Here is a 130,161-nt window from a genome sequence, read left to right as displayed (position 1 = left end):
GCATTACTTTAAACGCAATCATTTACACTTCTTCTCAGCGTTACCTCAAAGCTTCTTCAAGGTTTATCACTAAAGACAAGAAGATCCTGGACACAGAGACAGCGAAGAGCAAATCCACCCTTTGAGTCTGCCGGCGCCAGGGCAGGATCCCTCCAACTGAGCACGTTTTTTAAGCTGTTTTAAAATGTCCCACTCTTAAAAGTCAAATGCATCTCACATCCACGTTTGATGTTAAGCGTATGTTCCTAATTTCATAGCTGGACTTCCTACTACACCTTAGATTGTACTGAAGGGAAGTGCGGAGCGCAGAAGCAAGAGTGAGTCGCTGCTTGATGCTGGGATTTTCATTTCCTATGTGCACACGTACAGGTAGTGAGAAAATACTTATAAATGCAGAAGGTAACGGTCATGCTTTAGGGTAATATTCATATTCTGATATCTAGTAAGAAAAAGGCACTTTAAAACATGGTTAGAGAGGACTGCTTTAAAAAGAAATTGGGCTCACTTGAAAAGAGAGAGAACCAGCTTCTCCCGGCAGTGTGGAGTGACGTTCCATAGGGTGGGCTGGTGTCCAGTCCGATACACACTTCATATGCCCTGAGGAAAACTGCAGCCAAGGTCTGGCCTTAATACAGTGCAAGCAGAAAGGCCTTGTCAATATCTGCAGAATTTGAACCAGCGGAAAAAAAAGAACAAACCAGGAATCAGCCTGACAAAGTGACGGCACTGCGGAAAAGAGGCATTTTACACTTCAGTGCTATAAATCTGGTCTTTAGGTTTGGATGGTCTCTCTCCATCAGATGACGCAAGACTCGGTGTCCCCAGGAAGTGGCAGTCTCTTCAAGTACGTTTTCCTTTTTAATTAAAATACCGTTTTGAAAATCAAACTGCCCTCTGTCAAGAATAAGTAACAAAGCAGCAGCTGTAGCGATCGGCTCGTAAGGACTTGCATGATGCAACACTAACGAGCTGAAATACACTCTTATAGAATATCAAAATGATTTCTTCACGTGGGTGACGGTGCTCCTTGGGGCTTCTTATAAACATTTAGTGCAACTGATGGTTTGACTACTGTGGACATAAAAACGGTTTTATCAGAAGTCACCACTGCTTGCAAATGTCATCTCAGAAAATAAGGATGCCTCAAAAATCACCTACACAAACCTTGGAGAACCTCTCTGCATCCACAGTTCCAGTCTCAGAATGGGCATAGTAGAGATAGAAAAGGTTCGCAGAAGGGCATGTAAAGATATTTAGGTAATGAAACAGCTGTTGTATGAGGAGAGACTAGAAAGACTCCTTGAACTGAGGAGGAAGAAGGTGGGGAGGGACACGATGAATGTTTACAAAAGTTTTGGTACCCCTCTACACAAAAAAAGATGTGGACAGGTTGGGGAGGATCCAGAGAATCACAGAATCACAGAATCACAAGGTTGGAAAGGACCCATTGGATCATCGAGTCCAACCATTCCTAACACTCCCTAAACCATGTCCCTAAGCACTTCATCCACCCGTCCCTTAAACACCTCCAGGGAAGGCGACAAAGATGCAAAGGACTGGGAAGCCTCTCATATGAGGAAAGGCTGAACGGGGTTTGTTCAGCCTCAAGACAAGGCGGCTTAGGGGAGACCCTAGCACGATGTTCCAGTATTTAAAGGGTTAAGTATTTAAGTACTTAAATAAAAAGTATTTAAAGAAAACAGAGAGTCCCTTTTTATAAGGAGTCACCTGTAAAAGACTAGGAATAATGGGTACAAGTTACTCCTGGGGAGATTCCAATGGGACACAAAAGGACAAGAAGAACAATCAGCCATTGGACTAATCTCCCCAGGGAAGTGGTGGAATCCCCCAACATTGGACTCTTCTAAGATTCGCCTGGACAGGCTGCTGGGCTATATTGTCTAGACCATGCTTGTGCCAAGAAAGGCCGGACCAGATGATCTTTGAGGTCCCTTCCAACCTGGTATTCTGTGATTCCACGATTCTATGAAAATGATGAAGCTGTTGGATAAGATGAAAATGGAACTGCTGTTCAAGAAACTTGACATCACTGAAACCTGGGGGGGCTTATTGAAACTTAAATCACACCAGTTTGGAGAACACACAAGACAGTACTTTAAAGAGGTGGTAGAGAACTTCTGGATCTTGTAGTTGCAAAATGTTGTGGGAGCAAATAGTACCTATAGGTCGAAAAACGAACCAGACAAGTTCATGGACAACAGGTTCACTCACGTATAAATGGAATTAAGGTAGAGGTGTGCTTTCAACGTCCCTGCTGCAATGGCTGTGAGTAAATCTTATCTCCTGCTGCCACTTCTGGAGACAAAGCGCATTTTTCAGTAGTCTTAATTCCACTGTAGTCATTAAAAACTCTTTTCCATTCTCAAAAGCTTTAACAGAAAGGAAAACAAAACCAACCAATCCTAACTCAGAATATTTGCCACAGAATACAGACTAACAAAGCTAATTCTTTCAGGCACTGACACATAGAGAGTGAATAACAGTCTTTATTCACTGGTAGTGGTTTTAATTACTGCCATACAACAATGCTAGGAACAGAGAGAATCGTGTTTTACGACAACTCCTAAGTGTGCTCCTCCTTAGAAACACAGAGAAGCACCGGTCAGGGAGAATCCGGCAGATGGGATTCTTTTTCAAAGATTGAATTCAACTTAAGGAAATTAAATCCTGAATGTCTGGAGGCAATCTGTGGTTCTCCCCAACATATGGCCTCTAGCACGGTCACTGATGTATAGTAAAGCACAGGTAGCTTGAAAACTTTAACAGGGCATAAGTGTTCGAAGAAATTTGCTGATATTGTAAATTGTTAGCAATTGCTAACTTCTCCAAATTATGGGTTTTTTACCTCGACTCCACAGCTCGGTGAAATTTTGCTGTTAGTGCTTCAGCCTCCTCTGTTGTGGCACAAATATCCTATTGAAAACTTGCAGCAAAACCGATGTCCTTGCGAATTCTTAGTTTTGGCAGTACGTTCATAGACAAAGAGGTGGGCCAAGCCTCTTATGATCATGTTCATACCAAAGAGTAGAAAAAAGATATTAATAAAAAGCCTAATTTTACACTTTAAAAAAGGTATATACCAGCAATTTAAATGCCAAAGTGTTTGTCCCACCTCCTCCACAAGACTTAAACTTCCCCTATAGCACCAAATTCTCCCCTTGTGGTCTCTTTTATGTCAGAAGGTCAAGCGGCACCGTGAAATGTTTTATGGCACATTGAAAAAAAGAAGATACTTCTGTGGGAAAATCTTTGGTGCAGTGCTCACAGTTTCTGTGATGTCCCAAAGCCACTTGCTATTCAGGGCCACTGCAACCTCCCTTAAGTACAACACGCTGCCTCGCGGGGCTGAGAGAGCTGGGGTTGTTTAGCCTTGAGAAGAGGAGGCTGAGGGGAGACCTTATTGCTCTCTACAACTGCCTGAAAGGAGGTTGTGGAGAGGAGGGAGCTGGGCTCTTCTCCCCAGTGACAGGGGACAGGACAAGAGGGAATGGCCTCAAGCTGCACCAGGGGAGGGTCAGGTTGGATATCAGAAAAAAATTCTTCACAGTAAGAGTCATCGGGCACTGGAACAGCTGCCCAGGGAGGGGGTCGAGTCGCCTTCCCTGGAGGTGTTTAAGGAACGGGTGGATGAAGTGCTGAGGGACATGGTTTAGGGAGTGTTAGGAATGGTTGGACTCGATGATCCAATGGGTCCTTTCCAACCTTGTGATTCTGTGATGCTGTGACTGCCTGTAGGTCAGGTTCTGATCCACGTCGCGTTCCATCAGCCTGTGCCTCTAGCAAGACCTGCTGTTGTACAGGAAGATTCAGCAAACCTGAACGAAGGAAGAAATTCTGATACGCTGTCATTTGACCACTACCATGGCAAAAAGGAACAGATTATAATACTCATCCCCTGTGGATATAAAATATCTGAAGCGGCTGCCAACTCCCAAAGGTCATGAGCAAAGTATGGCTGTACTGGCAAATTATTCTCATTAACTCAGTGCGCATTATGCACATGTGATGAAGCCAGGCTTTGACAAGGAGCCATAGTTTCTATTAGAGCATGGTGGAAGAGCAGTAGAGAGCAAGAAGAGAAAACATGAGGCCCGTCTCATAGAGGAGAGCAGAGGGAAGACATTCTACACCAGAGTCGACACTCCTCTCTGGTCCCAAATCCTTTGCAGCAAGCAGAGGAGCAGTGCTGGAAGCCTTTGTTTCTGAGGGCATCTGCAAATGATAACCTTGCCATCCAGCAACCGGAGGCACATCCAGACCTCCTGAACGGCTTCATTGCGTGCTGACACCGGGTAAGAGAGTATTCAGACAACTCTAAGCTTCACCGACAGGGCTGATAACACCCAAAAGAAGAAAGACACCATTGTCAGACTCTGCAGATCTCCAAAAGAGTAACACTAGCACGGTGTTAGTAGCAGATAACCCGTCAAAACTCACAGAATCACAGAATCACCAGGTTGGAAAGGACCCATTGGATCATCGAGTCCAACCATTCCTAACACTCCCTAAACCATGTCCCTAAGCACTTCATCCACCCGTTCCTTAAACACCTCCAGGGAAGGTGACTCGACCCCCTCCCTGGGCAGCTGTTCCAGTGCCGATGGCTCTTTCTGTGAAGAATTTTTTTCTGATATCCAACCTGAACCTCCCCTGACGGAGCTTCAGGCTGTTCCCTCTTGTCCTGTCCCCTGTCACTGGGGAGAAGAGCCCAGCTCCCTCCTCTCCACAACCTCCTTTCAGGCAGTTGTAGAGAGCAATAAGGTCTCCCCTCAGCCTCCTCTTCTCAAGGCTCTCTCAGCCGCTCCTCGTCACTCTTGTTCTCCAGCCCCTCACCAGCTTCGTTGCTCTTCTCTGGACACGCTCCAGAGCCTCAACATCCTTCTTGTGATTACAACAGAAGTGCAGGTCTTACGTGTTCCAGAAATATTTGTAATTACTATATCTTTTCACACAACTACCAGGGAAAACCTCTGCTGAGTCTGAAGAGTAGCGTGAAGGTTTTTTCATAGCTTTGCTCTGTCTATATGTCACTGCCTTTAGAATTACACTGTCCGTCTGTAACAGCATTTGACCGATCAAGAGATGTGCTTTTAGTAACCTCAGGCTTTTAAGATGTTTTCACTTACAGGAAAATGGTTTATTTCTACTATGCAATACATAACTAACCAAAAGAGAAAGATTAGTGCAAGTCACTTCCATAATTCACCATAAATTCACCGCTTGGGTTTGAATTGCAGTGTATTGGAAATGCATCATGTACTGATCAATTTTCCGATGCACCCAAGCTACATTCTGTATGTGTTATCGACTCAACTGTGAAGCCATGTGGCAGAAACAGTTAAGAAAATATTTACAGGAGACTGAATCCTACAGTAAATCAGTAATGATTTTGTTTGTCTGACCTATTTATTCACCACCCATAAGTGAGCTACTGCTATTTTCTAGTAACTTCTACCATACTCATACCATAAAGTAACACTACACAAACTAACAAAGACAAATCAGAACACTTAATTCCTATATCAACTTTGTCTTTCCTAACTAACACAAGAAGAGAAATTGCATTGTGATCATTCTTTCCAGCCTCTTGGTTAACTTCTACTTAGCCAAACACGGGTAAGCTTCCTCCAGCTGAGTGTTAAGGGAAAAGTTTAATCTCTCTTTACATTCAATTTAGCCTTAGGAAGAGAGCTTTCAGACAAGTTTATGCAAGACAGCTCGATTCTATTTTCTGGAGATTTATAAAACTGCAAGCGATAAATATGCTTTTAGGTAAAACAGACACTGTCCTACACGTCGAATGCCTCGTTTGGGATGCTTAAAACTTTTCCTGCATCGCATCAAAGCACCTCTAGGACAGCCAGGAGGATGTGGGTTATTTTGGTACATCTTTTTTTTGGTATAAAGACTTAGTATTACAAGAAAGTATCGAATGTAACTATTCACACACACACACACATGCAAATAAGTGAAGAAAATACAACTTGTTAACTTCACACCATCCTGCTTTGGTGGTGTTTGATGCTCTGTAGGCCACTTCCTCAGACCCTACATCTCTCTAAAGTGCCAAGAGTTTAAGAGCAGCTGTACTCACCTGTGTTACTTCCAAACTCACAGAGATTTCAGATATAAGTGAGGACTTTCGTAACTTTGGACAGCATTTTATCTTGACGAGAGTCGCTTCTAAAGAGAAAAGCCCAACCATCTCATACAAGAGATCACGGGAGACTTGAAATCATCGTAGCAGAGGCAGAGAAGTAAATGGATGCAAATCCAGAAGCAGCGTTAGTTTGGGTTACACGGGAGAATACAATAGTGCTTTTTCCCAGTGATTGTCACAGCTGTCTTGCTTCCTTGCTCTTATCAGCCCACTACTTTAAACTCACCAGGTACAAGAATGAGGCACAAGAGGAGGATTTCTTCAAGACAGAAAATCTGTTTGTGATACAGATTAAGTACAGACACAATTTACTATTGATCAGTGTCCAAACAAGCTTTTGCGACCACAGTTTTAAGAAGACACAGGCAGTTTTTCCCCCAAAAAGTCAATTGTAGAGATGCTAAACACAACCCTGCTCTAACTTTTCAGTAAAGAAAAAAGAAAGAGCGCATCTTTTTATATCTCAGCTTTGAAGCTGCTTTCTACAGTCACAATAGGCGATAATGCTCTCTCAAATTTTCCAGCACAAAGTCCTAATCTGAGGATATTCTAATGAAGCGAGACAAACGCTCAACACAAGAATAGCGCGGCATTTCGGCAGTGAAATATGAAGCTAAGGCCAAATCCTGAGGTCAAATTTAACAGGCGAAACTTCCAGAAACTCTGCTGGCTGGCTGTGTAAATGAAGACATCATACTTCGGCCTCTGACTGCTATCGTATGTGGAAAGCATTTTCCTTTTAGAAAAACAAAGCAATCTGCATAATCCCGGCAAATTTGGAAGGTAATTTTAGCGCTTCCATTAAGTATTTTGTGCTGTAATTTCCTTAACGATATTTCAGGCAATTTGAAATACGCACCACTTCCAAGAAACAGTTTAGCGCTGAAGCACTGTTATCTTTGGCACCGTGGAAAAGAAATTTAAGGTTTGTCTACTAGTTTTAATAAAAAACGAAGATATGCTTGCTTCAGGTTGAGAAAGCAGCATATCCATGTGGCAAACAAGAAACAATATTATCTCAAAGCTGAGTTACCTCTTGCTGAATGCCTTTACGCAGCACCTTCCACACATCTTTGCCTTCCCTGAAGGACTTTAAGGAGATGTCTCTCCAGATGGCTGCCCTCTTCTGGATGGAATCGAAACACGTTTGATTATTTCCACGCAGATAACACGCAGCGGTCTGCTTTTCAATGGAAAATTTTTAAATTTTAAATTTTTTTTTTCCTTGCAGCTGTGTAATCACAAAGGTTCCACTGTGCCAGAATGCAAATCTAAGGGCTGCTTCATAGTTACTCATTTTTTTTTTTTTGAGTAGAGCTTTTAGCCAATTTGCTTTATTTTTATTTTTTTTTTGGGGGGGTATCTTATGAAGTTATTCACTTTTGCATTTCTTTCCTATATTTATCAGGGCTTAAAACACATTGCTGTTTCCGTGGAAAGTACTTAATCCCTCCCTGCCCCCCCCTAAACAGAACGGAGAACATTTCCATATCTCTTTGATGCTTAAGGTAAGCATGTTCAACACGGAATATTATGGCTGGAAGGGTTCTTATATAATCCTTTCCTCTGCCCCAAGTCAGGGTCAAATATTTCTCTGCTACTCTAGATCAGCGTTTGGCTGACCCCTGTTCCAAACAGCTGATAAAGGGGACTGCACAGTTTTTGCAGGGAACCCAGTCCACCGCTTAACCAGTTAACTATTAGCGTTCCTACGGGTTTGTTTATAGCCTCACGACACGAATAAAGGGCTCTAAGGATGATTTTCCAAAGCGCTCATTCATCGCGGAGCTCAGTGTTTCTTTCTGAGAGCTTCTCAGCTTTAAATTGAGCCCAAGGATTAAGCTGCGAAGTAGAAAGGCTGACGACAAAACGTCCCCTTAAAGAGGGTTTCAATTCTTGACAGTGAAACCAGGAAGCCGGCGGATTTTCTCGGTATTATGCATGCACAGTCATACCGCCAGTGCACGCTTTGAAACTTTCACTGCACATCTGTGCATCACTGCATCGACCAGGCACCGAGCCAACGGCTGAATTCCTACGAGTCCGTGCAGCTCCCACACGTTTACAGCACTAGGACCCAGAGGGAGCTGAATTTCTGTGAGTCAGTGCAGCTAGCTGAGCCCTGAGAGCAGTGAATGAGGCTGGAAAGGCAGAGGGAATGTGAATGGCTCTTCTGGCTTGGGAAATTGTCCACGGACTGGGGTGCTACGGACTACGAAACAGCTTGGACGGCCCTCTGCATTCCCTGTCCCCCCGACGGGCACCGATTCTGCTCTGAGGTGAGTGAATTCCCCCCCAACAACCAGTTTTTACCAAGCAAGTAATGTGGCTGTTGCACCAGTTGTGGAAGTTCAGTATCTCCAGAATTAGCCGGTGTGTTTTGCCGTACAGTGATTTTTGCCCTCTTGAGGAGGAAGGGATCAGATGTATTTGTAAATACGGCGTGCTCATCGCTTAAAAATATCATCTGCAAGACAAGCGTGGTCTAGCGAGACTGAAAATTGCATCTACGAATGCAGGTTAAACAGCACGCACATCTGGAAGGTGTTCCTAAACCATTTGTGTTTAAGCTGAAAGCCTGAAAAACATCTTTAGTAAGAGCAGCCTAATCTTAGAGCAATGTAAGTATTCTTCTCATTCTTTTTATCCAGGTATATGAGAACTCAGTTTTATTTGCATGGTACAGTAGTTACACCTATATCTAAACTCTTTATTGTCTTTGTTCTGAATATTAAGGCTTACTTAACCCTTGCCTTTTTTTCTCTCCTATGATAATTCTACTCTAGATAAGAACTTCTTTCTTTCTTCCTTAATATAAATAAATAGGAATTTTGGTAAAGCAAAACATTACTGGCCCAAGGCAGAAAGCTTTTAGCTTCAGGCAGAGCAGTAGTTCACCAGAGACAGTGTATCCTCTAGGATGTCCACTTGGAAAAGCTTACAAACTCCCCGCTGCTCGCCTGTTAGTGACAGGACGATACTGGCAATGTTTATTCATTTACACTGGGCAATAACACAGTTTGATTTGACACACCAGTCAGAGACAAAAATGAGGACCCCAGTCAGGGAGTCAGATGGAATTTCTGTGCTGGGAACAAAAAGTGTTTGTGCTTCAGTTGCTTTTTTTTTTTTTCACTTTAAATTTTCCTTATATGCTCAAGGAGTTTTAGAAAAACAGCGAAAGTGAGCATGCTTGTCAGGCTGGTTTTTCCAAGTTGTCACAACTTTGAAGCTGCACTGTAACTGTTAGACAGATAATTTATGAACGTTTTCATGCATTTGAGTACCTCAATACAGTCTTTTAGGCACTTTTTTTGTGCTAAGTCGAGATAAAACGTGACAATTATCTGCAGAAAGATAGAGAGGAAGCTAACTTGCCTGCATGTTCATCCTCTGCACTTCTGAGCTGTTTCAGAAATCATGAAAAACATGCTTTTTGAAATGACCCTGACAACCACTACTTCAGACATTTGCCTGAAACTCCGAAAGTGACGGTATTTTCTGCACCTTCACAAAGAGGTTACAGTGATGGAAAGAAGAACCAAATAAACTGAGGCGTTCACACGAGTGGGATAACAAAGATTTGGCCTTTACATATATCAATAATCACTATATAGGAATAATGATATATGAATAATTTCCTAACAAATCATAGCACGGTCTGGGAGGAGCCCCCTTCGATGAATTTGTGCAGTAGATTAATAGTGACTTCACATCTTGATCAATCCTAAAGGGTTCTGTCAGTCTCACAACAAGACAGCAAAGAAAACAACTGTGGCTTTCTTTTTCTCATCCTTGTAGCTAAGCAAGGATGAGAATTTTTTTCTTCCTCATTCAAAAGCTTAAATCATCTTTTCAGATGTCTTCATTTAAGTGCAGTGGAGAATGACAATGAGCCCAAAGGATCATTCGAACCCATATGCTAAGGAAACAAGAGTTACATAGACTAAGAAGCCTATGTGATCACCATGAGATGTTAATTTAAAAACTCAGATCAGAAAAATACCTAAAATTCAGATTAGCATTTTCAAGTGGAAAATGCCTCTCTTTATCGGGATTCCTAGAACAAGGGCCAGATAGAACACATTTAAAAACTAGATTACTTCAATCAACAGAACAAGCCCCATATATTCCCCTACTGCTCCATGGCTTTGGCGACATAAAAATGTCCCTTTAAACACAAACTCTAGTTATTAGTTTTCTGTTTCTTTACACCGTGCTTTCAGGACTAAGAGAATATTGAATATGTATTAATTAGCATTAACTGAATTAAAGGCATGTGGGAAAATATTGGTAATTTTAAGAAGTTAACCTAATTCTGCTATTTCTTTAGTCTATATTTTAAGAGCAAACTCTGCTGAGAAATAATAAAGGCTTGATAAAATCAATCCTTTCATTTCAAAAGGATTCGAACACCAAAAGTCAGTGCTGGACTGGTGCGTTTAGAAATATTTGTCTGTCCTTCCAGCTCAGGCCAATAACATCCAGTGAAAGTCAACCCCTCAATGCGGCTACATCGCCGGTGACCTCCGCCGGCAACTGCCCTCTCAGAGAAGGAGGTTTGAGGGCTGAGTCAGAATGTGATCATAAACTAAAACATTTATTAGATCAGCTGATACACTCAGAGAAACGTAAGATAATGCCTCTTCCCACAAAACTTGCTCCAACGTAAAGAAAGTGAAAGGCACGTCTAACAATGACACTACAACTGCATTTCTTTCACAGCGAGAGGGGAAATTCTCCCTTGCGGAATTTGACTCGAGCCTGGTCGCAGAGGCCAATGTAGTTAAGAACATTTCTACACCAGCAGCATCTCCCACTCTGGGACAGACGTCCTGTGGGATGTGTCTGGCTTGTTCTCCTGACACAATGCCCTTTGTGCAGTTCTGCTGAATTCATTAAATATTTGAGAGTGTGTGTGTGTGTGTGTATTTATACCTAAAATTATGTGTCCGAGCAACGCAAGTTCACTTTTGTTGTTGCCAAGAGATCATAGTATCTATTAATGTCAGTTATGTGCACTCTTACTTGCCTGGTTCCACTAGTACTAAAAACCATGTAACTTTGCCAGTGGAAAGAAAATCTCAGACCCTTAATATGAACCTGTGCTGTCTCCACATCCTGAATATTTCTGGTAGTTCTGGTCATCATTTACATCTCAGAAAAGGAATAAAGTAAAACAAGAGGTGCAGGATGATGAAAAGCCTGGAACATATTCCATATTTAGAGAAACTACGTAGATTACAATTTCTAAGTCTGGAAAAGAGAAGGCTGAGGAGGGTTATAACGAAGATAACAATTTATTGTCATAGTTGTCCTTCAGCCATTTAAAAGGGAATGGCTGTTGCCTTGTCTCCCAGTTCACAAACTGTGGGAAATAAAACTAGCAGGTGGCAAGTTCAAGGCAAACAGAAGAAGGTGGTTCCTCTCTCTATGTATAACCGAGCTACGGAATTCCTTTCCACAGGATATTGTAGTTCACATTGGTTCAGAAAGCAATCGGACATACTAAAAGCAAAACCACTACCTGTGGGTCAGGAAATCCGATTCAAAAATGACTGCGGAGTGGGAGAAGCTCCAAGGAGATGATGGCCATGGGGCTGCACTATCGTACACCACTCCCCGAACATTACGGGCACCACAGGAGACAGAATACTGACCTGGCTGAACGTCTGCTCCAGTACTGACACCCCAGCTTTCTCCTTGGTGTTTTAGTCTGTCCAATGCTTGACCCATCCTAGCGAGGAGAAAGGTGACTATGTAATATTTAATATGAGTTGCTGGTTTGCTGATGAAAGAATAGCGATACCGGCAAAATATAAAGGTAAAGAGAGCATTCTTTATTCTCTTTTTTGCTCAAGAATTAGACGTTGGGCGTGTGTTCATGTAAGTTTCCACCACTGGTAGACACTAATGCTGAGATTTACAACTAATCAATGTCTGAACAGATTAAGGCTGAGATGCCGGAGAAAGGGCTCTGAAAGCACATAACAGGCTGATCTCATCAGCATCTCATAGCTTCGTGGCCTGTTTATTTCTGGAGCTGACACCTTATTTGAAACTCAGCACTGAACTCAAATATTTTCTAAATGCTTTCACTAAAAATACTGCGCATATATCTAAATTTAAAAGTAGCACGGAAATAATACGTCATTCATCTTGCTGCCAATATACCTTTCACTTTGAGAACCCCATCACTCTGCACAAAGCAACTGCCCAGAGAATGGCAATGCAACCAGTGGAACCTGAATGCCAAGAACTGTTTGGCATATTCCGAGGTTGAAAGCGGGCGGTGCGAGATGTCCACGTGCCTTGGCTCACCAGTCCCCAAGTGTAGCTGACTTGCTGGTGATGCATGAAATGGTTTTTTTTCAGCCTGCAGCATGCATAAAGATACACTACCATCACAGAAAACCTCCTGTGTGTAGAAGTGGGATTTTACACCCCAAAAATTTTGCTTCTCTGAGATTACTGTGTACTTGCAAATGAGTCAGTACTGGAACGTTAACACCTGGCATTTTTAAACAGTTATGGGGACGCAGCAGAAGGGGTGAAATCGCATTTAACAGATACACCGAGGAAGACATAAGAGGCTGACTGCACTGGCAGACAGCTGGGAAGTCACTAAGGATGCGCAGAGCTGGCGATTCACTAGTCGGCGTGTCTCTGAATGCATTCGCACCAAAGGACGTGCACCCAACTGCCCCACACTATGCAGCAGCTTTCATGTGCTTGGAAGAATGAGAGACAGGAAGAGACAGTGCTTCAGTACCTGCAGGCATAATGTCTGTGGGATTACATTCTATATAGTCACTATATTCTATATATATAGACTGCGTTCTTTATATTCGCTATATATTCACAATTCTATATACTCTATATATACCCGTCAGGTACAGGAGATCTTACAGTGACCTTCCAGTACCTGAAGGGGCTGCAGGAAAGCTGGAGAGGGGCTGTTCCCAAAGGCTTGTGGGGATGGGACGAGGGGGAATGGGTATAAACTGGAGAGGGGCAGATTTAGACTGGACATTAGGAAGAATGTCTTCACTATGAGAGTGGCCGTGCCCAGTGAAGTTGTGGCTGCCCCATCCATCCCTGGAGGTGTTCAAGGCCAGGTTGGATGGGGCTTTGATCACCCTGATCCAGTGGGAGGTGTCCCTGCCCATGGCAGGGCGTTGGAACTGGATGATCTTTAAGATCCCTTCCAACCCAAACTATTCTATGATTCTATGATATTCCCACTACAAGGGACTATACGTGAAAGACATCTAGATCACATCATTACTGTACAGCAGGAGAAAATGGGCAAAGCGCTGCTCAATATTTTGAGCCTACATATAGCTATCAAGATGAAAATTGCTGTATGCATGGAGAAATAACACCCTGCATACATACACACGTGAACGGGACTTCTCTCGCTTTTTATCTAAACCCAAAATTAAAATGACTGCATGAAGTAGCTTGAAATCACGTGCTTGATGGATTTACTGCAAGGCTTTTGTGGCATAATTTGAATTTCCTGTGCCATATTTCAATGAATGAAACACCTTTAATAATAAGCATTTTCCTTATCTTGGAAGCAATGTTTATTTCCCAGTCAAGAGCCTTTCTTCCTTTTTTCCTAGGCTCTTGCATTTCAAAATGCTTTGACATTTTACGTACTAGTTGACACTATCAGATGACCCAAATCAAGACCCATTAGACTGACATTCTCTGTTGCTGGGATCGGTTTTATCACATGAACACGGCTTCCACATTCCGCAGTGATATTCCCTGAAGGAACTGTGAGAAGGTGACGATGCATTCGTCTCAGCGAAATTCCTGAGAAGTTGCCTGGCGTAGACTTTAAGACCCAAACCCCAACCCAGTCTGACAGTCCCTACAAACACTTTCTGACCGCAGCTCTGATCACTGTCAGAAATCAGACCCGCCGTAACCACCCCACTTGATGCACTTTAAGACTTCTTTTGTTCAGTAATTTTCTAGAGCTGAACATTGAACACAGACCACTAAACTGATTCCAAAAACTCCTTCCATCATTTATGCTTCTGGCTCCAATATAAAATTTCCTGTTCCCATTGGTTCCATAACAATGCGCTCATGTAAGATCAGATTCTGCTCCCACTGACTCGTTACGTACCAAAACACTGATTTCAGTGGAAAAAGACTCAAGCACAAAGCGAGAAAAAATCAAACAGAAGATAAGACAAGTTCTTTAACTTTGTTTTCGGCCTTGAGTTGTATATTATTGACAAAATCATAATGAGCATTTGTGCTATCAAATACAAAGCTCCTTCCAGGAAATGAATAAATGAATGAGTAATCTATAAAATTAATCTGCTTCTTATGCTCAGGCTTCGTCATTTATTTTGCGCGGCCACATTTGTGAGAAATATTGCTGCATTAAAAAGTACGCAACAAAAATTGATTTAGCTCATTTAGCCGTTAACTGCTCAGAAAACTAAGAAAGGATTAGGCTGTTTCTGACAGTTCTGACCTATAATGAATATTTTAGCCCAGTATAAATACCAATGGGAAGCAGATTAAGTCTTTGACAACCTTCTATTTGCTAAGTATGGCTTTACTAGTCTAAAAATGACTACTTTGATTTCTTCCTATTCTGAATCATTTCATATTTTTCCTTCTGTATTGTATAGGTATAAAGGTGACAGGGGTTTTTTTTGTGGTCAGCTTCACCGATCTACTTTGATCACCTTTATTTCGTTCTTTACACAACCATATGCGATCCAGGCTCTTAAAAAAAAAATAGTTCTTCAGAAATCTTTGTGATGGAGATTTGCCAAGCACCTCACTGCTGTACGTTACTTTGATTATGATATGTTTAGCAACTCTGGCTCGCCGAATTCTGTTTTTCTATTTTGAAAGATACCTTTTTTTTTTTTCTTTAAAAAAAAATCTTTATGTGCTAGATGACTCAGGTATGAAAAAAGACCTGTGCTTGTTCACAAAGAGACTTGCCCTGTGGTGGATGACACAGCCGGCATTTTCCGAAATGCATCATTTCCTGCCCGTTATGACACAATTCTTTTGAGGTGCTCTATGGACCAGCCCCAGACCAGTAAGGTGTTTAAGGCGCCTACATTACCACAGCCACACAAATCACTCATTTGAACCACTCATTGCTTAACACGTTTCAAGTACAACTCATCGTTCTGATGAACACAACCACAAATCCACTCATGAGCTTCACTCTCACTCATCGGGAAAAGGATTACCGGGTGGCCGTAAGGGAGGCCAGTGGGGCACATCACCCACAGCAAGAGGGCACGTGAGAAAAAACTGTCCGGCTGCGCAACTGCGGATGTCTTTTTTTCACTGTAGCTGTTTATATCCTTAGTTTTCCGGTGCCTTCGTATTTCTGACCGACAATGAAGTTTTGCACAGCAGCCTTTCAGCAATGTCTTTTTCCCTCACTCATAAGGGGAAAGGGGACACGGAATAGCCACCTCTGGAAATGTACAAATTTTTCATCTTAGTTGGATGTAGCAAACTAAGCCCTGCAGTTGATGGATTGCTAAACTGCAGAGTCTCCAGGCAGCTGCTGCACAGAGATCTGTGACTTCTTAGGACAACTGGCTTCAGGGAAGGATGACCTACAAAAGGGCAATTTTCTTTTTTAAAGCAGTTACTGATTTCCAGTTGCACTGTACTTGTGTTTTTAGGACCCAAACAGCAGGTTCTGAAGCACCCAACATCCACTGAAAGTAGTTTATAATAATTTTCTTCCCATAATAAAGATCCCAGTCCTATAAATAAGGCTGGTGTTCCACGTTCATCTAGGGATGACGTTCCTCTATATTCCTACCACATACTGGCTGTTTCATAACATGTGTTGTTTGCTTATGCTCAGTTTACTAAACGAGTGATTCATAGTACTCTATGAAAAGTTTTTTTCCTCTTCTTTGGTATACTTTTCAGATTTACATAAGTTGCAAATATTATTTGCTGCTGCTGGTCAAGGGGACACATGTTAAATAGCCCAGGGTCTACCCTTCTCTGTTCCTCTGGCTTCATATTAATTCGGTCCCCTCACTGTAGGAAAATAAACAGTACCATAAGCAGCAGAAAAAATGAAGCTTTGTTCTTTGTGGTGGTCAGAGTTTCTGGTGTCGACTAAATTGGCAAGCATGTGGGAGGCGTGAATAACTTTCAGGACACACAGGTATATGTCTGCCCTAACATAAATTCTCTGATCAAATGGACCTCTTAACACCATAGCTTTTATTTTCACAGAATCACAAGGTTGGAAAGGACCCATTGGATCATCGAGTCCAACCATTCCTAACACTCCCTAAACCATGTCCCTCAGCACTTCATCCACCCGTTCCTTAAACACCTCCAGGGAAGGCGACTCGACCCCCTCCCTGGGCAGCTGTTCCAGTGCCCAATGGCTCTTACTGTGAAGAATTTTTTTCTGATATCCAACCTGAACCTCCCCTGACGGAGCTTCAGGCCGTTCCCTCTTGTCCTGTCCCCTGTCACTGGGGAGAAGAGCCCAGCTCCCTCCTCTCCACAACCTCCTTTCAGGTAGTTGTAGAGAGTAATAAGGTCTCCCCTCAGCCTCCTCTTCTCCAGGATAAACAACCCCAGCTCTCTCAGCCGCTCCTCGTCAGACGTTCTCCAGCCCCTCACCAGCTTCGTTGCTCTTCTCTGGACACGCTCCAGAGCCTCAACATCCTTCTTGTGGTGAGGGGTCCAGAACTGAACACAGTATTCGAGGTGCGGTCTCACCAGTGCTGAGTACAGAGGGAGAATAACCTCCCTGGACCTGCTGGTGACCCCATTTCTGATACAAGCCAAGATGCCGTTGGCCTTCTTGGCCACCTGGGCACACTGCTGGCTCACGTTCAGTCGGCCTTTGGTGAGGACCTCTACCTATCCTACATTTTCATCAAACAAATCATCTTTATGTAGAAACCTACAGCTATGATATGATAGATATGATCAGCTCTCTGCCGTTTTACGGGTCGTCAGTCAGTAGTTCACAAGACAGTGCCATTTCACAAGTGTCATTTCTGTATTAAAACAGACTAAACTCAGGTGATGCTCTTTGCCGAACCCAGTTTGAAGTCTACACTGCGACCAAGAGCTGTGCACTCAGTCATACGCTCACCCGTGTAGCAGCTCATGCTGTATTTACAGAAATGCCAAGCACTAGGCATGCTTTTATTTTCCACGTCAAGAATCCTTTCCATTCCTGTCTTTGTTATTGGTGTTTCTTATCAATGCTACAGACATTCATCACTTACGTTTTTGTCCTGCCTAGACCCAAATCCTCCCGCCCCAGGCATTCTCGTGAAGCTTTCCTCTCGTCATCTTCTCAGCCACATGCTGGAAACAGAAGAGTGCAAAGGTTCACTGCTCAGCCGTGCATTCCACGACACTTTACATACGCCAAAAGTGTGAGTTCCTGGCTTTGCAGAACCACTCACACTGGAGATATTTCGGTGCACGCGCTCTCCTTAGATGCACATTCCTCACTAAACTACTTTTGTGTAACAGAGTGCTGTTGTGTAGCACCGCGTTGCAGATCACTTTGCTCTGCGTGTTTTCAGCAACAAAAGCAGGTGGCCCTTTCCTTCTTGTTTCTCCCACTCCTCCTTTTCTATTTGCAAGCAAAGAGATGAGAAAACCATTTAACGAAATGTAGAATGTCTTCCCTTTGATCAATAGTTCACATTTTTAGAAGCATTTAAGTCATTTGGATTCAGTGTTCAGCACTTGATCCATCATTGTGCCATCACTTGAAAGTGAAAGGAAATACTTTCTAAGAAAACAACACATTCCCAATGCCACAGGAGAACTGATGTAATATCATTGGCCAGATTTAAAGTTCATCTTCCTTGACATAAATCACATTTGCAAAAGCTCATTTCCAAGTGACGTATATTTAAGCTATGTTATTGTGCACAGAAACTAGGTACACACCTAAGCATCAAAACCTCCCTCTGGTTTTGATTTTAAACAAGCAGAAAACGATCTTGTAAGGTGTACAACTTCATTATCGGTTTTGAACTTAATATTTATCCAAAAAAAAAAAAAAGAAAAACCACAGAAAAGTGGAAATGCACTAAATGCAAACACAATAGGCCTCTCAAGAGGATTTTTAAGTCAGAAACCTGCTACGCATATCTTCTTTAAAAAGAAGGGGAAAAAAAGAAGCTTATCTTTCTTGTGTTAAACAACCTAAAATTGTCATGTATTCATCATCTGCTGCAGACTGTCATAAAAATAGGCCAATACCAAAGAAAAGCCTCTTCCTTATGTCATGATTATGACAACTACCTGTGGAGTCCCACCCTTCAGCAGCATTTAGGATTTTCATACGATACATAACATCTGCCTACGTATCTCGTCTTTTGTCTCTTTCCCATCTGCTCAGGCACACCACCCCGCTTCCAATTCAGGATAGAGCTGCTTTCTTGTAACTATTACAATTGTTCCTGACACTTGATTCAGCAGACAAAACCATTAACAAATAGTACTGTAATAAATATGAGGAGGTCCACATCAAATAGCCAGACGAGGGAAATACGTGGTTCCTTACTTACAGTGTTAAGTGATACAATGACAATGAACTTCAAATGTGTTCGATTATTTGAACTAATTAATATCAACAAAGAAAACAAACAAATATAGATTTGAAATCAGACTTTTCTTAATGCTTTCTGTGGAGCTACAGAATGTGCGGAGTGCAGACACGGCATTAGGAGAATGCTAAAGTGAAAGGGTTGACTCGATGCTTCACCTACGGTGCAAACACACACACACTTCGTAAAGGATGCAATTTCTATCTTTCACTATGAGACAATATTTGTAGGTATTCTGCTCAGGCAGTTGTTTTCATTCCATCCTGCACGTTGCTGAGTGATCTGCACTGAACTAAAATACAAACTAGAGTTATAATTATGTGGTGAAAGCATTACGTATTTTATTACGCTTCCTCTGTTGTGACTAATGACTATACAACAAAGACCAGAACCGTATCAGATAGTTCATGTATGATCAGCAGGTCCCCAGCTGACCACAAGCTTAGGTGCAGTATATAAGCTTTGGAGTAAATGTGCCAAGATTCTTTACAATATCCAAATGCTCTTCTTTCACAGGGTTGAATATGAAGGTAGAAAAAAAAAACCCATTTTTTAATTTATGTTACCCAGCACAGAAAACCAGGGTTTAAAATGAGTATTATAAACTCTGAGTGAGTTAGAAACAAGTTTTACTTGTTAGTAAAAAGTCCAGTGTGAATTTGGAACGAGAACTGACATCCCTTTCCACCTTTCCCACTCGTACGCGGGAGCTTCAAATTTCCCATTCTAGAGGCAATACAGCATGGACTCATGGCAAGGCATTAAGTGGAGGAAACGGAACTGAACTCTCAAGAAGAGCTCTGACAAAACCCTTTAACCTCCGTCCTCTATTTCTTCCAGCTTTATTTCACTTTATCCCAGCAATTCAACAAATCATAAAATAGAAAAAAAAACCAACCCAAACCCAAAGAATCTTCCATTTCCAGCATTTGTGCTGAGTGAAGCCTTATCAGCATGAGATCAATTTATCACCTCAATCTACTGATAAAGAAAAGTGAGAAAGAAAAGTAATTGCTTACTTTGCAACAATGGATCTCAGCTAAGGTCCTACAACCTGCTTTGTGCAGTCTGTTAAAATGGTTTAGTACAGCCAGGTGAGAAAATGTTTAATCCAGATCCATGATTTGCAGCCAGATATCTGCGCTCTATGAATGGCAATTGAAGACTACTGGGTCACATTGAGTCCCGCAATGATTATGAACACAATAACTGTAACATTGTATTAAGACGTTAAGTGTGCTTGGAATTTCCAATATTACAAACGTGATGGAATAGCTTCACATGATAAATACCAAAGATTCATCAAAGCAAGCAGTCAGTAAAGTTGTGCAACCACGTGGATGCAGGAAAAAAGATGATTCATTTACAGATGTGCTGGTGATACATTTTTCATCATTGCACACAACCTGGGGCACATCAGGAACTAGACCAGTATTTAAACAACCCCTATTAATTTCAACTGGACAAATTCCTGCAAGAAAAAAATTGACGTAATCTGTCTTCAGTTCCTATCTGAAACTGAATTTTTGCTAGACATAAGAAAGAAAATCCATAGAAATATCTTAAACAATAAACCAAACCCTACTAACTCAAAAATACCCCATCTGTCAGTATGTCTGCAAGAGGCTGGGTAGGTTTGTGTCATTCATGTTTCTAAAAGTGCCCTAAACCCTTGGTTTAATTCTTAGAGGCATTGCAAATTATGTCCCAGAAACAAAGCAGCACTGCAGCATCGTTCAGAAGGAAGAACACGAGAGAGGGGCAGGTGCGATGATACAGTCTGTTTATCTTGCACACTGCAGTGCCTACTGTACACCTACTGAATAGAAATAAAGCTTTCCTACTTTGAGGGAGCCCTGGTGAAAATAGTCACATTACTGCAAAGAATAATCTAAGTTTTCAGGAAGCAATTACCAGCTTGACTGAGAATATCCCTACTTTTACCTAACATTCACAGGTGATATTTTGAAACATTTGATTGAAGTCCTTCTTGATTATTGCTTGGCACTTCTCTCCATGTAGGTCAATCCATAGGGAATGCCATTCATACCAACACTGAACTACAGCAGGATGACTCAGATGATTAATCAGCTTTCTTTTTTCTAATTAAGAAGCAAGTATTTGGCTTCCCCAAGCCAAGCTCATGTTGTTACTCACATGTTCTGGTCGCCTCTGACTCACACTCTACGAAGAGGAAAGTAACGTGTCCCCCCCAGTCTGTTACAGCCAAACGTCTGGTGAGCACAAACAGTGATACTGCGCCCAGTGGTTTCTGTTCACCACAAAGCCTTTGTCATTTGGAGGAGGGATGTTTCCATTCCTCTTGCTTTCTGATCACTATTCATCTCTGCACTGACAATAAACCCAAGGTTTATGGGTTCTGAGAGCTGTATCAGTTGCTACCTAGACAAACAGCTACCGAAACCAAAGCACCTGTATTTTGCTAAATAAACCTAGTCCCTTTCTTACCTAGAACATAGCACAGGACCTGAAGATGAGCCGTGTCTCTAATTTCCAATCAAAAAATTTGCTGATGTTATTAACCGAGGTAATGGAAGAAAAAGAATAAAGGCTACTTGTAAATATCTTAAGGGAACATAGAACTTTTGGTTTTTTTCTTTCATTAATAGGTAAATTGCAACAGAAATACAGCTAGCGTACAGGCGGAGTATGTGAGCATTGCCATAAAATGCCTACGATGCAAATGGTCTTAATGACAAAGTTAAACCGATCTCAATTAAAGGCACGATGATTCTAGACACACAAAACCCATCACTGTCCCAGCATCCCACTAAGTAGGTCTCCACGCATAGAAAGGCTGTCAGCTATGGGGAACGGTTTAGAAAGTTAATGACAGTAAAAATGGAACTCACTGGAGACTGTAATCATAACCGCAGTAAGTGTTTCTTCATGTCAGGCCTCTGAAAACAAATACTGTTTCAAGCAGACCACAGAGCCAGGGGAACTATTAACACCTGTGAGAATCAGCTACAGATGAGATTCTTATTGATCCTTCAATGCCACAGAATTTAGAGGGGCTGAAAGGAAGTTTAAAGAAAATTCTCACGAATATGTGGACTTGGCTCGTAAATTTAAAGTAACTCTCCCTAGCTCAATGTTACAAAGCCAAACAGGTATTCCTTCTGACTGACTTACTGTCGAGGTCCTCATTGGACTGGAAGAACCATTGCCCTAACCAGCCGCAGCCTTCAAACAGAACTTACAAGTTATTATTTCTGTAGCATCTCACTCCTATAGCAAGTTAACATCCCACAACTTTCAGAAGTACCTCCTCTAACTCCGACTTCTTCCCCACATCTCCTATAAAGTATGTGATACAGCACTAAAAACGTTTCTGTTTAATCAGCTTCTGCAAGATTGTTTTGATGAACGCAGGGCGAGCAAACTTGTTACAGCAGTTTAGTCATCCCAGTTCCAAGAGTTTACAGATTCAATCTATCGATTGTTCTCACTACAGATTCTTCTCACTACTTTTATTACACTACAGCTGTAATAAAAGACAGCAAGGAAAATAATATGCTGCTAAACACAGTAAGAATAGTCTTCTAATCCTAACCTACTTTAATCAGAATTCCCAGATTTCAAACTCTGTGTGCCAGGGAAGACAGTGAACCCCACAGAAAGCTGAAGATGTGAAACATCGGTGATCAGCATCACTTCGCACCTTAGGCATTCAGATTGATTCAGGCTGAGAACAAGGCCAAAGAGTTGTAGAAAACATGGTAGAGACACGCAAGTGCACAACAAGAAGGAAAGGACACGTCTTCCCTACGATACTTGTTGACCGCAGCAAAAAAAAGTGCATTCGGCAATCAGATAATGCCATAAACCAGAAAATGAACGTATAAGAACTCTACAAATGTTCCTAACGCAAGTGCATTGCCAAATGCACATTTTTATGAATTGTTGAAGCCGACAGGTTTGTCCAACTCCCTCTTTCCTGTTTTTAAGCAGAGGCTGCTAAAGCCTGAACTTCATTTAAACTTCTTTGCACTTTGTTCTTTGTCTAAAAGATTCTTACGTATAAGGGAGTGAACACTATGAGAAAGGATCAGATCTTTTCTTTACAAACACTTTTCTGTTTAACTGTCCTTTTATCCAAGATAACTGTGTGACCAAGGAAACAGTTCAAAGACACAGGCATTTATTTCGGACACAGCTGCAGACGGCTAGCAAGGGAGGAAGGCCATCTTGCACTCTGTATCATCATTCATTTCTCTGCATATGACACTGATCATCATTCAAGCTTAGCGCGAGGTAAGGATGTTGCAGAGCGCTCAGGCTCCAGAGGCTGCTGCTTCAAGATCCAGACAAACCCTTTCTCACATTTAAATTTCACCTTAAACGTCTGGGTGGGGAAGAAAATCTCCTTTCTTAAAACATTCACAGCAGCTGCCTCCTCTCAAACTCTGACATAATACAAAGACAGAAAACTCCTACTCGCCCTCTGCTCGCTGGGTCTGCGCCCAGAACCCCACACCGTACAGCTAAAACATGGACCCAGTTCAAATTATCTTTGCTCTCTGGGACCATTAGTCAGATTTTTTTTGTGCAGCAGCTGCCTGACACACTCAGGATGCTGGGAGCTTTGCACAGTGCAGAAGTTTGGACTGTCTTTTTCTGTCCTTATTGGTTTAGTGTCTGCAGAGCTGAGCTTCTCAGAGCATAGAAATGAAATAATCTCCTAAATCAAGTCACGGGGCTTACTTATTCAGTACAGGGAAATGCAGTTTGAATTAGTTTTTCTGAATATATATTTTGTTGCTCACATACAGAACCCACTACTCTCTGTTACTACCTCTCTTTCTGGTTGCCAGCAGTTGTCTCGCGTCGCAACCGCGTGAGTCAGTGTGAGTAAATACCTTTCACACAAGATGAAAGCCAAGATGCTTAAAGATGAGAATAGGTCCAACACGTCCTGCAGCGAAGATTGGGTAGGGCAGCAACTCTGAGGCAGCTGGTCTCAATGTGTGAAAGGAGAAGGCAGGGAGAATCCCAATCCGAGGAGGGGACACAGTCAGAAAGCATATGGAGCAGCGGTTGGAACTGGAGAGGAAACAAAGAGGAGTATGTCATGACATAGGCATCATCAGGGGCAAGACTATGTGCCAGCGGATATGATATTTTACCAGCAGGAATACATTGTTTGGTCCTTGAGTGTGCTGCCACTATATATATATATATATATATATGCGCTACTATATATATATTATGTGTGATATCATCAAATCAGTGCCTATCGTGTGTTCGCTGCTACACCACTCAGTCATAGCAGCAGTCATCTAACGGACTGAGGGGTGGTAATCCCATTCTCTTACTATTTTTAATCCATTTATTCCATGAATAAAGTGCAAAAAAAGGATTATGGTAAAGAGAGCAAGAACTGGTACTCACATGGATTATAAACACGGACAAAACCACACTTGTTTTTCTACCCCACACACAAAATTACAATGGATAAGGGCAAATAAAAGAATGTGAAGAAATGGGATCTGTTTCCCAAACATCCTGAACACTTATGCATCCGCTTTGCAGTGGTTTATTCTGCTGCCAATTAATCAAGATGATCTAGGCTGAAATCTGAAAGTTCAGCTTAGGAAACATACAGGGAAAAAAAATAGGTATAGAGCATTTTGCATAACATCAACACAGAAACTATGCTTTAATCCTAAATAAGTACTGAGTGTAAACACACGAAATGTGAAAGCAGAGGGGTAGAACTTCCAGCAGCACCACAGATTACAAAAAAAGTCTGTTCTTATACAGAAAATGATATATCATTGTTGCTTCCTAAGTTCTAGAACTCAACGATTAAACTCTCGTTGCTCGTTTCCTTTCTCTGATCGTGTCCAGCTGAGCCAAGGTACTAAACGGCTTAGAGGTCTAAGCAATAGTAAGAACCTTGTGCTTCTTTTGGTAAACTCCCCTCGCTGTCAGGAGACTGTTATTTCTCCTGTAAGAACTACTTGTGCTTCCGGAAAACATTACAACAGTTACACAGATGATACAGCAATCTGATAACTCTTGTAATGGTTCTGTGTTTTGCTTTGTTTTATTTGGCAGCGTTTCCAGATTTTTTTTTTGTGGACAGCTCTACTACAGACCCCGTTCTTATGAGATTTTACCCTCTCGTTTCAAAATTGTCCCAGATTTAAAAGGCTTTTGCTGCGCAGTGAAAGAAACTCCTTTTTTTTTCTGCCTCTTCGGTAACTTTTCACTTTTAAGTCTCCGGAAACTACTAAAAAGCTTTCAAACTGAAAGTTTTTCTTGCACTTAGCAGCACTATTTGCTTAGTTTAGATGGCAAAACCCACTATATTTCACATATCCGTAGTGGAATACTTAGGAATTCTAAGGAAATCATTTTGAATGCAAATTAAATGGGAAAGGCAGGTTGAGTACAGGAGTCTGAGCATCGTTAAGTCCTTACACTCTCCAGGTCTTTGCAAAGAAAAGACAGACAAGCGTCTGCCCCAATCTTTGCACATCACCTCACGTAACATGGGATACAGCTCATTGCTCTCCATTGCTTCTGTCCAGTAGTCATCTAGAAATTATACACTTCCCAATTCACGGGACACATCAGAGAACACAAAAGTCAAACCACTAATAAGGAACAGCCCAATTACTTAGTTTTTCATACATTCAGTTCAACTTCGGGCACATAGATTTAAAGAAAAATCTTAACATTTAAAGTTAATTAAGAGTATTATTCCCATATTCATGTGTGCTTTCAACAAAATCAGTTAAACGTGATTAAGGTAGACACAGAATGAATGCGGCTGCCATGGGGCCAACGCTCATTTTCAGCCGCAATGAAAATAAAAGTTGATTGCTAAAGCTCTCATTTGAGTTTTCTTGTCACTGTTTCCCTATTGCCATGTAAAATAAATCATTAGAGAGGGAATTCAAGCACTAACGAAGGTAATTGAATTCTGTAGGTCTCATAAAGGTAAAACAGATTTAGAAACAGGAAAGAATATTCTCGTAGCTTAAAATTAAAGAGCGGAGGGGGCAAGGGAAAAAAGGAACATAGCTGCTGCTTGGCAAGAATCTGTTGTTACTCTTCAGGTTCTTCACTTGCCACAGAAGCAACTTCTACTGATAGACCGGAGACCAATAAATGCTTATAAAAGTACTCGACATTTTTGGATGTAAAATCCTACATAGGCAAAGCAATATTTTGTTTCAGTATTGATCGTTTCTCCAATGTCTCAGAAATCTCCGAACAAACAAAAGTGCATCTCCATTTCATTAAGCGGGAGTTTTATAATGCAATCCCTAAGGGGTTGTTTTAATGCAAAAAAATACGTGTCATTTTGAAGTGCTCCAGCTACAACGCTTTTTATTGAGTGCAGCCAGATCCTCAGCTTCAGTAGAACACACAGTTTAAAATCCTCTCAGCAACAGTTTCTTTTGCTGCATTCTTCCCCTACTTTGACTTGAAAGGTACAGAAATGCTTCAACTTCCCTTCTGTATTTTCTGCCCCACTAAAATACTGTTGAGGCTTTTTAAACGTTTATAGAAGCATTGGAAGAGTTGTAGAAGATAGAATTCCTTTTTGATGTAAAAACTAGAATAGAAGAGGAAAGCCTGAAACACACAGGCATCGAGTATTAAAAGTCATTAGGATCTTGGCCATAATTTCTGGATGGTCTTTGTCCTTACATAATGTTCTTTTCTAAATTCAAGATCTAGAGAAATCTTGCAGATGATGGAATCAATCTTTGGGAATCTGATCGTTACATATCAGCTAATTTTCATTTTCTACCTCATCACGCTTTATGCCTTATACTACAACACACGCCCCATTGCTAAAAGTCTCCTTTATTTCAGATTTTTTTTGTATAGTGGTAGAAAAGTGAAAACTAAACCAAAAATTAATATTATGAGCTTGAATAAAAATTAAATGCTAGCATTGCCATTAGGATTCAGCTGGTTCTTATTAATTAGGGTTTGGACAAGAATCATGATTTATATTCCCTTCTGAGTAGATGGAATAACATCACTAGTTGGAAAAGTTTACTGGCCCTTAAGGATATTGTATTTTTCTGCCTTAACTACTTTTGGCTGTAAGATGGGATAGTAACATTGTAGTCTGATTGCCCTCATACTTTCTTTTCCCAGATGAATTCCAGTTTGATTTTGGTAGTTCCCCAAAGCCTGAAATTCCAGTTCTCTCATTTCTGGTCATTTCGTATTGGAAACTTCAGGATCAAATACAGCAAGCTAGACACTTGGTAGAACCAGCTCAAGATCCATCTGGGAAAGGCGCAGAGGGAGAGGAGGATGGGCCATGCACACACCCTCTGGGAGCTGTTTTGGACAATTCCTCCTCTCGAGTCCGGACAGGACGCGAGCAGCAATCTTTCATGCTGTCTGGGAGGTGGGTAGGATGGAGGGACCTGTTTCCATGGACCTCAAAGGCATCCAGCTTTATATGGGGGGGATTTATCCCATTTATTCTGCAATAGTTTTCCTGTCAGAGATCTTTAGTCACTCATTTGTGCCAGTTAATTAGGATTTATGAAACCGCGGAGTCCTATAAAATACAGATACAGTTTCAAATCTGTACTGGAAGTTCCAAAGTAATCACCACACATCAATGATTAATTTTAGAATTTGCTTTATAAGATGCTAATATAGAGATGATATACAACTGTAGTACACTCAGAAAATGTACTTCTAGCCAGTATTTTTATTTCTAGCTCATTTAATTTTACCAGTTTTATGCCACTGAGGCCATCAACTTCAGGAGGAACAGATTAATGTGCTTTTTCTAAGGCTGCTTTCTGTCATTTATTTCCAAAGATTTTTCTCACTAGGTTTGACCATCGATTCATGTTTTTCTTCACTGTATTTAAAGATATTTTTATCTTGACAGGGACAAAATCTCTATCTTTTATTTAATGACTGTCAGTTTGGTTTTGTTATCTTAAATAAGATGCAATTTTCTCTTCTGTGAGGGTGGCTCTACGCGTGTTTAACACTGTACAGCAGACAGTCCGTCACAGTAAGAGCTGCATACCTTTGCAAGTTTTTACTGGTGTGGTCATCATGACCTGGAGGTCATTTATTGTTTTCCAAAGGCAGCCAAATTTTAGATGACTTGTTGATGACTGAATTCCCATAAGCGTATGTTCCATGTGGGAGTATCACAATGCCAAACATTACATCCTTAGAAACAGAAGTTTCAATTATATTTTACAACTCAGTAGTTGCAAAGGGAGCCTTTCAAAGTCGAGCTCGGCCAGTCCTGTCTCACAAGTCTCCATCATCTACATCAAGAATCCATTGCCGGCTGCAGGCCGGGTCTTTCTCATCAGGTAGCTTCCCTCCGCAGAGGGAAGGGAATGTCAATGAAGCTGATGGGCAATGGACTTCTTTCCCTCTTTTTGGGCTTCTCTGCAGAGGCACTAACAAGAGAAATGTTTATGTACCGCATCAGGAGGATACAAATGATAAAATCAGGCTTCATGTCCCAATAAGCATAAAGTAAACCCTAAAAAAAAAAGAAGTGCTTTTCCAGAGTCGTCTTAGTTTCCGATTCGGTGAATCCCCACCCTGCAGGTCAAGACTCAACAGTGCTCTTCTCCCTTAAGAACCCAGAACGGGCAGACACGTCGCGAACTATCTTGTTATTACCCTGGCACAGACTAAACCTGAGTCAGAAATCCAGCGGCAGGTTTTTTTGCCGCAGATCCCGTGAGGACAACGATCACGGTGACATGACGCATGCTCAATGCTGCAGGGCAGCATTTTTCTCAGTCTACTGCTCTCCTTAGGAACGCTCGAAGGAGCATTTCAGTACTGGAGGCATTTGGAATAAAAGGAAGTGTATGAGACACAGGTAGCTTCCAACTGGCTCTTCAGCATACGTAAAGCTCTTATTTACAGGGTGAGTCACTGCAGATGTAATAGAGGAATGAAATCTTGAGTCCATCAGAAATTCCCATTTTCTTGCTCACCAGCTAAGATCAAGGAAAAGCTGAAGGGCAGCCTCTGACACTGCTCTTAGTCATAATGGCTTAAGGATTCCCTTCAAGGCCTCTCAGGTCTCAGAAGTCTTTTTCCCTGAATTGCTACTGCTATATTTTAATTCCTATATTCAAATCTATCAGTGAGGAAGATGCGCCTATCGATGCCTTCTCTTTAACAGCAACTTCAGCAGCCGCTGCCACCCTCATTTCTTTCCCACTACCGGAAGCAGAAAGACAAAACTAACACACTGCTCGTTGTTTATTTTGGTGACCTCCGTGATCGCTTTTGCAGCACAGAGAGCCAAGCACATCATCCATCATTGCAAACACCAGAAAACAAGCGGCGGTTCACTGGCTGCAAACCCTCTGCTACCACAGCCCCAGCGCTGCGCACACTGCGTCCCCGGAAAGAACTGCACAAACATCACTGCTGGGTCAAACCCTATACAGTACAAATGTGTTCTTTCAGCTTAATTGAATAAAGCAACCACTTCTCATCTCTGAAATGCAGATCAAACACTTTGGAGAGTCTATTGGCTCGTTCAATATTCCGAAAACTATTATTTCCTGCTATTACGATGCTGGTTTTCTTCTATTTCCTGTAATCTGAATTACAAAATTAGTAGGTGAGATGTGTTCTCACAAGTCTTTGTTCTTCCATACCTTCATCATGAACTGCGTGAGATTTGAGAGGAAGCAGGTTATTGGCATTAGGAAGGGCACTTCCAAAATATGCATCATTTCATAAATTCAAGAGGTATCAGCGTTTCTGTAATCGCAAACCCATAAAGACTCAAATATCCCTTCTGTTTATTTTTTTGCACATCCCAAAATCACACCAATGACTTCAAGAATCACAGAAAACATTCCAAATTGTATCATGCTTTAGATTACAACAGTCTATGCCCGTGTTTATTGCCTATGTTTATTTTCAGTTAGCAAATTATTTACTCGATGCATTTGATTGAGCCAAATGCTGTATTATCTTTTCTCTTACTACTGTAGCAGCTACTTTAAGGCAATCTGGTGAATGCACTATCACAAGGCTGCACTGTCTTCTCTACTAAAAGAAAGCACTAAAAACATTCCGTATTACAGACAAACCTGCATCATTTCCACTAGCATTTACAAATACCATACTGACAGCCCAGCTCAATGCAGCAAATAGCAAATATCTAGGATAAAAACTAGTATAATTAAAGCTTTATTGGTGCATTCTGCATGACAAACAAGAAGGCTTGCCAAACTATTTTGGAAGATCTTGCTCCTTCAGTTCAAGGAGCAGCACACCTCACATCAGCTGAGGCTGCTCCCACCTTTTTAGTGCTACGACAGGAATTACGGGAGTGTCAGAGGTGTGATGCTGTAAGACCAAGCACGGTCATGCTGGTAGAACTGTAACAGAGCAGCATGGCTTTAATTACTGATTGCTCCACCAGCCCTTTATTCATTTTCCTGGTCTTTGAAGTCTCACATTGGGAGATGTCACAAAGCAATGTAATCACCGTATTGATAGAACTGTATAATGCTAAGACAAAATCCACGAAGGAAAACATAATGCAGCACTCATCAAGGAAAGCAAGAATACGTTCCAACCAGACATGACGGAGTTACACACTTGTAATACACGGAGTGTATATTAATCTCTAACAAATTACAAATGAGGAACTTTTTCCTCATCCCCACTCACATTTAGCAAAAGCACGCGACAATAAAAACTTAGATCACACTGTCGGCAAAAGCTAATTGGAAAATGAATCGGGCTAAAAACTGAAAAGTTTTCAGCACCAAAAGCACTTCCTCATCCCGTAGAGTTCACTGTGGAAAACTTTTCTGCGTTTGAGTGATGTCAGTCATCATTCTGTAAAAAACCACGGTTTTTATCCTGTAAAGTCTGTTGGCTGAATCTAAATAATGTGCAACCTAAAAGAAAGATATAAGTTTTACCTGTTTAAGTGAGACGCGATTGAAAATGATCACTCTCATTCGCCTCAAGAGAATGTATATTAAATTCTGCCGCAGTGCAGTCTGACTACTAATGACTGAATCCCTTCTTGAAGGTACAGAACTGGGGGGACTCAAACCTATACACCAACACTGGGAAAGGATAAACCATCTCTGGAGAACTACAAGAGACACTGTAAGGTAGTGACTTGCCCTAAATGAGAAGACTGTGCTTTGACAGTAGGAGTCTTCCATTGTATCTGTGTAATGCTTGTGAACTAAATCCAGGAGGATGTCACTAAGCGCTGGCTGTCGGCAGCGAAGCTTTATGAACATTTGTGGCTGACGCTTCTGTTGTTCTTGGTCACGACAACAACGTTTTGCTTCACCTCATGCGATTGTTCTAAAGGTACCATTCATGTTCCTTTAAGACTTAACTATATCTTAATTGCATTACACTGGCAGCAAAGAAAGCAGCTGTTTCTCTTCCTTCCATAGGTATGAAAAAAACAAACTAATCCCAAACTGTTCTTGATCTCAAGAATAATTCTTCTCAAGAGTGACCTGAATGCCCTGGGACTGACGGGTAGAAGTTCTTATAAGCTCCAGAGCGAATTTCCCTACTGGACAGCTGTCCATTGTTCATTATATCATGGTCAAATGTAACCAGAAATAACATCAAAAGATCGTGAACTTTCTGAACTGTAATTATACGTTTTTCAAGTAAATTCAAGTAGCAGGTTTTCATCTGCCTTCCCCAGCCCTTCCTACTGAGTCAACGAAAGAACAAAATCAATCCACTTCAAACACAAATGTAAAAATATCCCTGAAATGTAGCAAAACACGGCGGTGATATTTTGCCAGTTACCGTCAAGTATATATAATATTATTCAGTGAAAATAGCTGATTTTAGAAAAACATAGAATTAGAATGGACTCTTTTGGGTTGGTTATGTCCAGTCACTTCTGTTTAAAATATCGCCCCCAAAGCTACTGAAAACTACGTTATCAAAGTCGTAGTCATGAAATGGAACTACTTCAACATGGTACACCATTTTTGCTCCCAATGTAACGCTACTTTACTAAGGCTTCCAGGTTTAAGAGAGCTATGCTTCTGTATTCTAGAAAAAAAAAACAGAGCTGCCAAAATTCAATGGCAGTTTTCTTAGAGAAAACTATAAATGGCTCTTGGAATTCCTGAACCGTCACACACTTTATAACCCAGTTGCTCATTGTCCAAGTCCGGCAGTATGAATTGAAAGTGAACTGCACTGGAATCCAGATTTACAGGTTTGGGGGGTTTACACGGAACAAAGATCTAAACAGAAATTTGGTAACAATTTGAAGCACTGTGATTCTTATTGGAAGCAATTAATGTAGTAAATTGACTAAATTTTCTGCTCTAACTAAGTTTCCAGGCAACATACCCTTTCTGTCTGTTCTTCCTCAGATTCTGTGGGATAACTGTTTAAAAAAAATGGAAAGTCCCTGTGTATACCTGTTCAGTTTGGCACTTGTTTCACTTAAAGGTGCGCGCACACAAAGAGTTTTCCAAGACACAAAACCATTTGCTTTTTGATGTGATTCATTTCTCCACTCTTTCTTTAAGCCCCTCGTAGCGCTGCTTTCAGACTGTTCAGCTTTTACTATGGGCATCTTTATTGCACAGTTGCCAAATAGACAAAGAAATAGGAACAGCTCTACAAAGCACTCGTGCAAATGACATTTTATGTATTTATAAGGTCCCACAATACCTACTACCACACGTGCTGAGACTAAGAAATAAGAATGAAGGGGGAGAGTTACCTCTCAGGTCTGTAATCCTGAATGCGTGCAAATTCCGAAGAAATACTTACTTCAGTAGGACATTTGATTAATCTCTGGGAGTGGTAGGTAGAGAGAAATAGTATCTAGATGCTGTCTTCAGCATCATTTGAATAACTCTGCATCATTTACTGGATTCCGCCAGTGGGAATCCGGGAAGAAGACAGTAAAAGAACTTAAAAAAAAAAAAAGCCATGCTGAAAATAAACTCTTTTGTGGTTAAAAACCAGCCAGTTGGAACTGAAGCAGTGTTTTCTTAGGGTGGCAGTCAGAAAAGTTAGTGGATTATTTTTGGCAGTGGTCAGCATATTATAGCTCTGTCATTACTGTTACTAAACTGTCAAGCGTCCACTGAAAGGGTTATTACGTTACTAGTACATTCTTGCAAAAATATAGCATATTCAGCCTAGCAGCACGAAGCTTCAGATTTTAGAACTTTGTTTGACCTTTCTGACACATTCATATCCCTGTAACAAGCTTAAATACTTCAGCCACGCAGGTAGAGTGGAAGATGAGCCACCATCTAGCGACGGTGGCAAATGCAAAGAGCAGCCAGCTCACCGCGGCAGTAATGCACAACGAGATGTAACCTGCACGTAACAGATTGACTCCCGCGCCCCGCACGGCTTGAAAACGGGCTCGGAAGAGTTCAGTCAGAGTTTTAAACATTAAGTAGTTTGGATCTTGGTAAGAGTCAAACCCAGTGGCTACAGTTCCTGGCAGTCAGCTCTCTTGCGGACAGAAATTGTGCAGGTGTAAAAATGAATCCAGCACATGCTTTGGCATCAGCAGCACGCTCTGCTTGGCAAACACACTTGAGTCTCCACGCTGAATCCAGCAGGACCTTTTGCAGTACAGCAGCACCTTATTCAAGCCTTATTTACCTTATTAAATAGAACATATAAGTAATCTAAATATTTAAGGTTAATAAAATACTATTGCTATCACTGTCAATGGCACTCAGGAATTTATAATCAGAAATGTACTCTGCTGGGAAGGTGTCGGCGTGCGGGATTATATTACAATCACCGACTGTTAATGTATGCGTTGACAAAAAATCAAAGGAGAAACACGAGTTACTTTCCACTGGCTGTTGGGAATGTATGGCAGCGTGCACGTTGGCAGCCCTCTAAAGGATTTCCAGTCCTTAGGGCATCACAGGAGGGGAAAGCATGGGGCAGAAGTGGTGGGACTAAAGTGCAGATTCGTGGATAGGGCATAGACAGGTTCACGGCTGGCAGGTACTACAAATATCTCCGGGTTTGAGTGTTTGGGTACTGACAACAGGAGCGCACCATGACAAAGCACCGTGACAGAAAACACGTGGAGCTGGTGGTAGTGCTCTTTAGAACAATCAGGACTACTAAACACATTAGCCAACGAGTTTGACATTGGCTGCATTTGCTGGCTCACAACTTGCGGTGCCCTTACCTGTAACCAGCCTTGCTTCCCAGACAAAGATGATGGAGGGTCTGAGCCTTCCTTTGTCGATCGCTGCTGTGCAAACTGAGCTCTGATAGAAGCATCAGCAGCTATTGCTTCACTATACTGCATCACTACCAGGCTCGGTGAGCCTGGAAGATGCCCATGAGGAACTGGGAGCAGCAGATTGTTAACCACAGTCTGGTAAAGGTGCTGAATAAAGGTAGCTCTGTCTTACAAATGTGCTGCTCTTGAACACCAAGAACTGTACTTTAGACAATCTCTAGACCATAAGAGTGAAAAATGGACAGGTTAGAGAGCCAAGCAAGAGGATTTGTCCTTGTACTCCTGCTATCAAGTGGGGAATGGTACTGAAAACACTTACTTGCTAGCGAATTATTAAAACAAATACTTCTACTTTTAGTGGAACGCGGAATAAGCAACTCCCTGACTCAGCTACGCTGTTCGACTGGCCCGATGGCATGCTGCAGCCAACCCCAGCTCGGCATCTGGATGAAATAAAGACCTTGCTGGGGGAGCAGTTTTTTTGTGCAGTATACTCAGAGGTAAGTGCAACACAGACACTCTTCTCAGAGCAGATTGAAACCGTTTATTACCAGTTTCACATAGGGGCCTGAACAGCTATACCAGAAGAGGTGTTTATAGGACACTTGGCCAAAATAGAAGTGGGGAAGAGTGCAGTCATCTAGAACTTAAAAAAATCATTGTTCTGTCTTCTAAAGAACAAAGACAAGGGCGGTCTGCATTTAACACTCTTATTTTTTGAAAAGTTTAGCTCTTTGACTTGCTAAACAAGTTGCTTCACTCATACTCGCTACTGTCTGGCTAAAAGAGGAGATTTCATTCTGTCTTCTCTTTTGTTTCCAGACACCGTAGCTTTCATGAGGAATGTTTACTCCTAACGAGAGACGGTCCATTGAACATCCTCTGGTTTAGTACTAGGTTTGCATTTCTGGCATTGACATGCCTGGGCTACCTCTGCGGCCAACGTTACCGCCAGCGCTAGAACTGGCAGCTCTGCACCTCCTTGGAAATTCAGGAGGCTGCACTTGGTACACGCTGTGAACCCTTCCAGAAGGCACTATGAAAGGCTCTAGTGGCCAAGTAGGTAATAAAGCTTAGAAATAACCCCCAGAATAGCCTGTAAAACATCTGTATGTGTCAGGAAAAAAAGTCCACAACCCTCACGGTCTAAGGCACACCTATTCTTTAATGTTAACTTGTTTTACTTGTGTTGTCATCAAGTCTAGTCCATTTGTTAATCTTTCCATTTCTATTCTCCACTAATTTAATAATGAATTAGAAGATCCCATTCTGAATCTTTACGAAAGGCACTAAGCATCTCAAATACATTTTGCCTGTGTCCAGGCCACACTCCCCATGGAATTCTTTACCCCACAAAGAGGAAATATAAAGCAAGTTTTAAATTAAAAAAATGGGGGAGACAAGCAGGTGAGAGCTTTCTGATTTTGTGTTAACACCTTAAAGCCATAATCTTAGCCTATGCCACATAAAAAACTCAGAGAAGGGAGACAAAGTAGCTGCATTTTAGAGCAGTGAATCTTGTATAGCACATAACCAGAAAGAGCTCTTTGCTGACATTGCAATGTCTCTTTCCTATAGAAGGAAACAATAAAAAAAGGGTTTATGTATAAACACAATAGGTTGAGGCCACTATTGGCATGTCTAAATTGTGCCTGGATTTTGTTCTGCAAACCTTTTTCATTAACATTTCTGTCAAGAAAGCTAACTCTTTAGCGATGTAATGAACCATCTGATTTTAATTTGGTTGTAGAACAAGGGGTTACTCTCTGAACAGTGCACAGCCAAGCTATTGAGCTACACCCAGCTCTGTTTCCTTATACAGATGATGATGACTGCTCAAGCATGAGCAGCATGTGGGAAGGCACCAACTCTCGGCCTTGTTTTAAGCAAATGAGAGTAGCTTTGGAACCAGAAGGATTTTCTGTGAAAGAGCTTTGACTCTCTCCTTCATCATTTTGCCCACAAAACAACTGTTGCACAGACGATTGCTCATGCAATCGTCCTTCCCTTCTCTTCTCCCCTTGATGCAGGCACTGTAGCATCTTCACCCTCCTCTTCAGTCACTGCCTTCACTTGGCATCTCCCACTGATTTCTTAAACGCCTCCCCAGCCCTGCGCAAACACTGCTGTTTGTTGCATTTCACCTCCTGGAGAGAAGACTATCCACACAAGATCCTATGGGACATCTTAGAGTTCTGCATTTTCTACAAGATAGTGCTCTAGCAAAGCTAAAGGCTTGGTTGCGTGCTTTAGTGCTGCTTCGGATTCCAGTCTGAGAGAGCTCAACAGAAAGAAAAAGAGGGGAACTTCAACAGTAATTGACCCACACCCAGAAAAAACATTAAGACCTGCTAGGAAATCACAGTGGAACTGCAGAGCTTGATTCCTCTTTCACAAAACCCTGTTTGTCCAGTCTGTGTGCGGCTGCCTGCCTGCTGGCCGGACACGGCGCAGTTCGGGGCCAGCTGAGGCATGTCAGGCAAAACAAGGCAGAGACGGGGAGGAGCCTTGCGCCATAGTTTTTTCTGTTTATACCCTGTCTCTGCTTATGAAGTTTTCACAGAGGAAATACAGTGTCTGCCTTTAACTGCGATTTCATATCATTTTTTTTTTTTAATGTCTTTTATTCCCTGATTTGTAGCCCCGCGTGTGGCTGAACTAATCGACACGTGGTAGTTACCTAACAAGGTAGTACTGCTGCTGCTCTCCTCGCAGAAAATCATTCTGAGCGAATTTTAGGCATTTGCCTTACACTCTTCCACAGCCAAACGGGTCCACGTGTTCTCCAGATCGAAGGAAGACTAGCACTGGTGCTGCATCTGCTATGCAGTATGTTCGTGGAGCTTCCTGCTCGCGGCACTCTGAAAAAAATAAAGGAAGGTGTTTCCCTGGACATAATTCCCAGTACTGTGACCGCAATGGTTTTAGTTACGCTATACCTACAACGCCAACCCAGAAGTAGCCCATGGCCCATGGTGCTCTTACGTAATACTCATATTTGTCCTAACAGGCAGCTTGAACTTGGAAAAATCCCATCTGCCTGAGCTCTTCTGGGAAGGAACCTGGGCTTTATCTGCCCAAAACCACCAATGTGGCGCATCCCAAAAGGGCATACGGAATAGACGGAGGCTGCTGGGGGCTGCTGAACCGGGCAGTGATTCCACTCTGCTCCTGGGAGTGTGATAAAGCCATGGTTGACCGAGGCTCTCACCTCCCACAGGTACCGGCTTGGTGGTCCCCACCCTCACCCCAAGGACATCACTGTAGACAAACTAACTGACCGGACAGCTGGTTTAGCCAAGAGACTGCTTTGGCTCTCGCTGCTCTGCAGGGTATTTGCAGCCAAGAGACCAAGCCCAGCCAAAAAAGGTTGCTGCAAAAAAAATCACTAGAGATTTTACTCCTGGGAACGTGCTGTCGCCATATGGTCTCCACATTAATAACACCAAACAAGTGCTTCATAAACAGTGTTCTAATAACAAATACCAGAGGAATTAATAATAATCTAGCTATTATTTTCTAATGTTCTCGCGTTATTAAGAACATTTATGCTGTCTGAACGAGCTTTCCGGAAGAACAACATCTGGCTCCCACATGAATACCTGATGAAATCTCTACGGTCCTGGGTTTCTTATAAATGTATTGCCAGCAACGGCAACCATCTGTGCCAGCACGGCTGACAGTAACGTTACATTTTTCTTTTGTTCTAGGTGCATAGCGTAATGTCCATGCTGTACTACACTCTGATTCTAGCTTTTTTGATCGGCACACAGGCAGCTCCAAAGTCAGAGGACAATGCTCCACAGGAGTATCCCGCAGAACATTCCCTGCTCAATATTCACCGGAGTAACAGAGCCCACAGCCCCAAGGCAGCTCCAGAGGCATTCCACAGCCACTCTACTTGGACGATAGGTAGAAGAGAAGCTATAAATATCACCATGGATCCAAAACTTTTTAAGAGGCGGCGTTTCCGTTCTCCTCGGGTGCTCTTTAGCACGCAGCCTCCGCCACTGTCACGTCACGGACAGAATATGGGATTTCTCAGCACTGCCAGCTCTCTCAACAGAACTGCCAGGACCAAGAGGACCGCACACCCCGTATTACACCGAGGAGAGTTCTCAGTGTGTGACAGCGTCAGCATGTGGGTTGGGGACAAAACCACAGCCACGGACATTAAAGGCAAAGAGGTGACAGTGTTGGGAGAGGTCAACGTTAACAACAACGTTTTTAAGCAGTATTTTTTTGAGACCAAGTGCAGGGACCCTAAGCCAGTCTCCAGCGGGTGCCGAGGGATCGATGCGAAGCACTGGAACTCTTACTGCACCACAACACACACCTTTGTCAAGGCGCTGACAATGGAGGGCAAGCAAGCAGCCTGGCGATTTATTCGAATCGACACCGCCTGTGTGTGCGTGCTCAGCAGGAAGTCAGGGAGACCTTGAGACGGACCTGAACCCCACAACAGCATCCTCCCATCCCCTACCTCAGTCTGTAAATTATTTAAGTTATAAAGGACTGCATGGTATATTTATAGTTTATACAGTACAGAAAGAACCTCATTATTTATTAAACTCTTTTGGAAACCTTCTGTGTTTTGTAGCTTATTTCACAGAATCACAGAATCACCAGGTTGGAAAGGACCCATTGGATCATCGAGTCCAACCATTCCTAACACTCCCTAAACCATGTCCCTCAGCACTTCATCCACCCGTTCCTTAAACACCTCCAGGGAAGGCGACTCGACCCCCTCCCTGGGCAGCTGTTCCAGTGCCCGAGGACTCTTACTGTGAAGAATTTTTTTCTGATATCCAACCTGAACCTCCCCTGACGGAGCTTCAGGCCGTTCCCTCTTGTCCTGTCCCCTGTCACTGGGGAGAAGAGCCCAGCTCCCTCCTCTCCACACCCTCCTTTCAGGCAGTTGTAGAGAGCAATAAGGTCTCCCCTCAGCCTCCTCTTCTCCAGGCTAAACAACCCCAGCTCTCTCAGCCGCTCCTCGTCAGACGTTCTCCAGCCCCTCACCAGCTTCGTTGCTCTTCTCTGGACACACTCCAGAGCCTCAACATCCTTCTTGTGGTGAGGGGCCCAGAACTGAACACAGTACTCAAGGTGCGGTCTCACCAGTGCCGAGTACAGAGGGAGAATCCCCTCCCTGGAAGTGCTGGTGACCCCATTTCTGATACAAGCCAAGATGCCGTTGGCCTTCTTGGCCACCTGGGCCACCGCTGGCTCATGTTCAGTCACTCAACACCCCCAGGTCCCTCTCCTCCGTGCAGCTCTCCAGCCACTCTTCCCCCAGTCTGTAGCACTGCATAGGGTTGTTGTGCCCCAAGTGCAGGACCCGGCATTTGGCCTTGTTAAACCTCATCCCATTGGTCTCGGCCCAGCAGTCCAGACTGTTCAGATCCCTTTGCAGAGCCTCCCTACCCTCCAGCAGATCGACACTTCCTCCCAGCTTAGTGTCATCTGCAAACTTGCTGAGGGTGCACTCAATGCCTTCATCCAGGTCATTTCCTATCAGAAGCCTTCGAAACATGCTCGCCTTAATCCCATTCAGCCCCACAACGCTGAAATGTTCACCGAACAAGCTTTGTTTGCCATTCTACATAAAAAAACCACACCAGTATTCACACAGATCCCTCTGTTACACAATAAAAGGAGTTTTCCTTACAAAACCTGCCAGTTCACTGTGAAAATCTTGTAGATTTACTCTGAATTGAAATGTTTCACCCAACAACCAAGAGATTGAAACAGACTTTTCAAAACTTGTTTCCAGTTTTACTAATTATCCACAAAGATATTAATCTTACACAACTAATCATCTTAGTGAACTGGCAGAAATCCTCCTTCTTCACGGCGCAAGGTAAACTTCTAACTGAGACCTTTAAAGTTGTTTTTTTTTTCTTAAATTGCCAAATTATTTTCACTGCAAAAATAACCTGTTCTGAATTACTTTGGCACATTCGTCTACACCAGAGTAGAATCTAGATGTACGTATTGCTGCATTAAAATGGTATTTTACAGCTCATTACTTATAAGCATTATCAGAATGATGGGGTTGCAAATGTCAATACCCATAGATAAATTTCAAAAAGCTCATGTGGCTTCTAATTAAAATTTGAGAGTTCTGTCAAGCAGTGTCTTGGCAATGGGGACATGATATAGGAGCAAGTCTTTTCATGCATGATAGAATTAAAAAAAAGAATTAAATCAGCAAGAAGCCCCCAGTAACCCTCTGCTCACAATGCCTGTGCCTGGGACACGAGTCTCCACGAGCGTGTAGTGGAGCCTAAGCCTGTGCTGGGTGTTTCCGTCTCTGCACACTGAACAAAGCCGCAGTTTCGCTCATTGTTTCCCTTGGAAAAGCAGCTGTTATCCATTGCAGAAACTGTTTCAAAACAAATACCAGCCAGGGTTTCAGCTCAGATTCTTCCAGATCAAGAGGGCACACTTTCACCCCTGCCTTCCCTCCCGTGGTTATTTCTGTGATGTAAAAAGCAGACCTGACATTTGCTTCCTCCGCGTAAACAGCAAAGGAGGGCAACAGGTCTCCAGTGAAAGTGTGCGGTGGCAAAATAGTTCTGGTGGGAATAACTAAACCCAGGCAAGATAGCTCTCTGGCATGAGAGCCAACCCATGCGAAGTAGGAGACACCGAGGCAGGGACCACCCCTGACGTGCCACTGGGCAGCCCCCTCTGGGAGGTGGTTGTGGTGTGGGACAGCAGCGCTGCAGTGAGAATGCTTTGCTTTCTCCAGAACAACATATTTGCAATATTTGCATGAATAGCCAGTTATCCAAAAGGTCAAGGAGCGGGCAGGCTCCTGGCTGTCCTGTGTCCTCCAAAGAATGACGACTTGTTCTGGAGCAGGGGGAGGCAGTGAAGGCTAAGGAATACTGATGGTGCAATCACGTTGGCATCGGACGCTCCGCCGCAGCAGCAGCCCCCCTGCCAGGCATCACAGAGATGGTGGGAGGTCAGTGCACCCCAAGCAAAGAAAACTGCGAACTGGGGTAGAATCCCGCCTGTGCTCTTTGGCAGTCACAGAGCAATGGATAAAAGTAACAAATCAGCTTTAAATGTGCTCTTTATGGTACATGACACGATGCAGCTAGGGGAAAATGAAGCTGCTACTCATCCAGGACTTCCAGGTCTATGGAGACTGCCATTATTCTACCACTGACATAACCAAACTGCAATTTAAAGTGTCTCATGAATGCATTTGGTAATTCCAAACATGTGTGGGACTTGGCATTTCTTCAAAGAGCCCTGAAACCGATGACTTTCCTCTTAAAGCAATCTTGGAAACTGACATTCCTTCCACATCCAGCCAACTTGGGAGATCCTCTGACTGCACCTGAAAGCACACTCTTGCCAAGAAGAAGGTATAGCACCCAACGCGAGAGACAAAGAGCTGTCATTAAAAGCTCTGTGAACTACTGCTATAAACCGGGATCTTGATTAAAATTTCTATTAATAAACATTTAGTTATTCATTATGGGGGAAGGTGTATTTAGTCTCGCAGATATTGGTGCAGTCCATTCCATATTTATCCCTTCAGCTGATTTTTATTTTGTGCTCCAAAGACTGACACTAAACTACAGATTCATCCTTCGTGGCAGCGTTCTATTGTGTTACGGGCATGGCTCGCCTGTTCATGAAAAAGGTGTCAGAGGAAGAGTGGAAGAGTAAAAAGGACAGTTTGATGCATTCACACTTGGTCTTGATCCCACTGTTAATCACAGAACCTGGAATTCCAGACTAAGAGCTACAAACCCAAGCCTGTAACTTATATTTTAGGGGTGTAGATGATTCCTCTCCCTGCACGTATATGGCTGCTATGACCCCGTGACACATTGATGTGACCAGTGATCTGGTGAGAAGTGGTGAAGTGTTTCAAGAAACTAATTTAATAGGAATGTCAGGGGTTATGATTATAAAATAAGAAAAAACTGTGAAAGTGCATTCTTGGAAAGAGAATTATTGCCATATTTCAATTTTTATATTAACTGTGTGCTTAGATGACAAGATAAGGCTCCAACTCTGACCCCAGCTACACAAACCCAGCCTGTGAGGATTGGCCCTGCAGCACTCAAACTTCATTCTAGTGACAGATGTTTGAGCCGCGTTTAAAGACTGGGACTTAAAAACCACAGTAGTTCCAGCCATTCTTGCAGTAACTGCCGTCACACTTCCCTGTCACCTCCAGCAATAGAGAAATATTGTTGATAAAGCTCATGCATAGTTTCACGCAATATAAAGAGGTCGGTATGGTAAACATCCTCTGAACCGCCAGAAGCAAAGTACAAGACTGACTGCCCGGAGGTATGACGAACTGTCATCTCTGGACGTGTCGGAGAACAACAATGCTTTTGCCTTGAGTGAGACGCAAGGACTACACGACTTTCAGTGACAGTTGCCGCAACTTGTGTGCTTCCAGACAAGAGCTGGACTATAGCTCTTTCTGTTGGTCACGCTCACGGTTGTCACTCGTCTAGAGAAAGGCTGAGAAAGAACTTGTGAACGTTTTCAGTTAGGTGTATGGACCCTGTGAAACACAGCCTCGTTCCTTTGGGATCTCAATACTTGGATGAAGGAGGACAAAAGCCATGCAGTAATTGCTGTGTAGAAACTCATGAATGCTGCTGGCCTACAGCACAACTGGCTGAGTTAATAAAACCAGAAACAGAACAAAACCTGGGAGAACATATTTGACACCATTGTTAGCACACTCTGGGGGGTCAGCTTTCCAAACCGTAGCGGAACCAGAGACAAGACGTCTTTCATAAAGAACTTCTGATTATCTCAACAAAAAGTATCTCTCCATATCTTATATCAGAGACACATGAATTGCCATGGAAAATTCCTCTACACAAACACATTGCGAGGGGAACTTAAAAGCCAAGGGTTTCCACATCGTACTAGCAACTCATCTCAGAATGCAATGCCTCCAGGAGGTGATTCAAAGTGTGCATTTGTCACTAATTATCCTGACTGCTTTTTGCTTCCTTGGGCAACAACCGGTATCTTAAAAGCAAAGGGCTACAAGAAGATTTAATCAGAAAACTAACTCAGTGCCAAGCTGTTGTTAATTTTTTTTCCCCCCAGAGACAAAATCCAGGGAGGGATGCCTGAGGTTTCATCTCCGCTGCAGTGACTTGATCCTTTACATCATTCGGTCACAGCTGAGTGTTGCACACAATGCTTTCTAGCCAGAGTACAGAAAACGAAACAAAACTACCCACCCTCAGTTTGCTCTTCTGGAAAGTAGATAATAAGGAACATCAGACCAACGTGTGAGAGCAACAGAACTTTCAGAGCTAGATTATGCAGATTAAACACAGACGTGCAAATGTACATATTCTAATTTGAAATACCTATTTCCAGTGTTGAAGTAAGTAATTTTCCAAATTCTTAATGGAAATCAATTTAGCACTGCTGTGTCGGAAATGACAGCCACTATCAACTGTCAACACAGTTTCCTTGTGTCCAGCCTGCAGCTTATAAATATTTTCAGGAACCGTCCTTTACCATGGTTAGCTGCTTTCCTTTTCCTTTTTTCCCTCCAATCCACCATATATGAGTTTGCCATTTTATTGGCTGTGACTCACATGATGGTTAATGTTTCAAATCCTATACTGCTACAAAGTCAGATAAAAAGAGGCTTGAGTGCTTTGCTTAAATGCCTTTCCCTAAGTTTTTCTTTGGATACCCCTTCCCGTGCAGTGTCTATGCTACGTTTACTGATAGAGAACCTGTGCCTTCAGCGGCTGAGAGTGACAGATGAGCTGGCAGCACGTTACAAACTCGTTTGCTGGAGAAATCAGACTGATGGCAAATCACACTAAGAGTTCGCGCAGTATAGCAAAGGGGAAATCTGTTTTCTCACATGGTTTTAATGAAAGAGGAAAACAATTACAAGATTAGTGCTCAGCAGGGACTTCTGGATTCTGAGCAGGATCTCATAGGATCAAACCTATATGACAACTGCAAGAGATGAGGGACAGAAGAACCGGATGATATCGTAGCTCAACCTGAAAGGCACCCAAAATTGGCTTATTTTGCTGTTGCTTCCACTGTATCCAGGGAATGACAAAAGCATCCATATTTAAAGTAAGTTAATTTCCTTTGTAGTAGCTGCAGTTTGAACATCTACGCTGATCCAAGACTGCAGTTCAGCATAGAGAATTGTGCGATGGAATGGACTTCATAACACCACACGCTTCTTTGTATAAACTGACAATAACTGAAAGACCTGTGAGGAAGGCTCTCTGCAAATCAACTTTGCTCAACGTAACCGCTAGCTTGTGATGCATATTTCTCAAGAACGCCTCTGGTACCAACAGCTTCTCCACTTCTTTCAAATCAAGAGCTACATGCCGTTTGCTGGATTCTCTTCTGACTGTTTAAGAAGCCTACCAAGTTTTAATTATTTATCTGAGCTTCTATAAACATGAAGCGTCTTCATTTCTTTTTAAAGCCTTGCTTATAAATATAAGGACTTATATAAATATAAGGGCTATATATAGGTGTTCAAGGCCAGGTTGGATGGGCTTTGGGCAGCCTGATTTAGTGGGATGTCCCTGCCCATGGCAGGGGGGTCGGAACTGGATAATCTTTAAGGTCCCTTCCAACCCAAACTATTGCATGATTCTATGACTGAAAACAATTATGGCTAAGGAAAAGGAAAAATATTTCAAGTAGGGAAAGAGTGGTTAGAAAGCTGCATGGCGGAGAAGGACCTGGGGGTGTTGGTTGACAGCCACCTGAACATGAGCCAGCAGTGGCCCAGGTGGCCAAGAAGGCCAACGGCATCTTGGCTTGGATCAGACACGGTGTGACCAGCAGATCCAGGGAGGGGATTCTCCCTCTGTACTCGGCACTGGTGAGACCGCACCTCGAGTACTGTGTTCAGTTCTGGGCCCCTCACCACAAGAAGGATGTTGAGGCTCTGGAGTGTGTCCAGAGAAGAGCAACGAAGCTGCTGAGGGGCTGGAGAACGTCTGACGAGGAGCGGCTGAGAGAGCTGGGGTTGTTTAGCCTGGAGAAGAGGAGGCTGAGGGGAGACCTTATTGCTCTCTACAACTGCCTGAAAGGAGGTTGTGGAGAGGAGGGAGCTGGGCTCTTCTCCCCAGTGACAGGGGACAGGACAAGCGGGAATGGCCTCAAGCTGTGCCAGGGGAGGTTCAGGATGGACATCAGAAAAAAATTTTCACAGAAAGGGTCATTGAGGACTGTCAGAGGCTGCCCAGGGAGGGAGTGGAGTCTATCCCTGGAGATGTTTAAAAGGCAGGTGGATGAGATGTTCAGGGGAATGGTTTCGTGCTTGATAGGAATGGTTTAACATAGTGATCCTGGAGGTTTTTTCCAACCTGGTGATTCTGTGAAATAGATCTATTGGAAGAATTGCATAGTCACCAGTTCAAGAATCTGAAATTCATCATTTTAGGTTCCGAGGAAACAAAAACCAAAATCCTTATTGTTAAAAAGCAAATCAGACCAGACGCAGTTTCTCCTTCAGTCAAATGCCACGTGCATGACACCAACAATTTCCCTACTGCTCATTTGGTCTGACTAAGGAGCATAGGTTAAATTTTGCCTGGAGGAAAACAGATTAACCTATGCTCTCTAGAAAGATGAAGAAGGTGTGGACCACAATCAGTTTCCATCACTTAACACGGGACTCATCCTCTCGTCACTGCTTTTATTACATTTTTGGTGTTGTGGTGGTTTTTGTTTGGGGGGAGGAAGTGGCGGCGGGGGACGACGACACATGTCTGAAATCCTCCTGGTTACACAATCATTCCTACTGCTGAGTTGATGCCAAAAGCCTGGAATGCCAGAAAGCCCATTCTAACGCACAGGCCTGCAATCTCCACTTGGCCTTGTCTTGGTTATTTTCACTTCAGCTGCAACACCAAGAGGAAATTCTGACACTGATAGAGGAAGAGCCAGGTTGCAGAACAGTCGTACTTTCTCCATATGCCTCCTTCCACCCCTTACAAGACATTGCTGCTTCGTTATCTAATCCCTTGTTTAAACATGCAATTAAAGAGAAATGCTGTAAAGGCACACCCTCGACAGTTTTTCTTTAGTAAGCAACATCTTTCATTAGAGCAATTACAACCATTGTCAGGGAATTTATTTGTAGGGCTTGGAAGCCCTGTGTATTGTATTTCCACTTTTCTCTGGCTGTCTTCTAGAGGAATTCTTTGCTCTAGAAAAGTCAGCACCTATATACCTGCAAATAAGCTATTCTGATACGGTATCTCTAGCACTATCTTATGGTCATTCAGTCATGGACTGATAGGCAGCCTTGAGTTCCAGCTCTGTCTGTATAATCATCAAAGAGTGTACATTGACACTTCAGTAGCAGCACTCAACCAAACTGCTTTATGAAGTAAAAATAAACTAGCGAAAACTAAGGAATGCAGCCCAAAGTGGAACAAAAATGGAATAACTGTTCTACAATAGTTTAATTTTCATAGGAAACCAGAACACCTGGGCACAAGGGAAGGGTTGAAGCTAAGAAAATACAAGACAGAATTCAACCTCCATCGGCCAAGAGATGGATTTAGACAGCGTAAGGGAATCATGGCATCTCCTTAGAAAAACAGATGTTCCTTGGGTTTGGTTGGTGTTAAAAACAGCTCAATAATGATTTGAAGAAATGGTGGCATTAGGTGCACAGCCTTAGCGCTGGCATTCAGAGACGCACTTTCCTCATGATGGATAGACGGCAACATCCCAAGCACAACATCAGCAGACAAGAAGGGGTTTTGCAAGCAGAGGGCCTTGCTTGAGAATTCTTAATGTCTCCAGGACAGAGCTCTCCAAACAGAGCATCACGTCTTTCCTACGTACACAAATCAGCAGATCTCAGGCACTGACCTTAAATTACCAGATAAAATATTTTGTCCTCATCCTCCCAGTGATAACTGTTCCTGCAAGGATTGTTTTCACTTTATTAATCTAGTAAGCACTTCCTCAGTGTTCTTTGAGTCCTCCTCAGAGTCCTTCCAGGCTTCAAATAGCACTAAATGCTTCCTGATGGAATCTGAAGTTCATAGCTTATGAAGGGTTTCCCTAAACTCTCCAAGAAATTAAGAATAACGATGAAGCTGCAGAGTTCTACCGTGCATCGTTGTTCAGGAAAGCCATCGTTTTGCTACCTTTTGTCTAAGTGATGGGGACACTACAATCTGACTATGTCAGCCATCCGGGTGGGGTAGAAGGTTGTTCCACTGTGCTTCTGCCAAACTCTTCAAAAGGACAAATTTTTCATGCTTTACACCAAAAGAAAATAAACCCCCCTCAAAATTACCCATGTCTAAATCAGTTAAACGGATTACTGCTTTAAATGCCGATGGCTTTTGCTTTTGAAGCATTGCTTTTGGCACATGTGGCTTTTAAATAAAAATATTGCCAGCCCGCATTAAAGCACAAAATCCACCAAATTTACTCTGCAAACTGGTGCTTCACTTAATACTTAAATTCAGTCGCTGTGTGACAGCTCCTTCTGCCTGGAAAAGGCATGCCTGTACTGAATGCACTGACTCATGGACTGTCTCTTTTGTATCACTGTTTACATAATCCAGCATACACAGTGGCCTCTTCAGGCATTTAGCAAGATCTTGCCCTTAAGTTTGCGATCCAAAGCGTGATCATTTGAGAAATGAATCATGTGGTTGTAAAACTATGCAAGCATTCAAGCTAGCTAACACCTTTAGCCTCTGATGAACATGGTGTAGATGCTCTTGGCATCCCTATGAAAAGCGCATCTGCTGTTGCTACCGATCATAAGCATCCTCTGGGGATTTTTGGTCTGTTTTCCTTTTTCCTTTTTGAATCATTTGATTTGGTTAGATTCCAATTCTACTGCACAGAATCCAACTCTGAGAACAAGTTAAGCTGTGGCAGGAAGGAAGGAATGTGCACAATCCAAATTCCTTTGTGAGAGATCTATCAACCAATAAATAATGAGAGTGTTATTACAGCTTCTAATTAATACACAACTTGTCTGCTTTAGGAGTTAAACTGTGTACTAATTCCAAAACACAGTTCGGTGTGTTACCGTAACATTCGAGCTCTATTAATTTTTGTCTTGTATTGACACAGTAAAAAAGGAAAGGGGAAAAAAAGTGTTCCTGTCGCCAACTGCAAATGTTTGCCCCGGTTCCAGGTTCTTCACACCGAGTGGAACTTGGATTTCCAAAGACAAAGGCATTGTGAGTCTTCAGACACCACAGGATGGCATTTTAAGTGGGGTGGACTGTGCTGAACATAAGAAAGAGCCCCTGAGTAGGTAAATAACACAAGTGTGTACAATTTGCTCGACAACAGCCACTATAACTGTAAGATCCAATTTTTATTCTGTTTTCCCACACAGAGTTAAGAACATTTTTCAGAAAGTCATGAAAAAGAATTTTCTATTAAGGTGGTAAAAAAAAACTAAGCAGATAGATTTTGTACACATTTTTCAATAGCTTTTACATCATCTGGCAACTACTATATGAAATTTTAGCCATAAATACTGTCTAGCAAACAGTAAAGCTAGAGGATTAGGTCAAAAATATTCCGAATCAGAACAGCTGTATGTAAGTAGCTGAGATGAAAAACTGAAGGAGAGCAGTATGCAAAAAGTGTATGAGAAGTCCTTTATCCTCCGTCAGTTTTCTAAGACTATAAAATCAGAATGGACAGGAGAACAAAGATTTTAGTGTCATGCAAATTGATGAGGGTCATCAGTAACACAGGAAGGACAGTACCTAACGGGAAAGCACTGCTCTAAACTCTGACTCTTTACCGACTAATGATGGAAGTCCAGTTCTCTCATTTGAGGATTACAAGAGTTCTTGAAGTTCTCTTTTAAAGTGCATTCCCAAAGCAGATCCCCGAAGCCAAACACAACAAACTTTGCAAGGTCTATTGTTAGCCTGAAGCAAACAACTTTTCAGAAGTCTGACTGAAGCAAGTCGTTAGACGAGCTGCCTTCTGAGCACTTAGGCACTAGCACCGTTTTCAACAGCCACCTAACACGTATCTCCTGTGGAGTTACTTGCCAATCACACGACTACAACTACTACACACACAACTGTATCACTGAAATGTTAAAAACAGGCAAAAACCAGACAATAAGCAGCTACCTTTGCCATGAGACTGCAAGTTACTGGTGGTGCAGACAAGTCATCACCATCTTTACGATCTTTAAGGTCCCTTCCAACCCTATTCTATGATTATCTTCTTGCTTCCTTCCTTGCCACACAAGCACCGTGACCCACGCAACGCAGCTCACTGAGTACTGAAGGTACAGCTACAACTAATGATTGCTAACACATAAAAGAAAAATATCACAGAATCACCAGGTTGGAAAGGACCCACTGGATCGTCGAGTCCAACCATATGTTTAGTTTATTTGCACTTGACGACCTCCTGTTGGAAGTTTTCGTGCGTTCTCCTTGTAAGAGTCTATGGAGCTGGGAGAACCGTGCTGGCAATGTTTCTGAAACAAGGTAAAGGCTTTCAGCTGTGTCCTGAGTTGAGTCAATTCAGGCTGGACATCAGGAAAAAAATTTTCACGGAAAGAGTCAATGGGCACTGGAACAGCTGCCCAGGGAGGGCGTGGAGTCACCGTCCCTGGAGGTGTTTAAGGAACGGGTGGATGAAGTGCTGAGGGACATGGTTTAGGGAGTGTTAGGAACGGTTGGACTCGATGACCCAGTGGGTCCCTTCCAATCTGGTGATTCTATGATTCTATGAATTACTGTGATGGCAATCTGTTTTGCTTAGCACTACAAACAAACACACACCACTTTCCACCCCAATTAAGTTACATCAAGACCTTTCTGAAACTGAAGAAGGTGGTGTCCCCATCAATTTAACTTATCACCAACCTAGATATTTCTTTCAAATTTGAAATACTGAATTGCCCTCTATTTCACCAATGTTTTAAAGACGTTACAGGTCCTAATTTTCTGATTTGTTTAAAAATAAACATATTTCTTTGGAGAATTTAATATACAGACCATTTTATCTGCAATGGATTTGGGACAAATTGAAGCAAATAATATTTATTCAATTTTTCTAAACTCAGGTCATCTTCAGCTTTATCAAACTGTTTAGACATCGTCTAATGCAGGTGAACAGATGACTCATTCAGTGATTAATAGCTTCCAATACAGCTGTCACCTGCAGCAAGGCTTAAACACCGACTTCTGAACATCAAAGCTACACAAGGGCAAACAGGCATAATCGAAATAATAAATGAGATTTTGAAAACTGGAACTGCTCCTAGCTTCTTCAAGCACTAGGCTGAAAAATTATGTTTATTGTAAGAGTTTATTCCTTATGATCCTAACAACCAGTCATTCTTCAGATAAAGTCAACACTCGCAGCAGTCTTGCCATTGATCTTACACTGCGAGACAAGTCAACAAACGCGGGTTTTCTGTTAACTAGTTCTAACAGGATCTTCTGAGCACAAAAGGTGATTCAACAAACATTTAATGTTGTCACTTTCTCAGCATCACCCTGTACTTACTTGCAAATTGCTGCCTCTTTAATAGCGCTGACACATTTAGGAAACGGCTTTACTACTAAGCACCCAGCTGAAATTAAAATCAAAGAGGCTGTCCTACAATTTGCACGTTTGGTTTTAGCAAATTTTCTCCATCTCATTCTTCTTTCTCTTCTTATTTTCATGCACTGATTTTTTTTTTTTGAGCTCAGGATCTAGCGTACTAATATTATTTTTCGAATGTTCCTCAACAGCAGCAGCGTTCTATCATATTTTTGGCCATTTTTCACATTACTGACCCACTTTGCACCTAATCCCATAAATCTTCGTTTTCTACTTTGCTGACAGCGTGTTTCTCAGACTGCCGCCCTGGTTAGTGAGGCTCAGAGGATGCCGTAACTCACTCACTAAATGGGTAACCATACACGCTGGGGCGCAGCCGATCAAGCTGGGCCTTCAAAACAGATATCACTTCTTACCTAGAGGATCTTCCTTGTCAGTACCCTGAGCTGAAGCAGCGGTTGGAGGCAGAAACAATCAAGCCACACTTTTAGCCGCTTCGGATAAAGTAATAGATGGAGGAATGAACGCACGTTTTACCCGCGAAGCTCATGCAGAACAGGCTGCAACAACGCCAGCGCCTCTGCCAAGATCCTTCACTCTCTGCCCGACAGAGCTGCTGTCATCCAAGTACCTCAGATCTTTCATCCAGATATGTAATAAAAGCTGTATTTTGCAACCTGAGCATCTGTTACAGCTGGAGACAAACCCATCACTCTAGAACATTCAGAGCAGCGCCTTGCAACAGTAGAATCCCTCGGCCACTTGCTCTGTTTTTACGAGTGCTCCACCATTTACTCCACTGGAAAAATGCTAAATATACCTCTTTGCAAGGCTGATCCTTTTTAGATACCTTGTAGATGTAAGGAAGTTACTACATAGGAAATGAACAATGATTTATGCTGATCTGAGGCAGGACCAGAAACGAGCAAAAACGTGCACGCTTACAGTATTTATTTTGTGTTTGACAGTTCCCTTCTGGCAGTCTTCATGCAGGTACCACATCTCAAGCAATCATTGTAAAGCGCTAAAACACTCCAAGAAAATGGACATTTTTTAGAAGGCTTTTTTTTTTGTGGAGTTTTTTGAGGTTTTTGTTTGTTTATTTGTTTGAATAAAGTGGCTATGAGGATAAAAAAAAATGTTTCTGGGTTGACTCCAGTTGCTTTCCTGGCTTTTTTCCAATGATGTTCAAATCTGGGGTTGTTCAAACTAGCAAACAGTAGTTTTGCGGTTTACTCATGCAAAAAAATGAGAGCTCTGGTAGTTTTTTAGTACATATTACTAAGAGGGTTCAAAAGTACCTTCTCCTCTGTCCTGGTGTTCTGACTGTGCATAAACATCGCTTTGACCAATAGGGGCAAATTTAGATACTTCCCAGAATGATTTGTTGCATTCTCACGACAGTTGTGGTCCCAGACTGGATTAGATCCAGTGGGAAAATGTTTAGACAAAGTACTGCACCAAACAACACTCCGGAGAGATGTGCCTGTGGTTTGCCTACAACAGAAAGTAAGATTATAGAAAGAAATTTAGAACCGATGTGCTTTAATTGTGTGTTTCAGAGTGAATGACCTATTCGTAGGGAGTAATGCTCCAAAGAGATTCCAGGCCAAAACAATCCAGCAAATACGCAGTCATGCTCACCATCTCTAACACCAACCATCTCGATAACTCACAAGAACACAGCAGTCCAGGCACAAAAACCAGAAAAAGAAAGACGGTGCATGGGTAGAATTGAAAAGGAAGTTGTCACTTAACCCTCTCCTCCAAAGACTCTCCCTCCTGACCTGCTAGATTTTAGATTTTAGGAGTATTTAGGAAATATTTAGCTCAAAGGAGTGATGCAACGTGAGAGGGAAGCACATGGGGAGTGGGATGTGGGCAGCGCAAATGCAGCATGAAATTGAAGCAGGGAAACAGTCTCAGCACCTCTACAATGCTGCACACAACCAGCAGGCTGAGAGAAGCAACTATTCCCTATAGACAGCAAAGAAAAAAAGATGAAGAGCAAGACCATTGCAATTAAAACCACCCCAGAGAAGCACCAAGGCAACCCGGTCAGTATTACTAGGCAAAACTGGGACTCAGTGAGCAGCTGGCTTTGGGTGACAGCCCGTCTGCCACCTGAGTCATTTTGCCTCCTCAAACATTTCTACCTGCATTCACATTTTACCGTCATATTTTTGTGACAAATTTGCTTCCCATTCACTGCAGAACCAGGCTGGAACAGCTGCGGTCCAACCATGGCTTCTTCCGTGCAGTCAAGAGCAGCACAGCACATAATGGTTGGGGGCAAAGAGTTTATGGTCATCACAACTTATAATTCTGTGGTAATGCTAATGGCTCCTTTAGCATCTCAAATATTTGAGAGACTTAGCTCCGATATCGGCTTAGGGCACAACTTGTTCCTCTGCGACCAGACAGAAAGCAAACTAATAAAACACTTCTACCCAAATATTTCTGGCAACGAGAACCAACAAGACAGCAAACACAGAAGCTCCACGTACTTCACTACAGTTCATCTCCTTAAGAGCCTTTGTCTTCTCAATTCCGAGCACTTAAACCTAGCTTACGCCTTCACTCATTTCTTCTCATCAACTAGTCTACAACATTTCCAAACAGTTGCTTGGAGTTTTTTACCCCTTCTTACTGTTTTCCCCTTTCTTCCTGTATTAGAGTTGTTGGGACTCGTTCTGCCTCTGTAGATTCCACTGAAAACACTTCTACTTTCAAAGGCATTTTTGCCTTTGCCTTCCATTTATCCGAAGAGCTGCACAGCCTTGCATTTTCAATCCCTTCAAGCAAGTTTTACGGATTTTTGTCCCACTGCTACAGCAGATTGCTCGGAATAGCAGTTACTATATGCACACATTCATACAACACAGAAATAATGACTTATACCTGCAAGTTGGACACACATTTCATTAGGAGTTCATTTAAAATGACATTCTAACAGTCATCTGGTGATAGTGTGCTTATGAACGTATTTTCTGACTCAGGTCGGCTTTTCTTATTCTCTTGCTTTGCCGGAATGTTACCTAAGACTGTTTGGAACCTAGAGGATGCGAGAAATTAGAATTATCTGGAGACAGCTTCTTATATGCCATTGATCACACTAATTCACTATTACTGTTAAATTACTGCTAGATGTAGCACTAGTTACTTTCATTCACATCTTTGCTGTGAATGCACAAAAGATCCTTTGTAAACCAGTGGCTAATCAACAGCAAAAGATAAACAGCCAGAATACGCAGGAATGACTTACTATTAATAAGTTTTCAAACTTTATGTCCTTCATTTTATGTTTATTCGTGGGTGTTTCAAATTAAATTCATCACTAAGCCAGAGGTCAAAAGTGAAATTTCTTGTATTTATTTTCTCAGTGTGATGGAATAAGCAGAACGTCACAGCGTTACTTTACAACACGTCACGTTGTAAACACCAACTTAGACTTTATCCAAGGTGCGTTTTGGAGCAGTAATAATATAAAGCTGAGACACCACTTTTCTCAGCCTGGGAAGCTGATAATTATGGTGTCTTGGTGAACAGCCTGGTCCAGAAAGGAGGGGCTGAACTTCAAGGTCCCTGGGCAGAAGGGTTCATTGTAGCAGGTGGGAAAAGAAAATATTAAAAAACAATGAGAAGATATAGAGGTGCTCTGAGCCAACAGCAATGAAACCAAAAAACCTTCATAAGCTCGTCAAAAACAGAGCTAAACAGGATTTTGGTATGACTGTAAAAGTATCTAAGCCTCTATTTAGCCTCTTTCTTTTGCGTAAATGTAAAATACTGAAGGAGTTTGGAGTGAATAAGGCATCAAATAAACATTTCAGCTTCTGGTATCGGCCAACACCATCCAAACTGCCAGCCCGGCAAGGAGTTATACCTGGAGCAGGAGAGCCCTTGCATATCATGCCAGCTCTGAAGAGTCTCTGTGAAATAGATAATCTGCTCCCATGCAAAGAGATCAGAAGTGGAAGTGAGAGGATTCTGGCAGAGAGGTCTTGAGACTTGTCAGTGTGAGCAGCAGTATTGCAATGTGCTATAGACAAAAAATAACACATAAAACCCGTTTAAAGCTCAATGGCTACTTAAGAGAATTTGGATGGTTCCACAATGGCTCATCCAATACATCTCATTTCTCCTACATTAGATGAAAGGAACACGAATAGAAGTCTATTTCCAAAGAACCAAAGAATTCTTTTCCTTTTTCAGCGAAAAATGCACTCATCACTCCAAAAGACTGTTTCTTACACCTTGGGAAGCTAACATCTACTGAAGATACTACCAAGACTTGATCTTACTCATCCACACAAACATTTTCCTCGGCTGCACAACTGAGGCCCCATTTTATATAAACAGAGCACCATGAGTCACAAGCGCACCACCTCTTCAACTCAATTACAAGATCTTTTTCCGAGATAAATACAGTTGCTTGAAGTTAAATAATATGCATAGCAGAAAGAAAACTAATAGAAGCAAATCTGATTTAACTGAAAGATGAGTCCTCCCTGAAAATTCCATGCTGTCTGTATCTCCATAAAAAATAAAATCTGATGTATTCAAAGGTTTCCTATTTCAGGGCCCTATTTCCAACAATGGCCAAAACTGGATGCTTGCAGGAGAAGAAAGACCAGTATGCATACTTGCTTAATAGCTGATAAAGATCTGGAGACAATTTAAGCCTCAATCAAAAGAACATACTAAAACTCCTATAGTTCTGAGATCTATGAGATCTGAAGAATCTAATCAATAGCACATAACATGCCACTCAATAAAAAAATACTTCTTATGCTTTTACAGGAAGACGAAAAAGAGCAGAAAATTTTACCATGAGCTCTCACAATCAATGAAAAAGAGGAGGAATGCAGCAGGAGAAAAAGGCTCTAGCTAGCAACTGCATGATTAAATTAACCTCGCTAAGATAGCTTCAGGGAAAGACAACTGCAATTTTGTATTAATTAAGTTACAGGCTAATACCTGGAGTAACAGACTTTATCAGCCTCATGAACACAGATCGTGGATGCTCAGGCAAATCTTTGTCTTCTTGAACAGGTTTAGAGTGAAAGCAGCCTATATACGTTATTATTCACCGCACTATGACCAAAAATGCTATGGCTTCCTAATTGAACTGGGGCTTGAGGATATGCTGATGCTACCAGGAGTCTGGGAAACAAGTATTAGGGAAAGACAAATGCACTGAAAGCCTTCGGTCCCTTCCGAACCGCACAGGACACACCAACGTACGTTGAGTTGCGTGACACAAACCTATGGCAGCAGCAGGCAAAACGCTACAGGAAATAACCAACTAACAGACAGGGACATACAACCCCTCACCATTTTTCTGGCCATCCTTGGCATACACAGGACATATCGTTACGCTGATTCGTTATCACAGGCTGCATACATCCTACGGCATTGTCAGCACGTACCACAGGCCTTACACTGTCACAGCTTTGGTCCTTCTGCTCTCGAGCACCGTGAGCCATATCACGCAATAGGTTAACAGTGCTGAAGTGTATTATGTTATCAACAAATTAAGGTTTTTGGTTAACTGAGAGGGCCCCCTTTTCCTATTTTAAACAACAGTGGGCCCCATTCAGATTGCTGGCAGTACAGAGGACGCTGCTGTGTGCGGTTATGATCCAAATACTGACAGAACACTAGCTTATACAAAACTCTGAATGCTGGGGCTGGAAGCAACAAAGAAACTTGCTACTGCCCACGACCGTGCTATATAGCCAAAAATTACCAAATAGTATCATTATATTACTCTTACATTTGAAATTTGTTGTCTATTCTTTTCATTTCTCTTGTCTTCCCTTAACATTTCACCATCTTTTAATTTATATAGAACACTCAAGTTTACATTTCCAAGTCTACGTGCTCTTGGCCCCTGAAAAAATCACCAAGAAATCACCTTTACGTCCCACAACATAGACCCAGAGGATCTAAAGTATATTGGCTTGTTATATTAATAGAATTCAGAAAATTGCCCTACAAAATTCCTAAAAGAGTCAGCCAAAGTTAGACTTGGCATCTGCACAAGTCTCAGTTACTTTTTGGAATACTTTGACAACACTCTTATGTTATTGTCTCCCAGTTCATTTTTCTGCTCATGTATTCCCCAAAGAAGGAAAGAATGGTATTCCTGTTCTCTGAATAAGGACACATCTTGCTTGTTAGAGTGATTTAATTACTTATTCTCCCTTCCCCTTCTTGAACTGTTGGATCTTCGGATCACAAGACTTCAAATCCTTCTAACTCTTGCTCTTCCACATGAGTGCACAGAAGTCACCATAGTGCCTCAAAGTAAGAGGAATTAGAACAAACTTTTACAAGTGGAGGAGACGCTTGCTTTCAGTTTTTGGCTTTTCAGCAGGATACTGCCAACAGAGCTTTCAGGGACCACAGAAAGCCTGATAGTTTCTACAACTAATTTAGTAACGCAGAAAAACAGAGCTGTTCAGTGCTCGCATGAGCAGCAACGTTGCAGTGCCTCAGCTCCACAGGGCTCTGCTTTGTTTCACCTGTGCGCACCTAGAGACAAAGAAAGGTGAAGTACGAACAGGGTTACTCTCCTACGAAGTCGCTTCTGAAGGAACTCTGCACTCAATTGAGTATATTTTCATTTTCTTGCTTCCATTTGATCTTCTCTGCAACATATTTTTCATATTACTCCTCACATTTTACTTCCATCTGCTTTCGGCTTTTGATTAGAAACTTGGAAGTTCAACTTTAACGGCTCACTGCAAAGACCTGAGCTGCTTACAGTCATTTTGCTCCTTGGAGGATCTTAATTCAGCCGTATGGTTCTTTTTAACGCACCTCTGCCACAACGGAGGCTACAGCCTTAGCAAATAGTTCGCAACTCTTGCAAAGAGCAAAAAGCCCGAACCTCTGCAGACACCGAGGGTTTTGTTATCACACCGGAGGGTTTTGTTATCCAGAAAGAAACAAAACCTACAAAGAGATGATACTGTTTTAAAAGCATTTACTATACAAAGCGTCGTTATAGGGAAGCCGCAAATCGTCAGGTTTATCAGACGGGATACAATATACATTTAAATGTCAGCCAACAGTTTCACGGATATAATATAGGAGCAAGATTCCCTCAGATATCTGAACTGAACCCGGAATTTACTACAGAGACACCAAAACCCAATGCCCATTCAAAATGGTCAGTAATATGCATTGCTTTGATGGGCTATCCATGCCCTTCCCTGTACAGGATCAAGAGAAGCTGGCGGTCAGCTCAGGAAAGGCTGGTGGATGGTCCCATTTTCACCACTGAAAACCATCTTTATCTTAAAAGCATTAAACCAGCAGACTTGGTCAGATCAAAGACTGATCTGTATCTACTCAACTGCAAGAGGGCTGTACACAAAAGGCAGGCGCGTAAACACAACATAAATATGGATGTAAAGACAAATTGGTGATTTGGGAACAGTGACTCTCCCAATCCACCTCAATTCCAGCAGAATACTGAGAAGCACTTAATTCTCAAGAACCTATGAAAGTCAGATGTAAGTCAACATCAGAAGCAAGAGAAATCCTGTGATTTCAAACATATTTTGAGCAGCACCACAGACAATAATTTTCAAAGGCATTCTGAATCGTCACCTTCCGCAAGCATCGATGAGGTTACCTACCTCGCCCGGCAATGCAGAGCAGACCTATACAAAAAGGCTAACTGTAAGCATCAAGGAAATGGATTTAGATTTCCAACATTTCTGAGCAATAGAAACAATCAGCTAAATAAAGATAGAAAGCAGTATTTTCATCAGAGTGCGATGAAGAACAAGCTTCTGTATTCATTCTGCTTTTATCACTTGTCTATTTTGTCTCTACATTTTGAGCCTGATAATACCTCATCTGGCCTGCACCGTAATATTATTCTGCACAGTATTTTTTCGCAGAGTTCACACTGCAAAGATGTGAGACACATGCAGGACACATGCAGGATATAACCTGGAATTATCTCATGTTTACAACTTAAAGAGGAATAAGAATGCTCAAAGTTGGTCTGGATTGTCCCCTAGTGGTCCTCACCTTTCTTGGGAAGCAGAACCTAGAACAGGCTGAGTGAGTGCTGACTGTCACGTTCATCTCACAAGTTGTCATTTGCCCATTAGCAGTGTGTCTGCCTCCTTCCCTACAGCACTTCTGCTCCGCTTGCAGTTTGCAGCTTCTCCCAAGTTCATCACTGCAGACCTCACCTGGCCATTTACTCACAATGCCACATGCGTGATGATGCTATTCCTACACAAATGCATGATCTCTTAAGTTATTCTTACGTCGCAGGTACTCTTTGGGAGGTTTCCTCTAATTTGTCTGTCATTTATAACTCAAGCCCTTCTCCATTCTGGGAGCCTTTTGCAGCTTGGTATCATTCACAAATTGCTTACTGAGTTTCCATCACACTATTCAAGTTACATTAAAGAAAATATTGGCCAACACAAGATTCATTGCTATTTGCCCCAGTAATTTGAGAAACCCCAGTATGCAACAAGAAGCACAAGTAACCGATGCAGGTTATTTTACTGAAAACATTCAAGGAAGACGGCTGTCTTTCCAATATCTTGTCACAGTTCTTTGCTCACATTTGTCTTATTTTCTTCAGCAATGCAGCTGAGGGAAACGATATGATACCGAAAACCTGAAACACTATTTTCTCAATAGCAAATTACAATTTTGAAACGAGCTCCGCTACCAACTCTGCCCATGCACAATGTTTTTCTAATTAGCTCTTGTCCAAATCAAGTCATATCTTCCCAGATGATGTCGTGACAGTAGGCTTTCTTTCTGTATGTTTTACCACGTTCAAAACAACAGAGCAATATTCCGTAACTTAATAGGAAGACTGGCAGTTCCAGATATCCCATGGCTCCTGCCCTACGTGGTTGATCTCCATGTTTGATCTCAGTGACTGGAGGAACTCCTATATTTTATCAAGAGCTCAGCTTCTGTCTCTTAGATTCCCAAGAATTTTTTGCTCTAGTTCCCCCCTTTCTTTCTAAGCCATCTCCCAGCTACACAAGCAACCCAGCCATTTCATGCAGATTATTATCCGTTGTTCTGTTATTCTTCTTCGCTTCTCTTTTTCTTTACTGATTCTATGCCTTCCCTGATGCCAATTTCAGCTGTTTTTCTAAGAAAGCTCAGGTTCCTGACTGCGGAGAGTAGAAGGCCACACAGGCAGCAGCACAGGAAGCCCAAAAGACATTGTGGTATTAAGTGGCTTAAGTACAATTAACTAAAGGATTGTCTTGGAAACAATCTAATTTAAGCTAAAGAACGCAATCATTAGCCCAACTCGGCGCCCCAGAACTTCACTAAGCTTTCATTTATGTTCTTTATTTCATCCAAAAATACTATGGAAGAAGGAAGCACACCACGAACTCCAAGTAATGTTATTTGGGGGGGGAAATAAAAATAATAATTAAAGTATATAAATATAGATTTGCAAAAACTACGCTCAGCAGAAGGAAGGGAATTCTTATTCCAGACACAATAAAGCTCCTCCTAGAGAGATAAACAGTACTCAGTCTTTAAAGATAATCTCCCTTTTCTAAGCAGATGGAATGAGTTGTGCAGTAATGCAATAATGCAATACAATAAGTCAAGAACATAGGGAGCGTTCACCAGGACTTTACACATTGGGATGAGTAGGGAAGATACTTTCGTCCTTGCCCACAGCAGGAGGGTTGGAGCTGGGTGATCTTTAAGGTCCCTTCCAACCCAAGTCATTCTATTATTCTATATCTGATGCCCGTGGCTGCATATTCTGTAATCAAAGTTCCCCAAAGATAGAGCCTATATAGCTCTGATAGATGGTTCCTTGCTGACCCTCATAATCAATTTCAGTTCTAAAACTCAGAAATTAATCAGTTAAGTGTGATGCGAGTGTGCTGAGAATTGACCAGAGCCCTCTGGAACAGGAAATTTTATATCTAAAGCTTTATACAATCACGGAGCAAAACAGTTAAGGAAAAATACGGAGTCCAGTGTCTTGTGAAGGTACAATAATCATTGCTCTAATACTGTCTGAGGGATTACATTAAATGTCTCAGGCTGGTAAAAATGAGTTGTTGGTTTTAAAAAGTGACAAGCTGGTAACAAGACTCTTTCCTCTTTGCTTACCCAACTTTCTGCTTAAAACATCACTGAGCCTTAGGATCATCCTCATTCACAAGTCCCACTCACATTAGCATTTTATTTTTAGCAGTGTTTTTAATAAAGTGCAGGGATCCTTATGCCAGAGACCAACCAAACCAGAGCAGCACGGGTCTACCCGTGGCCTTGCGGTAACTCCGAGCACCAAAAGGTAAACGTGACATGTGGATCGATGGGTTCTCCTATACACAGCAACCCTTCACAAGGTTACTACAGTCGGATACCTTTCGCTACCCACGTGCTATAAATTCTGCTTACGACTAAAATGCAAAAAAAACCAACCCTGCAAGATACTTCAAAGAGGAGCTTTACAAAAGCTAATAAAAAATGAGGGGTTCAGGTGCTCGGGGGTTCCCACTGGGGTGCTTGTATGACATGGGTGTGCAGGATATAAATGGGAAGCAACAGATTAGATCAACACACCTGTAGTGAAAAGCAGGTATGTGTCCCCATCCACTCTATTCCTCTCAGATTTTACACTAACCTCATTAACGGATTCCAAGCACAACCCAACAGCACTCTAAAGAGCAGAACCAGCATCTGCCACAGGACATCCGGCCTCTTTCTCATCTACGGGAACATGGATGAAGGTACTTTTAGCTCACTCTGTGCCTAGCTTGCTCCTGGAATGCGATCAAAAGAGCACACCTTGCATTTGAATGGAATGCAAAGAGATCCGAGCTGGTTCATAGATCCTGTGAGGGCTTGTCCAACACCTTTCTGCCAGCTATTAGCAAAGCTCTATCCTCTACACACAATTTTTCCTTGCTACAAGAAACGTCATGTATGCATGTCAGACTGTCAAATAACGTGTCCTACCCCAAGGTACTGTGAACAGGAAAAACTCCCACTGTGACTCGATATTCATGAGGAAAACAGTACAGAAAGCCGAAACATTTCTATTTTCTTTTTTTTTTAAAAAAAGAAGCTCTTCCCAGCTTTAAATTATTTAACTTTTTAAGGGCAAAATGGCAGCCAATTAATTAAACACATCAAGCCAAGACAATATATCTGGGTCCCAGTATGGCTCTTGCACACCTCTCTGATGAGAAAGCTGTGTTTTCATATGTTTGTATGATGCTGGACTTACCTGGAAGCCCGTGCAGCTGGGAACTGAAAAAAAATTTGGTTTGCTCTAAGTTTCTGTCGCTAAGGAGGGCATTCTTTAGCAAACTAAAATAAGCCAAGCATGTGTGAGTGGATACAGAAGAGTTTAAGGAATTGGATGCAAGTAAGCAACAAAGGCAAATGCAGCTGGAGACGCGAATCGGGACCAGAAGCAGAGGTTTAAATGAGAGGGGGGAAAAAAAAGAGTAACTAGGGGAAAGAAGAATCAGGAATTAAAATACTCCAAATAAGAACAAATTGTAGGGGCACAATGGGAAGGAGATGATTAGAAAGATTACAGAGAGCTGGAACTAGCTGTTGGGGAAGATCATTAAATCTACCAGCCCGATACTGATAAATCCCACCAATTCCCATGTCCAATTCTGTCCACAGCACCGTACTGTTCCAACTTCACCTACTCTGGAAGAAACAGCTCAAGTGCCCTCTAGTGTGGTTTCAGAATATCTGGTCCACGCTTTTCTGACTTTTGCGGGACTAAACGAGAGAGTTTGTATTTAGTTTGAAATACTTTTATAGGTCCACAGAAAATTATGACACGGGCCACTGTGAAAAAAGACTTTGACTGAAAAATTGATGGTGGTTGTGATTTTTTTGTGGAACTGCTGAATGAAAGTCCTGGCTGGTTTCACAGGCACATTACTGTTTCATCCCCAGCATGCAAAATAGCAACATTAACTAAGCATGTCTGAATTCTTCATAACTGCTACATCTGTTTATGCAGTGATGCTGCTGTTGGGGTCTTTTTCTTGATATATATCAGTTTAGAGCATCACCATTCTGGAAAGAAAATTATTATTGCTTTACTTACTATTTCAGTTTCTTCTAGTTCCAAACTTTTCACGTATATTTATCAAAGTAAATTTTATTTTTCTTTCTACTGCACTTCTAATAACTTTTTGGCCACAATAATAATTTTCTATAAAGCTCATGAGATTCTTTTTTTTTTCCTATTTGAATTACTTTCCTAGTCGATTCTACCCTAAGAACTTTGGCCCTTTTAAAGCTATTCACCATCTGAATAATCAACGTGCTTAGGTCATCTCAGAGCAAATGCTTTGGGAAGCTTTCCTGGCTGTGGTGCCCAGTCTTAGAAATAAGCTTCCTGTTTAAGCTAATGTACTTATTTGCCTTCAGGAGAGTGCGCGTTATGAAAACTAACAGACTAAGGCACCAAATGGGTTTGTTTTCCCCAAACTGAAGGAGGAAAAAGGAAGAGTACAGGCTGTGAGCTGACATAATTGTTTCACAGAGTAGTGAAATTCTCAGAACTGACTTGAGAGAAATGCCAGATACATAAATACGTGTTCTGGCCATACCAACGGTCCATCTACTTTTATCGGCAGCTGCCAGTAAATGCTTAAGGAAACAAATCTAAGTGGAAGAATAGTGGGAGTACTTTCCTAGTATTTGCCTTCTGGAATTCAGTATGTTTGTTGTAAGACAAAAAATAGGAAAAGAAAATTTGGAGTGAGAATAGTAGAAATAAAGGACAGCACAAATGATTTCAAAGGAAAAGTTCTGTCCTTCGGCTCACCTGTACACAAACAAAACACAAGAATTGAGTCTCTAAATACTCCTCTACAATTCGCAGATGGTAATGAAACTCCAATAAACACTTCATCCTATTCCATTCTTAATGGCATTTTCTACTACCTTCTAGGACCCGGGAAAATGTAGACATCTATTTAAAACACTGGCAACCTTCCAGTCAGCAGGAGCAGCTGTGGGTAGGACCAGCGGCTCTCCCTGGCAGCTATTTTCTCTTCTTCTACACAAACAGTATCACAGTATAATTGCATCAATATATTTCCTTCAAATTCTCCGTTTCACATCTTTTTATCCTTACGCTTACACACCTTCTTTCCCCTCAACTCCTGCACAGGGCTGCATTTTCACGTTGTCTGTCTGTCTACGTGCTAATAGGGCCTTATTTTCCCCTGACATCATTGCGTACCTCTTTATGACACATTTTTGCCCATCCTGTAGTCTCTTCGAGTTCGGGAATAAGTGAATCCCCACACCAGGGAAAATTTAACCATCTTTAAAAGGCAGTCAGTAACTAATTCTGAAGAAAACAATTCAGACATGAACCCGCGTAGCCCAGAAGAAAAACTGACTCTGTGAGGAGGAGGAGGAGGAGAAAGGCATTCCTGCTGCCATTCTTTCACAAGGCTAACTTGAGTCACACTGTGGGAAACGGAGCCATTATCATTATGTACCCTTTGGAACAGATTAAATAGCAGAGAAATCTTCCAAAGATTAGTAAGCTCATTTACCATAAACTTGTTGGATTGAAGATTCCTTGCAACAGAAACCGAAACTTCTCTTAGATAACGGAATGCTGTGTCCCAATATTCTTCTGATACCAACAGAGGCAGTTTCTCTGTGCCAAGAGAAAAATCACACTTCATATTATATACATGAAATAATATATATATGCTTATATATATATAAGCATATAGCAGGCAGCTTGGTGGTTCCCCAGATAAAACACTAACCAAACACTACCAGCGGTGTAGCTTTTTAACACCTAAATACTGTTCGTCTGCTTGTTTTACAAGCTGTCTTTCCTGATTGAAATCCATCAAGAATTTAGGGAAATAGAGGGGAAAAAGGCTTACTACACTTTTTCACTTCCCTTATTTTCTTCTATTTAACCAATAAAAGAATCGCTTTACGTTCTTTAAGACAACAAACAATATACATGTTCAGGTATCTATCTGTCTTGGGGTTTAGCAAGCGTTCCTCTGTGGTACTGAGCACCTGCTACAGTTCATACGTTATCTCCTGCTGCCGTCACTAGTCAGTGAACTCAATACAATGTCTACACCTCCATCAGTTCCTCACTTAAAGTAGTCCTGTGGAAGTACACACTTCTCTTTAAGGACTTCCGATGTCTACTGGGCTACCCCATCCACCACCATAATGAGATGCAAACCCTGCTATTCAATCCCTGCTGTGTATGGTCTTCATCTTCCGTTGCTGGAACGATTATGCCAGCTAGAGGCAGATCTGAACTGAAGCCAGAATCTGTTGGTGGGAGCATGCCAGGCAACGCATCGCTCATTCATTCCCCAGCAGCCGACCCAACTTGCAGACCTCACTGGTGGAACCGTTATTTCTCATCAGGTTACAAACCACCGCTGTCCTTTAGGTCAGTTAAGTGAAATGCAGAAAATACGTGGCACGTTTCACCACTCAGTTCTCTTATTTCACATTCCAATCCCGACGCATTTTTGAAGGACCGCAGAAATGTGTAGTTTAAAACCTGTCTAGTAAACTTCCTTGATCCCGAGGCATACGCTTTGAATTTAAGTATTTTTTTTCCACTGCCCTTTGGAACAGTTTCCTTTTCCTACTTGGCTCAACGATTTTCAAATCAAGACAGCAGCAACAGCATGTTCCATCCTGCGATGCAGACTGTGAGTCGGAGCCTTTGGGACCGTCGCGCTGACTGGATGAAATTATGCATGCCCCCAGGCAGTTGCCCCGGGAATATTCCTGGAACAGCTGGCAGTACTATGCAGCATCCAGAACTTCTGCTGTTGAGACACAGTGCAGGAACCCTGTTACTTTCCAGGCAAAGAGCAGAACGGCACAGCCTCCCCCGCATTGTGGCACGCAGCATAGAGATTAGCAGAGCTTTTTGTAGGCTCTCTCTAATAAACAGTCCCAGACCACTATGAAGTTAGTCACTCTTAGACTCTTTTTTATGTATTAGATTTTAATTCCCTAAAGAGAACGCATTTACATGGGAGTAAACCACTCGTTAGGGCAAGTACTCAAGAACTTTCAGTTCTGGGACCACTCCAGTAGTCCGGTCTCTGCAGCAAATCTCCACTGTCATGCTGGCTGTGATACGTGCCTTACATACCTGTGAAAGCACCCCGAGCCCAGAATAAATGAACGCACAACAGCCAGAAGCTCTGGAAAAACACTCTTTTCACGTGTCACTAGGCATTGAGACCAGGGAGCACTGGCAGCACCTCAACGCACTCAGTCAGTAAGAATGAGGATTAAAATGTCACTCCTTCACACTGAGAAGTCTGTAAACATAGGAGAAAAGGACCCGTGCAAGTACGCATCTGCTTCTTGGAATACGCAGTCCAAAGAGAATTTGCAGAGTCTGTAAAAGAGTGTTGAATACCACGCTATCCTTCCCTACTATATTCTTATATTTGTACTTACATTACATTCTCCACCAGGACCAGTACTGCGTATTTGAAGAATAAAATGAATTCTTAAGGCTTGATGCTTGGGCCATATATATTCTTTGCATCGCCCAAGTATTACCTGACTCTGACACGAGGAGAACGCAATTTAGAATATTGTAGTTTTGGAAGACTAAGATCTTACTTCATAATGAGAAGTACAGGTAAAGATCTATCTTTATATTTTTTTCCGGCGGTGCATACAAAGTTACCAGTTTCTGTCTCATGGTATTTCTAGTTTAGAAGAAAAAAGCAGCAGATTCCATGATTTTGGAGGAACAGGGCTCAGGTTGAACAGGGCATTCTTCACATGTAGTATATAAGCGAACACATACAAAAGAAAACAAAACATCCTCTCCTTTTACATCACAGAAAACTGTTTACTACTTCAGACCTGCACGTTCTCCATTGCAAAGCAGCACAGTGAAGATGAAGATGTCTCCTCTTGGGATAATTATCATGAAGAAAACTGCCTCAGCTCCAGAACAGTTCCAGTTACGATGTGAAAGAGCACACAGCAAGACTCAAAAGAGAACGCGGAGACGAAGTCTAAGGACCACATAAAAAACAGGCAGTAAAAGAGCAGGCAGGCAGTGCCAGGATATGTCGTACTTCAGGGAGAGCATCTCACCTCTTGAAATCAAAGCCCATTAAAGACTCATTCTACATATGCTCTTTTCAAAACAAGTTTTACTTCGTGTTTAAAGTTTTTGTTGTAATACAACATATATACTAGAAACTGTCAGATTATAAGGACAGAAAGGCCATGTGAAGAAATGGGATCTCACACTCTGTTATTGCCAGCATGTTTTTAAGCTATAAAAGGTGTTTTAAAGCATGGTAGAAAAGGAAAGAGATGTATACTCCCTGACATGAAATCAGGCTGCGCATAGGCAAAGAGATATATACTCAATGACATGAAATCAGGCTGTGCATAGGCAAATGCCATTCTCACCTGTGGTCTAACAACTCATGTTCAATAGTTGGTCACACTGCAATCAGCAGCAGAGACTCTTAGGCCTAAGCCAAACACGTTTATCCCTGTACAGCTGTTCCGAACCCCCTACGACTCATCACAGAACCAGTTCCGCACCTCATTTTCCATGACCCAAGCAGCTAGATTAGTTCAAAAGGTTCTTAGCCATCATACACAGCAGAAGAACTCCTCCTAATTAAACCTTTAGCAACAGTTTTGATAACCTTTCACGTTATTACCCTCTAGCCCAGGTTTCCTGGGAAACAAAGCATGTCCTTACTCTTCTAAACCTTCCACGGAAATGAAGCCAAATTAAAACAATTCATGGGCATTCACAACATTTTATCATAGACAGTTCATGGACCTATCAACTGCCCAGAATGTGCTACTGCTCACTGGGCAGCAGAATCACAAGGTTGGAAAGGACCCATTGGATCATCGAGTCCAACCATTCCTAACACTCCCTTAAACCATGTCCCTCAGCACTTCATCCACCCGTTCCTTAAACACCTCCAGGGAAGGCGACTCGACCCCCTCCCTGGGCAGCTGTTCCAGTACCCAATGACTCTTACTGTGAAGAATTTTTTTGTGATATCCAACCTGAACCTCCCCTGAATTGGCTATAGCTGGCTGTTACTTTTCCTAACAGTCAGTTCTTGTCCAGGGACAACACTAACGGGAAGAAATCTTCCTTTCTGAGCAGTGCTTTGTTTCACCCCAAGTCAAGGAAACACTCCACTTCTGAGAACTGGGTGTTACTACGGCAAAAATGAGTAAACGAGGCCCTGCACAAACATCTTCCATTGTATGCGTTTGCCTCCTTTGATTCTCTGGAGGGAAGCACATTCCTTTAAGTTAAGGATGACAGCAGATAGTTCAGCTGTGATATGAAACCTTACTTCTGTTCTTCCTTTGGTTAGGGGAAATTGAGTGGAAACGTTCCTTTAGAACACTTGTTATCATGCCTAAGAGGTTGTGGATGCTGTGACTGTCTGCAAAGTCTATCCCTGTCAGTCTCTGCAGACAGGGTCTGTTCAGTGAGCAGATCCCACAAGACAGTCACTTCCAGAAAGGTTAAAGGGCCACTTGTCCACACCTCGCAGAGGAACCCACCTCAGCTGAAAGAGCTGTTGAATCCAAGTGAAGTGTGCAGTTCACGTCTCTGGAAATCTACCTGCGCAGAGAGAAACGAGGTCCAAAGAGCAGAAGGAATTTGCAAAGAGAGTGTATTAACCGCCAATTGGATGAATGCCTCTCATTTGTTTAGCAAAAAGCTGAGAGAGGATGCAAAAAGCCAAACTGAGACTGAGCACTGCTTACTGGGAGAGAACAAAAAAGAAAACGAGGTATTCTCCTATCCTTCTCCTTATTTTGGCCGTTAGAGGGAGATGTTAGAAGCAGTATCTGGATCCTACTTGCTGTAACAACAGTCATTTACAGGATTCTGTGATCTTTCAGACCTTCAATGCTTTATTCTGAGAAGCAGCTTTCAGACACAGCCCAGAATTTGAAACGCAGCAAATTCCGGATACTCTTAAAAGGAGGAAATTAGACCAGCACCGCTGCCAGGTGATCCAACTGTGGCTGTCGGCAGTGTCGGATAAGCATTGCAGACCAATCTGTCACGCAAGTTCCAGATACAAAACAAGTAAATATATTTCTAAAAATGCAAAAATTGTGGAAGGAAACAAAAGAGCAGACTATTAGCTCAGACAGCTGGAGAAGCACAGTCCCTTCTGACCGCCTTTGTAGTCCAGGGAGCATTTCCTGATCTGCATTCTGAGACAGAGGCAGTGCTGCCAGGCCCAGCATTCCGGCAATTACTCACTGGAAGTGGAAACAGCAACACAGACGCCAACAGTACAGTGCAGGTTCCATTGTCCCTGTCAGAATGGGAGACCATCACGGGAGACTGTTTGCCTGGAATTTAAAGTCAGTTATAGTTCCGTGTAAATCACGGGACTTCTCAGCCGGAAAAATAAGGTATTTTTTTAAAGGGAGCTCCTTCTTGTTCAACGTTCTGCTTCTCCAAAGGGCTGTTCTGGACCTTGAACAGGGAATTGGAGCTTAACATGCATAGAAAGAGCTGAGAAACAGGAAAACTGCGCAATCCTCTGTAGAGCTAAGCAGCACCCATATGAAAACTTTGTTGTTCATAAAGCATAAAGACTGGAGTAATTGTAGGTGCATGATTTTGACTGGAGAAGAGGAGGCTGAGGGGAGACCTTATTACTCTCTACAACTACCTGAAAGGAGGTTGTGGAGAGGAGGGAGCTGGGCTCTTCTCCCCAGTGACAGAGGACAGGACAAGGGGGAATGGCCTCAAGCTCCGTCAGGGGAGGTTCAGGTTGGATATCAGAAAAAAATTCTTCACAGTAAGAGTCATCGGCACTGGAACAGCTGCCCAGGGAGGGGGTCGAGTCGCCTTCCCTGGAGGTGTTTAAGGAACGGGTGGATGAAGTGCTGAGGGACATGGTTTAGGGAGTGTTAGGAATGGTTGGACTCAATGATCCAATGGGTCCTTTCCAACCTGGTGATTCTGTGATTGTAAGACACTTAAGAAACACCAGAAATTAACAGCAATATTGTGCCCACTCGATCTCCCGGGGATCAATGGGTTAGCAGAGAACAATTTGGAAAGCAATGAAAAACAGAGGCAGAGTAGGTCAGATCTGGAAGAAGAATAAGAAGATTCAAGCCTGTAAGGATACACTTTAAAAGGTTTAATTCTAAAGTCAGTTTAGGGATGATGACTATTGTTTGGATTCTCCTGCGGAGCCGGCAGGGGGCGCCGGAGAGCGGCCAATCGCGCAGGCAGAGGCGCCTTTTATCAATAGCAAAGTAGAAACCCAGATGTAAAACTACATTTGTTGCCCTTGGAGGAACCCGGACTGCAATGCATCATGAGAGAAATCTGCAAATCGTGTTTATTCAAATCCAGATTTTTGTTTCGAAGTTGAAAAAAATAAAGGGAATTTTCTTCCTGGCTTCTTCTTATCGCAGGCTGACAGTAACTCCACAGGTTTCGCTCGATCCAGATACTAAGGACTCTAAAAACCCTGCCCGGAGCTCTGTGAGAAATTGCGGAGCTCTAAAGGATAGTTTTGAGAGAGGATCTTTAGAATCATAGAATCACCAGGTTGGAACAGACCTCGTGGACCATCAAGTCCAACTATCCCTATCAACTACTCAACCTTGAGCACCTCATCCACCCGTCTTTTCAATCCCTCCAGGGATGGGGACTCCACCCCCTCCCTGAGCAGCCTCTGACAGTGTCCATTGACCCTTTCTGTGAAAAATCTCTTCCTGATGTCCAGTCTGACCCTCCCCTGGCACAGCTTGAGGCCATTCCCCCTTGTCCTGTCCCCTGTCACTTGGGAGAAGAGCCCAGCTCCCTCCTCTCCACAACCTCCTTTCAGGCAGTTGTAGAGAGCAATAAGGTCTCCCCTCAGCCTCTTCTTTTCAAGGCTCTGCCTTGAGAAAGAAGAGCCATTCAGTGCCGCAGAACTCCAAAACAGGAGTTTGGCCAACGAGGGTCGGTGAGGGGACTGGGACGAGGACGGCAGCTCGCAGGCCGATGCTCAGTGCACAGACTCCGCTGGGCCCTTTGCCATAGCCCTGGGTACACGTTTTAGAGACAGAACAAGCTAAACCACCGCTTCTGAAATGCTTTCGATAGTAAATCATCACAAAAACGTTGAATGAAGCCCATATTGAGTGAACTCACACTTCCTGAACACAGCCAGAAGCACAAGACAACGGAATACGCTCCCGTCACCATGGCCAACTTCCTTTCAGAAGCAATGGAATGTTAACAGAAATGCACCCGCAACAACAAATGACCAGAAAAACCCAGCCACATGGAACAGAACATCAAACCGATGCCACTACTCATGACGCCAGTCAAAACTGTTGCCTGGAAAGAGCAAAACCTTCCTGATAAATCTAGATTCAGATCAATTGGATTTAATACACCTCAAGAATTGCGTAGCAAGGAGACCCCTGCTTGTGAAGGCTGAACGCGCCATTCCTAAACGTGTAAAGAAAATTAGTGTTAACATTACTAGAGAAGCAGAGAAGCCCAATAAAAGACTTTTTCAAAATCTATCTATTTTTCTATCATAAGCCAAGGCAAAACGGCTCCCTCTTTTAGATTCTTTTATTGCTTTAAAGGTATCAGGATGATAAAACCTTCTCTTACTGTTTGATACATCTCACTGCCATTAAGTTATTTTGTCAATTAGATTCGTGTTTCGGTTCTTTCAGAAGGAAAACATCAGCCCTGGTAGGTCAGCACAGCATCCTTCTGAAGTAGAAGAGTGAAGTTGCAGGGGTTGTGTGGTGTCATAAAGTAGACTTATGATCCTTTAAAAACTAAAGTTGAAACAGAACAAAAGATTCTTAATCAAACTCTGGTGTTACACTGAAAATAAACTCTTTCAGATTATTTTCCCAAAACGCTCTCAGGTTTTAAAGCAGCTGAAAGTAAAGAGCAAAGTGTGTGAAACCAGAAACCGCCTCCCACATCCTTCAGTGCTACCAAATCGTTAGATGAGCGCAATTGCATCTGAAATAATGAGATCTGAGCCTCTTTTCCAATGCCTTTCTACACAGTTTCCATATACGACTTGGGAAAAAATTTGTTCTAAACATGAAAACAGTCTAGATAGGTGAAACCGCACAGTTACTTCAATGTAACACAACCAAGGAAATAACCGCTTCATTCGTTCCGTGCCGAGAGGAAACGTTTAACACAAACTCCAATTTCTCAAGGGACTCCACCTTACCTCGCGTTCCGTCGTCAAAGCCGCAGGAGCTTCCTCCGCAGACAGTGAACATCACGATAAAAACAGCAGCAGAGACAAACTGCAAGAGGAGAAAGATCTTAGATTCGGACAACAGAGTCTGCAGTTTTGTTCAAATCTTGAGAACAGGGGTGGATGTGTCAGTGATTGGGACTTGAGCTGCGGGGGCCCTCAGCTGCGGGGGTCAAACTCCTCCTCGTGTTCCCGGCCGCTGGCACCCACCATTGGAGCGTGCCAGGGAATGCCTCGCCTGCAGCACGTGTGTGCCGGGAACGGCTGAGTGGGGCCAAGCTGAGATAGACCAAACCCAGCCAAACCCTGCACAGCCAGACCCTGCCGAGCTAAACCCAGCCCAGCTGAGCCAAACTGAGTTGAACCCTGCAGAACCAGACCCAGCTGAGCTAAACCCAGTCCAGCCGGGTTGAAATGAGCCCAGCCCAACGAAGCCAAGCTGAACTGAGCAGAACCCAGCGGAGCCGAGCCCAGTGGGGCCGAATCCTGCAGAACCAATCCCAGCCAAGCTAAACTCAGTCGAGCGGAGCCGAGCTGAAATGAGCTGAATGCAGCAGAACTGAGCCAAACTGAGCCCATCTCCATAGAGCCGAGACCAGTGGGGTTGAAACCCACAGAGCCAGACCCAGCCAAGCTAAACTCAGTCCAGCTGGGCTGAACTGAGCCCAGCCCTGCGAAGCTGAGCTGAACCAAGCAGAGTTGAGCTGAACTGAGCTAAAAACAGTGGAACCGAGCTGAAGTGAGCCAAACATAGCAGAGCCAGACTTAGGCAAGCTAAACTCAGTCCAGACGGGCTGAACTGAGCCCAGCCCGGCAGAGCCAAACCGAACCGAGCTGAACCCAGCGGAGCCGAGCCAAACTGAGCCGAACCCCACAGAGCCAGAGCCAGCCGAGCTAAACTCAGTTCAGCCAGGCCAAACTGAGCCCAGCCCCGCGGAGCCAAGCTGAACTGAGCTGAACCCAGCGGAGCTGAGCTGAACTGAGCTGAAAACAGTGGAGCCAAGCTGAACTGAGCTGAAAACAGCGGAGCCGAGCCGAACTGAGCTAAACCCAGCAGAGCCGAGCCGAGCTGAACTGAGCTGAACCCAGTGGAGCCAAGCTGAACTGAGCTGAACCCAGCAGAGCCAGACCCAGCTGAGCTAAACTCAGTCCAGCAAGGCTGAACTGAGCCCAGCCCTGTGGAGCCGAGCTGAACCTAGCAGAGCTGAGCTCAGTGGGACTGAACCCTGCAGAACCAGACCCAGCCAAGCTAAATTCAGTCCAGCCGGGCTGAACTGAGCCCAGCCCAGTGGAGCCGAGCCGAACCTAGCTGAACCCAGTGGAACCGAGCCGAACTGAGCCGAACCCAGTGGAACCGAGCCAAACTGAGCTGAACCCAGTGGAACCGAGCCAAACTGAGCTGAACCCAGTGGAACCGAGCCGAACTGAGCCGAACCCAGCTGAACCCAGTGGAACCGAGCCGAACTGAGCTGAACCCAGTGGAACCGAGCCGAACTGAGCCGAACCCAGCAGAGCAGAGCTGAACTGAGCTGAACTCAGCGGAGCAGAGCCGAACTGAGCTGAACCCAGCGGAGCAGAGCTGAACTGAGCTGAACCCAGTAGAGCCGAGCCAAACTGAGCCAAACCCATCGGAGCAGAGCCGAACTGAGCTGAACCCAGCGGAGCCGAGACGAACTGAGCCGAACCCAGCAGAACCCAGCAGAGCCGAGCTGAACTGAGCTGAACTCAGCGGAGCAGAGCCGAACTGAGCCGAACCCAGCAGAGCTGAAACGAACTGAGCAGAACTCAGCAGAGCTGAGCCCAGCAGAGCCGAACCCCACAGAGCCCGACGCAGCCGAGCCCCCCTCAGTGCCGCCGGGCCGAGCGGAGCGCAGCCCGCCCCGGGGCGGTCCCGCCGCCGCGCCCAGCCCCGCACCTGCCTCCCGGCCCCGCCCGCCCCGCGGAGCCGCCGCCAGTCGCGCCGAGGCTCGGGAGCTGCGGGCGCCCGCCATGGGCACGGGGCACCAGCGGATGCGCCGCGCCAAGATCCTGCTTTTCATCTTCAACCTGACCTTCTGGGTGAGCGGCGGCACCTGCGGCGGGGCGGGGCGGGCGCTTGGCGGAAAGGGCGAACCGGGAGCCCCGCGGGTCCCCTTCCCCCGGGGCAGCATCGCTGCTCCCATCCCGCTTTCGCTTTTCCTTCGTGCCGCGTTCTCCTCCCCGCTGGAAAACGCTTAGCGGGGTTCTGTCCTTAAATGGCTTTTTCTTACTGATTCGCGGGGTTTTCTTTCAAAAGGAGTCGCCGCTAAAGCCGTCGGGGCTCTCCGGGGAGAGGGGTTTGGGGCTGTGGCTCCTTTGTGCGCGGCGGGTGCAGGGCGGTGCTGCGCTCGGGCGGTGATGCTGCCCAGCTGCAGCTGCCAGCCGGCCCCAGGACAAAGCTCCGCGTTATGCTGCTTCACAAAGTGACAATCGCTTGTGTTTTGTCAACTGCCTTTTCACTGGGATGGAAGAAACCGTTCTCCTCAGCTGGACTGGGGATATCTCCATCCCCAAGACATCTAAACTGGTATAAACTGGAGAGGAGCAGATTGAGACTGGGTATTAAGGAAGGATTTCTTCACCGTGAGAGCGAAGAACAGGTTGCCCAGGGAGGATGTGGCTGCCCCATCCCTGGAGGTGGTCAAGGCCAGGTTGGATGGGCCGTGGGATGTCCCTTCCCATGGCAGGAGGGTTGGAACTGGATGATCTTTATGGTCTCTTTTCCCAACCCAAACTAGTCTATAATTCTATGAAACTGCCAGGAGAGGACTCCTGGTGCACTCCAGCAGCCCAAAGGCTGAGCCCGTGCCTGCGTGCAAGGAGGTTCAAATGTTCTCACCACGGTGGCGGGGGGTCCCTCTGGCTCTGTCACAGCACTCATCATTTGCTGTGGTCATTTCTGTGACCTGAGAGACCCTAATAACCCTTTCCCCCCTTACCTCTGGCAGGGGGTCCTGCGGTGACATATAGAAAAATACCCTGTCACAGCTGGTCCGAATCCACTGAACCTCAGCACATCCCTGACACGGCCTCTCTGGGCAGCCTCTGATCAGAACCTCACAGCGGCTGAGCGGGCAGGTGGTCTCCTTTATTTGGAATGATGATTTAGAGCTCTAGCTGGCCTCTACAGCATCATCATATCCAGTGACGCAGGACAGGGGGCACCTCTTAGTCCAAAAGGCTGATATTTAGCCTTAAAACTGCTTGGAGGGTTGAAATAAAAATAGTCAGTAAAGTTACTTCTGTCCTAAAAGCCAGTAGGGCTTCACTTCTGCTCACACGGCGCTACTCTATAGGATGCTTTTCCTACAGGACGAGCATCCCCACTCCAGCCCTGAGCCCCTAGGGTCTCCTGGAGGCTGCTAGACAGCCGCGCAGTTCTGATGGGGAAGCAAGGAGAGCAGAGGCTTCCTCATGGGTTTTGCAGCCTGGCTGTTCTCATGGGCACTCGTTGCCCCTCTCCATTCCCCACTGCAATCCAGGTCAAGTTCCAATGACTAAATGAGCTTACTTACAAGGTTTGCAAGTCCCTGGTAAGTTCAGAAGCACCACTACATTGAAGAGCGGAAGAAAGCAGCACACGTTGCACTATCAAACGCTGCAAGTGCTTCCTGAGTTTCCTGACAGTGCAATCCTGAGTTGTGGCATTTCAGAAAGCATAGGGTGCCAACGACACCTCTTTGATGCTCTCTAACCAACAGTGACTTAAGTACTGACTGTTCTGTTTATCTTTCAGCTGGCAGGACTGGCCATTATTGCCTTTGGTCTATGGCTGCGTTTCGGTGGGGTTATGGCAGACTTTGCTTCAGACAAGAAGTCTCCAGAGTATTTCTTCATGGGTAAGTGGAAGAGCCTGCGATGATCACAGCCTTTAGTCCCGGTTTTCATCCTGCAGCATGTGATACACCTTATGCACTGAATTATAGGAAGGCCAACATTTCCTAGGCTGAACTACACAAAAGTGGACATTCTGGAGCTGTGTGTCACGTGCATGATGGCTTTCATCCTTTCTCTGCTTGGCACCAACTTCCTTAGGCCTAACTGAACTCCTCTCTTAGATTTTATCCAGTACTCAGATACCTTAAGTGAATTGTGCTAACACTGTCAGAATACAAGCTAAGATGGGTCAGAGACTCCTGGAAGATGGGGCTCATCAATACATCCTTCCCGAGTTTTCCGCACAGCTGCCAGCCAACAAAGCAAGCGTTGCTGCAAGTGTCGCTAACACTGGTGCAGCAGTAACGCTCTCGCTCACCAGTTCTCCCTGTGTCTGCACACAGAGGCCCTCAGTGTGACTTTGCGGATCAGAGCAAATCCTTCCACAGCTGAGAAGTAGAACTACACATGTCGATTATCTCAAGAACCATTTGTCCAGCCTAGGTAGGAATCGATTCGTTCCCCAAGCCTACAGAACTGGGATCGGTCACTTCTAATTTTAGGCATTTAAGATAAATTTTTTCTCCCCAGGATTTCCAGGTGAGTTTTACTGGAAACGCCACCCGTGTTACAGATCTATAGACATCCTTAAACAGCAGCTATCAAGGGCTGCCAGCAGCTGCACTTCCCTATCCACTGGCAACTGTAACATACCTTTACATCAGAGGAGTCAGATGGCTTTGTTTTAATACAGGACCCCTGGAGATGGACTCAATAAAATCCAGTTGGCGCAAACATTTTTGCCACCTACAAATGCCAAGTGCAAATGAATCCTGAGTCCTCCCTCATCCATCAAGCCACTCAGACAGGGTGGCCAGGAATGGAAGCTGAGCCGAGATGTCCTGTAGCAGTCAGTTACCTGTCACAGGAATATTGCCTGGACTGTGCCCTTACCTTAAATACTCTGATTCTCCTAGTGCAGACCTTGACTCTGATACACCACGGTCCTAACCCCAAGCGTCTGTAACGTATGCAGCCAGGCAAGAGGCACAGAACCGACTGCACAGGACTGTGGGAATAGATGAGTAGAATGTTACATCCAACAAAGTTTCTGTGGACATTTATGAGGCTGAACAAAACCATTCAGATGAAAATTTGATTGGGACCTGAGGGCTGCTATAAAGTACCCGGTAGCCTCTCTACTGATAAAGACAGCCAGGAAGTATGATTTACTTTTTCTCTTACATTTGAGCTGCTAGGTCAGCAGCATATTAGATCAACAACTTCATTTCCAGATCCAGTTTACACCTGCTGAATTTCCTGTGCTGAACCTTGGAACTCTTCCCTGCCTCATCCACTTGCATTTGACCCAGGAGATTCAGCAAGAGAGAAGGATGTTATGGCCTTCAAAACCCAGTACCATTGGTTTGTTAGAAGCCAGAAAGTTATACATAAGCACCACAGTCATTTCACAGCTTTGCAGGCTGTTACAGGCTGTAACACTGTGTAAACAAGACATTCTTTGGCACACGTGTATTTAAAACTCTAGAAGATTTAATCTGCTTCGGTCCTGATTAGAATGACAAAAAGCTGTTCAGAGTTGTTAATTTGGGGAAGTCCTGGCAAACCTCCCTGTAAAAGTTTCAACATATACTGTGACATTACACTACTGGGCTGTAACAAGTATTTATAGAGCTGTATGCTGTAATATCTAACTGCCAGCAGAGGAAGCGCTAAGGAACAGGACATAAAGATGTTGAGAATTCTTTTAACCTTGCACTTTTGGCTGAATTCTAAAGCAAAGATTTCGCCCTTTTTTTTTGTAATAGGCATTGTGCTTTGAACAGAGCGTACCTGTTAAAGTTTTCTGCTGCCCTCCCTCATTGCAGATCATGTTAAATGCTGTTTTGACTGCTGAGCATCTGATGGGGCAGCCATGCAGAAGCCTCAGGCTGTTAACAAGCTGTGACTAGGGCAGGGGTAAAAGGATGGTGATAAGTCCAGAAACAGTGTTTTTTTCAGCAGGCAAGGCTGCACTTGATGGTCACACTCAAGAGCTTTATCTCTCTAGGAGATTTCGGCTCTAGTCCCCTGTGACAGCTGTGCATGGGGCCCTTCTCACTGAGACCCTGGCAGTACTGTTTGTCAGGCTCTGCGTGTTTGCTCAGCAACACACATCCTGGGTGACAGCCAGAATTTTGCATAGGAATTCTTAATATGGAACGCTGTGCAACACTCAAGGAGCAGCTGCCCAGAGGGATGGAAGAGAAAGCAGATCCTTATTATGAGGAGATATAAACATATGGCCGTATATTTAAAAATAACTTCTTTAGCTCTGTTCCACTGACCGCTTTTGTGGCTGCCTTGTGATAATCCAAGCCCTTGCGATCAGATCAACTTTGTGTCAGTGCTTGGAACAACAGTGTAGCTGCATTCAGTTTGCTGAAGGTGAAGGGTGAAGCACTGCCCAGAATCACCATCTTGTGGAAAACATCTCATTTTCTTGCTTTAAAGAGCAGCACATTCTGCTCTTTTTTGTACCTGGATTGAGCTGCCAGCTGAATCTAACCAACTTTTCTCCTGTGCTTCCTTGTGATGCTTTTTTTCCTGGATCTGAAATGTTGTTTTAAAATAATTGATAATTATATCCTTGCATTTTCCATTAGGCCAGAGTGAGTCTCCTTAAATAGCCCTGTCCTTTACCAGCAGTCTAGCTGTCTTTTCTGCCCCCCTGGAACAGTTTGGGCCATGACTTGGCAACCTGTCCTGTTCATCTTTTCCAGCCACTGAACTGTTTTTGTTGGTTTGCAAACAACTTACAGGCAGCAGTGCTGAGGTCAAGCACATCTGTGTTCTTAGTTTTCTGTTGCTTGTGGTTTTGTGTTCAGTGATCCATATTCCCCACTGCAGCTTGCAGGTTTTTAACCTACAATGTGAAAGACAGAAATTGGAATTCTTTGACCCATACAGTTCTCCATCCACTTTACCAGATGTATCTTACACAAGAGCAGCCTCCTAAAATTGGACATCTTCTCTCTGCAGCTCCCCAGCTTTTGGAGTTCCCACTGCAGTGGCAGTAACAGCATCTTATATTGCATTTTCATGTGCCTGTGCTTCGAGTGGTGAAGCAGAACCGTAGCTTTCCTGTTCCGTGGCTGTTTGCTCTGGTAGAGTTCAAATATTCCTCTCTCAGCTTACCATAGAGAAAGAAAAAAGGACATTTAAAGAACAAGATCAGCAAAGGTCAATACCTGGGCAGTTACCTCTTTTATCTGCATTGTCTGTGACACTGTATGACCAAACGGAGAAAAGATCTGTAGAGTAAAGGGAATTCCCTTGGATCGCTCGTCCTTCTTGAGACTCCTATACCAAGACTCTGGCAAGGTTTTTTACTGGGCAGGAAAGTTACAGCAGGGCAGTCAGAAGGGAAAGAGAGATGCTTGTGTGAACCCAAGTTCCAAAGCACCAAAGTGAAGACAAAGTGCCTGCTGAGTGCAAGCTGAGGATCTATGAAGTATAAGCTAGCACAGAGAATTGTTAAGGGTCAGTTCAAGACACCTATTCTCTCCTCTTTGCTTTCGGTGGAAGGAGAGGAAAGTCTGTTCTGGTTCCTTGGGTAACACAAAGGACAAACTCTCTGTATCCCTAATAAATGAAGTGCAGAGGGTCACAATACTGCCAGTAGCAGTAAAAATTAAATGTACGTACTCAACAAGAATGGTAACAAACCCCAGTGAATGTGAATGAATCCATGTGGATGATTCTTCCTTGTAACTGGCAGCACTGAAGCATTGCTTCTCCTGCACAGTCAGAGTTCATTGGCTGTCTGCTATGTCACATTCTCTGCTCCTGTTCCACAATCCAGTCTGTGTTCCAGGCTGTTCATCAGGATCAAACCAGGGTGGCTGTGGCTCTTTCTTGGGGTCTGTGAGAATATGAGTGATCATTCTGGCTTTGAAAGGTACAGTTAGATGGCGCATACCTTAGGATATGAAGTCATGTCTGGAGTTGAAGGATATTAGTAGTTTTTCTCCGTAGTAGAGGGTGCCCATACAAACAGGAGTTGGCCAGCAGTTAAATCCCTGTAAACTGTAATTCTCTGCTTCTATGCCTCATTTTGTTGTAGTTCTATTCACGTATTTTGGAGTCACTATACCCTTAGTCAACAGTATTTTCTCTACAAAACCCATAGCACCTCAAAGCTTCTGAAGTGCTTAGGGACATGGTTTAAGGGAGTGTTAGGAATAGTTGGACTCCATGATCCAGTGGGTCCTTTCCAACCTGGTGATTCTATGAAACACTATCAGCCTTTAAAATGAGAGCTATTGGTGAAGTAGCCTCTGTGTAAAGATGCAATACCACAGGAAGAGCATCAAATGGTCCTGCTGTCATGTGGGAAAGAGAGGCTTTTAGTCCGTGCTTTTAAGGAATGAGCTTGTCTTCCTTCCTGTCATCTTGTGTGCGAGTCTCTTTTGCAGTGGAGGAAGAGTGGTTTAGAAAAGGCTGACAGTGGCCCTGAGTGGAAAATAAAAGCTGTTGCACTGGAGATCTGCTTAAAAAATATGACACCACCATTACCACCCTTCAAAAAGCACATTACTCAAAATTAAGGTTGTTCAGAAGTCCTCACTCTCTGTGCTGGCTCAGAATATCTAGCCATCAGTTCCTAAGAATCAGTGTCCCGCCCGGCAGAGTACAGGCAAAGCCACCACAAGTGAGAATTTTGGCAAAACAAGCTCATTAAGCCTAATGGAACAATCTGTCCATCTAGCTAAGGTTCATTGTTTTATGAACCTTTAAGGTTCATTGCAAGAGGCTGAGATTCAGGAGGCTTTTTCCCCCCCCCCCCCCCAATTAATCACTTAAGCATGTTAATGCACTTCATGCTTTCGACCTGTTAAACTGTCCTCCCAGGTAAACCTTTCTCCCACCCTGCTCTCTGTGTGTGTAGCTGTCTTAAAGCCGGACGGTTCCACGCAGCAGCAACAGCTGAGCTAACAGTTAGACCATTTCCTTCTTTGAGGCACCCTCTTCTCCCTCCTCTGGGCACCACAAGCCGCCCCGTTGCTGCTGTGTCTGCTGAACGATCAGTGCCGTGCTTGGAGCAGCACACAGCGTCCGCTCTGTCTGATTCGGGTCAGCCTGCCCAAGCATTTTGTCCACTGCAAAAATTTAAACAGCAATAAAAAAAAGCCTTTTGCTCCCTTTCTGGAGAGTGTCCCTTCAAAAGCAGCCACAGAGGGTTTGATGGAGCTGGCTTGCTTTGCTCCAGCGCTTCGTCTGCACTGCGGTGGGTAAAGAGCTGCCTGCAGAATCCCAGCGTTTGCTGCTGTGAGGGTTGTAGAGTTCTGCGAACGTATCGCAGCCATCCTGTTTTCTGGTTTGGGTGGCTTGGAGCCCGTGCATCTAAGCTTTAGAAATGTGTAATCGTTGCCAATATCTGCACAGAAATGTATACACACACACACACAGGGTTATTCCTACTCCAGCGAGGACTGCCGAGAATGCGAGAGGATTTCAGAATACCAAATGACCGAGTACTAAAAAGGCAGATGAAATGCAGTACCAGTAAAGCAAAGTGACAGGAGTGGTAACAGATAAATCTAAGCAGTATAAACACTGTCAGACTTTGAATTAGCTACCACCACACAGGAACGTGATCTCAGAATGAGTTGCTTTTGACAAAAGCACCTTGCTCAGCGGCAGTCAAAATAGCATATAAACGTCAGGAATTATTATGAAAGAAAAGAAGAATCCAGCTGAAAAATCTGAATACGATTGTGAAAATTTCCAGTGCACTCAGTGTCTTGATCGCTTATGTGGTTCTGATCAAAAAGGATGCAATAAAAATAGAAAAAAGTACCAAAGCTTGATAAGATTATTGTCATACTATGCACTATGAACAACTTCCATAGAAGGAAGCTTTTCACACATCATTAAATTGTAGAATCCATTGCCACAGGATTCTGTGAAGTTCAGCTGCAATAGTACATATCCACCCAATACAGGTATGCAGATTACACCTGATTTCAGAGAAGGCAGGGATAGTGTGAAGCAGATCTTGCCAGAGACACTGGAGATTGCTGAGAAGGTAACAGCTGACACACTTTGCCTTATGGGAATCTGGGACATCATTATTTACTGCTGTAAGGTACATGCGAGCAAGATATATAACAAGTGCTGATATTCCTTGGGGAGAGGGAGGCAGTGGATTGGGATGTTACATTGCAGTGAGGTTGCTTTTAAATTGACATTCAGGATTTGAGCATCAGCAGAAGCCCACAAACTGGCTGGTATCTGTAATGCTTTTGCGGTTCTAGGAAGATGAACCATAATATGCCTGTTGAATTCATACAAGACATGCAAGTATGTTTGTGCATTATGCTCAAATTAAGAAATTAATCTTCCTGCAGAGGACTCTGCTTCTCTTCTCTAGTTTTGTATATGTATTTCATAGATATACTAAAAAATGCATTAACATAAAAATGGTAATCTCAAGTAACAAGCCTGTTTCACAAACTGACTTTGCCACCAGATGCAACACACAAGTCTCCCTGTCTGGCTCATTATCTCCAACGCCTTCGTGTTTTTCTCATCTTTTCCAGCAGTGCATTTGCACTACAGGTTCCTTTGTGCTCTGCTGAGGGCTCAAGAGCCTCAGTCTTGTGGAGAAGAAGATCTGCCTCCCAGGCTCCAACGCACATACAACCTTAGGAAAATCCCTTTCAGTCATGCGTGGGTTCTAGGACTCCCATCATTACCACTGCTGGATCCCTCACACCAAGAACAGAACTGCTGGTTCTCTTGGTGGAGTATGAACAGTTGGTGGTTGGTGCAGTGTCAGTTACTCAGCCCAAAAAAAGTAGAATTATTTAAAATGGAAAGTGCCCATAGCAGCCGGGTAAACAAGAAACTCATGTGAAGTGAAGCCAGGCAGACAGTGTACGCTTGTCTCCTCGTGCTCTTTGCAGGAGGCTCTAAGCAGGGATTTGTATCTCAAAGCTATCAGTAAGATTTTTGGGGGAAAAAACCCCAAAACCACTCCAGCTCTTGGCGTGGGTTCTACCCTGACTCTGAACTTCGATTTCTACCAGCATGGTAGCCAGCAGAGCATATCTCCTGGTGGTCAGGTGGCGACAGTTCATGTGAGGTCTGAAATAAGAATGGGTTTAGTGTTTCCTAGGTAGGTTCCTACCTGGACTGTGTTGTAATGTTTCCTTTCTGTTCAGAACACACTGGTAGGACACACTTCTGCCTGTGCGTAATTCTTTGCAGTGGGAGCATCAAGCAACTCTGAGGACAGTTCTTACTCTGTCCAACTGCCATATGAGAGACTAAAACACTGGTGACATTTCCTTTCAGATTAGTTATATACAGATTTGCATGTTACCTTGACAGCGTTTTTTAAGCGCTCTAAGGAAGAGAGAGCAGATTTCCTTTCAGATTCCACATATTTTTCTAAAATTGGGGCCCTCGTTCTTGATACACATAAAGACACTGCAATCAGCAGCTAAAAAATTCCATCCCTCTCTTCTGCCTTCTGTACTCACTGCTAATCACAAAGGTTTTGCTCATCCAGAAATGACACACAGAAAACCCTTTATCCTTCTTGAGGACATCTTCACACATGCAGATCCGCTGTCTCCAGGTATGGCCCCAGGAGGGTAAATATGCTCCTATGCAGAGGAAAGAGGATCTTACGGAAGAACTCTGTGCCATGAACTTAGACGCCAATCTAGAGATCTCTACCGAGTGGCAGATTTGCCATTCTTCACTATTGGGAGCCATAGGTTGCTCAGAGATGCCCAGGTAACATTTAATTCCCCTTGTAATTGCAAAGCAGAGTCTGCTAGAAAATGGGAATCCCTCCTGTTGGAATATTCACTGGGAATACCCCCATTAGACATTTTCCTTTCAGGAAATAGTGATTTTTCCCATGGGCTGAACCAAAAAAAAAAAACAAGTACATGGAAAAGCTGCTGCTTTACCGCTTTCCAAATTTGTTCTTTGCAAAATGAAACAATGACTGCAGTGTGGGTTTGCCCCCTTTCACACCCTCTGATTTTGAGCCAGAAGGGAAATTACTGCTAAAAGTAGATGTGTTAGTTTCTCTTAAAGGCTTATACAAATCTGTGCGTTTGGGTGGGTGTATTAGTAAAACAAAACAAAGACACTCACCACTCCCAAACCTGAATATATCAAACACGTTCCGTTCTGTCACCATACACTAAGAGGTCCTTTTTTTCCCCCTCTACTGTGCGTTAGATGCCAAACTGGAGGCCGTGCCAAGGCTTTGTATTTTACAATGGAGGCGCTTACACTTAGAGCCTCATTAAGGCTTTGCTTTCCATTGCGTTTTCAAAAGGAATGGGCTTTAGCAAAGCGTAGTAACTTCTGACACGATATTATTGCATAGCAATGTATGACATTAACACCACCAAATTTCTGGATTTGTCTGCTTTGCTGATCCTAACTGGACTAACTCGATGACTGTCAGTGTGTGATGCCTCTAGGTAAGGCTGTGATTCCAAGGAGTACCATACACCGCCACCTATTTTTCTTTCCTTCATGGAGAGTCTCACTTTTCACTTTAGGTCTGTTCCTATCAAGAATTTGAGATGACTGTGCTTACATTTCTGCCTATAGCCCACTAGGAATAGAAATACTAGCTCCCTGCCTTATATTCTTATCCCATCTAAGACGTTTCTGAATCTATTGGTTTGCAAACCTTCTTGGAAACTATCTTCCAGCTGAGCACACCCGGATCTGGGTGCGAGGAGACAGTGCAAGCTGCCAAAGAACCTGGTTCCTCTGAATTTTTTTTTCGTGTCTCATTCCTGTGTCAAAGATTAAGTATGTATATATAGCAGGTGAATAAAAACACTTTTAGTTTTGTGGAAGTTTTAAGTGTCATCATTATTTCCACCTAGACATAGCTCTCCAAGTACCAGCTTCTCCAAGTCCAAGCTAAGAAAGGACAATATGTGGAATGACCTCTCCTGCGCAGAAGATGGAAGAAGGTGGTTTTAACCTCTTGGCTGGCTCAGCTGTGGGGCCAGACACGCAGCAAGACCCACTTTGTTTAGCGAGTGATGAGGGTTCTTCCTGTAACCGCCTTAAAAGGGAAGTTCTGACTGAGGTAGCGGTTTAGCTGTGAGTCATGCGAGTGAAATGTTCAGGCTGTTTCTCAGACAGAAGCAAATCCAAACTCCTGAAAGTGGTCTCAGCCTCAGAGAGCTTTGTCTTTGCTTGATGGAAGCAACAGAAAGAAACGGGAAGACTTCTTTCCAGTCGTCTTAATCAAAAAGTTCCTCTGCTCAGCAGCTAGATTCGTAATAACCGGGATGGGAGGCAGGAGAGGCAGGCAGGAAACGTGTCTGTAATTATGCTCCCCTTGTTCCCATGGTGATCTCTGAAAATGGCAGGTTTGGTGCTCAGCAACTGAACAGCAGGTTCTGCACCTGAGAGCAGTTTTGTCTTTTCCAATTTGCCTTCCACAAGGAGCTGACCTTTCTTTGTACAAATCTTTGTACGTCCCTCCCTCAGTAAACACCACCGTGGTGTGAATATGTGTACGAGGATTAGGTTGAAGAATGCTCAGTCCTAGTAATTCACGAGATGCTGAATATTAACAACATACAAATACAGATATGAGCTGCCAGCACAGTCGGCAGCGATTCCCGCATCTCTGGCATCACAGACCTGACAAAACCAAATGAATTATAATTGGTTTATTGCTATTCCCCAGAATGTGATCCTTAGCAGCAGTCCTTGGCACAAGAAAGAGACCAGGGCAAGAAGGATGGAGGGGAGAAGGATCACAATAGCTGCGATAGGTATCTGGCCGATATACAGTGACTGGGCAGGGATGCGCCGATGAATGGGCAGCAGGCAGGAGTTTGCCTTCTCCTATGCAGATGCTCCGCACTCGTGTATTGACTGATTGTTTGCTCCTTTTTCCTAGCAATCACTGCAAACTGTCATTGGTGGGACTCTCTAGTCTAGGTCACACAAAGCCTGCTGACAACAAACACTGACAAGCAGCTCTGTTACCTCCGAAGATTTCAGTTAGATTTAAAAATAATGTTTACAATGAGAATACTAAATGTTCCCATGGAAAGTCTGGGCAGTCATAGCTGGGAGCAAGTCTCACCGTGCCCTCTAGTGCACACAGGCAGAGCTTCACTGTCATCTCTTAACAGCATGAGGGAAGCAAAACTGGTTTTTTCTGACATGTCAGAATGCTGTGCATCCTCCACATTGTCCGCTAGACAAAGATTATAATTTCAAGGCACTGCACTGAGCCTGTTGTACTTGGATACACGACATGGAACTCGGAGACAGGGCACAAACAGGATTGTTGCAGTCTGATGGGAACTGATGCCACACGTGAATGGGTGTATTGCCTGTAAGTTTACAAGTGAGGAAAGAAAAATTCTGTCTCCTGGCTTCCTTTTGTCCTAGACAAAGCCCATACGAAGAGTCTCGTTGAATGAGAGTTATTTCTAGCAGTTTCTCTACAGTTTTTGTCCTGTCAAGCTCCGAATATAGCTAGGGTTCTAGATCCTGAACTGTGTATATTGACACCTGCCACGTTCTGTACTTCTCTCAGGCCTCGTCTTCGCTGGCAGTCTCACCCAAAGATTGCTTCATTGTCCTCTCCTGTGTTTAGTCTTGATGGTTGCTGTTCTTCCTTTATGTCATTACATTTGTCTACACACAGCTAACTCCTTGTGCCGGTTCTTCCCACTCATTATATTCCCAGAGTGCAAATTCATTGCTTCATTTCTAACTCCCAACCATCCTCTTCTTTCCAACAGCAATCAGCTTTTTCTACAGCCAAAGCACTGATTTCAGAGGAACATCACACTGTAGTGCCCGTACCTTTCCTGAAGATCTTCAAATGCCGGTTTTTTATGTACTGCCAGGCAACTGATAGCGCATAGCTGCCAGGGAGCTTTTTAAGTTCCACTCCTACATAGCAGTTACAGCCCCAGGTTTCACAGAAATGAGCCCTCTAGCAATGCTGGAAATCTTTTTTGCCTTTCTTTCCTCACCGAAGCATTCCAAGGTGGTTCTGGATGGTATGGCAAATGTTCCTCCTGAACTGAGCTGCCCTTGGGACAAGAAACTTGGGAGGCGGCAGTCTGCTTGTTTGCCTTCAGGAGGTTCTCCAAGAATTCTGAAGGAATTGTTGGTCTCCTGTGGCAAGAGCAACTTTTTGTGTAACGTGTTCATTGTGAGAACCAGAGATCAGTGTGACGTACAAATGTGTGGTTTTGACAAATGGACTTTGGGAAGAGAAACGCTTAATTCTTGTCCGATTCTTATATTTCATAGGACTGTACGTACTGGTGGGAGCAGGAGCTCTCATGAGCACAGTTGGATTTTTTGGGTGCTGTGGAGCAGCGCGGGAGTCCCAGTGCTTGCTTGGAACAGTAAGTAAAAAAAGTTTTAAGGGGCTGGACTGTGCAGGAAAATCATTCAAAAGCATATGTTTTGTGTTATTAGTGGAAAGGTGTTTGCTGTCCAAGACCTGAAGTCTCTTATGTCCTTTCACTGGGTAATCTGGCACTTGTAGTTATTGCAGAGCTTCCATACACGAAGGAGTTCCATTGCATGTCTCGTGATGTATTTCTGGGAATCACCTCCTGCCTTTTCTGAAGCAACCATCTAAGCCACATCTTTGCCATTTCCACTTTTGTTTCCGTATCACACCCTCACTATGGACTCTGCTTTACCAGCCTTGTGTGGGCTGTTGAGGCCTGGGCAAGGGTGAGGGGCTGACTGGCAGTCCACGTGAAGCACACTTGTGCAAGATATATTAATATAAGAATCTCTTCTTCCTCTACAGTTCTTTGCTTGCTTGTTGGTGATATTTGCAGCTGAGATCACTGCTGGAGTATTTGCCTTTATAGGCAAGAAAGTGGTAAGTAGCAAGCCACTTGAAATGTAATAGTGAGGCAGTTACGGATCCCAGTGCCGACTGACCTACAGCCTGGTTTTTGCATAGGAAAACTTCCAGGAGACTTCTCCCAGGAAGACTCTGACATTCTGATCTGGAGTCAGTGAGAGCTTGTGTTATCACAAGCCAAAAGGGGTCAGTTTTTGCCTCCCTCTGTTAAAGAAAATCGGGAGGTACGGTTCAACCTTACATCCACAAGGAACATCAAGTAGAACTATATTATAAGAGGGTAATGCTTGGGAAGAGGGCAAACAAATTCAAGCACTGAACTTCTCCAACTAACAGGGTCTAACCAAAGCGCAGAACATAGCGTACGCACAGTCTGACCCACGCAGTGTCCCTCTGAATGACATCAGGCCACCCCACCTCCCGTCTTTCCAGTCACAGTACTTCAGTTTACAAGGCATAATTTTCTGCTTTAGAGGGTGACAACACAAGCTGGAGGTCTGCACCGGACTGGGGGTAAGACTTATGTGCCACTCACTTGGAAAGTCTGATTTCTGCAGGCAATACAGGAAGCTCAGAAAATCTATGAAGACACTTACGATGACTATATGAAAAACCCAGGAGGAAAAGTCAATGGGACTATCTATCGCTACCACTTGGCTGTGAGTAGTCCTCCTGAGCTTTAATACCTTGCGCTACTACTCTACTGTCACGTTATCCTTTAAAATTCAGAATGCCTCCCACTGAGGGATGAGAGAACAGAACCAAGTGTTACTCAGAGCCAGAGGCTGACGATGCGGGTTCCAGAATTCTGGGTTTCAGATCCCAAGTGATCCCTACCTTTGAAATGAGAATGGACAGGATTTTAAAGGTCAGCTGATGTTTCTGCTCTTTGCTCTGCAGAAGATATGACTTCTATGGCCTTTCCGGATATTAAAATTCAAGAACAAATACTCACAGATACAGAGAGGTAGAAAGGTCAGAGAAAAAACTGCAGCCCATGTCCTAGGACCTACAGTGTGGCAGATCCTGTCACTGACAGAACCAAGAACAAAAAGAGCCAAGCACGTGTGACTTGGTTCAGGCCACCCAAAAAGCTAGTGTCTGAATTGGAATCAGAACCTGTGGCTTCCTGAACCCTATTTGAGTCCATCCTTTATCTACACTGCCTCCCACAGAGATCAAGCCCAGCTCTGTTGCTACTTAGAGCATTCCCACGTTCTTTAGAACAAGCATTTCACAACCTCAGACCCTTTTGTCCTTCTCCCATAGCTGTTATTTCTGACCCAAAGAGGAATTCCAAGCATTTTGTGGGAGATAGGCAAACAGGAAAAACAAACCCTCCGAAACATTGATTTATTATCGTCTCCAAACTCAACACTATGTTTTGTTAAAAATAAAGATTCCAGCATTCTCTGCTGTAGGTTTTGTGCATTGCCCATAATTCTGTATGTGCTATTTGAACTTTCTGCTCTCTTCCTTAAACAACTCCTGTTTCCTTGTAAGCCAGGGATTTGCTTTTTCAAAATCCACTTTTTTTTGCTATGGCTTCAGACAACTGAAACTGATTTTTGAGAATTTGAGCCCACACAGGTTGGAACTCTACCAGAGGTAGCAGTTATTATAGGGAATAAATTTATAACTGGATCTGCATTATTTCTCTTTTAGTTATTTATTTTCTCACTTTCAGTATGAAACATGTCTGTAGTTTCCCCTTCTTTGATTCTTCATCTCTCTCTTCCATTTAGCTCCAGTGCTGTGGTAAAGATACTATAGAACAACAAGTGGGATTACCCTGTCCAGAGAATATCCAGATGCCAAAGGCAAGTGTCCTCCCTTCTGGCTGTTCTAATCACTTTTTCATGTCAATTGTTTAGTGACATTTGAGACATTCTATAAGTAAAAGAGAGGAAGAACTTCCTTTTTACCTTGCAAATTTCAGCATGAAATTCCCTATGAAACGGAGCAGAGTGGAGGCAGGAATAAATTGGAGGTCAGATTGAACATCAGCCCTCATTTCTGCAGCCTGCTGGTAGCATCCCATGGTAGCTGAGACATATTGCCTCATCTGAAAAGAACAGTGGTAAGGACGAAGCAGAAGAGAATCCTAAAATAAAAGCTCCGTGAGGACTGAGCTTTGGCAAGTGCCTGCCCTGATGGGCAGAGACTCCTCTCAAGGCACTTTGTTGGTGTTGAGAAAGACATTATTATTTGTTTCTCTGATCTGCTTGAGAGTAACAACCTCAATCTGAAGGGCCAAACTTCCAGGTTTAGCATGGCCTATCACGTAAAGAGTTTTCAATTTAGGGAAAACCGCTTGTAACAGTCTGACTTGTATGTGCCAGCCTGTACAGGCAAGAGGTACAGATGTCTCACCAGAAAAGGGAATATGCCGTGAAAATTATCCAACAAAACACAAGGCATAGAAGCAAGAATTAGGACAGCGACTGTGATAACATACTTCATGTTTATCAGTTGTTTAGTGGGAACAGCTGATGGAGATGCTTGGAGCATATTCTTCTAGGACTAAAAAAAAAAATCTTCCAATTTTGTTTTTAATAGAACTGCCTGGTTGAAATCCAGAATGTAATTGATGCTTATCTGCATTTAGTCGGAATTGTTGGAATTGCAATTGCTGGCACCACAGTGAGTAAATCCACGTTCTCACCCCCAAATCTATATTTGAGCACAGTACCCTGTCCCTTACTCAAAGCTTTGTAGAAGGTGTTTTGCAGCAACAGGTGAGACTACTAGAAATGCAGCTAGTCTTATAAACTTCAGTGTGCCCTCTCAGTGGGAATTGCCCTCAATGGCACAAGAAGGCTTGCATGACTTCATTTTACCAGTTCATTTTGTATCCTTAGACAGGGTCCAAAGTAGCTAATGGCCATCTCATTTTGCTGTAACAGTGGGAAAGCAGAGCGCACATGAACCACACTAAAAAGTAAAAGGCTGTAGCAGCATTTCACCTATTCCAGAGCAACTGCAGACTGATGCTTTAGGCCTTTCAAGAATCCATTCCTTGGATTTCCTAAGGAACAGAGAGCACCTACCCTTTGTATAGGCAGAGCTCTGCAGGTAAATGCTGGCTGTAGCACTGGTTCAACGAGAAGGATGGTTTATAAACAGCTTTTCTAGGTCACAGATCCAGTGATCCCTCTGTTAAGGGATTCAAACTGCATAGTTTTCAGAACAGCATTTCTTTCCTAAACGTGCAGCACCAAGTTAGAGGGAGCTGCTTCACTGAACCGTGTCATCAAAGTAGCCCTCACAGTCCTCCTCCTCCTCGCAAGTGTTCAGTTGTATCCCCAAGGTCTGCTCCACATGCCAGAGCTGTGACCAATAGATGTCACCCTGCTGCCAGGATGTGGCAGGAGAGCGCACAGTACCACACAGGCTTTAAGGTAGCATTTTCCAGCATATCTGTGCCATGACTTCCTTCAGGCTCTGAAACCAGCATGAAGAGTCGGAATATTAGTAACAAAATACACCTCTAGCTGCTCTGAACAGCAAGTTCATGGACTTATTGTGGACACTTCAAAGCAGATAAAAAGAGTTCATGTATGTAACAGAAGATTAAACAATTATGAAAGTGTCCTCAATACAAAGCAACGCAGGCGGCACAGAGTTCCAATAACCTCCCTGCTCAACAAGGATATGCTATGAATAGGGACATCTCTTCTACGGCTTCCCGTGTCAAGAGAGCAGAAGTTATAAAATTATACCTTCCTTAGCAGCAGGAATACAGCTGTGCATTTGTGGTTGTTTCTGACCCTTCCTGGGGTGTGACTGGTCAGCTCTCCCCTTCCCACGGGAGACGTGTGCGGAGGGGATATGAAGTCAAATATGAACTCCTCTCCAATATCAGCAGCAAAGCCTCAGGAGGTCGCTGCTAACTGCTCTGGGGAACCAGCCTGCGGAAAAGAGGAGACCTCTGGAGACCCTGGCCACTGTTCTCTGCCTCTAACATTCCCTCCAGTTCACTCGTTCCCCAAAATGAATAAGGTTTATATGTAACGTACAGTCTTGATCTTGAGTAGTAACTGTTAAGAGCTAAGCTTTCTCTGTACACTGCACTGCTCAGCACTAATTCTGGAGACGCAGCTGTTCCGGAATGCTCCTCTGCTATAATTCAGATGTGCATAGAGTATCCCATATAGAAGCATTCCAAAACAGAGAGCCTTTTGGTGCAGTCACGGTTGCTGATGTCAGTAAAGTTTTTGTTAATAATATAAACGTTTGGGGCTGTTACGCTGGCCTTAACGCATAGAACAAAGACCTGTGAAGCCCGTCTGAGCAGATCAAGTAGCAGCTTTGAGCGAAATCTCTGTTATGTCAATTATCTGATATCTTGGGGTCTGTAGGTGGAAGCAGTCGCAACTGCCACAAGAATCTTCACATTGCTCTGATAGGCAGACTGCTTGGCAACTGTTTTGTATGTGGATCTCTAAATTGCATCCCTTCTCTTCTAGATCTTTGGCATGATATTCAGCATGGTTCTGTGCTGTGTGATCCGTAACACGAGAGACATGATCTAAAACGGTCAATGCACAACTGTGGCCCAGGATTTCCAGACTAAGCTTTACAAGAAGTGCTCTTCTACCCAATTTAATAATTGTAATGCAATTTAATTAGTGTTTTAACATACTGAGAGGAAAATATCCCACTAGGTGAGCCAAAGTGAACAAAAAGGGGTTTTAAAATGTCCTTTTTAATGAGAAAAGCAAAGGTGCATCTAAGACTAATTTGATTTTTAATGTTTGTATATGTGCGGTTAAAAGTTTACACATCTATAGACAGTGTGTAAGCACACGCATCTCCTTACAAGCGTGTGCCCATGAGCAGGTGCCTGCAGTGTGGTACCTTGTTTAGGGAAATATGTGCTGATGCAACAGGTTGTGCATCCACACGAGAGGGCAAGTTCCTCCAGAGTCCCGCTGTGCCGGAGCATGCACGCACCTGTACGTACACAGGGCTTGAAACTCTTCTGTATTGAGCCCGGATGCCAACAATTAGCAGAGGAACAAACGCCACTTTCAAAAGCAAGACCTATGATCCACTTTGTAACTGTTCTTTCCAAAGACTTAACAGAGTAGAACTAATAAAAATGGACTTTATTTAAAAAACTGTAATGCCTAAGGGCCTGCTCCAGCAAACTTTAATCCACATGAGCAGACCCACTGACTTCACTGTCATGCAGAGACTGGATTCTTTTTTTTAGGACTGGACCCTTCATGCAAATGCAGAAAGCTCTGGGGGAGGAAACATGTCCAAGGAGATTCAGGCTAAAAGAGGAGGGGGAAAGAGGTGGGAAGCTGGCAAGATAACACAGTCATTTGGGAGAAATTGCAGTGCAAAGGACACTTAGGCTTCCAAAGATAGCCTGAGACACACATAAATAGGTCTGTGAGTCAAAGAGGCTGCTAAAATCTTTAGTCAGAAGTCCCTTTATCCTGCAAGACTCTCTATGGAATATCTGCTGGTGCAGGAGTGGAGCCCATTTCCAGAAAAGCAGCAGCCTTGTCAGCTACTCTGTAGAATCTCAGTGGGCTGTGGAAGTCAACCGAAGAGTGAGAACAGTCAGGGAAGGACACACAGCACTTTAATATCCTCCGTTTCTGCTTCTGTGACTATCACAGCTTCCACGGGGCTCTTACCTCAACCTCTCACCCTTTCTTGCGGGTGTAAGGCAGGAAAGAAAGATAGGAAATATTTACAGAGCCATAAAGTAAATTTTCTTACTGGCACCTTTAGATTGCATGTCAGGTATAGAAATTACACTGTCTGCTTGAAATACCTCAGGGCTTGTGTTTACATAGTTTGTTCCTATATTTTTATTTTTCTATTTGTCATATTTATTCAAAAGAGAATGTTAAAACAGCCTAGAGGGGAGAAATGTTGTCCTCAGAAGGGGGAAAATAAATTACATCAAAGGCTCAGAATCTCTTAATTTTTGGCTCATTCAAGATAATTCACCATTACAGAGAACAGCTTTTTGCTAATGATACCCACACAGCTCTGTCTCTGACGATCACCAGTTCAGATTTCTGATGCAGTCATTCCATATATGATAGGGAAAACTTCAGCTAAGCTACAGATCTCGCTGAAATGGTCCATGATGTCCGACAGGACTTGGCATTTACAAGTCTTGGGGTCTTTATTCCACTGAAACACGACAGGAAGAAATGGGATTTCAGCAAAAGTGTGCATTCCAGTGCACGTGTTTGCATGGAACAGACATCCCCCATGATATTGATCTCTCATTTCCCAAAGAAACTCAAACTCCCAATGCTTTTCTTTTACTTCAGGATTGCAAATAGTGTTGCTGTTTCTTATATCCAATCCAACTGACACATACAATAGTTTGGCTTGAAAGAAACCTTAAAGAGCATCCGGTTCCAACACCCTACCTGCTTTTTTACATCTAGTTCCAACTCCCTCGCTGCTTTTTACAGTCTTTTTTTCCCCACTGTTCCACCACAAACTGACACCGAGACGGCTGTGCAGTAAACATGGGACATGCAGCCGGCACGAAGCATTCCCGGACTGGCTTCAGGTGCCAGCTGACAGGGAGATGTTATATCCGACACCAAAGCAGAGTCCGGCTTGTCTCACTGTTCACAGCCGATTAGCTACAGATGCCATGTAAAAGTAGGGCCTGGGAATTACTCTGCAAGCACCACAGCGGGAAATAGGGCCCCAACCTGCTGTCTGCTCTCGAGAAAGGCTCTGCCAGGAGAACAGCCCTGGCAGAAAATCCAAGAGAGCCACAGGTCAAAACTAAGAAGGCAGTTTTCTCACGGCAGACAACTGACGTAGCCAAAGCAGTTTCCTGGATCCTACGTACACCTGAGACTGTCCCCACAGCTGGTTCTGCTCTACACAGATAATGGGATAGGATCCAGCTGGGGTGTTTTCTCCCCAGGTAAAACTAACATAAAGGAAAAAACCTACCTAGAGTGTCAGTTTTCTTTCCAGGAAAACTAGCAAAAAGAGCACAACAGGGAAGCCCGTGGTTCAGGTTCCAAGATTATTGCCCTACAGGGACAGAAATGTACAGCGAATAAAATTATTTCCTTCTGTTACGCTCCCCTTATAATGACAGTATTTTATTTATTTTAAACTAATTGCATAGAATTGATTTTAGTTCTTCAAATTTGTATCACCAGAATGCAATGACAGGCCCCGAGTTTACTCCCTCACTGGCTTACTGTTTCCTGAGTAAGCTGGGCGATGCCCACTCCTGCTTTTGAGGTGCACTGAATAAAAAAAGGCAGCTTGCAGAAACTTCCGTGGCTTCCCCAGCCTCCACTCCCCCAGAAGTACAAAAACCATCCAAGTGCCTTATGAAAATAGGGAAGAGTGGTAACAAAGGAACCACCTATAAATTCAGACTTGAACAACCTAACTTTCTGCTCAAGTGTTTTGGGTTTGCGGTTGTTTTTTTCTTCCTCTGCTGAGGAGCGCATTTGTTTTTCTGAGCATAGTTACTGCTGATCCTCCAGGGTTTACTGCTGTTCTTGCACTTGCTCTGCATATCAGGAACAGAATATTGCTTACTAGTGTAGTTCTCTAAGTTATTGGTATAATTTAAGCTGGAAATCAATGTTATGCATCCACTAGCACCTTTAACAGAATCCAGAAATAAAGCCTCTTCTGTTGTCTCCTGCTTTTGTGAGGTGCATGATAATCTTTGCAGTTTTCTCTGCACCTGAGTAACTGAAAGTCTTTCAGCTCATTAAGGGACAGAAAGCACAGCTGTTCTTTCCCCATCAGCTGTAAGAGTTCTCCCCTGTCCCTGTTCCATCCCAGCCAGCCAAGAGCTCCAGCTGCAGCCTTTTTAAATGCCCAGGTGGCAGAGACAGGGCTTTGGCTCTCAAAACTGGACGGACACTGCCTGACGCTCCTCCATTTCCGCTGCTGAAAGCGCAAAATCTTTGACTTTTGTGAGCGGATCACCTCCAACCAACTACACCACATCTTCAAAAAGAAAGCTTTCCAGATGTAACCCCATCCAAGCCAGCATCCAAACCCAGCTCACGCTCCACAACTGCCTTGCCGGGATTGAATGACAATTCAAGGCACCTGCTGCCCATCCCGGCCCTCGCACCTGTTCCAGAGGAAGGTGACAAAGGACCGAGTCCCTCATAGAATCACTAGATGGGGAAAAGACCTCGTGGATCACCGAGTCCAAACATTCCATCTGACACTAAACCACATCCCTGAGCACCTCATCCACCCGTCTTTTCAATCCCTCCAGGGATGGGGATTCAACCCCCTCCCTGGGCGGCCTCTGACAGGGCCCAATGACCCTTTTGGTGAAACATCTCTTCCTGATGTCCATCCTGACCCTCCCCTGGCGCAGCTTGAGGCCATTCCCCTTGTCCTGTCCCATCACTGGGGAGAAGAGCCCAGCTCCCTCCTCTCCACACCCTCCTTTCAGGCAGTTATAGAGAGCAATAAGGTTTCCAGGCTGTAATTCCAAGAAGCACATCACACACCCGCCTTCTCCTTCTCCCTTCACTTTGCTCTAATGCATAAAGACGGGAAGAGCCGATGCCCTTATGGTAAACATCACCCTTCCCATTTCCCGTGTCCAATCGCTCCCTGACTCAGTCGTCACGGGGAGCCCTCAGCGCGCCCCGGTGCCTCGCGGGGAACGCGCAGCGCAGCCCTAAAACGCACGTTTCATTTTCGAAACAAAAAAAGCGACGCTTTTATAGCAAATTACGTTTCCCGTGTACCGCAAAACATTAACGGAGCGGCCGCAGGCTCGGGCGCTGCCCGGGAACGCACCGCACCGGCGCTCGGCGGCCTCACCTCTCGCTCGGCGGCTCCGGTCGAGGCGGCGCAGGGCGGGAAAGGCGCGTTGTCAGCTCCGAGCGAACGGCCGCGAGGGGCTCCCCCTGCCCCGCCAGAGCCGCCGGGGAGGGGGCGAGGGGCGGGGCGAGGGGCGGGGCTGGGAACCAGAAAAGAGTGGAGTCACCAGGTCCGAGAAGAGCTCGTGGATCATCGAGTGCAACCATTCCTGTCTGACACTAAACCATGTCCCTGAGCACCTCATCCACCCATCTTTTCAGTCCCTCCAGGGATGGGGACTCCACCCCCTCCCTGGGCAGCCTCTGACAGTGCCCAATGAGCCTTTCCGTGAAAAATCTCTTCCTGGTGTCCAGTCTGACCCTCCCCTGGCACAGCCTGAGGCCATTCCCCCTTCTCCTGTCCCCTGTCACTGGGGAGAAAAGCCCAGCTCCCTCCTCTCTCCAACCTCCTTTCAGGCAGTTGTAGAGAGCAATAAGGTCTCCCCTCAGCCTCCTCACAGAATCACAAGGTTGGAAAGGACCCACTGGATCATCGAGTCCAACCATTCCTAACACTCCCTAAACCATGTCCCTCAGCACTTCATCCACCCGTTCCTTAAACACCTCAAGGCTCTCTCAGCCGCTCCTCGTCAGACGTTCTCCAGCCCCTTCCCCACCTTCACTGCTCTTCTCTGGACACACTCCAGAGCCTCAACATCGTCCTTGGAGTGAGGGGCCCAGAACTGAATACAGGATTCGAGGTGCGGTCTCACCAGTGCCGAGTCCAGGGGCAGAATCCCCTCCCTGGCCCTGCTGGTCACACTGTGTCTGATCCAAGCCAGGATGCCATTGGCATTGGCGGAATCACGGCCCTGTGGAAGCTTCGGGACACACCTGGGACCCGCAGGGCGGAGAGCGGGCTTCACCTGAGAAAATGACATTTCCTGCTTGTATCCGGTCAATTCTGGATGCTTTACTGAAAGTTTCAAGCAGGGTGTGAAGGGAATTTGTGATTTCTTGGGAGCTACAATCATATTTCTAACAAAGAATTTGCCTGAATGGGAAAAAGCAGCCCTTGTGTCTCAGTCATGTTTTCAGGTGTTGCGGTTCCCTGATCCTGTAACCCGCAGGTTTCTGCTCTGGACACTGTTTTGCCAGGGACATCTCTAATATTCTAGATCATTCATGTCTTGTATATACGTCAGTTTGGGTTTTAAGCCTAATTAAATTGTTTTAAGTACTTTCCTTCACCCTAATGGCCTTTCTGAATGTAATATTTAATTTAAAAATGGAAATATAATTTTACAAGGATGAGCGGTACCGAGTTGACAGCATGGTATTAACTGGAAACCTGATGTTTTGTCACACATTGACAGTTTCTTGTCTGTCTTGGGGTGCTTTGTATTTCATTCCAAGTAAGCTTCAGTAATCGGGTTAAAAACTTATATTGTTGGTCAGAAAAGGTGTTTCCATTTCTTTCTCATACTTTAAATGGAGTTGGGATTAATTAACCTGTTTAATAAATAGTAGTGACACAGGCAGGGCTGCTGTCGTTGTTGCTGGGGCAGGGTTAGACCTGGATAATGTATGGCAGTAGGCTGAAATCGCCATCTGGCCTTTGATGAGATGCTGAAAATCTAGTTACAGGGTACTAGAAGAGTAGGCAAGCGAATGTTTATTTGTCATTCTCACAGAGTAAATGTTTGATTCAAGTATCTGTTTCTAAATATTAATTCTTCGATGTTTCTGCTAAAAATTAACTTTTACCCTTTCATGCAAAGCTTAAAAAACAGTGCTGAGGAACAGGGGCCTGGACAGGAGGGGCGATGATGTGGAGCTGTAGTGCGGACAAGCAAAGTGAATATGCTTGGTCCAAGCTGACTACACTGAACCTCAAAAAGGTCCTCAAAAAACCTATTACATACATGGAAAAATGTCGTTGCTTGTATGAAGGCTGCAAGCATATGTCAAAATCTAATTAAAATGTTCAATACTAAGACCCTGTGTGTTCAATACTAAGACCCTTTTTTTAAACTCTGAAATATATCAGATGCTTTGTCTGCGAGCATCTCTTCACAAAATACCTGGGATTTATGACCAAAGCCTGTGTATAAACACACACAGCTCTCTCCCCTTTTTCCCCAAAGGAAATTAGAGGTGGGTTCTGAATGCAAACCTACATTCCTACGATTCTGCTTTTGTTTGTATCCTAGAACATCAAGGTAACTGAAGCACCTCACGATAAGTCTTTAGAATAAAGCATTATGCACACCAATTCGCAAGCCTGTTATGGAATACACCTTTATTTACGATTCATTGTGGGCAGAGAGGTACATTTTGACCATGTTCTGTCGGAGGTTTACATGTTACAGAGCTTCTGAGGTTTTGTGCAGTAGTTTGTCCTAACCTTTTCATGAACACAGTCGCTATAATCGGTGTTGCATTTACCGCACTTGCAGCTCACTGCCACGGGGTAGGAATAATAAGGGATGGTGTGATGAGGGCAGCCTGGGATGAGTGCTGTTCGATACAACATCTCTTTGTACGTGCACACGTTCTGGGACAGAGCGCTTCGGAGCAGCAGCTTCTTGCCATTGCTGTCCTACAAAGAAAAAAGAAAGGCATTGTTTCACTGAAGCAGACACAAGTGTCAGACAGCTTCCTCTGGCTTTCTCTCAAACACGCAGAAAGCAAAACCTCTTTACGCTTAGACCAGCTCTGATATTTTCAGTGCACTTCTGTTCAGATCTGTACCTTTCGATCTGCATTCTCTCTAGCCCTGTTGTTCACCTGGCTTTTTTGGATTTAACTGATCTGCTTGGCTCAGAGTGCCTTTGCTATTTACATTTGACCAGGTCAAGACTTGAAATGCTGTGATGAACAGTGACACTCATGCACAGTGCTTGGCATGCCGACATGCAACGGCTTTTCCACGGCTGGCTGTCCTAACAGTAGCAGGAGTAGAAGTTACCCAAGCCGGTTACATTAAACAAGGGTGACTAAATCTAATCTGCCTTCCGCCTGCTGCATCTTGATGCCACACGCTGACTGCAGAGGTTCTGCAGCGACAGCAGGCAGTTCTCCGCTCCCCACTGGTGTTACAGGCTTCATAGCTCCAGAGGCTTGGCATTTCTCAGCCATACCTTTGCAAAAAGCTAACCTGAAAACATGAGGATAGTGGGATTATTCAGTGACAAACACTATGAAAATTGGATCATTTACACATAGTTTTCCAATAAGAACAGGCACTTGTTTGGCTGTGAAGGCAATTATAGAAATGACTGCCTAAACCAGAGTCATGCCTTGTACCCGAGTCATGCAGAATCCAGCGCAGATGGTGGTGTTGATGGCCAGGCAGTAGGCACATTCCCTTTTCTCCACATGGATTATATACTCGGAAGGAGCACAAAGTGATGCTGTTTGACCGAGAGCCAGGCCAAAGAGGAGAGAGATCACAAAGAAGAGATTCATGCTAGATGTGGAAAGAACAAATGGTCAATCAAAGCAAACCCTCCATAACAGCCCTTCGCTCACAACCTCACAAGAACAGTTCTGATAGTCACAGACTGGAAGTAATATTTGTAGCTATAGCCTGACAAATTCTCTCATGGCACTAGCGACTAAGCCAGTAAACAGAAAACAAAGGTAACAGGCCATTAACAACATACAACAAATCCCATTTTCCACTGCTAATGCATATTACATGGAACTCTTCACTAACAAGTGATAAAATGCTGACAGAGAAAAATAACAGGAGCTTTGAAAATACGACATCTGTGAGAGAACATGAGCCCTAGAATTAACCAGGGATGCTAAAATAATCTTGCTGGTTTAAAAATAATTTTCTAAAGAAAGCATCTTATAAAATGTTTGAGAGAGAAAAAGAAGCAGTTGTGATATCAGTCATACCACCGTTTTTTTTACTTCCCTGCTGGCTTAGAGGCGTGATGAAATGGGAATGCTGCCAAGAGTTAAATAATAGATTCAAGCAAATGACAATAAAGAACACCAGCAAAGCGTTCAAATCAATGAAATCCCCACTTTATCTGTCTGTTGTGCTGACCTCATTGCTCAGACCGGCTGGGGGATCCCGAGAACAAATCTTAGCTTAGCTCCGAGACGATTCCAGGGTCTTCTCCAGAGCCTCTAAACTACAAACTTGAAATGACAGTGCCTACAGACCCATGGACATCACCCTCCAGTCTCTGCCCATCGCAAAAGCCATTCATCGCACCATCTGGTTTACCCTGTAGCTGCAACAGTGCAAGCCTGGAAAGACCAACCTCGTCAGCTGAGTTCTTCCCTATCACAGGAACCTGATTCTGCCTTGTGCTGGGAGAGGCAGTGACCCAGCACACGCTCTGCGTGTGCTTTATACTCTCCAGGCTAATTCCAGGCTGATCTTATTGTTTATATTATTGCATCTCAACTGCTGCTTCCTTATCGCAAATTCATAATGAACATCAAAGCAAATGTGATAGGAACAAATGCATCTATGATATCCTAACCTGGAAACTGGAGCTGGAAATCTAATTATTTTAACAGTCATTCTCTCCTCAGGCTTTTAAACTAACCACTGCTTTAAAAAAAAGTTATTATTGATGAATTTAATTGCTACATAGGACAGCAATATCAGGACAGGAAGGCTAGCACGGAGACAGTCAACCTGAATCACGTATGACTAATCCCACACCCATGATTTTCAGAAGTTTAATGAACCCTGGTTCACTGTTTGCTCGTTACCAGTCAGGCACAACTGTGCAATGCTGTGCAGTGCCATACACGTAAAGTAACGCACCTCACTGCAATTGCTCTGCGCTGTGGTTAGGCACAGCCTGGCTCACGTACTCAAACAAAACGCACTGAGGAGGTGTCTGGCCTTGAACATACAGAGCAAATACTGAAGTAAGGAGCAATTCACTCTGAAATTCTAATCGGTAGGGGAGAAACTGCACCGTGTAGCACAATGAGAAGCAAAATATTGCACCAACACCAGTGAAACACAGATGTCGAAGGATTAGGGGAAAAGAACACTCACACTTAGGGCTTTGCAGAACATCTAGGAGGAGTAAAAGTGAGAAAGGCTTGAGTCAGCACGCACACCTTGCACCAATTCAGCACAAAGCTACTACTCTCTACTTCTCCATCAGTGTCCGGCCAGCCTTCTCACTAAGCCTGCCCACAGCAGCTCTGCTAGCGCTTACCCACTCAGTTCATCCCCTGGCTGTTTCTTGGACTCCGTGTGATCTATGTCCTATGCAGCTCAACCTCGGTGTCGATTTACAAAGCCACATAAAACATGATAAAGTTGAGTTTGAGCTGGTAAACATGGTCACTTTGGGCTGTCGGAGGTGTGGTGCAGTCAGTCCCGATTGGTGTTTCACTAATTCTTGAATAATACTGCCTCTTTTTTTCTGTGGTTTCGGAGCACTGCACTCAGCCTTGTGCCCTGGAACAGTTCTCCAAGGCTGTGTTTGGATAACATGATAGAGTTCTTGTTCTATTAAGACTAGCCAAATGCCTTCTTTTCTCATGGAGTCTTTATGGGTTAATTTCTACCATATAACTTCTCAGGAATTAAATATTGCTCTTTCTGGCTTAAGGAGATGAGCAGAGCATTAATTGTACTCTCAGTAACATCTGTCCATCTACACTTAGCAACAGCACTATCACATTGCGATTTGCTACTACTCAGATTTGTTAATAAACTCTCTATTTTTCTGACATATTTTAAATGCAGTCAAACATACAGGCTATGAGTACACACACAAGCAGGTAACATGTATAGACTCCCCCACCCATTATATATAAATATATACGCTACAGATGTATATATGAATTCGGTTGTTTAAAACTTTAATCACAGAAAAGAATGTTCATTCTTGGAAAATCTCAAGAGTATCTCAAAGGATACAATGACTCTGAAAGGAAAAGGAAACAATTAACAAAACTAAACCCTGAAGAGGAAAAAAATGACCAAAATAAGAATAAAACCAGCTAGGCATTCCTAGCAAAAGAACATCACACATGACCCTGGCATGCACAGCTGAAATAGGCACAGCCGATCCTTCTCTCTAAAGATGTCAAGCTCATTTCCAAGCCCAGCTTTAGGCAGTTGGAGCTGTACCCTGGTCCTGACAGGAAGAAATCCACACCCAGGTTTAAAGCACCCTCAACATATCTCGTAAGAATACAGGCAGAGGCCAGAGCAGAGTATAACAGCAAACATCCTAACATCCTTTGCTGCTTCAAAGTGCTAATATCTCTGATTTGAGAAAAATGGATGCAACTGAGGAGGGGAAATTCAGATTAGGGTAAAAAAGGATTAAGAATTTGCTGTAAGAGGATTTAGGGAAATGTCCACAAACATCAGTAACAAAAATTACAGTAAAGCTTGCAAGACTATCAGAGTGAAGATGAAAAAGAGAATGCAACAATAAAAACTAGGAAAACAAACAACAAGCGTTGTTAGACATGACAAAATGTAGGAAACTCCCATGGGAAGCTGGAGCCTAGGAAATAAACTTCTGTCAGGACAGAGGCTAACAGTAATGCCAAAGGACCCGACCAGATGAAGACAAGCTGTTTGTGGAGTAATTGCCAAGTCCTCAGTAAGACCACGCATATTTGGAAACATAGTGGCTGAACACCATCACACACATTGGCAACACAAGTTATTAAACAAATTGTATAAGGAATAAATATTTTAAATATTAGCAAGCTAATGCTGATTTCAACAAGCTTTGGAATACTGAGGAAATTTCAGAGCATTAAGAGAAGTGCTAATATTTTGCTGATATGCAAAGAGAGATTGTTGACCCAGGTGAATCTCAACCCCCTTGCCTGCCATCCATCCCTGCTAAGCCAGGTAAAATAACAGAAAGTTGATACAGGATTTGCGCAATAAAGAATTAATGGATGAGAACTTAATTAAGGCCTGTCAAGATGGTGTCACATAAAATAGGTCATGCCACACAAACTTGATATCATTCTTTGAGATGATTACAAATTTGGTTGTTAAAGCAATTACACAGACGCCATATCCTTGGCTCCATCTGTCCAGAGCCCTGCTGCCACCAAGGTTTAGGGCTGTTAGGCAGAGTCCAGCATGGCACATGCTGAATGTCGGGAATTATTAATCACTGAGGCAAGTAGTATAATTTCAGTAGTGCATTTCTTCACTTCAACTTTTTAACCCAGCCTCTGAATGCACTGCAGTGCTTTACAGAAATATCTGACCCAGAATTAAGAATGAGCATTCATTCATCTGAAAGCACAATAAATTACTCTGAGTGGACCTTGAGACTGATGTGACCACTGCTGCTCCTTACTCAGGTTAGCTCCACACTGATACAGACATAGAACCTCTTGGCTACTGCCTCTCCATGTTTGGCATCCTGCTGGCCTGCCCAGCTGTCAAGAGACGCACCCAACATCAGCAGAGTGATAAAAGGCTGTCATATTTCTTCAGTGACTTAAACTATTAAGCTAGTAGAGAAACTTTTCCTTAATCTTCCTTCTGGATACGACCACAAGCTCACTCACTGCTGACCTCTGAACACTTGATGGGAGCAAGATCCCAATACTTGCTGAGAACAGCAGAACAAAGGACTGTGGTGGCACAACAGAGTCCAGTGTGGCAATGTGAGTGCCTGAGCCTTCTTTCATACAGTTTCCTTAAATCCATCATTAAAATCTGGTGCTTATGGATCAATTTCTTTGGCTGCCCCCCTGCTGACCTGAGAATATTCAGTGACAGACATTTTTAATGTGCTTTTACAGCGATCAGCTTTGTAGCCCTGTTCTGGAACAGCCAGTTACACTGTTAATTATTTATCTTTAACCTTTCTATTAACTAAACTGATCCATTCACTGACATCAGTTATTTTACACTTTCATTACATGACAGACAGTATGCCAGCGTTCTACAAGGAGTGTTATAAGCAATCTCTGTAAACAGAATTCAGGGATCATAAAATTCTTGGGCTCATTACCCAGGAATCTCTGTAATGGGCTAGAGAAATTCAGTGTGTGCCAGGAACTCATATGTAAAAGCAATTTAATAGGTTTCTCTGTCACTGACTGATGTCTAAAATAAAAATAGGAACAGTGAGAACTCATTGTACATTATTCCTGTTCACTCCCCGTCTGTTAGTAGTACAACGTGATGAAAACTTTGCGATCTTATGAGTTTAACTTATAGAGCAGAGCAACTCTCGCTTCCACTGCATACAGCACTGTGGATATTAAAATAAAAACGTGTCTATGCTTGCATACAGCAGGGAATTAGAAGCTCCTCTGATGAAAAACAGACAAAGCCAATCAGGTTTGTAGAAGATTAGTATTCTGGTAGAGGAATTATTTCCAATTCTGTCCTGCTGCAGACCTTCACTGTTAATAAGATATTAATATGCTGCCACTGAAAATAAGATCCTAATATGCTGCCAGGGAAACAAGTGGATTTGCCAGGTTTTGCATTTAAACACACCATGGCTGCTGAATTTTCAAAGCTAATCTGTCTACTGCAAATCTGTCTGTAATAGCTTGAAACACAGCTCTCATCTCTTAAATTTAGAGTCACAGGTGACCGTCTTTCTCTGTCTTTCCTAGGATTAGCTGCAACATTTACTACCAGCCACAAACTACAACAGCAGTTCTCTTTGTCGCATATCATGTGCCAACGATTTCCACTTATGGTCTAAGAATGCTTCACAATCTGATTTACTGCTTGGCTCATGATGGACCACATGATGGGGTGAAGAGGAGAGAGCAGGCGAATAGCAGCGACTGCCTTAGGAAAAAAGGAAAAAGAGTGCCAGAGAAAAATAAAATCACACACATGGTAAACAAGGATGATGGGAAGCAGACATAGCAGAGCAGAGCACTGTTCACCCTCCTCCTCGGAGTCTTTGGTAGAAAAGGAACTACAGAACTGTGCTAGCAGTATGATGAAGGAAAGCAATAACATACACCAACATTTCCAAATGCTTGCTTTAAGTTATGATGACTTGATGTTGGCAAACATCCTGTTGGAAGCCACTTCATCAGAAGAAGTGAAAAATTGGTATATGCAGTCATTATCAATTATAATCTTGCTCAAAAGACATGTTGTACCTCAGACACTGAAGACCAGATCCTCCTTCAAACTGGTTAGTAAAGCCCCAGAGCAAAAAAAATGTGACAAATAGATCAGGTATTTCACTGGAAACCATACTGGAAAAAGGAAACTTTCTATTTAATTGATAACTGTGTGTACTGTCTCAGTTTAACACACGTTTTTAAAACCTTGTGAAAAAGGCATTTAGAAATAAGCTTATCTTGCTAATACTTTTAAATACAGCTTATATATATGTATATAAATATAAATTAAAAAACCCTTTACTTGTAGTAAACGGAATTGTGGGTAAGCTAGTCTTGACAGGGATTTTGAATCTCAACTCATGTATGAAAAGACGAGGAAGTAGAGGCCTCTTTATACTCAGAAACAAATGGGATTTTGATTACTCAGTAACGAGCTTAGGAGTTGAATCTGCGTACCTGTTCATGTCCACAACAGCAACAGTCAAAATGAGAAACATGCCATCTTGAAATGAGGTAACAAACCTTGGCAGGTATTTAGATCTTGCAGCACCCTCTATTAAAGTAAATAAACTGCACAGACAGGTTGCGTTTCTGGTGACTGCATTTTCTTTATCCTGAAAAGCAGGTGAAGAGATATTAGTAAGGAACATCCCAAACTATGATGAAGAATAATCGACTTTGCATGACATTCTCTGTATTCAGTCAAAACCCAACTAATTAATGTATCCGGGAGAGGCTTGTGTATTATTTTACACAATTTGCGGTAAAATAATCTGTCTTGTAAAGAACAGACATCAGGAATATGTGTTATAAGCCGCTTCTCTGATCTTGATTTGGTCTAATTTACACTAGTTAAGCAGACACATTATAAAAACAGTATTCTGCAAACATGAAATATCTTTCAGGCAAGAAAAGTCAGATAACTTCTCAGAAAATTTGCTTACATGACAGATTCCATTTCCAAAAATAGAGAACAAAACCAGTTTATTCTTTCAGACCTTTGGAGAATATTTGTCAGTTACATACAGTAAAAAAAAATTATTGATATCACTGCTTAACAAAAATACGTGTCTATACATGAAATCGCCACACAAAAAGACTGAAGTACATGTGTTTCGCTGCCCACTAGAAATGAATCCAGGATTTTGGTTTTTTCATAATATTTTAAGATGTGTCTGCAGTTTTCTTGTTATCTCTAGGCTCTGGAGCAGGTTTTTGTTGTTATTGTGAAACCAAGATTAATCAAGGATTAACCCAGAAATCTATGTTGTTCTAAACTATACTTACGCATATGTGGCAGAAGCTGTTTGTCTGATGGAAGGATGCCTGGTAATTTAGATCCGTGTTCTAATACATAAAGCAACAACATTTCGTTCCGCACTTTACATTTCAGATAAACAGTTTAATGACATCTGAACCTTGTTCTTAGAATCTTAAAACATGTATGCTTATTTTATTCCTTAGGAAGCTGAAATCCTTTTAAACAAAAGTAATTCTATTGAAAATTCAATTTTAAGTTTGAAAACTGTTTTTTCCATACTGAAATAGAGTCTGAAAACAATATGGTCTAAAAAGACAGTTCTGACATTTAAAATGAACCACAAAAGACAACTTCAGGTAAAAGTGCATGCATTTTAACAGCTTCAGTACCATTTTCACTAAATAATTCCTTCTGTGAACTATGTATTAAGAAAGAGAGTAAATTTAAAAGAACAAAACTGAATTTCCTTAAAACTAGTATTTCTAATGTTGGACTTTTTTTCCTTTTTGAAAAAGTAGTTATCCTTATTTCTAAATTTAAAAACAGGTTAATTTGTTATGTATCATCTATAAAGTTTATGTGCATGAAGGAAATGAATGCAGTATTTAACATAACAAGTATGACAGAAAAACACATCGATGTACTAACTCTGAAAGAACGACAACATTGTGGTTGAATCAATCAAATAATGCTAGAGCACCAGTCATTTTTTCATTTTAAGTAAAGTACTTTTCAGCCTCTTTGATTTTTCTTTTCCTGTCCATTTTAGAGACTGCTGTCCATCCAGCCTCTCGCATTTTTCTCATGGTTGTAAGTTTCAGCACGGAGCCTGGAGTATTCAAGTTCGATGTAGCTGGCTTCTAAGAAGAAAAACAAAGCCATTAATTAGTTTCTATAACCAGCTGGATTAACTGTTCATTTTGACCTGAAGAAAAGCTGAGGTACCTTTTTTGGGGTCACGGCATAGAATTGTGAAGCTTGAGGGTAATCCTTGTACAATTTTTTAAACATTTCTTCTTCCGAGACTATGCTCTTAAACAAAAAATTAAAATCTACTTAATCAAACTCTATTAAAAAAATATACTCCCTTTCGCCCTAAGAATATTAGAGCGTGAAGAAAGTAAAGATAAGATGTTGATATGAAGCCTTAACAGTTCAATAGAAAAAAGTAAAGAATCATTATAAAGGTGAATATATACATTTGTGCAGTGTCACTCTGATTGTCTTATAGGTCCTAGTTATGTATACATAAACACAATTCCAGACAGATCCAGTGAAATAAAAATATACACATAAATATCATGTTGAGTACAGAACCCCACATGTTTTATAGTCACTCTTACATACAGTAGCGTGCATGAAGAACTGTCAAAGACTGTTCTATGATTTTTACCAGCAGATCGTTGTGTTCAGAGCTGTCTGAGTGAGCATCCAGCTGTAGCAGCACTTTTTGCCTTTTCCTCATGCACTGTTCTGGCTGCATATTTGTGCTTTCACTCTGCAGTTTATGTATTGGAGGAGTCTTTATAACATATGTCTGGGAAAGAAAAAGACAGCATTTAAAATTACATTTTCAGTGGTAATTATAGAACCTAAGCCCAAACTCGTAACCCAGTTTGCAGGCTGCCAAAATGAGGAATAAAGACCCAAACAAAGGGAAAAAAAAACCCAAACTTTTTTTTTGTTGCCAAACAAGGAGAATAAACAGGAAGCTGTGGAAGAACCAAGTTTTATGACTCACTATATCTAACTTCTTCATGCTTCTCTGCAAAAATTCAAGTTATGAGTTACAAACCTTTAACGATGAACTCCCCAAGGGATTCCTTGGAGTTGCCGAAGGAGGCATTTTTCCCTTTTCCATTGTGCTGACTTTTACAGGAATATCACTTGGAGATTTTTTTGTTTTCACATTAATAGATGCAGAGTCGAAATCTAAATGAGGCTTAGGAGTCTCGGAAAAATCAGTTTGTATTTTCTAAAAATGGAAAAAGATTTAAATTATAAGCATTTTCATGTCTTTTGTCAAGCATACATAATTTATCATGGACCTTCAATTAGATTACCAAATTCTAAAATTAATTAATGATAAAGTTACAGCTACCTTGTTCTTCTTTTCATTTTCAGAAACTGCATTTTGGGGAGGGTTTTTTGCAAGCTTTTCCTAAAAAAAAAGAGTGATGTGATAGGAAGTAAATATTTTATTTAAATTTAGTTGCTTAAAATCTCCTTGGTATAATTACAGAACACAGTCCACAACCATACTCTGTTGCAAAGTTCATATATATATGTGTCCCAGATTTAGTAAAACTGCAGCATTCAAAAGAGATCACTTTTCTATTCAGCTTCATTTCTTATACACCTTCTCCTGTCTCTGCAAAGAACTTGCGTACTATCCTTTTTTGAGAATGATACAATTTTTATCACAGCTGCATTTAAGAAAGAGCTCTATTTTCTAATTATTTCATGCAAGAAACTAGAAGCATTCTTATTTATTGAAGTAAGTGTTCCTTTGCTGAGTTTTTCGTTCTACTTTGTGTTTCTTTTGCCAGCTGAAGAAGACCAAGCATGGAGACTCCCACGACTTCTTTGGGCAATCTGTTCCTGTGTTTTATCGCCCTATCAGTAATAGAGGGGGTTTTTGTGTTTAAATGGTATTTCTTGTACTTCATTTTGTTCCCATTGACTCCTGTTCTTTCACTGGATACCACTGAGAAAGTCTCACCTGGTCTTCTATACTCCCTCTATAAGTGTGAGGGAAACAGGGAGAAACTGAAACCCTATACAGAGCTGTCCAGGCTTGCGGGAATGATGTCAGGAAAGCCAGTGCCATCCTGGAGGCAAAACAAATGAAGGGCAACACGAAAAGCTTCTACCTTAAGGAGTAATGCAAAACATTCACCACCACCAGAAATGAAACATAATGACTTCAGAGAACATTGAGCTTTCAAAATCGGAAAGCAACTGAGAGCAAGACCTAGAATCAAACTCCAGCTGTCATTATTATAGTGCATAAAACCAGGTCTGCCACCCATACTGTTATATTTAATAAAAAACATACTTTCTCTTCAATTGCTGCTGTAAGTTGTTCTTCAAGGGATGACAGCTCTCTTCTCAAACTTGACAGCTCACCTTCCTGAAAAGAATTAGATAAAGGATAGGGGTAACTACACCTAACCCGGAAAAAAGGAAAACAGTCCAAATGGAACAGTTACAGGATATTTATTATAAACATATGGGATATTAATTATAAACAAAAGAAAGTTCCATGTGTTCAACAGAGCTGACTTATACATAAAGATACCAGGCCAAGAGATATCTACGGTTCACTTCCAGAATAACAGATGATCATAGCCACAGCTAACAATTTAAAAGTAAACACATATGGACATGAGTCATACCACTTTTTCTATGAAAAAATCCAACTGAAACAAAGCTCTGAAGAAAAATTCTGCGAAGAGAAATGTCAGAAAAACAGTGCATTTTAAGTAGATGCTGTAGAACTACACTTGTGTGAACGTCTTGAGGGGATGTTGGCTCTCAGAACACTCCTCAAAGCTGAACTTCCCAGAAAGGGAAAAAACCCACCCAAGTATTGCAACTCTAAACTTGAAATTTTGTTGCAGTTTGTTTTAAAAACGGTTAAAGTTCTACTCAGAAATGGGTCCTTGACCAGAACTTTTCAAGGTAAGAAATGAAAACACTTGCAAAGCGGGTGTTAGGGGGTGTAGAGTGGAATCTATTGATTTATTACAAAAGTTTCTTATTCAGACAGTGAGGGTAGAGCTATCAGGAAAAGCAGACAGAAAAGCAGAGCTACTCCAATTTATTTTTAGAAATGTCCTTTTTTAAAATGCACATAATAAAATCTCTAAGAAAGTAACAGTAAGCAGAAATGAATGGGTTGATCTTTGCGGCTCAGCACCGCTTAAGCAGACACTCAACCTCCCAAGTTATCAGACAGGAAGAAGTCTAGGGTGATACTTCTATTTATGTTACACCTTAAGGACAGCAGCCCCTCCACTTCATTATTTAGTGGTGAAGAGTATGCCTTACCAATGATTTTTTTGATGATAACTGCTCTTGCTCTTTTATTTTGTAAAGTTTTAACTCTGTGTCTTTTTCTTCAACCAGTTTATCATATTCATGCTGTGTTAAAAAAAAACCAAAACAAAACACAAAACCATCAAACTCAAAACATTTGACTGTTACAATTATGGATCTACCTAATCTTAAAACATTACTTGTAATTTCAAATTAGGCTCTCCTGAAGATTCAGAAAGTATTACGAACAAATGTTACAGCTTCAGCAGGAACTATAAACCAGAAAATGCACAAGCAGTGTTATTTTGTGGGCTGAGACAGTGGCACATGTTCCAGCACATAAAAGCATATTATTTTTATTAATGGTATCTGCAAAATATACTGCAAAACAGAGTAGTAAGAAACGTAAATTATACTATGTTAGGTTGCTGAAGGTCACTAAGCAACCTCCTCATGAAGAAACCCGAACTGATACTGAAGGCACTGCATTAGGGTGATATCAAAGGAAGCCTGAATATAAAAGAAAATCCTTCAAAGCACAAACACATCAATACTCCTTTTTCAGTGTCCAAACAGAACACCTTGAGTACACGCTGTCTACAGGATAATTCCAAAAGGCCAATACCACAACAGTGTCTTACTGGGCACTCCAAGATGTTAGTAGTTCACATCATGTTATGATTCCTAGAAATTTAGATTAATAGAATTTATCTGCCAGTAGTCACATTTTCAAGATCTGAAGATGAATTTATTTTTAGATGATGAAAGACAAGCATGTCTTTCCCCTAGAGAGAGGTCTTTATTATGAAGTTTCACTTTCCAATTCATAACATTCTGGGTTTCAAAGGTTTCTGATTTAGCACAGTATCACAAATCACAGAAACCAGTAAAATCCCTTACCTTGTGTTTTTCCATAAGTGCCACCATTTCAGTTATCTTATGCTGACATCGGATATCAGTTTCTCTTTGTGTTATCACTGCTTCATCAGCAAGCACTCTCATCTTTTCTACCTTTAAGTAGAAGTTTCAATTAACTAATGAATAATATATCTTTTTAAAAATCTTAGTGTCATTTCTTCTTACCCCTGTGGGTGTAATGTACTTATAGTCTCATTTAGTGTAGTCTTCATTTGCTTTTAAGATGCTTTTCAAATCCTACATCTTTTATACGGGCAAATAAACACACACTAAAGGTAAGTCCATTCTTCCATGACAGACAAGCGTCATTTCAAACTGCAATGCCACTTCAAGCACTCTGCCCTGAGAGTTTTTTATATTACCATTAAAAGAACATGGGCAGGAAAATACCAATAAGGGAGAAGTTACAATCTAACTTGCTTGTGCTGTATTTACACCAAGAATAGAATTTCTCTGAACAATACCTTGACAAGAAGAATTTTTAATTGGGTTCTTATTTTTAAAAAGATACACAAATATTTCAAATTAAGGATCAAACATACTAAAGCTTTGCTCAGTAAGACTGCTAAGAAAGGCAAGGACTCTGGCTGATAGAGCTTCGTAAAACCATCATAGATAAAATAATAATGAAAAAATTGAGGTAAAAATTAACAATTCTCACCTCTTCAAGAAGTCTATTTTCATTTAATTTTTGTGTTTCAATTTCTTTTTGATAGATATCAACTGTTTCCTTATGTTGCTTGTTCATATTTTCCATCTCTAACTCTAACTTATTCACCTTTTGAGAAAACAGAAATATTGTTATTTGTTCAGGAATAAATATACCACTGATTTTTATTTACCTCCTATTTTTGAGAAGAATCACTTTGCTACTTTTCAGGTAAATGACTGAACTATTTCCTACTTAACGTTCAGCTTTTTTTCTCAAAGAGCTGAACATCAGCCTGAAGCAAGTTAGAAAATACTGACAGAAGCACTGGCAACCCCGCACTGGGAAAGACAGTCCACGGCACCCCAGTCAACGAACCCATTGTAAAGCTGGAAGCAAGTCAATCACAAAGAAGCATTCCAGCATAAGCTTAAAAAAAACCCACTTTTAGCTGCTAATATTAATGAGAATTTGGTATGAAGCAAACAGGAAGAGTCTGTTTTTAAGCAGTCACCCTGAACGCTGTGAATTCTTCAAAGGAAAGATACAGATGGAGATTTGATTCCCGGCTTTGTAAATCTATTCAAGATTTTAACTGGTTTAAGTTATGTTTTCCTTCTAAGTGTGCCTTTTGATTACAATTTTTCCTTTTAAGTTTCTCATTTCCATTTAAGTTTCGCAAGAATACCCTCAAAACAGTCCACTTCTTTCTTGAAGTGCAGTAACCAAAACTGGACACAATATTCTAATCAGGGACTTACCATTGCAGAACACAGTAAAAGAACTGCATAAAGTGAATAATAGACGTATTTGGTTTAATTGCTTTTCAATTTCAATGGGGTGCCATTAGTGAAAAATCTTCAGTATCAACCAAAAAAGGACATAATTCCTTGAGATGTGATGTCCACCTCTTACAAATGTCTGATATCCCAATGTCCTATGATTAAAAATAGAGCATCTTCCAAAAATTATGTGTTCATTCCTGCAAAATCTGGATGTACCCTACATCCATAAAACAATCAAGAACGTGCTTAACATGCATTATCATTAGTTACACTGTGACTTTGTGCTTTACCCTTGCCTTGTACATGAAGTTATTTAAACCTACCTTCCCTTCATAAATACTTGTTTTCTTGCTTTCTGCAGTAAATTTCTTTTTCAGTACCTTATTCTGTTAAAATAAAGTAAATGATTTTGCAATGATTTAACTGCATCAAGTAGGTTGTAATCTTTGAAATTCCAGCTTTCAGCAAGCAAATCACACTCTTTTTATTGTGCGGTTCAGGTTCCAGATCGATTCTCCAAACAAAAGAAGCTAAACTACTTTAATAAAACTGTTATTTCATGACTTTATGAAAGACTCCTTATTGGTGACAACACAGCATCACAAAAAAGGGTGCAGAATGGGAAGAAAAACTAAGATGCTGCTGACAGAAAATGTGCAGATGTCATGATGAAAAATATAAGCCGTGTTTTTAAAGTACAGTTATTAATAACTCGTCCTAGTCTACAATTCTGTTCTACTATTGGTAACTGAGATAGGTCATTACTTCAAACATATCAATGATACCACGTAGCAAATGAAAATAGTAGAAGTTTATAAAAGATATTACTTCTGTATTTGCATTTTTAAAAAGTAAAGACAATTTACCAATCAAGTAATTCCAAAGGTGACTCCTTAATTTGCTCAGTTGGGGCAAGAAAGGAAGTGTTCTAAATTACACTGGTATATCTAAAGACATCACACCCAACAAAAACTGTTGAAAAGTAACAGTTACCACAAAATACCATGCTTAATATGCTTGTGACTTAAAAATTGTACATACCTCCTGTTGCAACTCTTCAATGCATTTAGTTTTATTTTCCACCTGTTTCTTTAAATTATTCAACTGAAAGAGAAATTTCAAATATTCATTAAGAAACTCCTGAAGAATTACCCGCTACGTTAGAGATTACTGTCAAGTTCTCAAAACACGCATTTGCACAGCTCCGATTAATTCCAGTGGGACTGAAACACACATTAACATGTTACAATCAGAGTTCTCACCATAAAAGTGCTACAATAATTTTGCTACCCTGATATCAACACTATCAATCACAGCAAACCTGTTTCTCGGTGGTTGTAGAGTTTAGAAAGAAGAAAAAAGTAATGTCATAGTGTAAAAAATAATCTTGTATGAAGCTCTCTGCAATCTATGAAAAAAAGAATATTCACACCTTATTTTCCAGAATCTTCAACTGCTTTTCCTTTCTTGAAATTTCATTTTCGATACTTTTAGTCTGGAATTATAATTGTAAATCTAGTCATAATACTGTCAGAATTTTTGTACTCTCCCAAAGAAGAAAAAAGTATAATGACAGAACTGCTATTAATTATTATGTTACCATTTCAAATTAGTTTCCTCAAAAATGAGAATTAAACTTAACACGTATTTTGTATTTCTGAAAAAAAACCCTTTGTATCACCCCAAGCCCTGAAAGCCATAGAATCATAGAGTGGTTTAGGTTGGAAGGAACCTTAAATATCATCTAATTCCAGCCCCCCTGCCATAGGCAAGGACACATGCCACTGGATCAGGCTGTTCAAGGCCCACCCAACCTGGCCTTGAACACCTCCAGGGGTGGGGCAGCCACAACTTCCCTGGGCAACCTGTTCCAGTGCCTCAACACCCTTTGATTTTTGATGTTGTCATTGATTTTTATAGTAAAATGCTGAGTTTCATTATGATGTTGAAAAAACAGGTGTGCTTTGAAACTACAGCAAGGAAGTAAAGATGATTGGACATACTTAAACAGAAACTCATCACGTATTGAAAGCTAATCCATACCCCATCCATTACTAAGTGGGTACACAGAAATTGAAAAAAAGGGGGTTCTCTGTTTGCCTGAAAGCTATCAAACCTGGACTTTCAAGCCTCCATGTAAAGAGTAAACACCCCAGAGAAGGTTCTTTCGAAATAAAAGGGCTCAGTACATGTACAAATGTTGACTCAACTGGTAGCAGCACTGTGAGAACAAAGCCTCTATAAGAAATCACATCCCAAGGCAGAGCTTTGCAGAGAAAAAAACCCTACAAACATATTTTACATTTAGGTTTTGTCCTACAGGTTGTGTTATCTATTTAATGATAAAACACAGGACAATGCATACATTTTCTTCTCTTTCATCCAGTTTACTTTTAATCTCTTCACCTTTCTTTGCCATCTTCTCCTTCAAAGACTCCAGTTCATTTCTAAATGCCAAATTAACAAGCATTATTAAGTATTTACTTAATAAGTTTAACTTCTCTTCATTTGCTAAATAAACCCATTCTTTATTTTCTATAAAGAGCTGCTGATGTTGATGAGAACTTCATAAGTTGTTCTATGAAAATATTCTTCAAAGGATGCAAAGTCACGGGTAAGTTAGCACTGACTGGTACACACTTTTCCTAAGTATGAAAGATGTTCCCCTAATCTCAGTAAAATATATTCTATCTGTGATACTGTAAAACACTTGTGACACAGAGGCTGCCTGTCTGTTAGGTTGGTGGCATAGGGACTACTTCAGAGAGCAATGCTTAACCAGTTTCACCTTTTCACATTTAATCCATAACCTTTAACTTTTGTTTTAATTTCCTCCACACCTACGCCATTAATGCAGAACAGAAGAACTCTCCATACGTCATAGGAAGCTATGGCAAAAATTGTTTTGTAACAATAGCTGTCACTAATTTGTAGAAACTTCTACGCAGCCAACAATAAATAGTTTCTGTTTAGCTGTATAACATAAAAAAAAGCATTAGTCTAAAAATCACAGAAGGCAGGATATGAACACAACAATTCCACTATATCTGAAGGAATCAAGTCTGCTTCCTTTAATAATACTGTAGATTTGTATTTGTTTTTACTTGCCTCAGCTGGCTGTTTGCTTCTTCCAGGTTTTCAAGTAACTGCTTTGTATTTTCCACTTTTTTTCTAGAATCCTAAAGAAGTAAGATAAGTAAAATGAGTAAGATTCGAAGAGGGATCTTAAAAAATTGCAAAGACAGCTTAAGCAGTATCTTGACCCCCCTCATCCACATGGGCAACTGCACTGCCTCTGTCTTACGAACACAAAAAATAGTTCAAATACTCTACAGAACCATGTCACATCACAGTTTACCATACGATTTCTATTTTAAATTTAATGTTGTTCTTTAAAAATAGTCAGAAGTTCACAACTTGCCTCATGACTTTCCTGCAGTTTCTTGAGTTCTGTAGCCAAATCACTTTTCTCTTGGGCTATTTTTTCTTTTTCTAGTGAAAGCTTATCGATACACACTGTTAGCCCTTCATTCTTTAGCCTGATTTAAAAAAAAAATGGTTGAGAGAAATAAGAACGTGTATTTTGAAACTTCCTTTTAAGTTAAATATTCATTACGAAATATTACTTCACGCTGAAAGAAGTCCAGGCCTCTTATCTACAAGTTTAGCCTTTGCAGCAAAGCTACAGTGATGCAAAAAGGCAAGAGAAGAAGGAAGGAAAACGAGTCAACTTTTCTATAAATATAACAGTTGTTGAAGACTATGTAGTTCAATATCCAGCTCAAAGCAGGGTTAGCAATCAATTCAGGAACTTTCTCTTCATGTTAACCGAACTAAGTCACAGAGATACGGAACAATTACATACATATAAATAGAGAAAATGTGATTTATAAGCATAAGTATAGAATAGATGTTATACTGTATTTTCACTGGAAAACAATCACAGACCATTTCATTATATATTAAAGTAACTTCTGTTAAATTAAAACTATATTTTCAAAAATGATCATACAACTCTTGTTCAAGGTCTGTATTCAGTGTCGTAAGCTGTTTTAAATAATTTTGTTCCTTTTCAGCTGTACTAGTCAGCTGTGCTTTCAAATCATGGATTTCTTTCTGCAGAAGAAAAAGAAAGTGTTTTGAGTACACATATGTAAACTACAAGTCATGAAAGCTATCAGAAATGAACTGACAAGACAAAATCTTAAGATGAAACAAAACTACATACATACGATAACTTAGCCAGACTGCATCTCTACTCCCCTCTGGTGTGAGGTGGGAGTAGTGCGAGATATTGAGCTCATACGAATGTGAAATGTCTCCCCTGTTCTAAGCCTAACAAATCTGCAAAATTACTAACAAACTTAGCTTTCCTTGGACATCATTTCAAATACAGACATTTGCTTCAGACACCATAAGTTTTTGTTATCACCTAAACAAATCAAATAATTAAAAAAACCCACAGCATTCCAGTACTATAAGATATAATAACCACAGCTTGGATAAATCCCAACCCACAAAGTGAAACTCTTCCTTCAGAAATGTTTGCCACTACAAGATAAGGTAAGCCTTGTAACGTAATGTGGTTTATAATATACAAATGCTTTGACTACTGCTTCCACCAAATAATTGATGCTATACTGGTACCATGCACACTGGCAATTGATGGTGGCAGGGAAAGGGAGGGAGAGAGGTGAGTTTTTAAGCACAGCACATAACGAACTTCTGCAATTTCTTATCGCAGAAGGCTATGGAGGCAAATAGTATGAGGAGGTTCAAAAACAACTGAGACAAGTGAATGTGACCAAGTGCATAAACTGACAACAGAGGCAACCGACAGGGATGTGTCCTCAAAAACATCCTTAATGCAGCTACTGTACAAATGTAGGAGAACAGCCCACAGATAATAGTCGGGCTCCTCTACTACATCTTACATTCTGCTGTAACTGTCACGTGCAGAGCTGAGCACCGAGTGGAGCACTGGTCTGACTATGCAGTATTTCTTATGCACTTACAGACACGCGATAATGTGTAATTTAACTATTTCTAAAAACATGCTACTATCACCCTTTAATCAGACCTCTCTAATTTGGAGAGCATCGTTCATTTCTTTTTCTCTCTTCTGCAAATCCTCTACAGTAGCCTCAAGATCTTTCTTCTTCACTAGCAGTGCTTCAGCTTTTCTCTGTTTAAGAACATCATTGAAACCCAGTTTAGAAAATTCAATGCACAGTTAATAAGGAACAAACACACGTGGTAAAATGCCGACCATCTTACTTCAGCTGACACAGTTTCTGGTTAGACTTGTAACTACAAGATCGTTAACTAAAATAATCCTGTATTAAAAGCCTACTGTGTATAGCTCACACTTCTGTAACAGAAAATGAATAGGTGTGAACAGGTGTAACTGAAGAAGGAAACGACCAGAAAAATTGACAAGGAAAACCAAAACAAAGCAGAAGAAAACAAGAAAAACAGTGGAAAGAATCAAGTCCTTCAAAGAAAACACTGAGATTGTTTGAAAGAAAGGTAGAAAAGTTTAGTAGCAACTTTGAGGCAGACACTCTCCTGGGTTGAAAACTGGTTGGATGGCCGGGCCCAGAGAGTGGTGGTCAATGGAGTTAACTCCAGCTGGAGGCCAGTCACAAGTGGGGTTCCTCAGGGCTCAGTACTGGGTCCAGCTCTGTTCAATGTCTTTATCAATGACCTGGATGAAGGCATTGAGTGCACCCTCAGCAAGTTTGCAGATGACACTAAGCTGGGAGGAAGTGTCGATCTGCTGGAGGGTAGGGAGGCTCTGCAAAGGGATCTGAACAGGCTGGACCGCTGGGCCGAGACCCGGGTGGATCCGAGACCGAGCAGGTGGATGAAGTGCTTAGGGACATGGTTTAGGGAGTGTTAGGAATGGTTGGACTCGATGATCCAATGGGTCCTTTCCAACCTTGTGATTCTCTGATTCTGTGATTAAAGATAGTTAAAAAGCAAGACAAACTTCATATGAAAAGTAAATGCCATGAGACTAATAAAATAAACATTTACCAGTGTTTCTGACAGCTCCTCAAGTTGCATCTCTTTGTCAGATTTTAGTTTAGTCATCTCTTCTACAGCACATGGTAAGGGAAATTTAATTGAACAGAAATAATTTTACATTTAGCAGACATCATAAAGAATTAATCCCTTTGCAGTACCCAATTTCCAAGGCTTGTTGTATTAAATTCAGAAATTGTAAAGCTAAACTATAACCTAAATTAATCTAAATGAAGACTTAAATGAAGAATTGAAAAAAATTATTTAGAAAGACATTAGCAAATATATATGCGAAAATAAACCAATCATTCATCTCAAATACCACTGACAAGGACATCAAAGTCTATTTCTCATGTATCATATCATAACTAGAGAGATGTGCTGCACACTGGGGAAACAGTGCTACAGACAGGTCGCTTACTCTAGGGGCAAGGAATTGCATATCTAGAAATCACAGGATATCAAAGCAATATTTAAAGTTAACTACTGTCAATATGATTCTGTATCCAGCCTGGGGAGAGTGGTCTGCAGGAAAGCTTAGAGCAAAGCGTTTCGTCTCTGCTACAAGCTACAGAAGTCATTCCTGGAATCCGCTGTTAGGCAGCCGAACACCACCCTCTCAAAGAGCTCTGCAGTGCCACAACTCTTAACTGGAGCGTGCAGAGAAACCAAAATGACTTCTAGGAGAATCCATCCATGTATGGTCTCGCTGCTGGAGGTCTGCACAACACGGCTGTTTGACCGAGGCCAGCTGCAATGACTACCACAGAAAAGGCAGTCAGATGAGTAAAAATAAATAGAAGCATTCTTGACACATACAGGGTACTGTAAAACCACTTCTCCAAGCAACAGGGAGTCTATTTTCAGAAAAAAAGCAGAATACATTTTATTACTACCTAGTACGAATCTTACCCAGTTCAGCAGACTTGTTTCTGAGCTCCAATGTGAGTAGCTTTGACTCCTCTTCATATTTCTCCAATCTAAGAAAACAGTAATTTGAAAAAAAAATGTGTTGTACAAAGCACTGCACTTGAAATTTAAAGGACAACACAAAATCTTGCCGCAAGAAAAGAACATTTGCCTTTCAACAGGCAGGTGATACACTCACTTGCAACATGTATCAAATTTCACTTTTAGAGCTTTGGAAGAGCAGATAAAAGTTAACAAGTATATGCATACATAAATCTGTATTTCTTAAGAATAGTATTATGAAATTTGGGGAGGGAAGCAGAAATTTGCTTTCTTATACAGCATTATCAACTGCCACAACTGAAAAAAACTGCATTAGATTATCTGCATTTAGACCAGTGTGTCAAGAAAACCCAAATTTCAGCTTCCTATCTTGTTTTACTTGCATTTGTCATAAACTGCAACTATTTAGAAGACACCTTCATGCCACATACCCCAAATCACTGTTTCTTGAAAACCTCAGCTGTCATAATGTATTAAAATACACCTTTATTGCTCTGTTCTCATTTTTAGAAAGGCTTATTTTAGTTGCTATCAGGTTCTTTGACAAATGCATACCTTTCATAACTACAGAAAAATTGAAATACATTAATAACAGGCACTGGAATTAACCAGTAGGGAAGAGTCTCTTCCTCACCAAATGTTCCACTAAAACTGCACTGTCAAGTACTAAAAGAGATTATCGCTCTCTTAAATAAGAGCTGCATCCACGCACAATTGAACAGCATAAGAGTCTTCAAGTGTTAATAACTCCAATAACCAGATAGGCGAAGGATTTTTTTTAAAAAGGTTATTAGTGAATACGAAAAACATAATTACACTGGACCATATACGAAGTTTAGGGTTTATTCCCAGTAGCTTCTCAAACTAGTATTTTACCTACGATTCATGAATTTAAACTGCCTAATTTACCTATTTTGCTCTTTTTGCAGTAAGCTTTCCAAACTGGAGATAGAAGCCTCTAACTTCTCTCTCGCGGATGTATGCAAAACCTTATTTTTTTCACATTCTTCCACCTGTGCTTCTTTCTCTTCAGTGACTTGAGTTAATGATTTCACTGTAGCCTGCAGTTCGGTTTCTAAGCTCCTTTGAGCAACCTGCAAAAAATGATTATAGAATGTTTTGCATCACATATGTTTTGCATCAAAGAGATACAATTGTTTCATATATAAAGTGTCAATAATTATTCATGCAATTAAGTGTCTAATTATTCCAGAAACTTATAAGCAAGTTGCACCTCCATTTTTTGCAATGAAACTTTGGCCTCTTCCAGTTCTGCCCTCAAATGTTCTTGATTGATCTCAGATGCCTTTAACAGTTCTTCTTCAAGTCCTAAGTAAAAAGATATATGTTTACATTCTAGTAAAACAGGGTATTTACTAAAAATGCTTGCATTTCTATTTTACAGCTAAATACATTCCCACAATTTAAAAGTCACATAATGTATTCATGTCCTCATTAAGGAAAAACCTCCAAGATGATTATTCAATTAATTAATTAATAGTAACCGAAATATAATATTACATATATTTATAAAATTTAACAAATTGCAACCATTTTTACCTATCTGGCATTAAAACAATACTAAAACCTTCCTCCCCGCTCCCCAGGGAAGGGGACACTGAAAATTGCCTCAGTTGTAAATAACAAAGGGACTTGCATCATACACTATTATGTTTTGTAATTTAAATGGCTAAAAAGTATTGAAATCAAGTTCTGAAAAGTAAGTTTCCTCAGTTGCACCTGATTGCAAGTTTGCAAAACTCAAGCAATGTCTTTTCCCCTTGCAGTATTCAAAAGTTCTCAGTGCTTGGCTCACCCGTAAAGAAAGAACCCTTCAGAAACAGTTATACCTCCAGTCCCAGTCCATTCTTTGCCTATTTGCGATTCCACTTAAAAGCTGTCACATTTGGAGGGTTTTTTGGCCAAGATGTGAAAAAAATGCCTCGTTGAACACAGAGCAAGGCTCTGATTTACAGACTACCAAACAAAATTTATACCTCAAAGACTCATCACTAAATTCACAGAATCACAGAATCACAAGGTTGATTCTCCATTGATCTCCATTGGATCATTGAGTCCAACCATTCCTAACACTCCCTAAACCATGTCCCTAAGCACTTCATCCACCCGTTCCTTAAACACCTCCAGGGAAGGCGACTTGACCACCTCCCTGGGCAGCCTGTTCCAGTACCCAATGACTCTTACTGTGAAGAATTTTTTTCTGATATCCAACCTGAACCTCCCCTGACGGAGCTTCAGGCCATTCCCTCTTGTCCTGTCCCCTGTCACTTGGGAGAAGAGCCCAGCTCCCTCCTCTCCACAACCTCCTTTCAGGTAGTTGTAGAGAGTAATAAGGTCTCCCCTCAGCCTCCTCTTCTCAAGGCTCTCTCAGCCGCTCCTCGTCAGACTTGTTCTCCAGCCCCCTCACCAGCTTCGTTGCTCTTCTCTGGACACGCTCCAGAGCCTCAACATCCTTCTTGTGGTGAGGGGCCCAGAACTGAACACAGTATTTGAGGTGCAGTCTCACCAGTGCCGAGTACAGAGGGAGAATAACCTCCCTGGACCTGCTGGTGACCCCATTTCTGATACAAGCCAAGATGCCGTTGGCCTTCTTGGCCACCTGGGCACACTGCTGGCTCACTTTCAGTCGCCTGTCAACCAGCACCCCCAGGAACTTCTCTTCCATGCAGTTCTCCAGCCATTCTTCCCCCAGTCTGTAGCGCTGCATAGGGTTGTTGTGCCCCAAGTGCAGGACCCAGCATTTGGCCTTGTTAAACCTCATCCCATTGGTCTCGGCCCAGCAGTCCAGCCTGTTCAGATCCCTTTGCAGAGCCTCCCTACCCTCCAGCAGGTCGACACTTCCTCCCAGCTTAGTGTCATCTGCAAACTTGCTGAGGGTGCACTCAATGCCTTCATCCGGGTCATTGATAAAGACATTGAACAGAGCTGGACCCAGTACTGAGCCCTGAGGAACCCCACTTGTGACTGGCCTCCAGCTGGAGTTAACTCCATTGACCACCACTCTCTGGGCCCGGCCATCCAACCAGTTTTCAACCCAGGAGAGTGTGCGCCTGTCCAGGCCAGAGGCTGACAGTTTCTGAAGCAGAATGCTGTGAGAAACTGTGTCAAAGGCTTTACTGAAGTCCAGTTATCAATCCAGCACCAAGGAAAAATCCTACACTTCTATAACCAATTACATTTTACCGAAGCAGAGAGAACTCTTACTTTTTGCTTCTACTAAATCAGCAATCTTATTTTTTGATTCCTGCAGCTGAGTCTTGATGTCTCTTATTATATCATCTTTTTCATCACTCTGTATGGTAAGAACTGAAATCTAACAAAATTAAAATAACATCATAATGAAATCTATAAAGGACAGATCTCATTTTCGTGGTGCACACTGTATGATTAGCATACATACTGCTGTCATACACATTAAATAAAGTGGTTGGTCTTTAGCCAAATATTGATCAAGTCACATGAATCTGGATGAAAAAGCACTTCCATTCAAAAACAAAACATGAATCCCAGCAGACTAAAGATATTGGGACATCATTAAAATTAGCACAATCTGACTTAAAATGCAGCTCCAGCTGTCATTAGTGTCCCTTTTACTGATGCCCAGAAACACCCCTTGCCGCTTTACAACATCACATGCCTGGATACAGACAGGTGCTCTGCTTCTCAGACTTTTGCTTGCAAACTAAAAATTCATATCACAATTAATTTCTACAACTTAATCAGTCTTCTATCATCACCACTACAAAAAAACCTTCTCTAATGCCAGCTTCTGAAACTCTCTTACCAGCCTGAGGTCTGATACGCATTGTAATCCCCCTTTCTACCTTCCCTCTTACCAGGTGTGAGCTATACCATTCGCAGCTATGAGGAGTGATGACTGCTTCGCTAAAATTATGCTTCTGCACCAGCCACATTTATAAAGGCAAGCGTATATATAGAGAACAGAAAGAACATTCAGTGTTTACATGGTGCTTTTAAATCCTGTCACTAAGTTGTTCCTTGTTACAACAGAGCAGCCTAATTCACATTTTATTCCAAACAAATAACACAGAAGGAACATACCGTCAAAAGGTAATTTGTAATATTAATTTCTATCCTTCCAAAATATTTTATTAACAATCAAGCACCTATAATTATTTTCATTTGATATATCAGTAAGTTACAAAAGCAAACCAGAGTTCAAATATTAAAGAAACAGTAAGATGTGTTTAATATATAAAGCTGAACATATTAGATTGTAAAACTGAGCAAACCTGCTTCTCCCTTATACTGATTTCCAGACTGCATGCTTTCTCAAGCTTGCCCACTTTTTCTGCTTCTTCTTTTACTTTTGAGATAAAGCAATATCCATAGTTAATATACTAGCTAAAATACACTCCAAGTTAAATCCAATATCCAGTTTAAGATTGCTTATGATTGTACAGCTCTACCAGTTGTTTCCTAAAGACTAATTGTTGAGGTCATATTTGAAATTATTTTCTGATCAGACAAATTACTTTTTGTGACAGCTTTCCACAGAATTAGCCCGTTATTCCATGGATTACTTAACAGTTCATTATAAGAAACTAACAGAAATGCATATGTAAAAATGGAACAGGAGCATAATAGCGTAAATAAAGCAAATCATTAAAATTTCTGTAGCTATACACTAGTACATTATCATTCAAATAAACCAATGACATAAAACAGGTGATCTGATCTGTCCTTCACGGATAAAATTCAGACTTTTGAGTGACTACTCGAAAAAGGAAGTTCCAAATCTGACCCAGTGGAAAACCAATAAAAGGGCCCAGGCATTTAATAGTAGGCAGCGTGAATAAAAGAGGGTCCAGGCTGTCACATTGTTAAAGGTTCACCATTCCAACACTTCCTATCTTTCTGGCCTGAAATTGCATGCAATAAAATCTATAAAGTACAAAATTGTTAAGCCTGCAGCATAAACACAACAAACAACTCTCACATTTGAAAGACATATCCAATCTGGCGTTCTCTGCTTGCACACGGAGCTCTTCAAATGCCATTATCATTCTCTGAAAATAAAATTCAATATATACATTCATAAAAAACTAAGTACTTTCAGTAATGAAGAATTATGTCTACGGTTTGTAAACAAACAGTATTACAAGCGTATTCATATTTGTAGAAGGAATTTTGCTAAAAACAAAATTCAGAGCACAAACATGTTTTGAGTTAATAGAACATTATAATTATTCAAAGCTGGAGGTTTAAGAATTTCTGTACTCAAGTTCTATACAATTTCAGGGATTAGGTATCTTTACTGGTCTATATTTGCAGATCCCTCATATAACAGAGCAGTTGTGCATTTCTTAGTTGCTAAAACAACCTGCAATTAATGTTTAACCATTATACCATGTACTCTCTGACTCTGCTTAATATAAAGTTCGTCACTCCCAAACAATGAGCCTGGCATTTCTCTATTACAAATACACTGGGGTCTTATCTTCCACACTAGAATAATGAATAACAAAAATAAGATTAATTCAATTATTTGGCAAGACTGCACTTCTTTTACAAAACAAAAAGTTAAAAATCCTACTTAAGTCAAGGAATATTCACACCTTACACTTCTTATTCCAAACAGAATCACCAGTTTCCATAATGGATTTTGTTGTTCTGTGTCACACTCAAACTGAAATTGATTTTCTTTGTTCATCTTTATTTTATATTGCACTCTACATTAAATAAAATGATTAAATAGAATAACCCTAATATGCCTGACCCAAGACAGCGCTATGCTATCTGCTCCAGCTGACCCTGCCTTTAGCAGGAAACACTCTCCAGATGTTCTCCAGAGGATGCTTCCAACCTCAGACATGCTGTGAAATCAGCAGATTGGTCAAACTGCGTACAACAAGACAGAAGTCACGGCAATCACCTAACACTAAAGCAGATCATAAATATCACATGGACTGTACAGATCTACATCCCAGACACCATTGTGTTTTACTCAGTGAATATGCCCTGTACAATACAGAAGTAAAAGGGACGGGAAACCTGACTGCCCGCATCACACAGGGCAGTTCTATTCCCTTTATTATCAAAGAATGTTCTCTGTACAAACAGCACCTCATCCTATGCTTGTAACTTGCGTATCTCCACATATCCATACAACCCAGATCACATTTGAGCTTTTTAACAAGCTACGCCACTTACTTCAACGTTGCTATTAAGTTCCACATACAGTTGTCTTGTTTCTTCTCTTTCATGTTCATCTATCAAAGTAAGAATGTACAATGAAGTTTCCCTTAGAGAAAGAATACCAGCTGGCCGAGCCAGTACACTTAAACAGCATAATGAATTAAAAAAACGGAATTACAGACTCCTTTCCTATTTAAAAAAAAATCATTATGGAACAGGGTGCCAGAAGTTATATAATCTGGAGAAAATGTATATTTCATTGAAACAAGAAGCAAGCTCAGCTTTTCAAATTTCCTCCCCAATCTCACTTTTTCCATGAACAGTGTAAATCTGGACGAGTTCATGTAACTGTACTCATTTTGACAGAATTAATGTTGTTGAATATTAATGTATCAAAACCAAGACTGTTTTAAAAACAGGAATATAAGATTTAGCACTGGATTTCTTCCCATCAGCAGAGATACCCCTGACCTGTGTCATTGTAGTATATCAATACTCCTTTTTTTCTTTCATTTTTGTAATTTATATTATTTTGTCCTAAGAAAAACAATTATAGAAGAGAAGAGTGAGACACAGCTCACAGAAAAAAGGTAAAACAATATACACATAAAGACCCAGGATCAAGTTAGTAAAACTGTAACGATTCTAATAACACTTCTGAATTTCACATAGAATAAAATCCCGAGTCAAGAACATATTTTGAAACCCCAAGAATTTAAATTTTGCTAAGTTGTCCAGCTGCCTTGGCTTGGTCAATTTAGTGAGAAGAACGCTAGCGTCTTGGGGCTTGGACTTCTTTTCCCCCATAAATCTGTAACTGCTACAAACAGGATAATATCCATTCTGGAAATGCATTAGAGAGAGATGGGAAAGGTAACTGCAGTAGATTCTACTGCCTAAATACAGGCAATGAAGCACCACCTCATCTGTCTGAATATATTCAAGATATCTGGACAGGACTGACGAACACCAATGGGTTAACAAGACTCCAGGAGACCTGTACTCTTCCGGAGTGGCTGCTAGTGGCTGCCCAGTGCTGCTGACGCTGCCTTAAACATGTATCAGACACCTAAACAGCTCCCAGGCTTGCCATGTTTTAACAAACCATCATACCAGCTTCAGAAAACCTTGGGATTTAGCACTACAAACATACATCTATTAGATCTACGGCTTCACTTCCAATTGCACTCTACGTAGAGCCACACAGAATTTACCTCAACAACGGGAGAACGTTTGGAATGGAATGACAGCTTTTTTCCTTTGTCAATTCAGAGAAAAACAGAAGTGTGTTTACTTTCATAAATCAAAATATAAATAGCATTTACATTTGGTGGACTTTTCTGTGAAGTGCATACAGGTTTCCTTAAGCAGATTACACAGATGTCTTGAAGAGCTGTTTCTAAAAGAGGGGAAAAAAACCTGTAATACCTTGTCTCAGGAATGGAAGGTACTTTATATATCTATGTAGTAACAATGTAAATGCCCCAATGCCCTTTACAATTAAACAGCTATGTGTAACTTCCCACACTACTACAGTTCACAGCACAAAAACCGATTACTTTCACAAAAATATATTGGACTGTTTTACTTACTCTTTTATGAGATCTTTATTTTCACATATCTCATCTTCCAGTTTTAAACTTAGTTTTTCATTTTCAAACTAAATTTCACAGGGAACAAATGAAAAACCGCATTGTTACTGAAAAATATGTTTCACACGCTACATGTGTGCACCCCTTCACAGAACAACCATCTCCCCAGGGCAAACGGTCAAGCAATCAAAGATGACTCACATTACCAAAGCTAATGCAAACAAACAAGCAACAAAAGAAGGACCAATAAATTGCTTAAAATATGTATTTCAGTCACAAAGCTGTCCATCGGCATCAGTGAGATACGAAACTCGGATAAAGCAGAGTGTGCTCCTTCCTGTAGGTGCTGAGTACAGAAACATACTTGAGCATCCTTCACACATATCAGGAGGACCAAAGCTTACTGAGACTTGAAAAGGGTTCTGCACACACACAATATAGTGCAAATAATACAAAGACAGAATGAGCATTTTCAATAAGAGGAAAACCAATTCTAAACTCCAAAATGTCATTTTCCTTTAACAGCAGCAGAGCCATAGGTAATTGATATCCAGCCAAATGGCTTCTTTGAAGTCATAACACCAACAGTTCAAAAATTCTTCAATCTATGCAATGTTCTTTAATACTTAATTGTATGAATAATATTTTCATACTAAATCAAGAAGAACATTCTATACACTTTACATATTCAAGGAATATTGTACAATACTGGCCTGCAATTCTTGAATGGCTTTACGCTGTGCTTCGATAATCTTCCTATTTTCTTGCAGTTTTCTTTCTTTCTGCTTTAGTTCAGATTCCATAGTCAGCTTCCACTGCTTGATCTTCTCAGCCTCTTTGTAGAGTTTTGAATACAATTCATTCATTGTTTCTATATTCTATTAAAACAGGTTCCACAATTTAATCTCAAATGCTATTTACTTGACAATGTTTCAGATACAGATTTCTCTCTTAGAAATATCACAATCGAATTTTTTTTTATCCACAGATAGTGATACAAGCTTATACATGCTCAGGAACTAAAGCATAAATCTTTTTGCATCCACTGTGTATGTATCGACACGCATTACAGAACAAGAGACACAAACACACAGGATAAGCACCCACTGCCCTCAGACAGTGACAGCACTGAACAGATAGTCTTGAAGATACAGGCAACTGCACTACACCCGAAGTCACTAAGAGTTTTGCCGGAATTATCTGTAGAGCCAAGATTCCTCCCATTAGGTTCTCCACACCATTTCCCTCCTCTTATTCTGACAGGCAGAGTTGAGAGCAGCCTCAGGGATTGTGTCCAAGACCACCTGCGACATGTTTTTGCAGCTGGGGAAGTAAAAAGGGAAGTACAACCCAACCTTGTGCTCTCAGCACACCTGTGAAGCGCTGTACAAAAGCAGCACCTGATCATCGATTTAGGCAGGTAAGAGCAGTAGGAGGGGGCCACAGGGCAGTTCTGCAGTTGGTTTCAGGTATGATGTCCCCAACACTACCCTTTTTCTGGCTGCATCATGATGTTACTACTGTCCCAAATGTACTGAACAGCTGCTAGAGCTAAAAAAATATAGTCCTCAGGGATGTGGAAATCATGGGAGGACTGCAAGCAGTATGGCCCATTTTGGTGCGGCAAACAGCATTTTGTGTCTGGGAAGCACAGGAAGCCACCGCCAAATAAAAAATCAGCTTTACTGAGTTATACTAAAGCAGAAAAACATTGGTAAAGATGCTATGAGAAGAATCAAAAGCTTGCAGAAACCACCACACTAAATTAATTGTTTTATAGGTAAAACAAAGCCAGACATGGCAATTGGGATAATCCGCTTCAGTTTTCCAAAGACTCCTCTGACTTCAATCCTTCTGCCCTTCAACAGGCTATTTGGAACCAGTTTCACAAAGATATTTAAGGGCCTAAATCTTATTCTGATTAAAACTCCCAGACCCCAAGGCACTTAAAAAAAACCAAACACTTCTCCTAGAAAGAAAACCCACAAAACTGACTCTTGGAAATCATCTTAGTATTTAAACATTTATCTCCAGGCATGTTGACTGAATCACAAATACCTCCTACAAGTGATTCAGCTTTAAACAGGAGACAGAAAATTATTATCCCCCTTCTGCTAC

General features: G+C 42.2%; 4 protein-coding genes across 19 annotated transcripts; 2 read left to right on the top strand and 2 right to left on the bottom strand.

Moving 5' to 3' along the window:
* Positions 1-7,875: 7,875 nt before the first annotated feature.
* On the top strand, positions 7,876-38,946 carry NGF (nerve growth factor). Of its 3 annotated transcripts, none has more exons than XM_054087611.1 (3): positions 7,876-8,460; positions 34,410-34,551; positions 37,825-38,946. In XM_054087611.1, exons 2-3 carry the CDS (start codon positions 34,468-34,470, stop codon positions 38,491-38,493), a joined length of 753 nt encoding a protein of 250 aa, XP_053943586.1. In that variant the 5' UTR covers positions 7,876-8,460; positions 34,410-34,467; the 3' UTR covers positions 38,494-38,946. The 3 variants fall into 3 exon arrangements, with proteins under 3 accessions (XP_053943586.1, XP_009568071.2, XP_053943585.1); XM_009569776.2 differs by having other exon boundaries at positions 7,878-8,460; positions 37,762-38,946; XM_054087610.1 differs by lacking the exon at positions 7,876-8,460 and adding an exon at positions 8,504-8,802 and having other exon boundaries at positions 37,762-38,946.
* Positions 38,947-73,855: 34,909 nt separating this feature from the next.
* Positions 73,856-109,761, top strand: TSPAN2 (tetraspanin 2). 5 transcript variants are annotated; one of them, XR_008453485.1, is made up of 9 exons: positions 73,856-73,992; positions 75,689-75,791; positions 87,169-87,266; positions 87,683-87,757; positions 88,300-88,401; positions 89,488-89,562; positions 90,302-90,385; positions 107,649-107,820; positions 109,429-109,761. XR_008453485.1 is itself a non-coding variant. In XM_054087607.1 (8 exons), the coding sequence occupies exons 1-8, from the start codon at positions 73,924-73,926 to the stop codon at positions 95,678-95,680; spliced, it is 735 nt and encodes a 244-aa protein (XP_053943582.1). In that variant the 5' UTR covers positions 73,856-73,923; the 3' UTR covers positions 95,681-96,584. The 5 variants fall into 5 exon arrangements, 4 of the variants coding, with proteins under 4 accessions (XP_053943582.1, XP_053943584.1, XP_053943583.1 ...); XM_054087607.1 differs by lacking the exons at positions 107,649-107,820; positions 109,429-109,761 and adding an exon at positions 95,552-96,584; XM_054087609.1 differs by lacking the exons at positions 107,649-107,820; positions 109,429-109,761 and adding an exon at positions 95,474-95,570.
* TSHB (thyroid stimulating hormone subunit beta) lies at positions 98,844-115,005 on the bottom strand. 10 transcript variants are annotated; one of them, XR_008453482.1, is made up of 15 exons: positions 114,705-115,005; positions 114,314-114,376; positions 113,596-113,658; positions 112,500-112,616; positions 111,821-111,931; positions 110,933-111,025; positions 109,938-110,012; positions 108,981-109,040; positions 108,675-108,854; positions 108,273-108,416; positions 107,825-107,911; positions 106,906-107,739; positions 106,075-106,232; positions 99,847-100,009; positions 99,010-99,134 (listed from the first exon to the last, which is right to left on the bottom strand). XR_008453482.1 is itself a non-coding variant. In XM_009569809.2 (12 exons), the coding sequence occupies exons 4-12, from the start codon at positions 112,593-112,595 to the stop codon at positions 107,596-107,598; spliced, it is 990 nt and encodes a 329-aa protein (XP_009568104.2). In that variant the 5' UTR covers positions 112,596-112,616; positions 113,596-113,658; positions 114,314-114,376; positions 114,705-115,005; the 3' UTR covers positions 106,289-107,595. The 10 variants fall into 10 exon arrangements, 7 of the variants coding, with proteins under 7 accessions (XP_053943577.1, XP_053943579.1, XP_053943575.1 ...); XR_008453480.1 differs by having other exon boundaries at positions 99,017-100,009; XM_009569809.2 differs by lacking the exons at positions 99,010-99,134; positions 99,847-100,009; positions 106,075-106,232 and having other exon boundaries at positions 106,289-107,739.
* Positions 115,006-117,259: 2,254 nt separating this feature from the next.
* Positions 117,260-124,098, bottom strand: LOC128854450 (synaptonemal complex protein 1-like). The gene is made up of 6 exons (XM_054087995.1): positions 124,077-124,098; positions 121,506-121,600; positions 121,181-121,365; positions 120,212-120,279; positions 119,312-119,373; positions 117,260-118,457 (listed from the first exon to the last, which is right to left on the bottom strand). The coding sequence occupies exons 1-6, from the start codon at positions 124,096-124,098 to the stop codon at positions 118,347-118,349; spliced, it is 543 nt and encodes a 180-aa protein (XP_053943970.1). The 3' UTR covers positions 117,260-118,346.
* Positions 124,099-130,161: the final 6,063 nt, after the last annotated feature.

Source organism: Cuculus canorus, chromosome 24 (assembly GCF_017976375.1).
Source record: "Cuculus canorus isolate bCucCan1 chromosome 24, bCucCan1.pri, whole genome shotgun sequence".
NCBI classification, from domain to species: Eukaryota; Metazoa; Chordata; class Aves; order Cuculiformes; family Cuculidae; genus Cuculus; species Cuculus canorus.
The sequence above is the reverse complement of the archived record's forward strand: the minus strand, read 5'-3'. Positions and strand labels throughout refer to the sequence as shown.

What these genes read in the sequence shown, in the direction of transcription:
- TSPAN2 (XM_054087606.1), top strand. Translation starts at nt 73,924, where the DNA reads ATGGGCACGGGGCACCAGCGGATGCGCCGCGCCAAGATCCTGCTTTTC. An exon ending in AGAATATCCAGATGCCAAAG is followed by an intron (nt 89,563 to 90,301) that starts GCAAGTGTCCTC and finishes TGTTTTTAATAG; the next exon opens with AACTGCCTGGTTGAAATCCA. An exon ending in TTGCAATTGCTGGCACCACA is followed by an intron (nt 90,386 to 90,957) that starts GTGAGTAAATCC and finishes CTAAACGTGCAG; the next exon opens with CACCAAGTTAGAGGGAGCTG.
- TSHB (XM_009569809.2), bottom strand. Translation starts at nt 112,595, where the DNA reads ATGGAAAATATGAACAAGCAACATAAGGAAACAGTTGATATCTATCAA. An exon ending in TATCATCAAAAAAATCATTG is followed by an intron (nt 110,013 to 110,932) that starts GTAAGGCATACT and finishes AATTCTTTTCAG; the next exon opens with GAAGGTGAGCTGTCAAGTTT. An exon ending in AAAATGAAAAGAAGAACAAG is followed by an intron (nt 108,855 to 108,980) that starts GTAGCTGTAACT and finishes TTCCATTTTTAG; the next exon opens with AAAATACAAACTGATTTTTC.
- LOC128854450 (XM_054087995.1), bottom strand. Translation starts at nt 124,098, where the DNA reads ATGCGTATCAGACCTCAGGCTG. An exon ending in CTGCAAAAAGAGCAAAATAG is followed by an intron (nt 120,280 to 121,180) that starts GTAAATTAGGCA and finishes CTGTTTTCTTAG; the next exon opens with ATTGGAGAAATATGAAGAGG. An exon ending in AAACAAGTCTGCTGAACTGG is followed by an intron (nt 119,374 to 120,211) that starts GTAAGATTCGTA and finishes CATGTGCTGTAG; the next exon opens with AAGAGATGACTAAACTAAAA.
- NGF (XM_009569776.2), top strand. Translation starts at nt 34,468, where the DNA reads ATGCTGCAGCCAACCCCAGCTCGGCATCTGGATGAAATAAAGACCTTG. An exon ending in TTTGTGCAGTATACTCAGAG is followed by an intron (nt 34,552 to 37,761) that starts GTAAGTGCAACA and finishes CTTTTGTTCTAG; the next exon opens with GTGCATAGCGTAATGTCCAT.